The 144,179-nt window shown below is 39.9% G+C and overlaps 3 protein-coding genes and 1 pseudogene across 11 annotated transcripts; 1 reads left to right on the top strand and 3 right to left on the bottom strand.

Annotated features, from left to right (window-relative positions):
* Positions 1–19,136: 19,136 nt before the first annotated feature.
* On the bottom strand, positions 19,137–19,411 carry LOC311608868 (U6 snRNA-associated Sm-like protein LSm2; annotated as a pseudogene). Its single transcript has one exon. The product of its transcript is annotated as a U6 snRNA-associated Sm-like protein LSm2 (transcript).
* Positions 19,412–51,564: 32,153 nt separating this feature from the next.
* Positions 51,565–57,698, bottom strand: LOC311609157 (uncharacterized protein C3orf38 homolog). 2 transcript variants are annotated; one of them, XM_084801981.1, is made up of 3 exons: positions 57,213–57,698; positions 54,965–55,203; positions 51,565–52,446 (listed from the first exon to the last, which is right to left on the bottom strand). In XM_084801981.1, exons 1-3 carry the CDS (start codon positions 57,595–57,597, stop codon positions 51,775–51,777), a joined length of 1,296 nt encoding a protein of 431 aa, XP_084658107.1. In that variant the 5' UTR covers positions 57,598–57,698; the 3' UTR covers positions 51,565–51,774. The 2 variants fall into 2 exon arrangements, with proteins under 2 accessions (XP_084658107.1, XP_084658106.1); XM_084801980.1 differs by having other exon boundaries at positions 51,565–52,449; positions 57,213–57,685.
* Positions 57,699–65,030: 7,332 nt separating this feature from the next.
* ZNF654 (zinc finger protein 654) lies at positions 65,031–129,000 on the bottom strand. Of its 4 annotated transcripts, none has more exons than XM_084801973.1 (9): positions 128,390–128,722; positions 108,545–108,690; positions 94,228–94,309; positions 79,563–79,698; positions 76,621–76,823; positions 75,930–76,069; positions 71,822–71,963; positions 67,950–70,263; positions 65,031–66,910 (listed from the first exon to the last, which is right to left on the bottom strand). In XM_084801973.1, exons 1-9 carry the CDS (start codon positions 128,573–128,575, stop codon positions 66,903–66,905), a joined length of 3,357 nt encoding a protein of 1,118 aa, XP_084658099.1. In that variant the 5' UTR covers positions 128,576–128,722; the 3' UTR covers positions 65,031–66,902. The 4 variants fall into 4 exon arrangements, with proteins under 4 accessions (XP_084658099.1, XP_084658101.1, XP_084658100.1 ...); XM_084801975.1 differs by lacking the exon at positions 128,390–128,722 and adding exons at positions 111,513–111,600; positions 128,864–129,000 and having other exon boundaries at positions 66,807–70,263; XM_084801974.1 differs by adding an exon at positions 111,513–111,600 and having other exon boundaries at positions 66,807–70,263; positions 128,390–128,508.
* Positions 129,001–129,023: 23 nt separating this feature from the next.
* CGGBP1 (CGG triplet repeat binding protein 1) lies at positions 129,024–136,258 on the top strand. 4 transcript variants are annotated; one of them, XM_084801983.1, is made up of 5 exons: positions 129,024–129,205; positions 129,384–129,674; positions 129,764–129,965; positions 130,385–130,490; positions 132,506–136,258. In XM_084801983.1, exons 4-5 carry the CDS (start codon positions 130,414–130,416, stop codon positions 133,029–133,031), a joined length of 603 nt encoding a protein of 200 aa, XP_084658109.1. In that variant the 5' UTR covers positions 129,024–129,205; positions 129,384–129,674; positions 129,764–129,965; positions 130,385–130,413; the 3' UTR covers positions 133,032–136,258. The 4 variants fall into 4 exon arrangements, with proteins under 4 accessions (XP_084658109.1, XP_084658108.1, XP_084658110.1 ...); XM_084801982.1 differs by lacking the exon at positions 129,384–129,674; XM_084801984.1 differs by lacking the exons at positions 129,384–129,674; positions 130,385–130,490 and having other exon boundaries at positions 129,027–129,205.
* The last annotated feature ends 7,921 nt before the right edge of the window (positions 136,259–144,179 follow it).

Here is a 144,179-nt window from a genome sequence, read left to right as displayed (position 1 = left end):
ATAAGGAGAGGGAAGAGTACGCAACATTGTCAATTGTTACAAATGTAACTCAAAGCTACAATGAAATAGCTCCCATATAAAAATGGTTCTTGTTTCTTAAAATACTGATATGCATATAGAGAATTGAGAACATCGTACACTGTTAGCCAGGGTGTAAATTAGAGTAAACATCATGGAAAAGGTTTAGAGCTTCTTAAAATACTTCAAGGTAGAAAGAGAACTACTAGAATGGTGCAGCTAATGTTCCACAAAACACTGATAGTACCCAAGTCTGTCTCATGTGACAGCAATCTTGTAACTTACTCTCCTATCCAAGATCAAATTCTGGATCAAAGTCTGGATCTGGGAATCTTCATGGTTGGAGAGAGGATAAATATATATATATATATATATATATATATATATATATATATATATATATATATATATATTAATTTTGGATTCCTTGTGCCAAAGTGAACTACATAAAATTCACACACAAATACTTGGGACCTCAGTTCCACCATGGAAATGGTGACTCAGACATAAAGGCCCCCTTAAGCACGCCCAGGATGCACAGAGCATGTGTTCTACATTAGGACACCTGGCTGAGGGTGTGTGGAGGTAAAAGGCACAGTGGAGTCTGGACAGCAAAAGTAAAGCAGGTGACTAGGAGGGACCCACTGTAAAAACTGTGCCTGCCAGAATAGCTAATCTCTTGTTGTAAACTAAACAAGTGATGAGAATTAAAAGAAGTGTGACACTTATTTATGAGAGAGGAGAAGAGAGAGTTCGGGCATTGAAACAACCTCTTGACCACTGCAAAATACCTCTCTCTTACAATGGAAAATGTTAAGGCATCCGTACATTTTTTTCCTTTTCTTTTGAAGAAAAGAAATATTTTCTCACCCCTCACCTAACCGAGAGAAATATGATTATCACTGTATCAATCTTGTTCCTCTGAGATATTCACGAAGCCAAGCTGAGTTACATCAGCAGCTCCTTAGAGGGTCTGTTAGAGTGCAGAAGTGATCTGTGCTAATTCAGGGAACTGCTTTGTTTCCTAATACATGGTCCCTTGAAGGCAGAGAATAATGAGACAGAATGAAAGTGGAGTGCCTCAAAATGTGCCAGGTGAAGAAAGGTCAACTCTGGAGTGCTCAGACTTCCTGAGTTTAGAGATGAGCGATGGGCTCTGGGCCAAGGCTCAAAGCTAGCCAACAGCCTCTAAAGACAGCAAGATTCCTCTCCTTGCCATCTTGCCATCACAGCCATAGCAGTGAGAGGGGAACAAGTGGCCCTGAAAGGGGTGTACTGTGGCCAAGGAAGACATAGAAACCAAATGGCCAGCCTTTCCAAGCCAACCAATGCAAATGCAGAATCTAACAGAACTCCCTCAGTATGAAGTTTTTATGCCAGAAGCCAGAACTTGCTTCTAGCTGAGAGTTACACCTTATGGATCTGTCCCAGCCCTTGAATCCAGCCTTACTGAGAGGACTGAAGTTTGATTCCTTCTCTTTGGTAGCATCTTCTGCCTATGGGTCCTCAAAACACATACCTTCCAGCTGCTTAAGAAAATGATTCAGGTGTGGTAGCACATGTCAATAATCTCAGCACTAGGGAGGCAGAGGCAAGGGATTCTCTGTGAGTTCAAGGCCAGCCTGGTCTACAAAGTAAGTCCAGGACATCCAGGGCTCTGTTACACAGAGAAACTCTTCCTTGAAAAACAAAACAAAAAATGAAAAGAAAAGAAAAATGGTTCGTTCTGTAAATTCAGCCACACAGAAGAAACAAACAGCGGCACAATTACACTGTGCCTCACGTGCATATGGAGAATCCCCTCATCAGGGTAGCTAACTCCTATCTGGGTACACAGAATCCCCTCAGCATTGGGTAGCTGTCTCACGTAGATACACAGGTCCCCCTCAGCAGCATAACTGTGCCCCATGTGGGTACACAGGACCCCCTCAGCAGGATAACTTTGCCCCATAATGGTACACAGGACCCCCTTCATGGATACACAGTCCCCCTAAGCAGGTAAGTTTATGTGGGTACAGACTAAATCCACATTCTGTATGAGGCTCCCTTTTATCTTGGGCCAAGAGAAAGCAACCTTGCCTATCTGAAAGAAGGAACCTGTGGTCTTCCTCTGGAATTATTTTAATTCTGACTACAAAAGCAATACTCTGCAAGTAAATCATACAGCTGTCCACAAGGGAAAACAGTTGTATGCCTCCTGGCGTTAATGAATCCTTCTCTTCCACCTTTCTGTAGCCACCGAGTCTTGCTTGGCTGTTTTTCTTCTACTGAAGTTGAACAAACAAACAAGCAAAAACAGTTGTATAGTTTGAACGTCAAAGCTACTAGGGTCTCCTCATAGGTACTGCAGGGGGCAAAAAGGGAGATCCTGGTCCTGTTGTAAGGAATGAGTAGCCTGGCACTGATCAGGAAGGTTATCAGCCTCTATCTGGCCCTGCGGTGGGTGGGGGTGGGGTGAGGGTAAAGCAGGGCTAGTTCCCATCAGGGCAGATAGAATGCTGGCTGGGATGTAAGGAATAAGTAAGTTGCTGATGGGGGCTCTCCTGGCTGCATAGCCTCATTTTATTTGAGTAGAATCTTTGAGGGTTGGGGGTGGGGGTTCGCAAATGAATACAGTTTTCTTAAGCGATCTCCTATGGCAGTCTTTACTATCCTGGTACCCAAACATGTGTTTGGGATTATTGTTTGATTCCTCGGGGATAGGACAAATTGTTCCTTGCAGATTAGATACTTAAAACACATTTGTTTTACCTGAGTCACATCTTCATGGAAACTTTCCCAGGACTGAATTTGTAAGCGCCCATGACTGGCATTGATCATAGTTATTAAGCACAAGGAAACCCAAGCCGACCCGAGTTCATCTGCTCTTTTAGCCTCTAGGGTTCCAGCTTCTATGCTGAGGGTTGTGGATGCTGGTTTTTTTGTTTTGTTTTGTTTTGTTTTAAATAGAGACTGTTACCATCTTAGGAGTTTCCAGTTAGGGGAAGTAGATTTCAAAGCCATTTTCAGTTCAATTGGTCAGTTTATGCTCCATTTAAAATAAAAATCTCTTCAAAACCACTTAACGTTTAAAGTAAGTCTTTAAAGATTTGACTTTCAAAGAAGGAAAATGGCCAGTGGTCGATTTAATAAAATTATTGTCATTGTAAAACAGATTGTTAAAGAATTAGGGCTTCGTTATTGAGGTGTAATCCTATAAAGGAATGAAACTCAGCTCTGAGCCAGACCAATATTATACCGTGGACCAACATTTTGCTCCTGCAGCAGCAAGGCTGCTAACATCCGGGCTGGAAGATTGCTGTGAAAGGCGGCCCTGCTCAGGCTGACTACCGTGAGAAGGGGGCCTGCAAGGATGCAAGTTAAAAGGCAAACGTCCGGACTTTTGGTTTTTTACATTACTCTAGCAATAGTGTGGAAGATGGAGAGGATAAAAAAAATCTTTTTGTTTTGAACACTGTCCATGTTTCTCTTCTTATGGGGATTCCTGGAGATTTCTGCACTGGGCTCAGATACTGATGATTAGAATTGCAACAGCCTCAACATTGATTTAATTCCTCATTTGCATGTAACGGAGATCATTGGACAAAAATTGCTCTATACTGAAAGGGCTAGATTTGAGAATAGTGCTAAGTAAAAGTATGCTAGTAGACAAGCCGTTCCCTGTCATCCTACCACTTGGGAGTCTGAGATAGACCAGCCTGGGCTATAGAGACTTCAGGGATGGGGTTGAGAGGAAATAGGCCAGGAGATGGCTCAATTGGCAAAGCTTTTGCTATATACAAGCATGAGGACCTGAAATCAGACCCCCACCGCTCACATAAGCAAACATACAAAAGCGCTGCACACTGCGGCTCATGCTTGCAATCCCAATCCTGAGGAGTCAGAGACAGGAATCCCTGTGGGTTGTTGGCAATCTAATCCAGCAGATTTGGTGAACCCCCAGGGTCAGTGAAAGACTGTGTCTCTAAAAATAGTGTGGGGAGCAACTGAGGAGCACACCGATATTAAACATACACATATGCCTATGCACACATGCATTTAAACACAAGCCAGGGCCCAAGGGGACACAATAAGATGGTGGTAACAGATAATACTTGGCCATCTTCCTGGATGCCAGGATCTAAGTCAAACACTGTACTCTCAGAAAAGCACTGTACTCTGATGTAGCAAATTGCAAAGGCTTTAAATTCCCCCCTAGACTTAAATGCATGCTTCTTACAAGGTGGAACCCTGTTCGCTAGAGGGTAGAGGCCATTTCTCCACCTTTAATCTGGTCTTTACTATGAGATTTGCTTTACTCAGGGATACCACAAATGAGACTCAAATTGAACATGAATTTGCTCACATTAGCTGCCTGGAGATCATCGTGTGAGGAACACTGTGCTGGCATGTTGGATAGGGAAAATGCCATTGTAGAGATGACATCTGGGCATGTTGGTCAAGTAAGGGTGACAGATCCTTATACTTATAAGCTAGTAGGCAGCATTATAAGAAATATTAAATACCTTACTTATTTACCTTAAGCATCACCTTCATGCCTTACTTAAGAGTAAGTATCACCCTAAGAGACTGAGTTTGGGGAGGAATTAGTTACACAGCAGTAGTCATGAACAAACTACACTGCAACCTCAGGATTTGGTGAGGCTTCTTAGCCTCAGGATTTGGTGTTAGGCTTTGCCACCAGAGAATACCAAAAGTCTGAAATAATTCACTTTAACAAGGAAAGGCTTACCTTCACTCACAGTTTTGGAGGTTCTGCTATGTGACTGTTCTGCCCGGTTGCTTTTGACAATGTAACACACCACCACAGGAATGAGCGGTGGAGAAAATTCTCATCTCAAGCAAGGGAACAAAAGAAAACTAAGAGGTCGGAGTTCCTCCATCCCTTCCAGGCACACTTGCAATAACCTGAAAGCTTCTACCTCTTTCTAGGCCCAACCTCCTAACTCTTCCACCAATGGTACCACGGTGTGGAGCACAACTTCGTGTGGTGTACACATATGTGCATATACAGCAATGCACTCCCCCATGCTCACACATGGAAGCCATATAGTACATCACAGATCTTCACTGATCACTTTCCACATTATTTCCCTGAGATGGGGGCATCACGGTGAGCCTAGAACCCACCATTACTTCTGAGAGGCCAACAAGCCCAGTGATTCCTTTTCCATCTCTCATGCCCAATGCTGGGGTTGTGTACACATGTGGCCATCCCACTTTCTTATTTGTACACTGAAGATCTAAGCTAAAAAATCTTTGCATTAGTGCAAAAGCACTCTTAACCAGTGAGCAGTCCCTCCCTACCCAAGAGCAGGCCTTTATTTGACACAGGGGCCTTTGGGAAACATTTGCAATCTGAATTATAGCAAACCCTGCATTGCACTTTTAGGGCAATTGTGAGACATGTAAACATCAAGTAACTTGCCTGTGGTCTTAAAGCTAACAGTTGAGAGAGACAATGTTTAGAATCCCTGCTCGAGATTGGCGAGATTCTTTTGTCATTTAGTCTGTTTAGATAAAGAAGTTGGAAGTGTCTTTCCAGCTCAGGGAACTAAGACTTTGCTTTCATTTGAAAGAAAAAATAGAGGTGGAGAAAATATACAAGAAAAAGAAATCCTGGGGGGGAAAAATGTGTGTAGGGCTTTTTACCAATGAATACCCAAGTTAAAAAGAATGACAACTATATCACAGTAATCATCAAAGCTCACAGTCCATAAGTCAACGGGCCCCAGTGGTCTGCTAGGTGGTCCACCACTGGTTCACAGAAGTACTATCATGTGTGATATCACCATTTGCCATAGACGTATTTACTATATACCTCCATGAAGTATTATCAAAATATCTCCCAATTCTTCATAGTTATTCCCTCTGTCTTCCTTATTCTGCGGCGGCAGGCGAAGGGGATTTATTACCATACCCTGGTCCCTAAGCCTGAAATGTTCAAGACCCACAGTAACCAAGAATCTAGTAAAAGTTCTCCCTAAACACCCCAACCTGCTGGAACAGGAAGCAAGAAGTTCCACGATCGTTAAAAAGATAGCACTGGGAATGGCGTGGAGCCTAGGCACCACACGGAGCCCAGAGCCAGGTTGTAAAGGTAAAAGGAACAAACCTTGATTTATTGAGCTGTAATTCCACTGAGGGTTTCTAGTGACTCCAGCTTCACACTTGTGGTTATAGTATTCCCAGAACCCCTCGGTGGAGTGATTTCCTGAAGTGCACAGCTGCCTCTTATTTATTTTATTAACTTTACATAAGAACCATGGGAGTGCAGCTTTTACACTATTTGATGATGATCAGTCTTGTCTTTTTTAAATTCGAGATAGAAGGCAGAGGGGAAAAATATATACAGTACAGTGTACAGTGTATAAAACTTTTTGCTTGGTGTTACAATTTTGCAATTAAAATTATTTGGACTCAATGTAGCATAATTAATTATATTTTAGAAACACATCAAAATTAAAATTGAAGGTCTCAGAGGACAGCTATTTAAAGTACAAACACTGAATGTAAAAGATGAATCTTGCTAGACTTCTTAGCTGTAACATTCTTATTATTAAGAAGACAAAGGTGAGTTAATCCATTATGGTGGTTTCTGTGGTTCTTTATAACTTTTTCTTTCACGTGTCCAGAAGACATCAGAAAACATGACCTTAAGTGGCCATCATTGTTTGAAAACATCAATGGAGAGACGTTAACGTCTTAGTTATGAGAGTCCCATTGTGTAGCGCTAACGCACAACAGTAGTATGAATGGAGAGGCAATTTGTTGCAAACAGAATTTTACATTAGAAATATATAGTTATTCCCTAAATTAACAATGTTTTGTGGTCTGGGGATAAATCTGCATGCTTTACCAATTCCTAAAGAGAGTCTCTTGAATAATTGTTTTGACTGTTCAGTACTATTATAAAATACTTAGTGCAAATAAGCCAAGATTTAGTGTTAATGTCGCCGCAATTTCTTACTCGGCTGAGCAAGGGAATGGCTAGAAATTCCTCAGAAAGCCCAACATACGGAGCTTATAGCTCTTCAATTATGTCAACATTTATTAGTTAAATAGAAATCACAAATCTTCCTTAAGGAAGTGATCCCAGATGCCTGCAATTAATATTTCTCAACCCCCTCAGAAGATACTCTAACTTAATTTCTAATGTCTCTACTTTCAAGGGCTAAAAACTCACAAATTATGTCATTAGAAACAGCAATGGCTAACCAGCGTTTTTGTTGTAATGTATTTTTGTTAGCTGAGACTAATTGGAGCCAAATGAGGAGGACGATATGGTAAGAGTACACAGAGAGATCCTGGGTCTTTAGGAACTGAAATAAATGAGGGCAATCAGTGGTGTATACAGAACACACTGCGTTCAATTAATATAAATAGCATAGCAGTCAGCTGCAAGGTCCCAAGGAGAATGATGGCTTCTGAGGGACAGCAGATGTCTACGGAGCTGGGGAAACACAGACAACATGCCAGAGCAAAGCAGCTCAAATGACAAAAGCGGGAAATCAGAAGCTCAGGTTGCGGGGGGTGGGGAGTTGGTAACTTTGTCCGGTACAGTTTTATTAGACCATAGGCTGTTCTAGGTTGTCAACTCATGTGGGTTGGTTGGTAGGAGAAGGGCAGCCAGATGAGATAAGCTGCTGCTGTGTCTCAGCCAGAACAACCCACACGGTCCAGCAGACGGCATGAGAGTTATTTTAACCGTGTATTGGTTTCTTTATAATAAATGCTGATGTGAACTGTGACAGTGCTGAGGCAGATCCCATGGTGTGTTGACACTGATTTCTTAAGGGGTAAAGTTTGCATCCTAACTTTTGTTTGTGTGGCACTTTATGAAGATGCTCTTTTAAAGGTAGATAGTTTAGATAAAACATCCCTCTTTTCAAAGTGACATTAAACTCCCAATTTGGAGTTGTTCCAAGCACAGCAAGTCTACACTGAACACTCTTCTATGGGACTTATAATTCTTTCTCCCACTTTCTTCTGATATAGTCGTGTCAACCTTGTCATCATTGGGCATACATGTGTTGAGTCTGTTCTTTCATAATAGCCGCTGAAACAAAATGATCAAATTTCAAAATGCTTCGTGTGCTGCTCATGAAAGAATCACTGTACAGGGAGGATCTTCTGTTTCTGTTCAATGCTGTGACTGCTCACTCTGCTATGATTAAATATCAGCCTCTCTAGGTTTCGGTTTACTCCCCCTAAGATGAGGGACCAGCTTGGATAACCTTAAGGTTTTCCCCATATCTTTGAGTCTATGTAAACTGAGCACCAGTCAAACTGCATGAAGCCACTAATAATTCAAGCAGAGTGGCCTTTTATTGTAACCCAGATAGCTAAGAATATTCCTGAGTCTTCTGAAGTTCAAATCATGAGTCATTACAGGAAGTCAAGTAGGAGTCATTAAGCAAGCCAAATGGTACACAATTATTATAGGGGAAAAAAAAGACAACATGCAGGCAAGAGGAAAATATAAACCATCCATAATCTTGCCCCCAAATAGTCTCATTCTTAAGGTTTTAATGAGCAGGAGAGGAGTCAAAGGAATATAAGGGTAATGGGAGAAATGGTGGACAGACAGATGGACGTTGTGGGTGATAAACCTGGCACAGGTGAGGATGTAGCTATGGTACATGCAGGCAAAAAGATGCAAAGAGATACACATTTGTCATATCATTCTCATTTTTAAACCATGTTTTAGTTGATTGTATTTTAAAAGCATCACAGTTATGTGGACATACTCCATCTATGTGTATGGATATATATTGGTTTCCAAATGTCATAAAATCCAATAGCTGCTTTTTAAACTACTATTGTATGTATGTATGTGTGTATGAGGTGAGTTGAGGCGAGGCATGCAAATGGGCAGTGTACATTTAGAGGTTAGGGGACAGCTTTCAGGAGTTGTCGGCTTCCATCTTCCATAGGCGGGGTCTCTCGTCGTTTCTGCCGCTAGGCTGCATACTCAGGGTAGATGGCCTGTGCCTTTCTGAGAAATTCTCACATCGCAGCATAGAAGTGCTAGGATTATGGATGTATACCACAATGTCAGCATTTTTATACAGGTTCTGAGGATTGAACTCAGATCATAAGGCTTGCCCAGAAAGTGTTTTTTTCCTAATGAGCCAGCTTGGTGGCCCCCAGAGTTATATTTTATGTATCTATAATTAAGTAAAATTACCAGAAATAAAAGGTAACATGAATTCTATACAAAATTTTAAAACTTTTTTTTTAGAGGAATGGTCTCCTTGTGTAGTCCTGGCTGACCTAGATTCACTATGGCCTCAAGACCAGAGATCTGTGTGGCTTTGTCTTTCAGTCCTGAAATTAAAGGAATGAACCATCATATTTGACCTAAATGTAAGACTTTTAACAACTGAGCATACCTTAACAAATGTTTTCCTATGGACCTAATACACAATGAGAGGAGAGTTATGTGAACCCTAGCAAGAGAAAAAGAGGCTTGTGGGAAGGGAACTTGTTCTGCACTAGCCTCTGTAGGTGTGAAATTAAATATGGATACAGAGATGCAGATTGGTCCGACTTAGAAGTGAAGACTCAAGACACTTGTGAAACCACTGAATGCAAGTCAACAGCAGCCATCCTCATGAAATCCCTGATGTACATTCCACATAGGTGCCACTGTAGACAAACCCAACGCACCAGTGGAGACCAATCCCCACTTGCTCCCCAGCATTCTCCATTTTCCTCCAAAGTCCTAAGCACCGGCAACATCAGGAGCAAGCCCTGTGCAAAGATGAAGACAGGTTTCAGACGCATTCACTGAGGAAGCCACACTCTTGGCTCTCCGGCTTCAAATTTTACTGATAATGTGCAGCCTCTCAAACTCCACTCTGAGTTTAGTGTTTCACCATCGCGTTTTCTATAGCATTCAGAATGTGTTCGTTGGCCATTATGTTTCTAATTGTTGGAAGTCAAACAGGGAGACATGTTCAGGACAGCAGGTTATTGATAAGGACATCGTGGCAAGAGGGGATGCAGGGGGAGGGGGGTGAGAGTTAAAAGTGCAGGGCCTGATCCCTGCAGGTGAAGTGTCAGCAGGTCTCTCATCTTGCTAGGCAGAAAGGATCTCGCCTTCATTGTCTGATACTCGCAGGTGTTCATTATAGAACACGGCATTGAAGGTACAAAAGGAATCCCCCATTGTGTTCTCTCTCTCTCTCTCTCTCTCTCTCTCTCTCTCTCTCTCTCTCTCTCTCTCTCGTGTGTGTGTGTGTGTGTGTGTGTGTGTGTATGTGTTTTCTTCTGCCCTTCTCAAAGGTTACCCAAGTCCTACATCCTATTTCTTTTGAGGCAAACCCCAAACAACTAATTCTCTCTATTAAAGCATCTGAGTAAATCCGTGTCCTGTGAGTAGAGCAGTGCTAACTTTACAATTGCCAGACTGCCCGGGCAGCTGCAGGGAAACAAGCCCATCACTACTCACAGGAGGATGTAATTTAGAAATATATTCACGCAGGCCACCAGATCTGTCTGGGAAAAGATTCAAGGATGCCTTTTCCCTGAAAGCCCAGAATAGAAGCAACATTTTCTAGGAGCAAGTCACTCTGAAAAAGAGAAAAAAAAAAAAAAAGAACATGGCTGGAAGGCCAGCTCACATACAGTGGACTGACAATGGCAGACATCAGACCAGTCGCTGCGTATGCTATCCACGGCAGGTTGGGGTTATGGAGGTGGACTAGCTGTGAGGGAATGGCGTGGATTATTTTAAGAATCTTGCTTTTCCAGCACATCAATCACTGGCTCCAGGAAGGAGATACTGGTGATCCTGAGAGGGTTGAGAGCCTTGGGAGAGTCACAGTGAGCCAAGAAAACGACAGTGACCGCACATCTGAAAACAGAAGCAAGATGCCTTTGACATCACAGACTACACCTGCAAAGGCCAGGTAGCAGATTCCGGCCCAATAGCCTAACCAACTGTAGAAAGATTTCTCATTATTTGGGAGGTGAAAATTGCAGGTCCTCCTTATAGGATGCAGGCAGTGCACTGCAGTAGATGTCAAATTTATGCTTCTTTTTTTTTTTTTTAATCTTCCTCCAGGTGTATCCCATTAACTCCAAACACAGACTTACACTGAAGTGTGGTACCCAATTGCATGAAAGTAAAGAAAATGAAAATTGGCTGCTAGGAATGCTTTACGATAAAGAGGCCATTCTGGGTTTCTGAGGAATGATTTAGATGTGTTCCAACCTAGAATGGCCCCAAAGGTCTTTAATGTCACGTGGCATTTTTCATTATAAAAGCTAACAGAAACTCAGCCTGCCTCAGAGAAGCCTGCAGGTAGGGTCATACCTGGGTGCGTAGATTCAATAGCAAAACACCAAGTTGGTCAAGTTGGTGAAGTGCTTGCTTTCCAAGCATGAGGTCCTGAGTTTGACTCCAGCATCCATGTAAACAGCCAGCTGTGGGAACTTGGGATTCTAGTGCTGAGGAGATGGAGACAGACAGATCGACAAGCTTGCTGACCAGCTGGCCTAGCCTTCTCAGTTAACTCCAGGACAGCAAAAGACTGATTCCAAAGAACGTGGATGATACTTGAAGAACACCACCCAAGGTGGCCTCTAACCTTATGTGCACATGCACATGTGCGCACATACACACACACACACAGACCAGTGTACAGATGCATGCATGTGAATGCATGAATACCTACACACAGGCCAGTGTACAGACAAATGCATGTGAAGACATGAATACACACACACACACACAAACACATACACACATTCATACACACACACATATATACACACCCCAGTTATAGGGATGTGCATGTGAGTGCATGAACACATACACACACAAACACATACACACACATACACACACACATGCACTCCAGTGTATAGGGACATGTATGTGAATGCATGAATACATACACATAAACACAAACACACACACACACACACACACACACACACACACACACACACACAAAACCCAAAGATCTTTCCACACCTCTTCAATTGGCCAAAAATACTACTAAAACTCCAGGGAGTGGCATATCCTGGCATTCAAAGACATAAAAGACCAGGAGCCATTCTCCCTTGCTCTTTATTACTAATGTGACATCTCCAGAAACTGCCTGGACCAGTTTAAAACAACAGAAATCAAGCAGTAGGTTCACTATAGAACATTTAACATGGGATACACTAACTATAACAAAAACAATCATATGATATGGATAAGCAAAGGAATCCAGATGTTGCTGGAAAGTTTTCCAGGGATGGGATAGCAAAAATTTGTGTTTAGGTTTACATTGACCCATACTGATTTGTAGTTTATGGGAAACACTAGCCCAATCCCCGCTGATTCAGTGCCAGGTAAAGGCCTCCAGGTGTATGTGTGGTCAACAGAAGCTGCTGCAGGAGCCACTCTGTGCAAGCGCACCATCGTGTTCTCCCCTACCACACAGGCAGCTGTGTTCAGGTCAGCCAGCCCAGTCAGATCACCACCAGGCCAGAGTAGCACAGTCTAAGCAGATCATGTTCTGGGCTTGTGGCTCAGACAGGTTCCACCTCTGTCTCCACAGTCACAGAGCGGAGAGATCTTTCGTTCTGGGCTGCCGTGGCAAGAAGCCTCCTCCTCCAACAATGACTCTCTAGTGCCCTCTACTGAGGAACTTGAACATCGACCTCATTGTCAAGAACTGTTTAAAGGTATCACTAGTTAGATCATAGAGCCAATTCGGACCCAGATGAGTTTCTTTCATTTATCATTGGCTCACAAAGTATGATATACACCTGCTTAAGAAAATTAGCAAATGTACCCCAGGTACACGCCAAAGGTCTATGTCAACGTACTGCAGCGATGCCGGGACACCCATGTTTACAGCCACACTATTTACAAGGCAAGGCATGCAACCCAGCCTAGATTCCTTTAAGTAAGCAGATCATGAAACGGTGTATATCCACAGTGGAGTTTTATGCAGCCAGAAAAGAGAATACAGTGTCATCGGCAGAAAAAAAATGGGGGAAGGGTGTAAAAGGAGATCTTCATGTTAATTGACATAAGCTCCACTTAGAAACACAAATATGTTTCCTCAGCCCTCAAAACATGTACCTACATGTCTGCCTTGGATGGCCTCATCTTCATCTCCATATCTCTGCTTTCTTCACAAGATAAATTCACATTCCCTCCCACCGCCCCCCTCCCTCTCTCTCTCTCTCAAAATAATACCTTATTCCCTATTCAAAGTGTGTTCCATCAGCAGTGTATTTGATAATAAAGGACACCCAGGGTCACCAATGTTATTCTGGAAACCATACCTGTTCATTATATGAGCCATCTGAAGACGTAATATGGTGAGCAGAGCTATTTGTGCCTATATAATAAGTAAACGTTACTAGACATTGTGCTCTTTGTATAATTTCATTTAAAGATATTTTCACTTCATGTATGATATCTTTCACATGGACAAAGTCAACCTTATATTTTTTAAAACCCAAGTTGCTTTTCCTGCTAATGCCTTACCTCCTACCAACTTACTTCACAGTCCCCTCTAACATATAACGCTCTCCTGCTGGGAGCCTTCCATTCAGAGGATGCCACAAGAGTGCACCGCTGAGAGTGGTATTTCGAGGTAACATGTAACAAGGCTTTGGTAGCAGTCCAGTGCTCTGCCTTGAAGGTTGATGTGGGATCATATTGCTGAGGACTATTTGAACGATGCCAAGGCCTTTCTGAACCAAACAACACCTATAGAGTACAGGGCTTCTCGGGTACCCAGCCTACCTTGAAGAGAGAGGGCTGTGCTTGTGATAGATTTGGCTGTGAATATTGAGCTGGCCACACTTAAGACTGCAAACCTCATGTTTATGTAGTATTTGAATGTAATCCTCAGACCTCATGTAGCATAGGGAAAATGTATAGGGAGCTCAAATTGAGGTGGAACTCAGAGATGTTTTATTGGAGCACACGTGAAATGTTGAGCTTGTCCTAAAACTGCCTCCGCTCGGTATATCAAATATCCTGCCATGGGTGAGAGTTAGACTTAGGCTGGGTATGAAAGGAGACGCTTGGTGTTCAGCCCTCTCCACACCACATCCTTCGACTCAGGTGTGCACACCTTCTCAATTGTCCCTAACCTGGAAAGTACCTCAAGGTCCCATCTTTCTGCTTCCTCCAACTCAAGCAAAGACTCACTCAATATATCAATGCCCAACCAGATGCTGAAGAAAACCCCAAAGACATGTGTAAGAGAGATAGAAGAAAGTGGCTAAAAACACAAGGTATACTTGAGACCAAGAGCGTTAACTAGGCATTCACTGTGTTAGCTGTACAACCTTGACAATATTATTTAATTTCATCTCATTATGCTTCAATTTTCTGTCCTTGAAAATGCAGATAAAAATAATCAGCCTCTTCTGGTTAAATTACACAAAACACATGAAGCCTTTATATAGTATAATGCCTGGAAAAGAGTAAGTGTATATGATATTAAAATATAACAGTTTTCAATATTGAAATAAAGAACAATGTTTTAGTGATGTTTAAAAACAACTTTTAAGCTGGGCGTAGTGGTACACGCCTTTAATCCCAGCAGCACCCAGGAGGCAGAAGCAGGTGGATCGTTGTTGAGTTTGAGGCCAGCCTGATCTACAGAGTGAGTCTAGGACAGCTAAGGCTACACAGAGAAACCCTGTCTCAAGAAAAAAGAAAAAAAAAAGCTATGAATTTGAAGGAGAGCAGGAAGAGATATATGGATATGTGGGAGTGTTTGGAGGAAGGAAAGGGAAGGGAGAAATATGGCAATTATACCCTCAAAAATAAAATTTTAAAACATTTAATAATTTGAGTGTACATAATTGATAATATGAAAATCTTTACTAATTTTGGACAGGTAAGTCAAATGGACAACTAAGTAATTGAAATGCTGACCTGTATATTAAACAAATTTTATTTCGTATAATCATGTACCATATGATAGCAACATTTTCTTGACTGAAATATGTAAACGGTCCTATAGGATTATACTGGATCTGCGGACATGTTGCCTGCATCATAACACACTGCATTTCTCGCATGCTGGTGGTGATGTTGGTGTACACAAGCTCAGTCTGCTGTAGGTTGTATAAGAGTATTGCATTACAGCTGTTTGCAGTACATAAAGCTTGCTATAACTACGTTACTGTTTCGTGTGTTTACCGTTCCATGCTTCTATCAATATTTAAGGAAATATCCCTTTAACTTATGAACAACTTCTCTGTAAAAACACAACGTCATGTTACACCGCAACTTCAAACATTTCGTATTTACTTTCCCTTAGTGGCATCGTTCTCTCTCGTGCTGAGTTTAATCTTGTGCTGTTCTGTTTGTGACAGCTGTAGGAGCAATAGGAGACATTGTACACGTACAGCCGATGGCCTCGGTGTGTTGGACGTTTTGGCATCTGAGTCTGTGCAATGGCTGTACTGTTATGGCTGGAATATAAAATCTCCCTTCCCCATGGGCTCACGTGCTGAAAATGGGCCTCAGCTGGAAAATCTTGGGAACATGAACAGGTGAGAAAGTAGGTCACTGAGAGACTCGCTTTAAAGAGTACGCTAGATCCTAAGTTTACTCATCATACTTTCCTTATTTCCCACAATAAAATGAAAAGCCTTTGCCATACCAAAGGTTCCTTTCGCCATGACCCTATACTCAACAGAATCACAGACTACTATGGCATGAAACTTCTGAACTGTGATCAGAAGCAATTAACCTCTCCCTAAACGTTGTCTCCTAGGCCAACACACAACATTTTTAAGGTAAATCAAATTGTGGGATTTTGTGAGTCTTAAACGAACAACTACCATGCATCAGGTGCTACTGTGAAAAGTCCTTGACAACATCTATGTAGAGAGACTATCTTGTGTATTACATGGGTACATTGCCTCTCAATTAAAAGGCCTATGGCCTATAGAAAAAAAAAGTTAGAATAGAAAGTGGAACATCCAGTAGACAGAAAGGATTCTGGGACAGAACCAGGCAATGGAGATTCAGCTGACAAGGAGAAAGAATGCTTCATACCTGAGCACAGGTAACCAGCCATGTGGCAAAATATAGATTAGTAAAATGGGTTAAGTTATGAGCTAGTCAGAGAAGAGCCAAGCCATATGGCCTAGGCATTTACAAATAATATTTTGAGACTCCTGAGTCATTATTCCAGGAGCTAAGGACAGAAGTAAAAAACACCAGTGCCTTACTGCAACATACGTACATGAAACAGCTATCTGCCAGGCACAGTGGTATGTGCCTTTAATCCCAGCACTTAGGAGGCAGAAGCATTCAGATTTCTGAATTTGAGGCCAGCTTGGTCTACAGACAGGCCCCAGGACAGCCAGAGTGTTGGAGGTTGGTCTGATGTATTTTGATGCTAGTTACTGCTTGCTGTCTCTTTGCCCCACCCTGTACCTTGCCTAAGAGCCTAACCTGTTTGACCAATAAAAGACCATCACACCTGGGCAGGGCAAATGGGATAGGCATAGCTAAGGTTCCAGGGGCTTTGAGGAGAGAGAATCTTGGGAGGAGGAAAGACCTAAGGAGAAGAGAGGAGGAGATGGCTGAGCCATGAGTTAGGTGGAGGAGAAGCACATGAGCAGAGAGGATGGACATTTGGCCCACATGATGATAATTAGCAAGTATTTGGGATTAAGGACGGGAGGTAGCTCAATAGAAATCATTAGAAGCAGATGGCACGGGATTGGGGTAGGTATCCTGTACCTTTCTTTCCTCTTGGCATAATTAATGCTGTTAACTGATTATGTAATTTGATTTTGGGTTTTAAGACTACTGAAAAGAAAAATAAAAAAGACTTCCAAAAAGGGATTATAATTAATGTCTATGTTGACTCTGTAGGAACCAATATAACCGTTAAAATTGAAAAGTAAAAGGTGTTTGGAATGTTAGTAGGGTAGAAACATTCCCTATCACACATATAGCAAAAAACAAAAAGAAAGAAGAAATGATGCTTATATAATATTCCTTAACAATGATAGATTTAATATTATTAAAAATGTATTTTATAATAGTTACATGTAATGAGCATTATTATTATCAAACATGATGCCAATCTAATAATCCACAGCTCTCCAATTCTCTTTTTTAGTTACTTTTGCCCTCTCTCTTATTTCAATAACAAATTTCTTATGAGAAAATAGAAATGCAAATTTATTCAGCCTAATATCTTCAGATCAAATTATTCGAGCATGGTTAAGCAGAGGAAAAGAGCACCATGGTTATAGCTAAATCCAGAAACAGATTTGCTCGTTTTCTTTTAATAATTCAATTCTGTATTTTCTCTCAGAATGGAGCAGCCATTAAATTTCCAAAAGACATACTCATGGAATCAAAGCATTCTGTGTTCATTTGAATGTTTCTTATTTGGAATTGCATTAAGTTATATAGGCTTTTTTTATAAAACTAACCATAGTATTTTCCAATTTTTTTGCAACAAAAATGAAGTATGAGAGATTTTTAATAACATTCATCAGAACAGGGTATACATTGGGGAAGTGGTATATAAATAAAATTTTGCTAATAAAGTCTTAGAAAAGGCCCAGTAATTTTATTAAGAGATATCTTATTTTTAAAAATCAATGTGTTCTGTTTCATTGTTTTTTTCTTAAACTATATAACACCATAGCAATCCAACATTTTATCATTATATTTCTCCCTGAAAATATCTCAGAATAATATTTTACCTCACAGTAATCTGAGCCAAAATCTATGTAATTAATTAACATCATGACAATAGTTAGATAAAATGTTAGTAAATTCACTGTCCTCAAATTTGTCAAAAGTTCATTTTTCCAATTATGATCTTGCATTCTGAAGGTTCAGACACAAAAGTCTCTTGAGTTCAAGACTAGCATGAACTTCACAGGGTGAGGCTATAGGAAAACAATCAAGACAAAACTATCATAGTGAAATGTATTCTAGTTCCAGAGACTAAAGTGGCAATCAGGCAGCCAGAGTCTAACCCAGGACCTCTGCATGTGTGTATCGTTGTGTAGCGTGGTCCTCGCGTGGGACTCAGGCTGTCTCGGACTCTTCTGCCTGCCTGAGGAACCCTTTTCCTCCTACTGAATTGACTCATCCAGCCTTGACATGAGGTATGTGCCTAGTCTGCATTTAACTTGTTATGCCATGTTTGCTTGATATCCCTGGGAGGCGTGCTCTTTTCTGAAGGGAACAGTGGATCTGAGGAAAATGGGTGGTGGGGGAAGGGAACTGGAAGGAGAGGAGAAATGGAAAACTGCAGTTGGGATGTAATATATGCGAGAAGAATAAATTAAATTTTTTTAAAATTTATTCTAGTTCATTAAAGAATACTAGCTGCTACTGCTAACCATTATTTAATCTGGGCGTTATGGCTTCACGCATAGAGCTTGCACAATTTGAGGACCGAGGAAACACCTCACTGGATAGAATTCTGAGTTCACATTCTCAGAACCCACAGAAAACTGGGTACGGCAGCAAGATGAGTAAGATATGAAGGAGGCAGGGAGGAAAGCCCCCAGAGCTCGGAGGATGCAGTCACTGATGATTAAGAAAGTGATTCTGATATCAAACATGGTCAAAGGCAGGCACCTGTACCTGAAGCTGTCCTCTGACCTCCACTCCTGTGGCACACAAGCCCGCACCCGTACATAGACATAGGAAACTCTCTCTCTCTCTCTCTCTCTCTCTCTCTCTCTCTCTCTCTCTCTCTCTCTCTCTCTCTCTCTCTCTCCCCTTTTTTCTGTTTGCATCATAAGTTTTATTCCCGATGCGGGACAGATTCCTTCCATCCCCCAAATATATCAAATGTGGCCCTGGAAAGGCCCAGGGTGCTCCCACCATCTCCAGGGAAGGTGAGAGAAAGGTCTGGACTGGGAGCCCTCCACAGACGTTCGTCCTGCGCTTCCCGGGTTTCTTACGCCCCTTCAAGCTAAGGAATCATCTCTCTCATCCATTCAGTTAAAAAGAAAAAAGTTATCATTAACAAAACACACCTTAAGTATCGGGAAGGGGTGTCCTTGTCCTCAGTTGGACATCAAGTTACAGGTCACCAATGGGAAAGACGGGGGTGGGGGTGGGAGCTAGCCTGGCAGGGCCATCACTGTTTCTACTGAAAAGCTTCCTTCCTTGCGACATCCTGTAAAGGCTGTGTGTCCACCTCATCTGTTGGCAGCTGCACATAGTGGACGACAGAGCCCCCGATGAATCAGTTCCTGACGTGTGAGGGTATTTCTCTGCGACTGTGACACTGATGTCCGTTAGTTTGATATCGAGGTACTGGTCCACAGAACGGAGGCTTTCACAGATGCTCAGGTCATTGTTGAGTTCCACGACCACATCGTTGCCTACTAGGGACTTGAAAAAGGAGTAGAAGAGCATGGTGCTGGCCAGGGGGCTGCAGACCTGAGGCAGAGTGGGAGCCTGAGCATGAGGTTGCCCATGCATTGGGCTGGAAGTGATCACGCAGGCACATGGGAAGCCGCCAAAGTCGCCGGATCTAGAGCGTGCAGCTGAGCCGAGTAAGGCATGGCTGAGAGGACCACCAAACCCGCACCATTTGTGTTTTTTGTTTGTTTGTTTGTTTTTGTTTTTAGGATTTATTTATTTATTATTATGTATACAGTGCTCTGCCTGCACGTACACCTGAAGGCCAGAAGAGGGCATCAGATCCCATTATAGATGGTTGTGAGCCACCCTGTGGTTACTGGGAATTGAACTCAGGACCTCTGGACGAACACCCAGTGAGTGCTCTTAACCTCTGAGCCATTTATGTTTTTAAATTAATCTCAATGAGATAACAATATACACACAGTCCCAGAACAAAGAACAATTTCTTTCTGGCTTTAGCCATATTACATTATACTCAACAGCCACATTGTCCTGTCACTGATGCTACACACAGGAGACACAAATTCTAAGCCTTTAGCCCTGGCACTCTCTGTTTCACCCTCAGAAACAGTGAATACAATGTCATTGCTGCATCGATGTTGTGCCACATGGACTAGTTTACCTGATGATGGAAACATTATCTAGGTAAACTTGATTACCCTGTAACTCCTGAGAGCGGATGGCAGAAGATGTCAGAGCAATCCCATGCCTGAGAAGGACTCAGTGACATTGTGACCACTCTAAGGATGGAGCACTAATGCAAATACAGATGAGCTTCTAAACATAAGAAGGATGAAAACTACCAATGACCAGAGAAGAAATGCTTGCCTCTCTCTGTCAAGAGCAAGGAACCGTGTTTGCCAAAAATGGGACTCACTGAGTGTGGCCCATCTGCCGATGGGAGCTGTCAGCCAAGGTCTTGTAACACAGCCTTGGGAGATCCTGAGCAGAGAGGCCTGCTATGCCATGCAGACCTCTGGCTTTCAGAAATATAAGACTTTTTCAAAATGGATTTTTAAGTGCTAATTTGTGATGACTTGTGATCCAGAAAAAGAAAACTATGACAGCAGAGAACAGTCCTGGCACCCGCGCAGCCAGTGAACTAAGAGGTCTCACACAAGTTACTGATGACCAGGCATTGTGACCCAAAGCCCTGGCCAACATGACTGCTAACGAAACTATAGACACTTTTTAAAATATTTGAAAACCTTTTTGTTTTGAATTTTTAAGATCTGGGTTTTTGTTGCTGTTGCTATTGGTTTTTTGCTAGGGTGTGTGTGTGTGTGTGTGTGTGTGTGTGTGTGTGTGTGTGTGTGTGTCACACATGTGCACGGACACCTGAGGAGACCGGTTTTTGAGACAGGGTCTCAAACATCCCAGACTGACTTCCATTTTACTGTGTACCCGATTATGACCTTGAACTTATGATCCTCTCAAGTGAGTGTGGGTATGAGATACCACACATGGCTTACGTAGTGCCAAGGGCAAAACCCAGGCTCAGTGCTTCCTAGGCAGGCAATCAACCACCTGAAATTGAGCTGAAAGAGCAAAAGACAGACTTATAAAAAAAAAACCATTATTTTCTAACAAGTAAATAATTTACTAATATTATATCTGAAGGTTGAAGCAATGTTGATTGAAGTTCCAGGTTTTGAAAGAAAGTCACACCCACATCCGACTCAGAATCCTTGTTGAAATCTGATAACAATGTTTGTCAGCAAGGCATGGTGGGGCACACCTTTAATCTCAGAACTTGGGAGGTAGACACAGGCAGATCTCTGTGAATTCAAGACTATCCTGGTCTACAGAGCTAAGTCTAGGACAGCCAAGGCTATACAGAGAAACCCTGTCTTGAAAAACAAAAACAGAGAACAACAAAAAAACATTTATCAGTAGCATCATACACTTTTCTTCTAAAATGTACTGTTTCATCCAAAATATTCTTCACAATTGCCTTCTGTGCTCACCAGTCGCCTGCTTTGGGTTTCCTCACACTCCTCTTGGATTCCATAGTCACACATCAAGGCACTGATTTCTCAAAATTCCACCAACCAGAAATTAAGCAGCCATTTCTCTCTTTCCTTGGGATCATACACACCTGAAGGCTTCTCCAACTTTCCTAGCATTTCTTTTAAGCCTTTTGCCAACAACTTGCATATTAAAGTGGGTTAATAAATAAATCTCAGTATTGGTGATATTAGCAGAATTGAAAGAAGTTTAAAATGGGCTTAAAACTAGGTGTGATAGCACATGGCTGTCATCCCAGCACTTGGAGGGCAGAACAAGAAGATTGTAATTTTGGGACAGTCGTGGATATTAAGAGAGTTCCAGGCTAGCCTGAGCTACATGCAGACACCCTGTCTCAAAGACAAACAGACAAGCAAGCAAATGCCTTTGAACAGGGATGATGGATAGAAGAACGTCACTTAAATTTTGTTTTTTCATACAATATACTTTGACCCTTCCCCTGCCTCCTCCCAGATCCCCTCCACCTCCCCACTCACACAACTTTAAGTTCTGTCAGAGACATTTTTAAAGAAGTTTCAAGTTAGGTGACTTGATGGAAGAAAAGACCAAGAAGCAGTAATGAGCAAAAATACACAAAAAGATAAATATGGAAAGAAATGAGTTTATTTTGACCATGCTGAGATGTTTGTTTAAACACAAAAAGCTTTGAAAGGTAACCTTATATTATAAATTCACATAAAATCCTCATCTCCCCTGTATCATGGATTCCGCAGCCCTTTATTGTGAAATAAATGTGTTTTTCTTTGCTCGTTAAAACTTGTTTTTATTTGTATATAGTATGACTCCTCCTAATGGGAGCATAAGCCTATATTCCTCTTTATGAAACCCTCTATTATGTTTCTTGTAGTAATTCAGGGAGTAAAAACTACGTTAGGGAATATTCTTCCCAGCTTTATAGCTGGTTTACTATTATGACCAAGCAAGGAAATTTCACTTCCAAGAGTAACCACAAACCCAGCTACTTTCCTCTGTGAACTATTGTTCCAACATATTTCAGCCTGAAATTTTCCAGCTGTGCTGAGGGCTTCTCCCAGACACATGGAAACTATTTCTTGGGGCTTATTTTTAATTATAGCCTTTTACTCTCCTTTGGTTCTTCAGATATTTCTTCTCCCAAGGTTACACGATGCTCTAGAGACATAACATTTGTGACACTACCACTGCACGATCGTCTACAGCGATGCACATCACAGGACACATGGAAACCTTACCGCAGAATGTGGGTTTGTTTTTTGTAGTTTCTTCGGAAGGATGTCCACGCTACCATCAGTGTGTGTGCTTTGAACTCGTTGCATGGTATTCATCCTGTTAGACGTCTAGGAATACCACACAACTAGGATCCCACAAAATGTCATGCTAAGCAAGATCCATGCCCTTAATAACGGGAGCGGAGAGAGGCACCGCACATACCTTGCAGCAAGAAGCCCAGCTGAAGAATAATGTGTAACTTGTCCGTCTTGAGAAATGACCTCGCACTGACCAAAGCATCTCACTGGCAAATGCTTTTGAGCAAACAGTCCAACAAAAGTCATGTTCATTTTTCAGAAATGGACAAAAAATAAAGCGGAATGCCCGGCAAGGGTAGGTCTAAGTGCTCTAAGCAGAGTCGGAGAGAGTCATGCTGGATATATTTATTCATAATTCTGCTTCAAATCATTAGGGTCTCAAAAAACCTGAGCTAGTGAAATCCAGGCTGTGTATATCCAAAAGAGGTTTAAAAGACCCAAGACATAACCTATGCCAGCAGCACACCACGCTTCTTAGAGACAGTTTTCAAGCTGACCCAGAAGAGAAGGACGGCTGTTATGCTCCGGATACCAGAGGGAATTCAGGTCCTCGTGTGACTTTTGCCTCATCTGCTCAGAGGAGTTTTAGTCAAAAAGAATTCATATTCTACTGTAAGCTCAATTTTTCCTTCGAGCTATAAAGAAAAGGATGGAGGCCATGGAAGATGGCTCAGTGGGAAAAGCACTTCCAGGTAAATGTGAGGACCGGAGTTCAAGTCCCCAGACCCTCTATAAAGCCAGGTGATATAGTATATGGCTGAAATCCCAGTGCTCCTGTGATGAGATACAAGGCAGAGACTGAAAAACATCGGGAACCACAAAGGCCAGCCAGCTCAGCACATGAATCTGCAAACAGCAATGGGGAGACCTTGTCTCAAAAAAAGTGAAAGGACTCTCTGATCGCCATTGAACGGAAGCAACCATGCTCACACACATGTTCACACATGTAAAAGGGGAAAGGTACAGTGAAGATGGTCCATAGTATAGAAAGTTAATTAACTGTAAGTTATGATATATATGTATGTATGTATGTACGTATGTATGTATGTGTATATATATATATATATATCTATATATATATATATATTATAACTTCCTTTCTACAGACATGAATTCGAGCTCAGTGATAAAAAATTATTTTTAGGTGAGGGTTGGGTGTGGTATGAATGGAGATATTTTGTTTTATTCAGCTTGTGTTTTAATTCTGGTGCCCACAGTTCTTCAACTAAGCCACAGACTGATTATAAATGTATCACAATATTACCTTTTGCTTTATTCTTTTTACAGCTGGGCATGGTGACTCATGCCTGTAATCCCAGCACTTGGGAAGGCAGAGGCAGGCAGATCTCTGCAAGCTTGAAGCTAACCTGCTCTAGAGTCCAGGACACACAAGTCTACACAGAGAAATTCTGTCCAAAAAAAAAAAAAAAAAACCTTCTTGCCAGAGAAACAAATCATAAACAGACTCTTAATGAGTCCTGACAGAAGCAATGGCAGCCAGATCACCATGGAAGCCTGAGAAATAATACAAGGTCTTAAACCCCAACCACTCTGATGACTCACAGGCCTAGGGGTGGGCCTCAGCAACCTCTTTTAACAAAGCCCCAGGCAGTTCTCACACACACTGGAGTGTGAAGTCCAACAGAGTCCTTCTCAGCATATATGTTGTGTGTGTGTGTTTGTGTGTGTGTGTGTGTGCTTATCACTCACAAAAAAGCCACAAGTGACATTATTATGGAATTAGTCCACTGGTTAGTCCTTGTCAACTTGATACAAACTAGAACCACTGAGGAAAAAGGAGTGTCCTGGCCTGTGGGGTCTTCAGTGGGTACCTGTGAAGGGGGTGGACAAGTGGGGGGACAGGAGACACCAAGAAATGAAGGCAAGTCTGGATTCTGATCAAGCCCCATTTATTGAAAAAATTCACAGAGTTTTTATAGACACAGAGGCATGGGTATTTGCATAGGCACGGAGGCATGGGTATTTGTGTAAGCAAGGGTTGCTATGGATACCTAACTCTGGAATGCTCCAGCAGGTGTCTACCTTTACAGCTGCTATAATCACAGAAGAGGGAGAAATTCCAGAGAGAAAAGGAAATTGTAAAAGATCTGGTTAGTCAGAAAAAAGTTCCCGGAACTGCCACTCGCAGACAGCTGGCCTTTAATCTGATTTTACCAGTAGTCTTACTGGAAACGCTAGTTTATAGCCAGAAAAGAGTAGCTCTTACTATGAGCTCGGGGGTCTTAGAATGACCGTCCCCCACAATAAACCACAACAGGTGTCTAACTGCCGAACCATGACAAGGTCAGCTGGTTTCTAGTAAATGAGAGACTGCTAGGGAAATAGGAACCTAGGCTCTGACAAGATGGCTGAACATTGGCCATATGGCCTACCATCCCCAACAAAGGAGCTTCAGTTGAGAAGTTGTCCCTATCTGACTGGCCTGGGAGCATCTCTGTGAGGCATCTTCCTAATTGCTTATTCATGGAGGCGGTCCTAGTCCACTGTGGATGGTACCGGGCCTAGGCAGATGGGCCTGGACTGTGTAAGAAAGACAGCTTAGCAAGTTAATAATCAGTGTCCTTCCTCAGCCTCTGCTGCCTCTCCTGCCTCAGGTTTCTCCCTTGAGTTTCTGCCTTTGCTTCCCTCAGTGATGAATTTGTGTCCTGGGACTTGTACGATGACGTAAAGCCTTTCCTCCTCAGATTGCTTTTGGTCTTTGTTTTTCAGCATCATCAGAACAAACTTACTCCAACAACTGGTGGATTCAGTTGTGAGCAAAGCACTTCATTCTTTCTTTTCACATTAGGTAACGCTAATGTGGTACTTCTTTAAGTACCAATCTTGTGATGGTACTTCTTACCTGGCCATAATTTTGTCCCCCAGAGGACATTTGAAGTTTTCTAGAACATTCTTGATTATCATAAGTGGAAAGCAGGCACTACTGGCTTCCAGCAAGCCAAAAGCTAAGATACCTGATAAACATTATACAGTGTCTAGAACCCAATCTCCTCAACACCCACGTAACAAAGAATCATTCAGTCATTAATATCAGCAGAGCCGAGGGTGAGAAACTAAGAATTATAAAATGAAGAATTCAAAAATTCAATAAATACTTTCTTTTTTTTTTTATTTTTTATTTTTGGTTTTTTGAGACAGGGTTTCTCTGTGTGGCCTTGGCTGTCCTGAACTCACTTTGTAGACCAGGCTGGCCTCAAACTCACAGCAATCCGCCTGCCTCTGCCTCCCAAGTGCTGGGATTAAAGGCGTGCACCACCACTCCCGGCTCAATAAATACTTTCTTAAAATGATTCCTGAATGGTCTATACTCTCCAGTTTAAAAAAAAAAAAAGTGCAGTCTGAGTCAATTAAGTAAATTATTCTGTAAGAAATAATTTAAAGAGCATTTAAGACTTTGCAAACTGTATAGTCTCTGTATACCAAGTATGGTAACTAAAGCCTGCAATCCCAATGCTGAGGAGGCCGAGGCCGGAGGAGGCCGAGGCTGGAGGCCCACCAGAAATGTAAGCTCAACCTGGGCTGCCTAGTGAGTCCCATGAACACCTGGGCTATGGGGGTGAAACTATGTCTCAAGTGACAAGGAAACAAACCATATGGCCTAGGTGCCACATTCAGCTCTGGGCTGTTGAATCACAATAGCAACAGTCTACAAATGAGCATCCATGCATCCCAATAAAATGTCATTTACAAAGCATAACAGCCAGTGGAGTTTAGCCTGTGCATGACAGTTTGAGAATCTCTGGAAGGGAAGTTTAGATACTGACTGGGTAAGAGGGCTGGCAAGATGGCTCCTTGGTAGAGGCACTTGCAGCCACTCATGGGGACCTGAGTTTGATCCCTTGGAGACACACACACACACACACACACACACACACACACACACACACACGATGAATGGATGGACGGATAAAGGAATGAATTTTTGCAATACTGTATAAGGATATATCATTAGGAAGCTATGATGGACAGAGATGTCGCAGTGGCTGAGGCTTGCGTTGTACAAAACGAGAGCATGGACATTAGTGGCGACCTTTCCCTTCCTTCCTACCTGACTCTCACAGCAGCCCTGCGACACTGAAAGGGCAATAGCAGAACCCATTTGTAAGGTGACACAGGACAAAAATACAAGTGCCCCAAAGATTCTAGAAAACATGCTTTAGAATGTGAAGTTTAAGATCATAATCAATCTGAAACCTTCAAAAGATTTTAAGTAAGGAAATGTCCTATTGGTTGTTATGACTCACAATCCAACAGGAAGAGTTTATGCCTATGCTAAGGAAAGGCCCATGAGACGGCTCAGCAGCTAAAGCCATTTTCTGCTAAGCCTGGTAGCCATGTTCCATCCTAGGTCCTACGGTAGAAGGAGAGAACCAGTTCCCACCAATTGTTCTCTGACCCTCACATGCTTTAGCCTAGGCATGTGTGTGCACAGAAATTGCTTCTTTTGTTTGTTTCTTTGATTTTTTTAGTTGCTTTTCTTTTTAAAATTTTTTTCTTTACATCCCGACCACACGTTGCTCTCTCTCCTCTCCTCCCAGTCCCTGCCCTCCCACCTACCCTCTTGCCCCTTCCCCATTCACCCCTCCTCCATTTACCTTCAGAAAAGGGCAGTCTCCCATGGACATCAACCAAACCCGGCATATCAAGTTGACCAAAATACTTTTTTAAAAAGATGAGCAAGAAGCATCATGAAGAAATCAGCCCCTCCCTCTACAGAGAGATATAAACATATCCACCCCCTTCCCTCTTCTCTCCCCTTCCTTTGAGCATGCACAGACAAAGGGTCAAGTGAGGACAACAGGAGATGCTCATCTGAGAGCCAGGGACTTAAGTTTCCTCAGAGCCAGCCCTGTCAGCTTGGTGAGCTCGGGATTCCAGGCTCCAGAGATGCAGAGACGTAATCTCGTTGTTTAATGCATTCCATCTGTGGGGTCTTATTGTGGTATACCAAATACACGAGTGCCTTGAGCGTTCTATAGAGTACGTGGATGAGGCTGTCCTTTCTACTGGGGGTACAGGAGTCCTAAAAAATGTCCGCATCTACCCATAAGCAATAGCTTTAAAGCAATTTGAAAAAAGGATCACAATTATTTCCTAGTGTCAACTGCCTGCCGAAAAAAGTACAGAATTTGTTAAAAGAATATAAAATAATCTATCACCCAACAATAAGAAAGTTCCAATAGTTAACATGTAATAAAAAAATTGATGAATATGTCAAAACAGTAAAGGATAAATCTAAACCCCAAAATCAATCAATCAATATAAAGAGAGCATTGAATGGCAAAGATAGGTTAATAGACAAAAGAGCTATAAAAAATAAGTAAATTTAGAATGTAAAATAAAATATAAATGCAATGAGGAGATGAAATATAGAAAAACATGAAAAAGATTTTGAAAATGTAAAGTACATTATCTGTAAACTAAAATTCACAGGGTGAAGTAGACTAAAGTCTTGATAGGGAAAAAAACAAGAGTAAACTGGAAAATACAGTAATAAAAACTGATTGATGAAAATAGAATGAACTAATGGAGAGACGAAGCTGTATCATATAAGTGTTGGTTTATTGGAGCAACGTGGAAATGGGAGGGAGGGAAAGAGAGAGGTGTGTGCTGGGGAAAGGGTGAGAGAAAGGGAAGAAAGGAAGGAAAGACAATGGGAATGGGGAAAGAGGGCCAAGGAGGGAGGAAGGCAGGTGGAACCAAAATGTCTGGATTATATAGTGAAGGATCTCTGGGGGAGGGGAAGTCTCACCTCTAGGTAGAGGACAGGGTATGCCAGCCATGCCTACAGCAGTCCCTACCAGGTATGTCAAACTGCCTTCTAAATTTGTCTCTCTACCCATTGATTAGTGTAGCTCTCAGATCCCATCAGAGAAATTTCTTTGGGCAGTGCTGTTGGTTAGTGTTGAAACGCACAGCTGCTTAAATTGCAGAGAACAAGTGTCTGTGTGACATCCAGCCACAGATGGCATATCTATATGACACCTCTCACCAAGGCTCAAGGACCATTGAGGAAGAGTGTGTGGATTGTAAAGTACATTTATCTATAAACTAAAATCTTGATAAGGAAAAATAAAAAGTAAACTGGAAAATGCCACAATAAATGCTACCCAAATAAAACCACAGAGAAAGTAATGCTGAAAAAAGGAAAACAAAAGAAAAAAGTATAGTCTCGGTGTCCTGTGGGACAATATCCACCAGCCTAAAGTATGTGTTATAGGTTATGTTGTAGATAAAACAAAAGGTGAAGAGGCAGTGTGGAATGAAAATAATTGTAGTAATAACAGCAACCATCTCCCAAATTTTATAAGAATGATAAATTCAAGCTGATTAACAAAGGAAATAAAGGAGGAAACAATTCAGGAAGGAGGGAGGGCAGTAAGGAGGAAAAGAGAGAGTAAGGGAGTAAGGAATCATCTTCAGTCATCACATCACCATGAAACAGTCAGTCTGTTAAACAAACACGAGTTCACTTGTTTTTTTTCCAAGATGTATATTATTTTATTAATTTGTTCTTGTTACATCTCAATGGTTATCCCATCCCTTGTCTCCTCCCATTCCTCCCTCCCTCCCATTTTCCCCTTATTCCCCTCCCCTATGACTGTTCCTGAGGGGGATTTCCTCCCCCTGTATATGCTCATAGGGTATCATGTCTCTTCTTGGTAACCTGCTGTCCTTCCTCTGAGTGCCACCAGGCCTCCCCCTCCAGGGGACATGGTCAAAGGTGAGGCACCAGAGTACGTGAGAAAGTCATACCCCACTCTCCACTCTACTGTGGAGAATGTTCTGACCATTGGCTAGATCTGGGTAGGGGTTTAAAGTTTACAGCCTGTATTTTCCTTGGCTGGTGCCTTAGTTTGAGCGGGACCCCTGTGCCCAAATCTGCCTATCATAATGTTCTACTTGTAGGTTTCTAGGACCCTCTGGATCCTTCTACGTTGCTATTCTCCCATGCTTCTCTCATCTAGAGTCCCAATAGGATGTCCTCCCCACTGTCCCAGTTTCCTGGTACTTGAAGGCTTTCATGGGACATGCCCCTTGGGCTAATATGCAGATATAAGTGAGTATATACCATTTGAGTCTTTCTGCTTCTGGGTTAACTCACTCATTATGATCATTTCTAGCTCAATCCATTTATCCACAAATTTCGGGAATTCCTTGTTTTTAATAGCTGAATAGTATTCCGTAGTGTATATGTACCACAGTTTCTTTGTTGTTAATCTAAAGTCTTTATTTTATGTTTTTCAATGTGTGTTTATGTGAGTATTGCGGAATATGCCACTGCCCCTGAGGCTGGAAGACAGCATTAGTGTTAGTTCACAAGTGACCCACTGGCCTGCCTCTAGGTTGCCTAGCAATCTCTGACATCATCACTTGAGGCGCCCAGGTGTATGCCAGATTATAAAAAGACCAACCTGACACCTTAGTCTCTCTCTTGCACTGTCACTTCCTAGGCTTGTCTATCTCCCTCGGGGGTACCCCACCCCCACCCCACCTCAGTCTTTCTCTACTCCTATGGCCCATTCAGACCCTAATTCCTCTCTTCTTTCCTTCCCCCAAATAAATCTCTCCATATCTATTGCATGGCATCTCATTCTTATAAATTATAACAATCAGCTCTCCCTGGAGTTGAAGCTACAGGTTGTTAGGACATCTGACAGGTGCTGGAAACTGAACTCAGATCCTCTGCAAGAACAAGATGCTGACTGAGGTTTAATTAAAACACAGAGCTATCTACAGAGTTCAAGGCCTTTTGCTGGGGCTGTCTGTCTGCCACCTACTAACTTAACCCGACTTCTCCTGTGTTTGTCTCTGTCTCTCCGCGAGGTTCTCACTACCTATCACCCTGCTCCATTCTGTCTCCCTTCAAACTTTTTGGCTTCTTCTGTGACCTTCTAAGTATCTCCGAGACATTTCTGTCTGCCTGGTAGTCCAGCCTTACCTCCTGCCCCAGCTCTGGCTGCCAGCTCTTTATTATGCAAAAAGCCACATTCCTTATTGAACTAGTAGTCTGGGGAAGGTCACCCTCCCCACATCAGCTTGCTATTTACTTACTTACTTACTTACTTACTTACTTACTTACTTACTTACTTACTTACTTATATAATGCTCTGCCTGCATCTATGCCTGTAGGCCCATGTGGTTGCTGGGAATTGAACTCAGGACCTCTAGAGGAAGAATGAGTGTTCTTAACCTCTGAGCCATCTCTCCAGCCCCCCAGCTTGCCTTCTTTTAAAGGCATTTATATATCCCGCTGTGAAGACCAGATACTGCTAAAAGGACAGGCCTAGAGTCACACTAGCCTCCAAAAGGACTGGCCTGCCTCCACTGGCACAGCCCAATCCCAGTTAGAGCCCTGAAGCCACAGAAAGAATTCCTTTAGAAGCCTTTAAAAGAGCCTTTGAGCTCCCCTTTGGAGTTGCTGCCATTTTGTATAGATGGCTGACCTCTGCATGCAGGCCGTTTTGCCAGAATAAATACTCCTTGTTTTATTTGAATCTGGAATCTTCCTTCAGTGATTTTCGGATCCATACGCTGTTAGCTCAGTTTTGCCAACTTCAAATAATAATAAATATACTTTTTCATAGCCAGAAAATATAATATTTGTGGGTCGCCCCAACAAACAATACATGTTCTTAACCACTGAGCTATTTCTTCAGCCTCCAGTGCACTTTCTTTCTACAATCGCTTCTGAGAGAGGATTGCAAATAGAGTCAATTTGAGGAAACATCCCTGGCCCCTTGATTCCGTATCTATCAGAATCTACTCTGCACCAGACTATCTTTTCTCCTTAGGATTCAGGTCTGTTACAATGAATATTAATATACTTAATTGATTTTTAGAGTATAGACTGTTTTGATCATCTCCAGTCCCATTACCATGAATTAGTTATTTTCCTGGCCATGATGTGGAGTAAGGAAGGTGCTGGCCCTGCCAAGGCTTGTACAGTGTGGCAAACAGTCTACAGAGTGATAGAACAAACTCACTGGGTTGAGAAAGTCCTACAATACCCAACTGTGAGAGTTTGTCTTATAGAGTCTACATTGCTTCCAATTGGATATTAAATATAATATTTGGAACTTTCCTCCTTGGTTTAGTATTAGAAAAATACAGTTCAGGGCAGGAGAGATGGCTCAGAGGGTAAGAACACTGGCTGTTCTTCCAAAGGTCCTGAGTTTAATTCCCAGAAACCACATGGTGGCTCACAACAATCTATAATGAGATCTGGTGCCCTCTTCTGGCATGCAGGTGTATATGCAGACAAAATATTGTGTATACTTAATAAATAAATAAATCTTTTAAAAATGAAAATAAATTTTTAAAAAAAGAAAGAAAAACACAGTTCAACAGTTTAATTGTCCAATTTCCTTACAAATAAAAGATTACTTTTCAATTATTACTTACATAAAGTCATTGTCAATGAGTTATGCTGGGATACACAGATTTGCTTTTATTTATGTTGGGGGAAGCTTTAGAGGCCTTAAGAGAGTGTTCAGGGCTGGAGAGATGGCTCAGCTGTTAAAGGTTAGGCTCACAACCAAAAATATAAGAGAGTGTCCAGTCATCTATAGTTAAAGTTATGGATGGTTGCAAGCTTCCTGCCTTACATGTCCGAACCTTCTAAAAGATCATGCTGATCTTAACCAAAAACCACCTCTTTGGCCATAGCTTGCTTTTAGTAAATATATAAGTATATAATCTTATAAGTATATAAAAATATAATATTTTTACTAATTCTCTGATAATTTCATATATGCAATCGATATATTCTGAGCATATTCACCCACCACTGCTTCCCTAAACTACCCCCAGTTCCAATCTTCACCCCCCCCAACTCTTCCTAACTTCCTGTTTTCTTTCTTTCTTTCTTTCTTTCGGTTTTTCAGGACAGAGTTTCTCTGTGTAGCCCTGGCTGTCTTGGACTCACTTTGATCCACCTGTCTCTGCATTCCAGTGCTGGGATTAATGGTGTGCACCACCACACTCTGTTTTCTTTTTCTTAGGCACAGAGTAAAATTTTAGTCTCCATATACTCACGGATAAGAGGTGCTGTGTAGGCTGTTAGGACAAAAACATCACCAGCAGTCTTACCCGACCGTGAACCCTGTGAGACGGTAACGTGGGAGATGCCATTGGCTGGAACAGAGGCACAAATGTTGTGGAGTAACCAATTGCTTTCTGGATCCACTGAAGCATAGTCAATCCACCACAAGGTGCCACAGATCTGAAGAAATCTGACTCTTCTGCTGAAGCCATCAAGTATCAATTGCTCCTCAGCTAAGGGTCAAGACTCGTGAGCCCTTCTCCACTCTGTGCTGGAATTAACTGTGGTGATCTTCTGCAGGTATTATAGAAGCAACCATAGCTGGTATAAGTTCACGAGTGCAGCAATCCCGTCATGTCCAGAAGACACTGCTTCATTCCATTTGCCCCCTATATCTGACTCTTAAAATCCACACCCTGTTCCTCAATGGTCCATGAGCCTTGGTGAGAGGCGCCATCTGTGGCTGAATGTTACACAAACACTTGTTGTCTGCAACTTAAGCAGCTGTGTGTTTCAACACTAACCACCAGGCACTGCACAAAGAAACTTCTCTGATGGGTTCTGAGAGCTACAGTAATCAATGGGCAGATAGATACTAATTTAGAAGGTAGTTGGACACTGCATTCACTTAACCAAAATCAAAGTAGTAGCTTTTCCCAGCATCTGTGAGCTTCCCAACCATGGGTTCTTGGCTAGATTTATAACACCAAACACATGTTTCCTTTTCATATAGACAACCAAGGGCAATAGCAATATTCCCTATTGTGTGGAGGGTCTCTGGGATAGTCCAGTGACAAACAACTCTATAAGAGTTATCCTACACCTGGCAATGAGCTTAGGGCTTATCCAGCAACCTGTGACTTTGGGGACAAGCATTGTCCCCTTTATAGGATAACTCCATTAAACTTTTATATGAGTATACTATACTTGTATATATATACTTAGAAATCTTATAAAAACAGATGCTTATGTATACACACACACACACACACAGAGTGTTCTGCCTCCATATACACCTGCACACCAGAAGAGGACACCAGATCCCAGTATAGATGGTTGTGAGCCACCATGTGGTTGCTGGGAGTTGAACTTAGGACCTTTGGAAGAGCAGCCAGTGCTCTGAACCTCTGAGCCATCTCTCCAGCTCTGCCCCTATAGGTTTTGTCTTTTGGAACCATCATTAATGTTGTTTATCCCTGACAGCCATCTCCTTCACTCTACCCTACGCTCCCTATTTATATCCCCCCCCCATCATTTTTCCTTCTCCCCTTCATAACACCTATATTCTACTCTCTCCTTCCCTTAAGATCTTTCTTTAACCAACGGCTTGTTTCAAGCTTCCTGACTTCTGCATGTTTTCCAGGTTAAACACATCAATCGAAAGAGTCGACGTTAAGATCTACACATGTATAAGAGCAAACGTTCATCTTTCTGGATCTAGGTTACCTCACTCAATATAAAGTTGTCCAGTTCCATCCACTTGCCTGAAAATTCCAGAATTTCATTTTTCATTACTGATGAATGAATGCGTGGGTTCCATGAGTTAATTATCCGTTCATCATTTGCTGGGCATCAAGGTTGTTGCCACGTCTCAGTAGCTAGCACTGCTCTCAATTCTGGCCTTTCCCACCTTCTCTTCCCAGTCAGCAGTGTCTAACGTGCTCTCTCCTCTGTGTGGGATGCTCTCCACCTGCCTCACTTTCTGTCTTCCACCTTCCTCACGCCTCCCGTTTTGAGTCAGCTTATTCTATCTCATAGATTCATGTAACTATGTATTTTTAAGGTTTTGTGTGTACAGGTAGTGCCTGTGTGTATGTATATGCGCTACATGTGTGCAGTGCCTACAGTCCCAGAAGAAGCAATCAGATCCCTTGACCTGGAGTTACAGATGCTGTGAGCCATCATGTGGGTTCTGGGAATCCAACCCATGTCTTTTGCAAGAAGAACTAGTGCTACCAGGGGTGGTGGCGCACGCTTTTAATCCCAGCACTCTGGAGGCAGAGGCAGGTGGATCTCTTTGAGTTTGAGGCCAGCAGGGTCTGCAAAGAGAGTTCCAGGACAGCTAGGGCAATTACACAGAGAGAACCTGTCTTGGGGAGAGGGGAGAGTAAGAACAGCTAGTGCGCCTAACCACTGAGCAATCTGCTCAGCCTCTAATAATGTATTTTTAATACCACCCTGTTCAAATAGGCAAGCACCAAGCATCTTTGTTTCTGTATATCCAAGTGCAGTACCAGGTGCTGTATGTGAGGCCCTCCTGTATGTGGGCCTGGCCGTGGGTTTTGCACAAAAACTCATGAGTACAATTTACCAGGAGTATCATTTTATTCTTCAGAAAAGCTCAGGCTGCTATTTGTCCTTATTTTAAATGCTGGATGGCTCTTCCAAGAGCGCTATATATTGAAATTTGCTTATTTAGCATTACTTGGGTTCCTACGTTGCTATGTAGAGAATCATTTAAAAAGCACTGTTATGTTTAACATTTTGAGGTAATATATGCATAAAAATCTAATGAACCTTTCCAAAAGAAAGTGTGCTGAACCCATACCAGGAAATGGACACACTGGTTTATGATAAGATATCATAAAATGGAAAAGAAAATGAGTACAGGTCCAGAAAATCCAAGTTCAACATGTGAACTCAGGAGCCCTTCCTCAAGGCAAGATGAATCCGTGTCACAACACTGCCACCCAGTGGTCACATGCAGAATCGCTCTGGCTCTCGTGTTACCGCATGCTTTCAGGTGTAAGGGCAAGGTTCACTGAACCTGAGGCTTGTAGCTCAGCTAGACTGGTGCTATACGGCTGTTTCCTCTGAGACTGAAACATCCCACTCCGCTTGCTCACTAAGGTGATGTCTTCGTCTTTCCGGTCTAGTGTTTCTAGATGAGATTAGATGAGATCAGTGGACTTCAGGTGATGGGCAGCCCTCCTGAGAGGGGCTGGGCACCTTTGGAACTGTTGGCGGGGGTGGGGTGGCAGGGCTGTGTGTGACTCTCCCCTTTGCCCAAGCCTCACTGTTAAGGCCGAAAGAGCTCACCTTATTCTGCTCTCACGCTGAGGCAGGGCACTTGCTCCCTTAGATCTCCTGCATGCAGCTGCCAGGCCAGGGAGTTCTCTGCACAAGGATATGATTCGACATCTCATGAGAAATCGCCCAGCACTTCTGTTTCTCTGGAGAACTTTGACTCAAATCACGAATCCTGTCGTCAAGCAGCAATTTCTGCTTGCTTTTTTTTTTTTTTTTGAGTGGCTTAGTAATCAAATCAATAAGATCTCTCCAAATTCTATACTATATAATTACATGATGAACTGCATTGTTTATATTAAATATTTTAATTAAAAACATTTAAATTGCCAAGAAAAATATTTCGCTGAAGTCACAGTAGAACACAAATAACTATTTATTACGTAACGTAAAATATAAGTAGTGTCATTGACCTGCAAAGTCTATTTTTATATTATAATTTATTACAATACAGCTTTAAGCTCTGAAGCGAGTCAGAATGCAATCACTATAATCACTGGAGGATTCTTATATGACTCATCATTTTCCATTTTAAAACATATGCATTAAACATACCTACATTACAAAGGTCTATCCTACATCCATGCAGCATAATAAAGTCCGTAACTGGAATAATTGGCCATATTAACAAATTATAACCTTGCCACTCAAATACATGATCCCTTTGTAGCTGATGATGGCCGTGAACTCCGAATCCTCATCACTGGCAACCCCTTTGAAGAACAGAACAACAGGACTTTCCATGATGCACAGAAGGCTTCTTGAGGGCCTGGAGAGATGGCTCAGTGGTTAAGAGCACTGGCTGCTCTTCTAGAGGTCCTGAGTTCAATTCCCGGCACCCACGTGGCAGCCCACAACTGTCTGTAACTCCATCCAGTTCCAGGAAATCTGACACCCTCTCACAGACATACATGCAGGCAAAATACCATCATGAATAAAATAAATAAATCATTAAAAAAAAACTTCTTGGGGCCAGGAGGTGGTGGCACACACCTTTAATTCCAGCACTAGGGAGAAAGTGGCAGGTGGATCGCTGTGAGTTTGAGGCCAGCCTGGTGTACAAAGAGAGTCCAGGTCAGCCAAGGCTACACAGAGAAAACCTGTAAGTAAGTAAGTAAGTAAGTAAGTAAGTAAGTAAGTAAGTATAAATGGAAGCTTTTTAAAAAGACTTCTTGACCTGGATCAATGAATGGATGTTCTGTCTCTTTCTAAAACCAATTAATTAGGAATATCATCCAGAAAACAATGTATTTAGGAATATGTGTTCTCTCTGTCTCTGTCTCCCTCTCTCTTTCTGTGTCTCTGCCTCTCTGTCTCCATCTGTCCCTATGTGTTTCTGTCTCTCTCTCTCTCTCTCTCTCTCTCTCTCTCTCTCTCTCTCTCTCTCTCTCTCTCTCTCTCTCTCTCTCTCTCTCTCTCTCCTCCATAGGTAATAATGTGAAGACTCTTTGGGAGTTCACTAGGGAAAACAGTCAGAAGAGGATTTAAAAAAAAAACAAACAAACAACTGTTTGCCAACCCTAAACATTTCCATTTCCTAAAAATTTCCTGCTTCTCCCCAAAATTCCCTGTCCCACCACTTTCTTGTCTAGCTATAAAGTTATTTGTATTTAAATTGCTAACAGTTCCTCAGGAATACTAAGCATTTCAGCAAAGTTATTTTTGATGTGCGAAGCCCTAGAGGCTGTTTTTTTTTTTTTTCAGATTTGCATAACATAAAGTGGCATTCCATTCCTTTTAGCACTGTCTCCAACATCCTTCAACTGTATGATAGTGATGGGGAGGAATGGGGCAATCACAGAAACAGCAATCATTCGGAAAGGGGATCTGATACTACAGAAGAGTGCTTGCTTCCCTAATTGCATGAGCATTTTAGTTTCAAAACATGGGAAAGGGTTCCCAGGAGGCAGGAAGGGGTTGGGAAGACCCAACAACTGGATAGAAAATGCATAGGGACTCAGCGTCCCTTCCCTTCCCAGGTTTGGCCCTTTGATCCTTTGATGATTAAAGTTCCCTTTCTCAGTCTATAGCTCAGCATCAACTTCCACTGTGAGCATCACAATGGACCTCCTCCCCAGTCCTCCCTATGTAGTTGTCCCACTGCCCCTCCCTCTGCTATTTCAGAATGGAAAACTTATCATTGATATAGTCTCTCTTTGTCATGGACCTATCATTCAAAACAGACTGGCGGGTAGCGGGGCAGGGAGGAAGGGAGGGGTAGGTAGCAAGAGGCCTTAGCTGCCAAGTTTGATCTCAGATTCCACGTTGAAAAAAGAGAACCAGGCTGGAGAGATGGCTCAGAGGTTAAGAGCACTGGCTGTTCTTCCAAAAGTCCTGAGCTCAATTCCCATCAACCACGTAATGGTTGCTCATATCCATTTATAGAGACATCTGTGCCTTCTTCTGGCATGCAGGCAGAACACTATGTAAGTTATAAATAAATCTTTTTTTTCTTAAGAGATAAACCACTCCTGAAAATTGTCCTCTGACCTTTATACACACACACACACACACAAAATTATTTAATAAAACAACGTGGCGTGTCTTGTTTTGTGTTGCTATGCTAGAGTTGAATCACGGGCCTTGCATATACCAACAGGTGCTCTGCCACTGTGGAATCTGAGCCATGGCGACTCCATCCTATGCCTGTCCTCAAGTTCACCCCAGTTACTGGCAAAACCACAAACTGTTCAAAGAAAAAAACCATCCTAGGCCTGATCAGGAGACAGCACAGCGGGAAAGCACCTAACATCCCAGATGTTATAGATAGATTGCTTAAGCTTTTACAACCAGACTCAACCGATCCCACTGTGCCACCCCGTTCTTGCAAAAATTCCTGTCCCTTGCTGTAACGACAATAAAAACCCCTAACAAGAGTTCAAAGCTCTCACTACTGATCGGCTGCATTGGTAAGTTCTGGGGCCCTCAAGCTTAGGCAATAAAGGCTCTTTGCTTTTGCATGTGACATCGGACTCCTGGTGGTCTTTGGGGATTTGGAGATCTGGGCATAACACAACTGCTAAGTTGCAACCCTTTGAAACAGGACACCAGAAACCACTACAATCTTCAGGAACCTTCAGAACAATGATTTTCCTGATGAATGACCACTAGGAAAGGAATCCCATGCCACGGACACAAAACACTCAGAAAACTGTCTTGGCCACAAGATGTCAGTAAGTTTCCACATTCTACTTTGAAACATGGTGCGGGGAGGGTAATCAGTCCTTCCAGATGATCCTGAGAGGCATTTGGTTCTGAGTAAGAAAAGGACAAAAGGCTTCGGTTCTTTTTAAGTGGAAAACTGTGACCAACCAAGGAGGGATGCAAATGCAATGAAAAAAAAAAGTCATTTGTAATATACTCTTGTGCTATCTGGACCTTAGAAATTTAGTTCTAGTAAAATGGAACCTAGTCTACATGTTTAAATGATAATTAAAATTTAATAATTTAAGTTAATAATTAAAAGCCAGGTGGTGGTGGTGCACTCCTTAATTCCAACACTTAGGAGGCAGAGGCAGGGGGATCTCTGAGTTCAAGCTTGGTCAAGCCAAAGAACTCTGTCTCAAAGAACAAAATTTAATTTATTTTCATTTAAAACTATACAATAATGGTGATGATGATGATGATGATAATAATAATGCTCAAAAGTGGAAAACTACAATTTTTATCAAAATTCTCAATAACTTGTATCAGTTCAGACAAATTCATTTTGTGTTACTATTAGTTGGAGCAAATTTACTTTAGAAAATAAAATGTATCTGCTCATTCAAAATTGACTGTGGAAGTCCTAATGTTTTCATGTTATCAAGCTTTACTTAGTCCTTAAGAGTTACTTTTGTGGGGAAAGGGATTAGTTTACAGTTCCAGAGGTTTATGTCAGCACTTGAATGGCCCTAGTGCACTGCCCAGGGGTGAGGCTGAACATTTATGGTGGAAAGTAAATAACCAAAACTATTACATTGTGGCCAGGAAACAAAGAGCTCACTTTAATAACAAAGTCTTTCTCCTGAATCCCACTGACTTATGAATCCATGCATGGAGTAGCCTACTCATGAGATTACAGCCTTCCAAGGGTCCCAAACACTGATCAGTTTTTAATAGTAGACATTCGGAAATATTGAAAGTCTAAGCCATAATGTTCTGCCCAAAGTTAAAAAGGCTCACATCTTTCTCACATTGCAATATCCTTCAGTCCATCTCCAAGAGTTTTCACTGACTAAATAGTTCCAGCATTGCTCAAAAGTGCAAACTCTTCTGAAAGACTAAGCAAATTGTCTCTCCTTTATCGCTTACTTTTTTCTTTTCTTTCTTTCTTTTTTTATTTTATTTATTTATTTATTTATTTATCTATTTATTTATTTATTTATTTTGGTTTTCTGAGACAGGGTTTCTCTGTGTAGCCTGGGCTGTCCTGGACTCGCTTTGTAGACCAGGCTGGCCTTGAATTCACAACGATCCGCCTGCCTCTGCCTCTAAAGTGCTGGGATTAAAGGCGTGCGCCACCACACCTGGTCTCGTGCTATTTTACTATGTTCTGATTTGTCCCTTTTCTCCAATGCCCCCTATTCTCACACCCACTAAGCACTTCTGCTCTTCTGTCATTTGCATTCCATCTCTCTCCCTTATCTTCCTTCAACTTTCCCTTATCTTTGAGATCTCTCCCTCATCTCATGGTCTCCTTTCTACTTTCATGACCTACACACATACATGCACACATGCAGGGAAAAAATTAAATTGTGTACATGAGAGAAAATTTTGTTATTTGTCTTTCTGAACCTTACTCATTTTTTTTAATGTAATGATCTCCCATTGCATCCATTTTTCTGTAAATGTTGTGCATGATTTCATTTTTTATGGCTGCATAAAATTCAATTGTGTATATGTATACATATGTTTAATCCATTCATTTGTTGGCCTGTTCCATTTCTGTGCTACTATGAATAATCATAAATAAACATGGATAGGCAATACCTCTGTGGTATGTTGACCTAGAATCTTTTAGGTATTTATACCTATGAGTGGAATAGCTTAGTCATGTATTGGTTATATTTTCAATATTCTGAGGCACCTACACAGTGGCTTCCCTAGGGATAACCCCACTTTCCATTCCTATAGTAATGTATAAGGGTTCCTCTTTCCTAACAGTTGTCAGTGCAAGCTCTTAGCTATGGATATGTATAAAATAAAATAAATGTTGCTAAGATATAATAAAATGGCATAAACTTCCCCATTCTCAAAGGGATGATACAGGAATAGAAAGTCAAAATTAAACCAAACCCAGCAGAGCAAATACTGGATCTTGTTGGTCCTGGTTCTGCATTCAGGTCCCACTGCAGTATGGTTTTTTTGTTTTGTTTTGTTTTGTTTTTTTGAGACAGGGTTTCTCTGTGTAGCCTTGGCTGTCCTGAACTCGCTTTGTAGACCAGACTGGCCTTGAACTCACAGCGATCCGCCTGCCTCTGCCTCCCGAGTGCTGGGATTAAAGGCGTGCGCCACCACACCAGGCTGCAGTATGGTTTTTTTAAGTTAAAAGACTCAAGTAGCACTTTTGGGGTACAGCATACTTGTTCTTGAGCCTTACTTTGTACCTTACCTAGATGGATATGCTCGGATATAGATCTGGAAGCAAGTCAAAGTGGTAGACATCATCCTTGAGAGAATCAGTTTCTATGTCTTGAGGAAAGACAGAGAGAGAGAGAGAGAGAGAGAGAGAGAGAGAGAGAGAGAGAGAGAGAGAGAGAGAGAGAGAGAGAAGGGATGAATGAGAGACAAAGTGCATGGCGGGAAACAGGAAGATAACACATAGGGAACTAAGAAGTAGCCACTGGTAGGTTGGTCATGTCTCAGTGGACGGTCTCACAACCATGGACATTGCTAACTGGACCTGAGGTTATTAACAACAAAGACAAAAAAGAGAGGACACGAAGCCGGGAGAAAAGATGGCGTGGGAGGGACTAGGAAAGGAAGGAGTGGTGGGTGGGTATGAGCCCATACATTTGTAAACATGTGGAACTTTCAAAGAACAAAACACATATTTAAAATGTTTCTCACTCCAATTCTCACTCTCTGTTGGGTAGGGAACCTTGAAGCCCCAAACATAAAACAAGCCAGGACAGTAATATTGGCTTTGATGACAACAGACTGAAGGACCTAGTAACAGGAAAACAAACAAACAAGTAATCACCGACACATCTCTTCCGGCAACCTTAAATTGGGCGGAGGAATTCTGTCTGCCTGGCCCTCATCCTGGAGGGTGGCTCAGCACTGGAGACATCCACTGCTGAACCATCTTACCCACCGGCCCCTGCTGCGAACATGTAAGTAGCAAGACTCAGTCTGTGATTGATGAACGCCACACACAGCGGCCTTACTGTCCGCGGCAGGGAATATAGAATGGAGAGTAAACAATTGCTCAGCCTTCCGATGCCACCTCACTTCCGTGTGTGGTTTGCCGAGAACCTGGAGGTGTGGGCCACTCGTTATCTACAGCCTCCTCCCTGTGTGGAGCAGCCTACACACATAAAGGGCAGGATCTGAGAACACCAGCACTGGCCGGAAGTGTTCTGGTTCACCCCGCTTGCAGGCTCTGCTGTGGAGTTCAATTCTGTGTCTGCTTTCCCAACTCTGATGTATGTGGTCAAGAGACACCCACCCCTCAGCTAGAAATGCCACACACCTGAGTGCACGCGGCCTTTGGAGCAAATGGAAACATGCCTAGCCCCATAGGCCTTAGAAGCCTTCAGAGTTGGCAGTTGCTCCTGGAATGCAAAGAAGAAAAACTTCTAAAGGGAATGCAGACCTGTCTCTGACAACATACGCTTAAAAACATTATTTATTATTATTATTTTTATTTTTTTGGTTTTTCGAGACAGGGTCTCTCTGTGTAACCTTGGCTGTCCTGGATTCACTTTGTAGACCAGGCTGGCCTCGAACTCACAGCGATCCGCCTACCTCTGCCTCCCAAGTGCTGGGATTAAAGGCGTGCGCCACCACCGCCCGGTTTATTATTTTTATATTGTGTGTATGTGTGCTTGGAGACCGGAAGATGACATCAGATCCCTGGAGCTAGCGTTTTAAGCAGTTGTGACCTACCCGGCGTGGATGCTAGGACCTGAACTCTGGTCCTTGTCAGGAGCCTCAGCTGCTCTCTGGCTCCTCCTTCCTCATTTGTATCCAGTCTAAACGCTGAGCTGTGGCAGGTAATCCGATTGTTAGCTAACTAGGCAACCATCAAATTTATTAAAAGGACAAGAAAAAAAGGGGGCACTAAAAGCTGCTAAAACCCAAGTGAGGTGCCAATTGCTCATGCGAAAAGGTCATTACTGATTTGTTACAGCACTCAGTCACTGCGACCCGGCCAATGACAAACTGTTGGACTTTCAGAAGAGTTCTTCAGTTAGGTTTCTCAGGCAGCTCTATAAAGCTTGTTTCTCTTAGCAATCAATCTATGTAAATATTGTTTTATTTTTTAGAATGACAACTCTTTTTTTTTAAAGATTTATTTATTTATTATTATTATGTATACAGTGCTCTGCTGGCTTGTACACCTGCAGGTCAAAAGGGGGTGTCAGATCACATTATAGATGGTTATGAGGTGGTTTCTGGGAATCAAACTCAGGACCTCTGGAATAGCAGTCAGTGCTCTTAACCTCTGAGCCATCTCTCCAGGCCCCTATATAAATATTGTTGACCGTAAACTTTCTCTTTCAGTAATATTGTCACCTATATGCAGGAAAAGAAACAAGTCTGTTCACTGAGGAGCTTACATGGGCTCTCTGTGTGCCCCTGAGTTAGCTCCAGAAAGAAAAGTACTCTCTCATAGAAGTCACAGCATTTGGATGTGGTTTTAAATAAAACCCAACAGTTTCTGCAGTAGGCAAACCACCAACATGACCTCGAAGAGATAAGTGGCTCTGCAGAACTGAGCTGTTTGTACAAGAGTCACATGACCTTGTAATCTTAAAATAACCAGCTCTTCAAGGTGGCTTTGCGCATACACCACTTACACAAGGCGCCTAATAGTACAGAGAAACCAAGTCTGCTGAAGAAATGCTCTTTGTCTCTACCCTGCTCCCCAAACCTCATGTGAACCCTTCCCTCTATAAACAGGTAGTGGGGGTGGGAAGGGGGTGGGAGTGGGGGAGTGTGACTTCCTGCCCAGTTTTCCCTCCAGCAGTTATAACTCAGGAAATGAAAGTTTACCTCTCCTCCCTTCAACAAACGAACTGCCATGCTGCTCTTCCATATCCAGTTACTTGTTTAAGAAAGGGAAGTGTTGGTTGTAATGTTTTTTTTCTTTTTTTCTTTCTCTTTCTTTTTTTTCTTCTTTTTTTCTAGTAATGCCATTTTGAAAATCTTTTTTTGTAATGCCTTTATTTATCGTTAACTTTCGGGGTTGCTAAAGCCTGCATTGCATCACTATGGAAAGGTCATGGGTCCTAAAGATCACATACCATTTTACTCCACACTAAAGCTTATTTCCTAATGTCTTGCTTTCTATATTTCTGGGTTTTCAGAGAAAAGTAGAACAGGAAATTAGTCTTTATTCTTATGTGTAATACACTCCTGTGAGGAAGTTTGTTTGAAAGACTGAGTAACTTCAAGAACACAAGCCAGGACTGCTCTTCCACACTGCCCCTTAATTACGCTATTTTTTAAAGGTTTATTTTTATGCGTATGAATTGTCCCTCTGTACATATTTGTACCATGTGTGTGCCTTGTGCACCCCTGAAATTGGTGATAGAGGGTTTCAACTATCCTGAGTGCTGGGAACTAAACCTGGATGATCTCCCAGTGGAGAAGCAGGACCTCTCAGCCTCAGCTGTTTTCTTTCTTTCCTTTTTAAAAAAGTTTTAACCTTTTAATTCTTTTCAGGTAAAACATACAAATCTATATTACCATCAACCCCCCCCCCAAACAATAGAAAAGTGTTGCAGTTTTTATCCTTGCAGTTCTCCTTTGTGTCTGGCTGAAAGCATCTGGATTCTCTGGAGCCAATCTGTTGCAATGTCTTGTGGTGGAAGCATATTAAGAAATTCAGACTTACGGAGATCTATAATTTGGCAAAGAAAAATCTCATATACTTCCTTGAAATAGTCCAAGGATAACCCCCACACACCAAGTACAGGCTGAACATCTCTAATCTGAAAATGTAAAGTGCTCAAAAGCACTGAGCAATGAAAAACAAAAACAAAAAATAAATAACCATGACCCCAGCCCCCAAGATTTTGAGGCCCCAAGCATTTCAGATGAAAGGATACACAGCTTCAGAAACTAAAAACTATCATGCTTAGCTGCCTATCTTAGAAGATTCAAAGAAAGGTGCCCCCTAAGTAGTTCTAAGGATATGTGTTCCCTTAAACAAATTAACTCTCTAATTAGATGTTGAGCATCATGTCTTAGAGGAGGCACATTATCAGGCACATGACACTATAATCACCCTTTATGTTGCCCAACCTACTTTACTGGCTTTCTAGGATACACATCAACTAGGTCATATGAAGAAGCACTTTGAAATCCATTAAAACTCTGCTCAGTCATTTTCTTGCTGATAAAGCTTTTTCAATAGTTTCTGCTTTCCCTCACATTTGAATTGCATAAGCTGCTAACAAGTACCTTATGGTTTATTAAATTCTATAAGGCTCTTCTCACTTTTGTTTCCTCTACCTGGTAAATTAATTTATCAGAGAAGTCAAAGTGCTTTAAAAAATCACAAGGCTGAAGGATGAGGAAGAATGATATGAATGTTGTCATCTGGACATGACATGGCCGGTGTGCGCGCCTGAAGTCACTGCAGCCATGGCTGCCTGCACAGGGGCAAGCCAACAAGATCAGTCAACAGTCCAGCGGACACCCTTAACTAGGCTGAGTTACAAAAGGGGGCAGGGCATGGTGAGAAGGGGCATATACTGGGGTGCCTGTGGGAAGTCAGGGAGGAGATTTGGGGTGGAGATGGTCAAGACTCACTGGTTACATATATGAAATTGTCAAAGAGTAAATTTAAAAATTCTATTAAAGAAAACAAAATAAGCATATAAAATTTTGGTGGCCTCATAAAGCTATTTGACATGCAGTACAATTTTGATCAATAATAAATGGATTTCAGGCCAAAACTCACTTCAGATAATCATCAATGTCCTTCTTTGTCTGTTTTGGATGTTTGAAAACACTACCTATGGGATCTCCCATTGTTTTCTTGAATTCACACACCTCTTTCCCCTACGTACATACACTGTGCAGTCTTCCCTGTGAGTATCTCAATCTACAGCAGGGAAACTGAAACATACTTCTGTGTGTTGCTTCCACACATCAGTCAAAAGATCTCAGGTCAAACCATCAGAAGCCAAGAATTTCCTGCAACAGCTTTTCATTTAGTTTCTGTCAAACCACTTTGCCCTTTTCTTGGTTAAAAACACGGAAATAATATAAGCATATGTAAAAGCGCACGCACACACACACAAACATTTTTGCAGTTTATAGTGACTAAACAAAAATGTTAAAGACAATAGTTTTTCCCTTTTGGGAAAAGTATAACATAAACTTTTTTTTTCCACATCATTTTCTGGATGTTACCCACTGCAAATAAAAATTCAAATACTAGTCACACAAATACTTAAAAGTATATGTGTTTTTGGGGGGGAGGAGAGTGACCTCTTTAATATGGACACTCGATCCTGGGTGGAGGGAAAGAGACTAGGAGCTCAGAAGGCAGATAAGTGGGTGAGTTGTAGGACTGCACCTGGTTCCAGGAGGAATGGGCAGCAGGGACTGGTCCAGGCTGGGAGCCCCACTAGGAGACCTGAGGGCCAGTGCCTGAGATAGTATCTAAGCCAAGTAGTATTTACTCAGGCCAGAGGATGGACTAGAGGCAAGGGTGGGGCCTGGTTGGGGACTTGCAGCACCCAGGAGCTGGCACCACTGGGAGCCTCCCCAAGCTGTTGCTGGAATTCCAGGTATGTCTGACAGTTGGACTCCAGCAGCTCCTGGAGGCGGTCATTGTCCTCCAGGTGGCCCAGACATCCCTGCTCATCTTCCACTTCCACCGGCATGCCTGCTGGAGGCAGACATTACTGGCTCAGGCACTGCACAGAAAACTGGTGCTGGGAAGAAGGTTATACATGATTCTTTTTTTAAAAATAAAGATCTATTTTAACCACTATGAGTTTTGCCTACATATATGTGTACCATGTACACAGGCCAGATGGTGATATCAGAGCCCTGGAACTGTAATTACAGATGATCCTGAGCTAGACGTGGGTGATGGAAATTGAATGCAGGGCCTCTGAAGTGTTAACTGCTGAGCCATCTCTCCAGCCCCGGCAAACATGTGTTTGAAGACTGGGTGTGTGTTTCAGTAAGTGTAATTTGTGAAAAAAAATCAAAGGTGTTGTGTTGTATATGTATACACTAAAAGACACACACACACACACACACACACATTTGGTTTTATTGAAAGGCAAGGTCTCACTATGTAGTTCTGGCTGTCCTGGAACTCACTATGTAGACCAGGCTAACATCGAACTCTGGCTCTGCTTCCAGAGTTGCTAGGATTAAAGGTATGTACCACTACACCCAGTTCAGATAGTCATCAAAATCCTTCATTGGTGAAAAACCAAAAAGTTTTACAGTGATCATTTATTAAAAAATATTAATTAATAGGCAAAACTTATAAGACATGAGTAAATGAGGCAGGAAACAGTCTATGCATTTTTCCTATAGAGTTTCCAGACTAACAGACCAGCGGATCCTCATTCCTTCAGCATCAGTGATACAGTCCGAGGTAGGACTCAGCATAAAATATAAAAACAGTTTAGAGCCAGGTGCAGTGGCGAACTGCTTTTAATCCCAGCATTTAAGGGAGGCAGAGGCTGGTGGATCAAAGCCAGCCTGGTCTACAAAGCAAGTTCATGATACCCGAGGCTACACAGAGAAACCCTGTCTCGGAGGAAAAACTAGTTTAGGTAGTAAAAACATCAATGAGACATGACAAGCAGCACTTGGTAATAAAATAAATTATTAAAATAGTAAAACTTACTTTATATAAGCTAAGAAACAAGAGAATACCATAAGAAATTAGGAGAAACCTCACACCAACAATAAATGCCTACCAAATCAAAACGTTTAAGAGCAAACGCTGGTGTACTCCCTAAGATCAGTGTTTTTCTTTTTTCCTTTCTTTGTACATATTCCTGAGACACAGTCTCCCTGAGCAGCACTGGCTGGCCTGAAAGTCCCTACAGCAAGGAAGCCTGACTGAAACTCAGACCCACCTGCTTGGGCTTCCCAGGTGCTGGGATTAAAGGTGTGCGTGCACCATCACACCTGGCTGTCAGTGTTTGTCTTTTTCCTAAACTCTTGTGCTGTCACAAACTTTTCTTTAAATTAGGAGTATGGCATATGCTGCAAAAACTCCCAATTCCTAGTACCAAATATTTTCAGGCTTTTCTCACCTATGAATAGAAATATAATTACTACCTACACATATACTTAAAACTGTACACGTGGGTTTTTGTTGAAGAATGAACTGTGTTTTCAATGAGCACTACTTTCGAGAAGGTGAGCTAATAGAGAATTTCCACCCAGTAAACTACACATTCCTTTAAAAGTAAATCAATTTCTAAGAAACTATCCAATCCTACTGCCATGCAACTTTAAAAGTATGGGAGACAGAAACGATTTGGCCTAGCTTACTTTAAAACAAGGGTCCAGTGAGATGGCTCAGCAGGTGCGGGAGCTTGCTGCACAGCCCTGACAACCTGACTTCAGTCCCCTGGAACCCAAGGACTCTCAACTTTCACGACTTCTTCTCTCATCCTCATGTATACATAATTGTGTCATTTGTGCATTATATGTACGCACGCACGCGCGCGCGCACACACACACAAGTTCCCATATACATCACACACTAATAAAAAACATAAGATTTCAAACTAAGTAGCAAACTGAAAACAAAACAAATCCAAGAATAAACATTGGCTTTATAATGTAAAAACCACAACTTAAAAAGACCAACTACATAACAATAAAATAAAATGAAATTTTGAATGTTACTTGAATACTGAAGCCTCAATGTCATCTTTTACAAAAGTACAAGTATGACCTTAAGTATTGTACCAGAGTGTTGTTAATTGGCAACACTGGCATGCAAGGAAGAGGCTGGAAAGCAGGGGGTTGAGGCCAGCCTAGAGTATGTGAAGAGACTTCTCAAAATAAATTAAATAATAAATAAATTAAATAAATAGCTAACAATTGATAAGTCTAGCTTTTTCAATTTAGCAAATACTGGGCACTTTAGGGTTTCTATTGCTGTAAGGTTGATATAAAACTAGCTAGCACACCAATAATTCATACTCTATGTAAAGTGTTGTACTAGCCAGATCTTTCAAGGATTAGCTAGGAAGAATACAGCAAAACAAAGTTTGCTTCAGCTGTTCCCTAACATACACAACTGTGGGTCAAAAAAAATTTCTTCGTATTTTCTTCTGATTCCAAGCTTTTTTTTTTTTAAATCATTTATTTTTATGTGCACTGGTGTTTTGCCCGCACATGTCTGTGTGAGGGAGTCAGTTCCCACGGAGCTTGAGCTACAGACAGTTGTGAGCTGCCATGTGGGTGCTGGGAATCAAACCCAGGTCCTGTGGAAATGCAGCCAGTGCTCTTAACCAGAGCCACCTCTCCAGCCCCGATTCTAAGCTTCTTCAACAGCTTTCAAATCTTCTCGATTTCTTTCTCTTCATTATTTCCCTATACTTGTTAGTTGCCTCAGTTGTAAGAATATCCCACCAACCCCAAAGACAATTATCACCTTAAGTTTGAGTGTTAAGGAGGCCTAAGTTTTTGTATAGCTACATATTAAACCAAATGTGACCAAAGGGGGGGGGCGTGAGGAAACCAAACACAAAGCCTCCCTGCCTAGTAGTTTGCTCACTTCTCACCTCACTGCAAAGAGGATCGACTATTGAGTCCAGATGCAGAGTAACCTGGGAAAAGTAGCCAATCCTCTCAATCTATTAATATTTCAAAATCTTCATGTTGACCTAACGCTCTGCAGAAATATGTGCCTTCCGTAGGCTTTTACAAATACAGAAGTTCAATACTGAAGATAACTAACCAAAATCCTCCTGTAGTACTGACACCAAATAGCACAAGGATAGTTTTTAATCTTATTCGTTTCTCAAGATATTTTTATCGGTACTTAAAACCTAAGAAACTATGGGCCAGGCGTGGCAACACATGCCTTTAACACCATCACTCAGAAGGCAGAGGCAGGTGGATCTCTGCTAGTTCCAGGCTAGCCTGTTCCACAGAGCAAGTTCCCAGCCAGCCAGAGCTACACAGAGAAACCCTGTCTCAAACAACAACAACAACAACAACAAAAAAGCATAAAGTCAAGCCATAGAAGTAGAGCATGGGTAAAGGTGTGGTCTGGCTATCTTGACTTATAAACATGAAAATCGTTTTGCACACTGTTGTTCCTTTCTACCTAATTTTGTTAACAATATAAATAACAGGAAAATCTGTTTAGGAACTGTGGGCTGAATCTAAACAGCCTGGTATTCTTACAGACAAAAAGAAATGCTGATCTGTCCTCTTCACAGAGGCATGCCACTAAAACAAAAGGGGCTGTGGTGGTGCATGGGTGTCTCTTATTTCCAACAACCACAATCAATTTCCCTAGACTATCGGAGTTAAATGCAAAAATTTAACATTTAACACCATCACATTTTCCAGAACTTTTTTCCAAATAGTAATTTAAAATTTGAAATTCAGACCAGATCAGCAAATAGTTACCAGGTGATGAGATGTTAAGGCAGCTGTATAATCTGTCAAATCAATTTGGTTCTCAAATCTAGTAACATAGAGGTGAAAAGACTTTATGTTAGGCTATATATATGTGTATTTGCATACTCATGGTTTAAGTTCTAAATGGGCTTTGTTTTCATTTTGAGGAGTGCCAACCTCTGTCAAGATCAACACTCATTTGTTGGTAATTGTGCACACGTTTAAAATCTCAAAGCATACTTTTCATCTGTAGGGTGTTACAGTAAACATTCTGTGAACTGTTGGCTGAACCTAAGCATTCTAGGTTGAGAACAGCATTTACTGCTCAAAACAGTTCCGAAAAGCAGCAGATTTCGAGATATGTGCTTGGACAGATAACTTGAAAATGAAGCTTTTAAAAGGCAGTATTTTTTTTTTCCAGGCTAAATTACTAGACTTTTGGAAAAGTCTGTGACTTGTATTTTATATAGGACTTTTGAGTTTACACGAAACATCTATAAAATGTTGGTGGGTTTTGTTGTTGTTGTTTTTTTGGTTTTTCTGAGGGGGGGTGGGGGTTGAGACAGGGTTTCTCTGTGTAGCCTTCCTTGGCTGTCCTGGAACTCAGAGATCCGCCTGCCTCTGCCTCCCAAGTGCTGGGATTAAAGGTGTACACCACCACCACGCCCGGCTGGTTTGGTTTTGTTTTAAATGGTAACACTTTAGCAAGGTGCACTTGTAAACTACTAATAAGAGCCAGGCGTGGTGGCACACACCTTTATCCCCAGCACTTAGGAGGCAGAGACAGGTGGATCACTGAGTTCTAGTCTGAGAGAGAGAGGGCACTAGAGGGGGAAGAGAGAGAGAACACAATAATAAGCCATGAATACCATTAGTCTCTGCCACTTAGAAATGCAGAGATTAGCAGGCTATTCAATAAATAAAACGAAAATATTACCTAAGGTTTCTAAGGCACACAGTTATTTACAACATCTCAAGTGGGATTTATTTGGTGGACCACAATAAGTTCTCAGAACATTTGCTGTAACTCAGGTAGAATTAGGCAAGTATTCACATTAGTCTGTAGTCCAAAAGGTATTTCAGCTAAAATGTGTCAGTCCTCACATCTGCAATTGCTTAGAGATGATCAGTGTTGCTTCTGTAGCTACTTTAAGCTGACTGGATAGAGCTCAGTGCTTTAGAGGGTTAGGCAAATTCAGTTCCTTTTTGTTCAAGAATACCTCATCTGCACTACCTACAACCTGGTCTCCACTCTCCAATGTCTGCCTTACATTAGGTCGTACCTCAGGGCTACTACACATAGTGATTACATTATAAAAGGCCTCCAGATCGCTCTGTTCAAACGTAATTGCTGGTTTCAACGATGGGCCAGGAGAAAGGGAACTTCCGCCAACAATTCTGAGGTTGATAAACTTGATTTTCCAAGTATTTTCCACAAAAGGGCTACGGATAAGTCCAAAAGTTTGTTCAAATATGCCCAAACAAGTATTTCCTCGGTGGACAGTCCCTGCAACTCCAACCATAACCAATCCATGAGGAGAGGACGCACATTTTAGTCCTTGAGAATCGAGGTTGGGACTGAGAAAAAGAAATTCCTCTTTCACTAATGACAGTAAGCGAAGGCTCACAATGTCTGCTCCATGGTAGTCTGTCACGTTTTGCTCTGAGGTGCTGTAATAAAACCTAAGCTTGACATCATGCCAGAAGTGCTGTGGGCCCCACTCATCTTGAGGTGGTCCCAGAAATGGGTTCTGAGAATTAAGAAGTTCAAAGAACCAGTGACAGAATTCTTCTCCTAAGCGACGAAAATCAACCTTTTCAGCTTCTTTTTCTTCTTTTGCCTGCTGGTTAAAGCAAACAGAAAGTAAAATAAAGGTTCACCACTCACATCCAAGTTTCTATATAACCTGTTTCCTAAAGAAGTGGTAATGTCCTGTTTGGAGGAAAGGGATCTGAAACACAGCATGCCAAGAAAAACCTCTTTCAAAAAGAAAAAAACCTTTTACATTTAAATTTTAGATAAGTAAAATTTAACAAGGCCACTGCTGGGCTCAGGGGCACACCGCTAAGGATGAGTGGGCACAGAGGTCCAAGGCCAGCCCTAGCACTCTGTCAGTCATCCTTCCCTGCCCCTCCCCCTCTCCTTCCTTCTTCTGTACTGTGTTTGGGGTCAAGCTGATATGTCCCCTAGACCTTCTGGGCTTTCTAAGAGAGAATCTTACTCTGCATTCATCAAGCCTCTTGTCTCCTGTGTGCTGAGGTTACAGGCCACGTATTGATAGTCTGTCTCTTCAAAACCAATGATAAAACAGCAATACAGGAATGTTATATGCAATACCAAAGAATGTGATCTTAGATAAAGGAAGTTCAAAAAAATACAAAATGAACAAAGTCCCTTAAGATATAAGTATCAGCATAAAAAGTCAATGATACTGGCTTGTGCACAATTTTCCCGTAATTATACATGTCTCTCAAAGCTTTACCACAATTGCTTCAAATGGAGCCTTTATTGACTGTAAACTAAATCTCAATAAAGATGTTGATGAAAATAGGAAATTGCAATAATTAATAAAACGCATGAGGAATTTGTACATTTTTCTAACATTATCATAAATTCTATTGAAAAGTATTTAAGCTCCTGTCACTCATGGAATCTACTCAAGCAGATGACCATTTTTTTTATTTTAGCCAGGAGAGGTTTGTCAGATTTTTTTTAAAAAATTCCTTACTAACTTCTTTAAATAGATACTTCAAAAAGGGACTAAAATGGGTATTTTCTATTACTGGGATTATTAATTCTTTAAACGAAAGGGAATATTAGTATAAAAGCACACCCTATAAACTAGACCTCATATATCTATGTATTCCAGAACAAAATACTCCATCAAGAATAAGATGTTATAAGACGGGCATGGTGGCACACGCCTTTAATCCCAGCACTAGGGAGGCCGAGGCAGGCGGATCGCTGTGAGTTCGAGTCCAGCCTGGTCTACAAAGCGAGTCCAGGACAGCCAAGGCCACACAGAGAAACCCCATCTTGGGGTGTGGGGGTGTGGGGGGGGAACCAAACAAACAAAAAAAAAGAATAAGATGTTATGCCAGGCATGGTGACACACGCCTTTAATCCCAACACTTGAGAGGCAGAGGCAGATGGATCTCTGTGGAGATCAAGGCTAGCCTGGTCTACAAAGAGAATTCCAGGACAACTAGGGCTCTTACACAGAGAAACCCTATCTCAAAAAACAAAAAAATTAAAATTAAAAAAAAAATTAAATTAAAAAAGTAATAAGATGCTATATCTTATTCTATATTATATATAAATATGTATCAATATATTTAGCACAATATGTGATATATAAGTATATTTTCTCAGTCGGGCGTGGTGGTGCACGCCTTTAATCCCAGCACTCGGGAGGCAGAGGCAGAGGCAGGTGGATTGCTGTGAGTTCGAGGCCAGCCTGGAGTCCAGGACAGTCAAGGCTACACAGAGAAACCCTGTCTCGAAAAACCAAAAAAAAAAAAAAAAAAAAAAAAAAAAGTATATTTTCTCCATCTTCACAAGATTGAAAAGCATTTTTTCTTTTCAGTATATTAAGCACACAAGACCTTAAAACATCCTGTCCTAAAATAAAAGCACAGTAACTATCCAAAGTTATGTCAATGAACATTAAAGCACTCAATATCTAAAAGTAAGACACACACACATACACACAAATGTGTGCATGAGCACACTCACATGATGCAAGGATTAACTGAAGAAAAATGAAAATCTTTTTCCTTTCTTTTTAAAAAATATTTATTTATTTATTATATATGCAGTGCGCTGCCTGCATGTACATCTGTATACCAGGAGAGGGCACCAGATCTCATTACAGATGGTTGTGAGCCACCATGCGGTTGCTGACAATTGAACTCAGGACCTCTGGAAGAGGAGACAGTGCTCTTAACCTCTAAGCCATCTCTCCAGCCCTGAAATCTTTTTCTTTTAATTTCTTAAATGAAATTTTTAAAAATTTCTTAAATGAAAAATTTACATGGCTTATAAAGGCAGTTTTACAAAATGAGAAAAGAAATGTACAGTAGCTTTCTTTTAAAATAAAATGAAATTACTGTTATAGTCTACTTTCTAAACATACGGTAATTCTCATTTGTGGAAAGAGGGCACTCCCTGACCCCACACCCAACCCCACAGATTGCATACACCCCACCAAGTCTGAAGTATTCGTTCATGGTCTTGGAGCATGTAAAGGAGATAAAAAGTGAAAACACAAGTGCTATGAACCACGCACCCTCAGGTCCAGGATGTTTGCAGTTTCAGACACAGCGAGGATTCAGAATGTCAGCACAAATCTAAGGTACCTGTTGGAAGAGCTGGATCTCCTCTGGCTTTGTAGCTGGCTCCGCTGGCTCCTTCAGTTTCTGCGTCTGTTTTTCCCAGTAACCTTTTGCATACTGAATAAGATTGTGTTTCTCAGTAGTTGGAGGTACAACCACCCCTTGTATTGCCAAATACTTAAATATGACTTCTCGGTGGACTTTTTTGCGCCTCAGAAGTTCTTCTACATTTTGGCTATACACTAATATTGCATGGATAGCATCTATAAAAAAAATAACAAAAATTAATAGACAATCATGAGGCATTTGTAAATTTGCTCTATGTCAGCAAAATTCTACTGAAAAGTATTGAAGCTCTTGTTTGCATACTTGCTTTTGCATTAAGATGGCTATGGCTTTGAAAATCAAGTGGCTTATCCATTTGTTTCCCCACCCCACCTACCCACCCTTTGTTTTGTTTTGTTTGTTTGTTTTTCTGAGACAAGGTTTCTCTGTGTATCTCTGGCTGTCCAGGACTCACTCTGTAAATCAGGCTGGCCTCCAACTTACAGAGATCCTGCCTGCCTCTCCAGTGCTGCAGTTAAAGGTGCGCACCACCACCGCAGCAGGGCCATTTGTCTCCTTTTATAATCCTTTAAACTTTCTTTACCTAGCAGGCAGTGGCAGCATGTCTTCAGTCTCAGCACTGGGGAGGCAGAGGCAGGCATATGTTGGGGGATGGTCTGGTGTATTTTGATGCTAATTACAGCTTGCTGTCTGACCTACCTTTTGCTTAATAAAAAGCCATCCCACCTGGGCAGGGCAAAGGAGACAGGTGGGGCTAGGCGTGAGAGAAATTCTGGAAAGAAAAAGGACTGCCAAAGGGAGAGAGCTGAAATAAAGAGAGTAAGTCGCCATGGGTTAGCTGGCGGTGTGGATGGAGAATCCAGGCCAGATAAAGAACATTTACAAGTATTTGAGATTATGGATGGGAGGTAGCTTGATAAAAATTATTTAAAACAGATGGCATAGTATTGAGAAAGGGATCCCAGGCCTGAGGCCCTACTATGGAAAGTAGTTTAGAGGATTGAGATCTGCCCTGCTCCAGGTTAATTAAGGCTATCTTAAAATATAACAAGTGTCTGTGTCTTGATTGATTGCTAGCCGGGCCTACAAACAATACTTGTAATTTTAAAAACAATAGGCATATCTCTGAGTTTGAGGCCAGGCTGATCTACAAAGCGAGTCCAGGACAGCCAGGGCAACACAGCCCAAAAAAACAAAACAAACAAACAAACAAAAAAACCTTACCCGGAAAAAAAAGTTATTTCTATGCCCCAAATATCTAAAATCCATAAACCTTGAGATGTCAAGGAACGTTGTCAAACTCCTGACTCTACAGATAATCAAAGTTGTAAGTGGCAGAATCAAGGAGTTGCATTTAAATCTGAAAATTGTGCTGACAACACGGACCAGATATCTTTGTGATATATGACACATGCAAAATGGCAATTTTTAAAAACTGCCCTCATCACACATACCTTCCTCAGATCTTATCCCATGGACACGCAGTATCTTTAAAGCCCCTATTTCAAAGCCCCTTAACGGCCGCTATCCTCTTTTCCCATTAATTTCAGAGTAGTTACCACATTCGACTGGTTTGTTTGTTTGTTGGGGGGGGGTGTTTTTGTTTTGTCATTTCCCTTTTTTTACAGCAACATACGTACGTTTCCCTAATGTATTTAGTAAGGACATTTTTAAATGATTTATAATTCAACGTACTTATATCCTTTGTGTCTTATATAAAATTTTTAGAACTTAAAAGAAAGTGTGGTCCTGCCACGACAACTTTTATATGTAGGACGAAGAGACTGAGCATTCCTTGATATACGTGGAATACACGGACTAACGCCATCAGCCTTTTGCTAGTTTCTTTCTGGCAAACGATGTTTACCTATGAGACCCACAAAAGGTGTTTCTGTGCTCCCTTCAGGCTGAAAGGAAACAGTCAGAGCAGCAGCTAGCTGACTCCTCAGATGGCTGAAACTTAAAACTGAAATACAAGGGGGGGGGGGATGGGGGGTCGGGGGTCGGGGGCTCTTGGAAATCATGAAAAATGCCTGATCTCGTAATCGCGCCAAAGCTTTACCCGGCCTGTACCCCTGTCCGCCCCACCAGCCCCGCCCCCCAACTCCCAAGACCCAAGCAGCCGCCTCGCGGGTTCACGCCTGAGCGGAGCCTCCTCTCCCCGCCGGTCCCCTCGGCGAGAGACAGCCGCCCTGTGGGTGCCTACCTTGGCGGTCCACAGGATGCACCAGGCGGTTGGTGACAGTGTCGCACAGGGCCATGATCTCATCGTTATCCAGCAGCTCGAGCAGGTTACGGCAGCCCTCCGTCTCTAAGTGGCTGAGCCCCGACATCTCGCCCCCGGGGAAGGGGGTAGGGGACGACGCCACTAAAGTCGCCCTCACGGCCCGCGGGCCGGATGGCGCCTTGGCAACAGAAACCGGAAGTGCCTTTCCAGTAGCTAGTGCCGGAAGTCTCAGATATTCCCGCCCCCTGGGCGGAAGTGCTCGCTCAGAAAGGAAGGGAAGAAACGCTGTGGTCCCGACTTCTGGTTCCGGCCTGTCTTGGAGTTGAGTTCCACAGATCGCGCTTAAAAGAAGTGTCGTGAACATTCACCTTCCATTCGAGGACTGGCTAGAAATGAACCTTTAAGCTCACCAACACGGCCTCCTCCGATAGTGCCACTTAAAGTTCAGCGCATGCGCGGGCGGGTGCGAGCCGGTGGAGACGGAAGTGGAGCGCGCAAGCGAGCTCCTGTGGTACCGCGGGTCTGGCAGGGCGAGATGTTCCGCCTCTCCTGGGGCCCGGGAACATTTGAATGTCTGTGGTCCTCTAGCCACTTCTGAGTTAGGTGAGCCGGTACCTTAATATTCTTCAGCAACACAAACTGAAAAACACTATACTGAGGAAATGTTTAAAAAGAACTAACAACTTGCTGATCCGTGATCCCACGCTTGACAGCCCTCTAGATAACTTTATATTGAGCCCAAGAATGTGGTAATGGAACCCCATTTGCAGATGGTTGGTCATTAGAACAAGTGAAACAACCTGGGGTTTCAGATTTGCATCTAATATGCAGATGAAGGGGCGCGATGCCACGCAAGGACCTGATTTATATTTGAATACAGTAATAGTTCGGTTGATGTGGGAAAAATACACCCCCCCCATCGCCCCCCCCCCCCAACCCCATGGGTAGAAGTAATTTGTGTTGAGAGAGTATGTAAGAGAAATTGGGTTTTGGTTAGAGTTTTTTTCCTAAATAGGAAATTACTAAGATTTGGGGCAGGATACTTTATTGATGTGGACACTGACTTCTACACTGCAGGATGCTTAACACAATCCCTGCATTTCTACAGAGTAGCACACCTCTTCTCACTGATGCAGGAGGGAACACCTCCAGGCTAGCCAATGCTCCCTGAGAAGGAATCATCCCCAGGCGAGCCACTGACTGGAACCCTGTCCAAGGGGGTTTCTGAGACGATGAAAATGTTTTTCTATTACCCTACACTAAACACTCTTCACACCACCTTTGAGATCTTGCACTATTGGTAGTAAAACTGAAGAACTTAATTACAAATTTTACTTGAACCTGAATAAAATTTTAATATATTCTGTTAATTTATTTATATTACATCTCAATTGTTATCCCATCCCTTGTATCCTCCCATTCCTCCCTCCCTCCCATTTTTCCTTTACTCCCCTCCGCTATGACTGTGACTGAGGGGGACCTCCTCCCCCTTTATATGCTCATAGGGTATCAAGTCTCTTCTTGGTATTAAATAAAGTTTTAATATCTACTTGTGGCTCATGACTGCTGAATTGGATCAAAGGCTACGGAATCAGATCGTGCAGAGAGATCGAGAGATTTGTAGGCCATTCTATGAATGTGTGTCGTTTATGTTTGACCCCTGGCTTCAATTCTTTTTAATTTCTAAACCCATTTTGAAGTCACAAGGGTTTCTTTATGACTGCTAGCTTGGACTTGTATTGTAGATCTCTGCTCCAAAGCCTTTGTTCTTGCTGTTGTACTTGAGATAGTCTTCCCTTCAGACATCTCAGCTGCTGATGCTCATTTTTTTTCTACTGCTTATTCAGTAGGAAAATATTCTACTAGGGAGGCCTTTCCTGCAAGGTCACCTCAACATTCTGCCTATGCTCCCTGCCCACTTCATTTGTCTCCAAAGTGTTTATATAATTTAGTATGTATATTAGGCCGTTTATTGTTCTCAATTCACTTCTATCCCGTTGCAGGGTGAGCCTCATGAGGCAAGCACTCTTTGTTTTATTACCTTTACAATGCCTAGCACATAGTAGATAGATATATATTTTAAGTAACTTGTGAGGCCACTGGAGTGTTAAACAGAGGGATGAAATGATCAAACTTGTTTCAAAAGAAATCACTTTTCAATAGTGATATGAAGGGTACACTAAAGGAATGAAGATGAAAGAGAGCCCAATGGAGAGGCTACTGTAATAGACTGTGTGACAGAAAATGAAGACTGGAGATAGAGGGGAAGATCTTGGATGAGTTCAGGCTTTGGTTTGGACCACCAGAGTTGCCATTTCCTGAGAAAAAGAAACACTAGGTAAAGTAGATTTTAATGAGCAGTAAGAGACTAGCTTAGACTTTTCTGGTGCAAGTGATGATACATACAAAAGAATAAATCAGAGAGAAGATTGAAGCAGAGAGAAGGTGCTGAATTAATTGTGACAAGGTATCAATATGAAGGGAGGTAGAATTTTCAATGTGACTATAAGACTGGAGACTAGACATGATAACAAATCTGGCAAAAGCATAACAAGCAAGTTTCAGCCTCAGTACTGAGTTCGAGGCCAGCCTTGTGTACAAAGTGAGCTTTGGACAGCCAAGGCTACAGAGAGAAACTCTGGAAAAAACAAAATAAAGAAATGATTTATAACCTAAATAAATTATAAGTTCTTTGAGCATTTCTTATGTTTTGGTCACATTTACTCCCTTCCCCATACTTTTCCAAGATCTGCCCCCACTTCCCCACCCACTCAACCTTGTATCCTTTTATTTTTAAAACCAGTCAAGACTAATTTGTGCTGCCAAATATTCTTGGAGTTAAGCCTTCAACTGGAGCGTGGTCAACTTACCAGAGGCTGACTAAACCCTTAACGAGAACTTAACTTTCCCTCTCCAAGGGCTAACAATTGCTGCTCCTAAGCAAGAACAGCAGGACTGGGCGCCCAACTTCCCTGTCCATGTTAAGATTTGGTGGCTTGGGCTTACACAAGTCTTGTGCTGCTGCCCTGCTGTGTCCACAAAAACAGTTCTCTTGTCATCTTCTATTGCTTCTAGCCCTTATACTCTTTCCATATCCTCTTCTGAAGTGATCCCTGAGCCCCAAGGCAGAGCGCTCTCGCTCTCTCCTCTCTCCCCCACCTCCCTTCCCTCCCTTGTGTATGTGCTTTTCTCTGTGTAGCCTTGGCTATGCTGGACTTGCTTTGTAGACCAGGCTAGCCTCAGAGATGCACCTGCCTCTGCCTCCTTGAGTGCTGGGATTACAGGCCTGCACCATTGTGCCAGCTGTGCATGTGTCTTTTAGGGCTGAGTATTCTGCAGTTTCTTACTCTACACCTTGGCTAGTTTGGGGTTTCTGCGTTAATAACTTGCCTATGTACCCTTTGGACTGTTGCTAATAAACTCTGAATACTTTCTCTAAGAGGTGAAAGATATTTACATTGTGAGGAGACACCAAAGTATACTTTTTTTCTTTTGAAAAGTAAATAAATTCTCAGGGATTAAACTCTTTCAGGCGTCAGTTCTTACTATCTTAATGACTCACTTAAGTCATTAAGTGCCAACCAATGGAAGTGTTTCTGAGAAAGCTCTGAATTTAAGGGTAGGAGGTTACCATATAGGGGAGTACTTTGTTGTTTATTATCTAGTTTCAAACCTTAGCTTGTATAAGAATCACCCAAGATTTGTGATAGATGTAGAGGGTTCAAGCTCACAGATAAGCACTAGGGAAACCAGTAATGTTAATCACCCAGGCTTATCTCTTCAAAGTACCTGTTTTCTACACACAGGCTGAAAGTGGATGTTAATAACCCGGTGACATTTGCTAACTATAAGGCTAGGTCTCACTCAAATCTCCCAGAATGTTTTTTTTTACCCCACTTTCCACCCCTAGATCTTTATCTTCTGCTTTGTTTTTTTTAGCTAATAGAACCCACCCTTAGAGGAGATGTCACATGTACTGAAATTAATAGTCCAGGGAGCTCCACACTGTTTCTGTCAGAGACCATTCCTTAGGCAATTAAGCTATAGAACCCATCTTTAAGGTAGATGCCATATGTACTTTTGCAAAAAAAAGTTTCAATGAATTCACATCTTAAGCTTTACTATGCACATGAGGTTGAGATAATTGTTACCAGGAAACTTTCCCCCCAAATTATACTGTACTTAAATATGTCTAAAATAAACCACCGCCTGGTGTCAGGCTCCAGAAGTTTGAACCAGCCCGGTTAAGTTCTGAGGAACCAAGTTTCCTTCTTGTCTGTTATGGTTCTTTCTCTGCCAGCAGTAGAGCTTACAGGAACCCCTACAATATGAATAAAATTCTTTAACCTAATATTTACCAAATTTCCATGTGATGCTGATTGTACTGCTGCTGAGATCATACCTTTAAGTATCATTACTAGGAGCCAGGTGTGGTGGCACATGCGTTTAATCCCAGCACTCAGGAGGCAGAGGCAGGCGGGTTTGGACAAGGTGAAGCCAGAAGCCAGCCTGGTCTACAAAGTGGGTCTAAGGCAGCCAGGTCTGTTACAAAGAGAAACCTTGTCTCAAAAAACAAACAAACAGAGCCGGGCGGTGGTGGCGCAGGCCTTTAACCCCAGCACTTGGGAGACAGAGGCAGGCGGATCGCTGTGAGTTCGAGGCCAGCCTGGTCTACAAAGTGAGTCTTGGACAGCCAAGGCTACACAGAGAGACCCTGTCTCGAAAAACCAAAAAACAAACAAACAAAAAGCATTACTAGAAGGTAATGAAGTGTCAACTAAGTGTGTCAGACAGACTTTATCCTGTCCCTGAGATCACGGATTCTCAGGTAAGGTTGTCTGTTTGGACATGTCTGTAGGGGAAACTGCATGGCAGAATGGAAAATCTTGATTATTCAAAACTGGGCAACCCTTCTGACTCTTACGGCTCACATTAACCCTGGAGGTGTTATAACAATTAGAAGTGACACATAGTGGGCACAAATATAGTAAACCAGAAGCCATTTCTCTTGGGTGTATAGCACTCTTCAATGAGATGAAGATCTTGATATATAATCTGAACTTGTGTCCTTGTAAACCACTGGTTCTTCATTAATCCAGATTTATACTACTTGGATATAGCATATTTGATTTGAGCACATGCATACGTTCATGTGCTGGGAGCTTGATCCATAATGAGGTATGAAGAACATGAAGAAATTATCAGATGATCAGTCATCCTTGACTGCATGTTGGCTCCTGTGAGCTTGTCATAGAATACCATGGCTCCTCCTCATTCCTGCTGCTTCTTGGCACATACCTCTTCTGCAGACTGACTGTTTTTCGAACCATTCCATGACTGGAAGTATGCTTTTTTGGCTTTCTAACCCCCAACTATGAGCTGAATAAACCATGTTTATATACTTAACTAGTGTCAGATATAGTAGCTATACCAAACAGACATAGGAACTATGAGAGCAACTTAATTCGATTGTCTTGTAAGAGATCTTAGTATTATTTCCCCCAAAAAAATGTTCCAATTGCAGAAGAGAAAAAAAAAATGGAAAGTTACCAAAGCAACAACTTGCCTAAATATCTTCATAGATGTATTGTTTTGAAAATGGATCATTTAGTCCAAGATCATGTCCCTCAGTCAGAAAGTTTAACTCACTGCTAAAATATTTCAGTAACATGTCCAACTGTTGTTTGTAATATATGCAAATTACCTTAACTCATCTACTCATTCTCTTTCAGTGCTACTTCATTGCATTAAATTTTTTCATTCTTCTTATACATCACATTTTGAAATGTTTAAGTTATAGCTAATAGTGCAGGGTTTTGTTTTGTTTTTTCCTCTGCTACTGAACCAAAGAGGAGCCCACATGCCCAAGATCACTTTTGGATACAAATAATAACTTTAGTGATTTTTTTTTTATAATATTGGCAATAAAACCAGAGCAAGTGTGGCAAGCATTCCACTGCAGAAACACACCATGTTAAAAATGAATAATAGGATAAAACTCTTGAGCATGGCAGGGAATAAGATGTGTCCCAGCCAGAACTTACCATGATACTGTAGTGACTCATTTAAGTTCCAGGATGCACTTCATCTTTGAAGGCACAAATGTTGACATATGCACTGCCTGGCATCCCATGAGCTCTGATACTTCCTTTTGCCCCAAGTCTGCAGAGCCTTCAGCCCTTTACCTAAAATGACTTCAGTAACCATCATTTTAAGTGTGTGGGTGTTTGCCTGTACATATGTATGGGTGTGTGTGTGTGTGTGTGTGTGTGTGTGTGTGTGTGTGTGTGTCTGCATACCATGTGTGCCTAATGTCCAGGCTAGAAAAGAGTATTAAATCCCCTAAGACCTAGAGTTAGACAGTTGTGAACTGCCATGTGGGTGCTAGGAACTGAATCCAAGTCCTTTAGAAGAGTAGGAAGTACTTTATAAACCTCTGAGGCACCTTCTTAGTTCCCTCTATCAACTCTTATCCCTGTATCAGGACTTAACAACAACAACAACAAAAAAAAAAAAAACCCTAACTAACTAACTAAATAAAAATAAAAGCTTAAGTACATCATTTTCTATCATGTTTCAAAAATTTTCAATAACCCAGAATGTGATAATAACACTAACTAAAAATATTCCCCTCTTTTATTAAGCTTAAAATTTTCATTTAATTAAGCTGAATTCTTGAAGTCAGTGTACTACATAAAACTGAACACTTGCATTATCAACAAGGACAATGTTTTATTGAACAAATCTATGTACAATACAAAAAAGTTCTTGAAATGAGACACTATTGTTGATTTATTGCAGTTCAATGGCTCAGTTTTAATTTGTACTTTTATAAAATGCAAAGTAAAATAATTTAATGTTCAACGGGGAAGCACAAATTTCCCATCTTGCTGAATTTGTAGTATCTTTCACATAGTAACAATTCCAAAATGCATATGCAGCATTTTCTCATTCTGAAAAGGTGTTTGACAGTACCAAATAAATTAAAAAATAAACACTATCATCCCTTTTAGGCTTCATTCATACAACATTAAACCAAACATGAAAATACAGCTAGACGTTCAGTGTGATTTGAAAAGAACCACAGATCAATGATATAAATTATGTTTTTGTTATATATTGGTGGTATTTAAAAAATGGATATGGCTAGAGCCCAAAGTACCAGTGTCCTTGTCCATGGAAGGTCCCTCCCGTGCATCTTCTGCATCTGAGCAGCAAGGATTCAGATCTGCACTTTTCTTGACCTCACTGACACATGTATAATCTTTTATTTTAAAACATAAATTTGAAACTTGGTCCATGTATCCTCAAAATAAAAGTAGGAAAGAAGAAATGAGAAGGAAAAGAGTATAAGTAAATGACAGCTTGCTTTCCTTCTAAATCCCAAATCAGAACTGCTGGAAGTTTACACAAAAGTAGACTGTTGTGGAGGAAAATGCAACAGGAAAACCAAGAAAGAGGTTAGACAAATGTGCTCAAACAGAATTTTACCTGACATTTTGGTTTGCTTATATATGAGCCAATTTTATCTATAAGAAAATTTTCTCCTAGCAACACAAATCAAGAAAAAAACCTTCAAATTAAGCTGAAAGACAAAATAACAAGTGGAATTTGTTTAATACATCTTTGCACAAACTTCAAAATCCATGAAAATGTAATACTTTGTGGATTTATATTTTGGTATCAGTGGTTACAACTTGTAAAAAATGATGTTAAAAAATGGTAAAGTGTTAGTATTAACTGAAACATGTACAAAGCAGAAATTATGTTTCCAAAAAAATTCATGGTGCAAATGAACCAGTTTCCAAACAGAATTTTTATTACCAGATGTACTTTTATATGAACTAAAATAAAAATCAATTATTACATTTTTAGTATCAGGAAATATGGAAAACATTTTGAGTTGAACTTATAGGATTTGAAACTTATGTTATCTGCATATAAATTCCAAAGCCTAATGTAGGCTACATAACAAAACTAAAACAAACTTAAATTTGATTGGAATTGACTAGTGACCATCATTGCATAGTTGCAAATGCCCATGGTAAATAATTCACAAGTTTTTAAAAAATCCTCTGATACAACATTCTTGGAAAGCAATTTTAAAAGTCTGGATGCCACCCTGAAAGTAACGCCCCATTTTTCTAACCTCATTCAGGAAGCCGTACTGTTCATAACATTTGTAATATGTGTGATGAGACTGTCTGGTTTACACAAAACCATGCTGGAATAACGGAACACTCAACTGACAGTAATGTACCAATATGTCTAAAGAGTACACCTGTGCATCTGTATTCTCCTTATCTTGCTTTAGACTAATATATTATTAGGTAAAGGAGTTCTTTAAGTATCTTCCTGTTAATAATAAGCAGGTGGGAAATATCTAGAGGATTTTTTTTAAATCTGTAAAGCATTTGTTTCAATAATTTAATAAGTTAAAGTCTTCCTTAAGAAAATTAATGGTCACCAAGGACAATAATGAATTAATATCTCTTATTGTATTCCTGTTGTGCAAAGTTTGGTGTAAATACTTCCTTAAATATAAAAATTACTATGCAGGCCAAATTCATTACTAGTGAAGAAAGTACATTAGTATGGCTTACTTTGGAATTACTTCTCCTAACTGAATAAAATGAACTCTTGATCTGATTCTTAACTGACATACTTTTAAGCCAATTATTTTCATAGGACTGTACTTAGATAACTCACACTAATGTCTAAAGGACTTTACTATGAATCATCAAGCAATGTCCTAATATTATGTACAGATAGAAATATCCCAGTGTGCTTTTACCATTATTCACATTTAAGATTGCAATTCAGTGTTTTCCTTCAACTATCGAGCATGCGATGGTCTTAGATTTTTCTCACATTCCCATAAAGTAACTGATGGTACTTTGTTACACTTCTACTTAACCCTGCTGCCTTTTAAATAAGTAACTGATGTTACAAAAGTGGGATATCGAAGGTTCTTATCAAGAGCTTATTAGCCAAGCACTGTGTTTGTTTTGTTTTTAATTTCTCAATGGTGGCATGTCATTCACTGAACTTTGACCTGTCTACTTATTCATCTGGAAACAAGTTACAATCTTTAGTAGATAGCATGAAGATAAATGAAGCTTTATTTCTATGTATCAGCTTCTAAATTAAGTCACAAACTAAAGAGCAATGAACAATTCTTTAAAATATGTTTGACCAGAAGGGAAGACGTAATGAATATGCATGACAAGAAAACAAATTCCATTTTCAGAATGCTTTACAATGTATATTGTAAACCAGCCCCCCTCCACCTTATCTTATAATGAATCAACTTCTTCCTTTCTTCAGTAAGGCCATAGCTGGTTTTTCCTTCTGACTAGTTAACCAAATGTGTTTTCACATAAAGCAAAACTGAACATGCTGCTATTAATCACCATAAATGTTGAAAAAGTGTGGTTTCCTGGATAACTGGTACTTTGGGAGTTTTATAACCCTTTTGGAGTCTAAGCCGGCACATCTCCTCTGCAAGTTCATTCCAGAAAATGTGCTTTGTCTTTTCTTTAGTAATCCGAGACCACTCTAAAATTAAGGCCATCAGGGAAATAGCAAACTGATGATGCATTTTCTTGTAGTGCTTTTTTTTTTTTTTAAAACACTACTGCATGATCAACAGATCTTTCTGAGACATTATCAGGCACCTGTAAAATAAAATATGTTTTAATTCAAATTTCATAGATTATGTAAGAAAGCAAGTCTTATATTTCTGGTGTGTGTGCACGTGCACACGTGCTTTGTGGTGTGCATGCATGTGTATGCATGCTTGTGTGTGCACACGTATGTCCAAATGCATGTAGAAATCAGAAGTTGATATTGGTTATCTTTCATTTTTGTTATTGTTGGTTCTTTGTTGTTACTCTTTGAGACAGGGTTTCTCGGTATAACAGAGCCCTGGCTATCCTGGATTCACTATGTAGACCAGCCTGGCCTCAAACTCAGAGATCTGCTTGCCTCTGGCTCCCAAGTGCTGGGATTAAAGGCATGCACCATCATGCCTGGCCCAGTTATCTTTCTTGATATCCTTATTTAGGCAGGCTCTCACTGCAACCCAAAGCTCAGAGATTCTGCTAGTCTAGCTAGCTAGACTGCTTGAGCATCTTATCTGAGCTTCCTGCATGCTCAGATTACAGGTGAGGCACTATGCTGGCCCAGCATTTAATGGGTGCAGAGGATCTGAAGTCCAGTCCCTACCACTGCACAGGAAGTAGTTTATCTGCTGAGCCATTTCCCCAGGATCTTTACTTCGATTTTTGACAACCACTTAGTTTCACTTGCTTCATATGCTACCATGCTGATAAAAATTATGGTTTCTACAACTTCTATTATATGAAACTTAGAATGAAGAAAAGCCACTACTCGTAGAAAAAGTAGGAGCAATAATGAAAACTCTTGAGTCCCAGGTAGAAAAAGTAGGAGCAATAATGAAAACTCTTGAGTCCCAGCTTCCACAAGTTCATAAGCCTATGTAAACTGCTTGTGAATGTGTTGCTCAATCTAAAACAAGGCTATTAATTTTGCCCCATAATGGTTGTGGATTTAAAGGAAATGTGTGGAATAGTGCTTTATCGTCTGGGCTATACAGATATAATGGTCTTAGTTGCACAAATATACATTATGGCTATATTGATGGTTATCTTTCTATTTCTACAGATAGAGCTACTGAAAACACAGAAGACTTACTTTCATCATCTGAATCAAATCCAAAGAGTGTCTGACATTTCTTTTGTGCAAGGTGAGCCTCAAGTGCTTCTGCATTACAGTAGGTGGTCAGGCATTTGCCACATCGTAATCTTTTCACTGGTTTTTTATACATGTTATCTTGATCCGAACAGGCATCTACTCGATCCGTGAGAAATTTTCTGCGTTTTGGCATACTAAGGTATCGTTCATCAAGGTAACTGGGAGGCAAAGGTCTGACATATGGCTTTGTTAAAATTAAGCCATATGAAGTATGGTCACTTGTAAGATTTGGTTTGGATGGTGCCTGAGATACTGACAGGGCACTATGTTCTTGTGATACAACACTGGGTAAAATAGAGCCGTTTTCTGTCCTTTTTCTGTTTAAATCTATTTTCAGAGTAGAATCTGATGCAACTAATGGTGTTTGCTCTATATCACTGTGTCCATTGACTAAGTCACTGGTACTATGACTATTTTCAGGATTTGGCTCTATGGCAGGCATCTTTTGGTCTATCAAGCTTATATGTGAAACAATATCATCAGAATGTTCATTCCCATTCTGAACTAAACTGTCCATTTTCTTTTCCATAGTGTCTATACATGTCTTTGGTTCTGTGGAATCTTTCCTTGCTTTACTAGTAGAAGCTGGCTGGTGAATCGTTTGGTTCTCATTACTGGATGGGTCTGTTTCCTGATGATTAGGAACTGCTCCACTCAGTTGTGCAGATGATTCTGGTGTTTTGCTTAAGTAATGCTGGGCTTCATGTTCATATAACAGAGGAAGATCTTCAAAAAGCTCATGGCATTCTGGAAAACTACACTGAGCTTGAAATGTCCTGTGACTTTTTGTATGCTGGGCAAGCTGGAATGGCAGCTTAAATGACTCGTTGCAATTAAAATGCAAACAAAAGTACACATTTGGATAGCTGTGTCTATTAAGGTGATCTATAAAATGTTGAGAATCCTCAAACTGCCTTTGGCAAAATTTGCATTTTCCTTTGCTCCACTTCATTACAGTTTGCCGCACATTTAAATCCGTTGGATGCATAGTCCTTGCGTGCATATTTAGAAACCCAATTCTTTTAAATATCCTTACACAGCCAAGAGCAGGGCACTTGAAGTTGCCTTCTTGGTCTGTAGCATACACATCTTTTGGATGGCACACAGTCCCGTTGACTTTATGAAATACTGATGTTTCTTGATTCAGGTCATAATCATCTTCATACTCCTCTTCATTCTCTTCCTCCTCATAGTCATCGTCACACTGAGGTGAAGACTCTGAGATATTATTGGAAGAAGTGTCTGGTCTGCCATTCTCAATAACGTTTTCAATAGCATTTTCTGGTATACCAATGGGAATTTTAATAAACTCAGCCATGTGTTCACGGATGACCTCTTTGTTTCTATCACTGGAAAGAGTCAATGTTTCAATCTCCAAGCCCTTAGTATTTGAATTCCCGTTTTCAAAGGAAATGGAAGATTTGGAACCATTTATTTCTTCCAAAGTGATGACTTCTGGCTCATCCTGTTGTGCTGTAGCAATCTGCTGTCTCTGGATCTTCTTAACATGATTTTTTAAATGCTTCTGCATAAGTCCTCTGTTCCTAAATTTCCTGCCACATATCACACATGAAAAACTGCCTTTTTTCTGATGAGCCTGGGCATGTCTTACAATGTGGCCACCAAGAAATTCCTTGTTACATAACATGCACCGATGCCGTGGGACATTGTGATCCACTTTGGAAGTGTTAAGAGCAGGAAGGCTTCTCTTTGCATTACCGGCACCTTTAGGCTGCACTCCAGACACATCATCAGGGTCAGTCTCTCCAGTGCTCTGATCTGTGAGTGTGTCAAGTCCTTCATCCACACTTGGATGTTCCACTGTCTTTTTTCGACTACCTGCAGAATTTTCCAGTGTATTTTCATTTAGAAGCCTCACTGCTGATTTATCACGCAGTAATGCTACACAGTTTTTCTTAATCATTACAAAGTTCCAAAACTCAGGATCAAAAAACAATCCCTTTTTCAAAATTGGAAGTAATTCAAAGCGTACGCGATTTTGAACAGTACTTGTGCCTTCACTGTACTCTTCATCCGGACGTCTGTAAAGCTCTTCAACGGTGTGGTAGGCCTCCAAGGAACGCTCAAGAAAAAATACCGACAGAGCACAAACCCTGACAATCTCTAGATCATTTGGCAAAAAGTGTGCAATTGTTTTATAAATTAGACATTTAGTTTCAGGGTCATCATGAAGATCAAGCTGAAGAGCACAACCACATATCTCAACACAAATTTGTAAGCCTTCTTCTTCAACCTGGAAAACAAAAATATTCCCACTAAATTTACCTTTAAAATCTGTTGCCTGCTTTTTGATCATTTCCCCTGTTGGGACTGCCTTGCCAAGGGCACAGGGGAAGAGGACAAACTCAGTCCTGGTGCAACTTGATGAGCTGGGGTGGGTGTGTAGGAGGCTCCCCTTTTCCAAGGAATAATAGTTGGGGGAGATGAGGGAGGGACGGTGGGAGTGGGAGAAAAGGGAAGGGGTCTACAGCCAGGGTGTAAATTGAATAAATAAATAAACTAATTAATTAAAAAAAAAAAGAAATCATTGTATAGCTAGGCACTGGTGGCACACGCCTATAAATCCCAGCACTCAGGGAGGCAGAGGCAAGCAGATCTCTGTGAGTTGGTGGCCAGCCTGGTATACAAAGCGAGTCAAGGACAGCCAAGAGAAACTGTCTCTAAAAAAGAAAGGGGGGGGAGAGAGAGAGAGAGAGAGAGAGAGAGAGAGAGAGAGAGAGAGAGAGAGAGAGAGAGAGAGAGAGAGAGAAAGAGAGAGAGAAAGAAGCATTATACTGTCTGCTGTAGCATTTTGAATACAACTCCAAAAGGAAAACTTTCTGAAGGAGTTTTCTGAAATGTTGGAAGAATTTCCAAAGCAAGTCTCTTCAATAATTTGTTTGCTTTATTCTTTTATAACATATATCTTTTGTTAAATGAGAATAACCTAATATAGGTGAAATTTCATTTTCAAGTTTGACAAAACCCATTAACAACAGTATAAAATGTTTGCAAACTTTGTTTAGAATTTCAACTCTAGGCTCCCTTGAGAGATCCTTCTTATTCTTTGACAGAAGACATAACGCATATCATTTCAAACAGATGCCAAGAAGTAATTATGTTTTAAAATCTGTGAAAATTTTGCCATACTTACAGTAATGGTCATATTATTATGGCTGTTATTGTAATACATGCTAGGCAAGTGCTTTACATTTATTCAATATGAAAGGGGTCATCATCAAATCTAATAAAATATAATAATAAGCTTGCTGGAAACTGTATGAAAAATAAGTCCACATTTACTTCTAATTATATTAGATTTTACTGCAGAATTTTTCATTGATTCACTGAAATTGATTTTGTTTCTAATGTTTGGAATAATCAATACTTATTTGAACAGGGCAAGAAATGAAAATGGCATCTGCGCAGGTTGCATGTCATGCTGCCTACATATGGTTATAGATTACAGGAAAGAGTAACCGTTTGCAAGCCTCATGTCTGTCCTCTTAGTCTCTTATGCTCTGGAAATCACACTTAACCACGTACAGCTTTACTATCAGCTAAGGTTTTCTAAGACAGTGAATGCATATGATCAGATCATTTGTTGTCATTGTTCAAAAACCAGAATTTACATTAATAAAAATGATAAGTTTACTCAGTTATAAGAAATGTTTGATATGGAAGGAATTGTTCCCAAATTAAGTGACAATAGACTGGCTTTCCCCCCCTACATTTCATGGTGAATGTTTGAAGCTGGAGAAAAAAACTTGTGATATACAGAGACAAAATCTAAAAACTGAAAATATATTTACCTCATCTTTAATGATTTTCATGAAAGGAAATATGACTCTCACATTAGTTGCTGTTCTTAAAAGTTGGTAACATTGATCTACAAACACTTGTTTTGAAGGATTAGTTTTAAGCTGTAGTTTACTCCATATGAAAATCAACTCCCTGTAAATGAGAAAAAGACATATATAAAAAACTACTTCATTCAAGTACGGACATTTGTTTCTTTTCCCTGGCCCTATACTGTCCTAGCTAAGATATATATAATGTAGTTATAAATACGTATGCTATCTGTGCTACCTTCAGATTAATAGAAGTTAAAAGAGAAAAATTAAAACTACACAATTTTGCATTGACAGTAATGACTTCCAGTGATATACTGGCATCCCTAAGAAAGCTACAGTGTTGAATCAAAGCAGTCCTAAAATGTTAAAACACACACTTTGACCTTTGGTGTACTACAGTCAGAACACCATACAAGAATGGAGTCATGCGAGAACCCTGAGTGCTTGTGAGAAAACACCAAGAAAACAAGTCTTGTGTCCTCAGTTTCTTCAAAAACACGGAATTATTCTTGGAATGTATTTTTGCGCTCCTCCTAGGTATAGTAAATAGGAGTCAGTTTACTTCCAGTTCTTCATTACAACTGGTTATTGTTATTTGCTTATATGCCTTTATGGAAAAACATATTTTTGACACATGCTCCACATGTTGCTTGCCCTTGTGATTCTACGATTTACTCATGTGACTCCTCTTAATCCTCAGAGTATAAGCTGTCTAATGCTCTGAATAAATATAGCTGTTTATTGAAAAAGGCTTTAGTCCACTTCATTTTCGGCTTCATTTTCCCAGGTCCCATTGCCACCTAGAGCAGTAAACAGTCTACTTGCAAATTTAGAGACCAATATTTAGAGTATTTTCATTCTGTTAAGATACTAAAAGTAATTTTAAAATTTACGTATATTATAGTACTGATTATAAAAGTAACTTTTATTCTCCTGGCTCAGCTGTTGTCTGGGAGGCTTACTGCCTCCTTCTGCTGGCCTAGGCCTCGACCTGGAAACTTCTAGCCTCCACACAATCTAAACTAGGCCTAGAATGTTTTCAGCCTCTGAGACTTACTGCTTAGTAAACTTACCCTTTCTTGTTCTGAGCTCTGGGCTGGCTGGTTCAACTCAGTTATTCTGGCTCAAACTCAAACTCTTTTCCCAGCTGACTTATTTAATCTGGCTTCTCTCTTGGCCCAGAATTGCTCTGCTTGTCCTCAAACTAACTCAGCAATCTGCTCAAATCTTCTAGATTCTCATTTTCTGGCTCGTTCCATCTTCACCTGAGCTCTCTGCAACCCATCTCTCTATTACTGACTGGTAAGAACTGCCTCCTCTCTCTCTGTAAAACTGCCTCTAAAGTAGCTTTGCTTTCCTTCCTCTCTACTCAGGAGAGTTAATCGTATCCTATTCTGTCAAATCTCTGATTTGTCACCTTCTCAACCACTCAACAAGACATCACTTTCAAACATGGATGCTTCCTTCTACAAACTAACTTTACCTTCCTTTGGGATTAAAGGCATGTACAACAATGCCTGGAACTAAGCTTTTCTTAACCTAAAACTTGCTCTATAGCAGGCTGGCCTTGAGCTCAGATCTGTTTGCCTCAGTCTCCTGGATTTAAGGTATGTTTGTATTCGAGTCAGATCACATAGACCTTGAAGGTCTTTGGATGTGATCTCTTGCCAGAACAGCCATGTTCTGAATTAACATTCCTCTACAACTGATTTTAAAACTGTATCATTTACATTATCTTTAGATCATCTGCTTTTCTGTTAACATGCAATATTTTTAAACCAACAAACCATTGAATACTTAAAGTATTTCACAGAGAGATTTTTTTGTTTTGTTTTGCTTTTGTTTTTGTTTTTCAAGACAGGGTTTCTCAGTGTAGCCTTGACTATCCTAGACTTGCTTTGTAGACCAGTTTGGCCTGGAATTCATATCCACCTGCCTTTGCCTCCCAAGTGCTGGGATTAGAGGCGTGTGCCACTACCGCCCAGGGATTCTTTTCTAATACATGGCAAGGATGAACAAGGACAAATAAAGGCAGTGAGTTCTGAGGCAAAATGAAAGCATAAGGATATAACTCATATATATGGTGAGCAAGTTAGCATCCTTTACAATCTGTCCTAGAAGTTATACAAAGCATTATAACTTGAAACTACTAAAATAGTTGTTGGAAAGTTTTTCTTTTTTCAAAATAGAGTTACTGTGTGTCTTGTGAGCCCAGCAGAGGCAAGCGGACTTAGGCTCTTCATAAGAAGGTGTTACCCTGTAACAACACATAAATATATCTCTACCAGGGAGACAGATAGCAAGTCTGGCATCAAAAAGTACTTTGGGCCAAGATAGAACAACAACATTATTTAGTTAAAAAATTCATGACTCAATATTATGTATTATGAGTTTTTTGGTTTTTGTTTTTTTAAAGATTTACTTATTTAGGTATACAGTGTTTTGCCTACATGCATATTTGCATGCCAGAAGAGGGCACCAGATCCCTTTATAAATGGTTATGAGTCACCATGTGGTTGCTGGGAATTAAACTCAGGACCTTTGGAAGAGCAGCCAATACTCTTAACCCCTGAGCCATCTCTTCAGCCTATGAGATTTTTAAATTTTCATTTATTTATTTTTGTTTATTTATCTATTTATTTATTTGATTAAAAAAAATGACTATCAGGCTGCAGTTGGGGAACAGCATTGTGTTTGCTACTCACACTGATTTGGTTTAAATCTCCTGAAGCACCTACTTTCCAAGATGCTAGTTAGGCTTGTCTATATATTTTATGAATCACACTTCCCAGATACTAATGCATGAAAATATCCTCAGTAACACAATGTTTGATGGAGACAGTGACTGACATTAAAAAAGAAAAGAAGAAAAAGCCAATATTTGCTTGCCTTTATTCACTATTTTTAAAGACATCCCCAGTGAATTTCCTGGTATATACTGAAGTTTAATAAATCACTAGCTTCCTACATAGATTCTATGTAACCTTCAAGATATTAAGAAATTGAACAATTAATAAATTTTTGGTAGCTAATAATCTGGAGTATTCTATTTTATTTTTGGTCTGTTACTGTTGTTTCACAGATTGCAGGCAACTGTTCTATAACTAAGCTATTGCCCCATCCAGATAATTTACTAGCTATTATTATATTCCTAAATGCTGAAGCCTCTTGAGGAAATTACAAAAATAAAATGAACGCATGAAGTGAGATAAAAGATGATGGTGCACATTTTAAATAAGGAGTGTTTTTGATTTTTTGTTTTGTTTTGGTGTCTTGGTTTTTTTTCGAGATTGTTCTTCTTTGTGTAGACTTGGCTGTATTAGACTTGACTTTGTAGACCAGGCTTGGCCTCCAACTCACAGAGATCTGCCTGCCTCTGCCTCCCTGCATGCTGGGATTACAGGTGCACCACCTGTACCCATGCCCAACTATGAGTGATTCTATAAAAGGGAAACAGATAAAGCAAAAAGGCCAATTACATTGAAGAGTATATGGCCTAACTTTGCAATAGATTTTTAAAACAAAATGATACCTGAAAAACATTAGATAATGCATTTAACACTTTATAAATGAACATACCACAAATCTATACATATTTATTTACGGGATTTTTAAATGGCCATTCTTTGCACTCAAAAGCTTTGTTTTTTAATTCATAGCTGATAAAAGTTTTTGTCTTTGTTAAATTGGGGGTGGGATGGGACTTGGTAAACAAAAGATATACCTGTCCCAAGATTTTTTTCAGCATAACTTATAAAAAAAGTAATTGAAGGGACTGGAGAGATGTTTTGGTGCTTAACATCTTGTACTGCTCTTGTAGACTAGCATCCACATTGGACGGCTCACAAACACCATCACCTCCAGCTCCAGAGGATCTGATGCCCTCTTCTGGCCTCCAAGGGCATTTGCATTCTCATGCATACAGATACACACTCACACATAATTTAAAAATAATAAAAACTAAACCTTTTTTAAAAAGTAAGGAAAATATAAAGTCCAAACTCTACCAAGCAGCCCACCTCTGTTCACCACTGTTCCATTCCCACTTACGCATCAGAAGACTTACCATATGCAGTACATGCCCCCACTCTGGAGCTGTGGGATAAGAAAGGATTCACACAGTTGTAAGGCCAGCAAAGTCTTGCCTTCTTTCTCAGTGTTACAGATGATATCAATTCCACTCTTACAGTCAGTTTTCAGCAAATGCTATAAGAAGAAAGGAAGAATCAGTTCCAATCATTTAAAATGTATAAAAATCTAGTTGCGATCGCTGTTTAAAATACTTGCTCTCTAGTTCTTTTACAAATACACACTGTGCTGAAACACTCCTGTAGTTTAGAGTACATATAGCACATGTGTTTCACAACAAGTACTTGCAAGGTCATTAACGCCGATGGGTAAGTAAGAGTGGGGTTGGGAAAGAATTCCTCCACTTACTGTGAAAAGCAAAATAAACATAAGTAACTTCTTAGTATTTTAAGAGACAAAATCATGTTTCTCAGTTTCGTTTAATTTCTGTATCATACCAAAAATTTTGTAAGCATATTATATTAATTCAATGTTGTTAATATCAGATCCTGACTAATTCAAATGACCTGAAAGAACGGCCACAAGAGAACATATGTAGATAAAATGATCTTGAAATCTTTGTTACCTCTGCAAAAGAAATCTACTAACAGTGGGATTTGGTTTTATTTTGTTTTGTTTTTAGTGAGGTTAAAATGGTAATAGGAAAAAAAAATAGTCTCAAATGATACCTCCCGGAATAGCTGGTCTTCCACAGGTGACATAAACAGACAGGTGAAGAGGGCTTGATGGAAGTACAAGTCTTTACTGATTTCAGGGTGATTTATACAAGATTTAATAAGAGCCATTGCTTCAGGTATGCGTTCACAGGCAATTAGGTATCTGGCACGTAGTTCAAAGAACAGTGGATTTTCAGAACTTAAGTATTCATTCACTATATTAAAAAAAGAAAACATATTATTACTCTCAAATAGTATCCAAACTTTCTTGTTTGAAACTTTACAACTAAAACATCATGTCTAATTAGATTATTTAAATAACATGTTCCATAGTAAAACTCTTTTTTTTTTTTTTTTAAAGAATAGTCATGTAAGATGGCTGGTAAATGGAAAATAAAACTTCAAAACAGTGCTCATAAAATTCTAGTTGATTTCTTCTCAGTCTAAAAAAAGGGTAAAAATTAGAATTAAAACTTTATATAAGGGAAATCAAATGTTCTTCTTTTAGTTCATCAATACATTATTATGTTTCAAGTAGCAAGTCTGAAATGCTCCTCTAGTCTAAGATTTTGCTTCTGGTAGTCCAATATTTTCATTATTATAAAAGACAGTATGCTAAATTACTACATTAAAATCACATTAAATCCGATTAACTATAGAAAAATGTAAGCTAAGTTAATGAAAAAGCTGAATCATGAATAAATAAATATTAAAATTAATGCAAAATTGTACCAAAGAAGTCTATTAATGTGTTCATGTATCATCTAGGATAATTACTAATTTATGCTTACCTTCATTTTCATAATATACAAACACACTTAATTGTGTAAGTTTATTTGAACCTAACACAACCTTATGACAGGTACTATGCTATTCGTTTCAGAGATTAAATGATTTGCCCAATGACAAAGAAATTATAAGAGGCAGAGACTGAATTGGAACCTGTATTTTATGAATTTTAAATGCAAACATTTTTCAAGTATTTACATTTCCTCAGTAGCTACTGAAGTGCTGATGGACTATATTTTATTTTGACTTAAACATTTTTCTTATACTTCTGTTTAAAATGTATGGTAAGCACTGGAGTGGCATTCATGCACTGTGAACTTTGCCTTAATGACTACTACCCAGAGAAGAGTCATCTATATTAATGAGGCTCTAGAAAACCTTGTCCAAAGTGAGCAATGCTAGTGTAGCTATAAAAGGAATCTTCATTATTTTAATGTGGTTACAGCCTGAAGAGGCCATCAGCCTTCACGCCAGCTAACGATAGGTCTGTTCTTCCTCATGCTCAAAGAAGCCTAAAAGCCTAATAAACTTTCTTCTCTCCTGACCTCTTAAAAAATTATAAAAAAAAATTATTGGTGTGTGTGTATATGTTACTCAGACTAACAAGCATGTGTAGCAAGTACGTTTACCTTCTGAGCTAGCTCCTGCCTTCTTCCATTTGTGGCTTTCTTAATGTTACACCCTATCTTCTGTGGCCACGTTTTCTCCTTTCCTCTCACTATGACCTTCATCTTTACTATAATTTGCTCTTTATAATTTTCCTCAATAAGAACGTCTTTTTCCTCAGTCCAGTTGTCTCTGTCTTTGATTTTCTCTAAGCGCTTTTCAAGACCCACACATCAAGCTGCAGCTTCCCTTGTTTTCCAGGTTCTCCACCCCGGGTGCAGTGCTGGTTTGCTCTTATGGCCAGCATTGAAGTTCCTTCTCCACACTCCACCTCCTTTTTTTTTTTTTTTTTTTTTTTTTTTTTGGTTTTTCGAGACAGGGTCTCTCTGTGTAGCCTTGGCTGTCCTGGACTCGCTTTGTAGACCAGGCTGGCCTCGAACTCACAGCGATCTGCCTGCCTCTGCCTCCCGAGTGCTGGGATTAAAGGCGTGCGCCACCACGCCCGGCCACACTCCACCTTTAACCTAGTGCAAACGGGAATATCCTAACGTTTTCAACACATGCTAGTTAAGCTGTCCCCAAGTTGGAAGAGCTTGTCTGTTCGCCTTGTCTTTCTTATAACTGCACTTCATAAACTCTCTCCACAATTTCGAAATATTTTCTACATTTTGGTGTTTATACACTATGGTTAAACTTACATCCTGAGTTTTGGTGATCCACATATCCTAGAATTTAGGACATTTTAGTAATATGGGAAACTAAAGGATTAACAGGTGGGAACAGGGAACAGAGCCTCCTGCCTCAGTAGGAAATTTTGGCTCATAAGAGTCCACTGTGGGGAACTGGAGACATGGCTTAGCCGCTAAGAGCACTGGCTGCTCTTCCAGAGGTCCTGAGTTCAATTCCCAGCACCACATGGTGGCTCACAACTATCTGTAATGGAATCCGAATCCCTCTTCTAGTGTGCATGAAGACAGAGCACTCATATACATAAAACACATTAATTAATTGATAAATTAATTAAATAATTAAAAAAAGAGTCCATTGCAGATCTGTGTGACAGGAGCTGATGTCAAAGAAGAATGTAAGTGATAAGAGGATGACACAAAATCTTATTAATTTGAGAGATGCTGTTCTGTTATATTTGAAATTTACTTATTCATTTAATTCACTCATGTGATCATTCAAACAGTGCTAAGCAGTAACTGTGCACTGGACATTGGACTAACTATAGAATATGGACATAATAGTGTACTACCATAGTAACAGGGACAATAAATTCAGAGTGCCAGTCTTTTCAGGAGAACTCCTATGGAATGGATATTTCATGTGTTATTTTCATGAAAAGTTTTTTTTTTTAAAAATGAAAAAGTGTTCCTACTTAAACCAATTTTAAAAAATATACTGAAGGGACAAAAACAAACTCCCTGTAATACCCAGTAAATATGTCAACAACCACAGTACCATTACTAGAAAGACATGTAACAAATCTGGTATCAAGAAGCACTTTGGGCCAAGTTAGAAAAGACAGGGTTTTGGTGTTGACTCTCCTGCAGTACCTATCTCCTGAGATGTCGGTTGGGCTTTAAGAACAGCTTGCAACACTGGATCTTCCCATGGGCCACCATCTCTAATGATTCGAGTCACCAGTTCCAGATTCACATTTCCATATCTGCGGAGGTGATTCTGGCATTCCTAGGAGAGAAAAATCATTTTGGCTTTGTGAATTTAAAGGGGTTAAAAACTATTTGATCATTGTTGTTTAGAAAGTGACTGATGGCCAGGTGATAGCTATTCAAGTATAAAAGGGGAAAGGGTACCATTGCAACCTAAGTAGGGCAACAAAACCCCAACAGTAGCAAATAGGCTTAATGCCAAAGGTTACAGATATGCATGAAGCGACTGAGAAAATCCCATTAAAGCAGGGATAAAATGTAACCAAAGGGGAAAACTTACAGGTGAGTCACTTGTAGGAAAAGAGCCAGGTTGCAAAAAGGTGAAAATTAAATGATGTTAAATTTACATAAGGATTCAAAAAGTTCCTGTAACAATGGCAGGCAAGAGCTGAAGGGGAGGTGCTGCTCAGAATGTACACTCTATGTACAGGAGACCCTGGCCCTTTGCTCTTCCCTGAACTTATGCCATATCTAAGCTGCAGGAACAGGTTTCAAGACAGAAAACTCCACTTCCTTTTGTTTGGGAATTAGATTTGTGATTAGCAGATGAAGAAACAACAGGCTGAGGAAAGAAATCAAACCTATAATAGGAACAGTTTGCATCAGACTTTAGATAAAGATGTATTAATAAAATAAGCAGTAAGTAATATTCTCCATCGTCTATATTTTTTAGATATATACAGTGCTTTTAAATCATTTCTCATTATACTGTGAAGTTTTTAAGGGAAATTACGCTGCTTTACTTAATCTTATTTACTGAGTTGGACGCACTAGCTTTAGATAAATGTCACTTGCTTACTTGTTGGACTGTTCTTTCTGCGTCTTCATACACTAAGACTTTTAAAAGTTGTTCAGGAAACTTAGTCTTAGAATTCTGAAAGACGAACCGAGACTAGTAAATTTATTTTTTAAAAGTAAGCTGAGCTCAAGCCTTTAAGAAAAAAAGATAATAAGGAAGTTGGCATTATCTGAATGTATTTGTATACTGTCTGCATTGCAATAAAGGCACAATTGCCAGAAGTTTTTTCTTCTGTACTTACAAAATACCCGAGGCAGACAGGCACTTTAACATCTTATAAATACTTCTTCAGAATTTTTAAAAGGTGTCAAGTTTTTTGACTTATTAGATGAATCATCAATTAACAAATTTACAGTGGCTGTTATAAAACTTCATGTTTTTATATCATTTGAACATTGCATTTTTGACTAAAATGTTATTTATAAATATTCTTTTCACTTACTGGTTAAGGATAAAGAGGATTTACTTTATCAACAAACAAGATGTGAAGAACTGAAAAACAAACACTTCAAATGGGGTGTCCCTGTTCCCCAGGTAGGTCTCCAGCTGCTGGGCTCAGTCAGTGCTCCCATCCCAGGCTCCCGGGTAGCAGGAACTAGAAGTGCATCCCACCAAAGAAGTCACAGATGTTTTTATAACTATTTCATCAAGTACATCAGAGGATCATTAAGTTCAAACACTAGGAAATAAGTTACCTCCTAAATTAGGGGTGTCCCCAAATTAAAACAAAACAAAACAAAATCCCAGAGTGGACAAGTTACTTAACCTTTCTGTGCTCTATCAGGTAACTTGTTGACAACATGGCCGCTAGAAAAAGCCCAGTCCGTAAGACTGCTGTGAGGTGTAAATAATAACATACAGCAGTAAAAGGTTCTTGGGAGTACCTTGTGCTTAGTAAGCACTCACTGAAGCTTTCACTTTTTACAATATCTTAACATCTGAAAAAGGTGTATGTTGGGCTGAAGAGATGGCTCAGTGGTTAAGAGCGCTGCCTGCTCTTCCAAAGGTCCTGAGTTCAATTCCCAGCAACCACATGGTGGCTCATAACCATCTGTAATGTGATATGGTGCCCTCTTCTGGCTTGCAGGAATACATGCAAGCAGAGAACTGTATACATAATAATAAATAAATCTTTAAAAAAAAAGAAAAGAAAAAGGTGTATGAGTGTGTAAAATAATATATTTTAGGACACGTAGTTGCCTGAGCATTAAAAAACATGCTTTTTCTCATTAACATGCTACAACATTTACTATTAAAAAATATGTGGAGGGGAAAGTCGTATTGCCAATTATGCTCAGGTATTTAGAATTGCACTCAGGAGTATTTTGGTGTATACTGTCAGTTTCCTAAGAAACAAGTAGAAATTTTGTTTAAACCCTACTTGAAAGAACAAGGAGGAAAAGAAGGAAAAAAGGTTCCAATGGCCCCTAGATGACTGAAAAGTTTTTCAGAGAAAGCTCTGACACACTTTATATCTTTAACAACTTACCATTGCCAAGAAAATTTAGGAAGTAGGTAGATGTATGCAAGCATGAGTGTGTGTGTGTGTGTGTGTGTGTGTGTGTGAGAGAGAGAGAGAGAGAGAGAGAGAGAGAGAGAGAGAGAGAGGCATTACTATGTTTCCCAGACTGCTCCCAAATGCCTATGCCAAAGAAACCTATCTCTGTTTGATTGATATATATATATATGAGCAGCAGTAATAAGCAAGCAGGTAAGGCAGTGGAATGTGTTAATGTACATCCATATATATATATATATATAGACTATATTATAGGCTAGGATTATAATACATGCTCTGCATGTGGTAGGACACATTTTTAACTATACCTGCCTCATCTAATTTGTAACCCATCATTTGATTTTTCTGGTGTGTGTGTTTCTTTTGTCAGTACACTAAACTTTGGAGGATACTCCTTTGGAAACAGAAATGAAACATTTCAGTGTGGTCTTTTTAAAGACAGGATGAAAGAGAATAAATAAGTATGAAAATAGTTCCCTTCTTTAAATAGTATTAATGGCTTCTTGCATGATATTCAATCTAATACCTCATCCAAGTTTGTAAGAAAGAACCTACTAAAGCACTCTCTTAAAGCATGAGGCATACTCTTAGGATGTTTTGGAAACAATACATGGATGTACATTAACACATTCCACTGCCTTACCTGCTTGCTTACTACTGCTGCTCACTGTTGTGGGCTTATTAGAATTCCTTTGCTATTTCCTTTCAACCTTGTGCCTTTGCCAGGGATATGAAGGAAACACAACTCTTTACTAGTTTTTCTTTCAGAATCCATTGTAAAGTGGAATTAATGTTTTGTTCTAAAGTAAGATTTTCTTCCTTCCTAAACTGGTTGCCATTTTAAATCCCACATGTGTCTATAAAGCTGTATTTTGGTGTTTTGATCTTTTTACATACAACTCTGACCCCTTCATCGGCTTCTCACAATTAGAAATGTAAGGCTCCACTTATCTACACCATAACTGTTACACCTGACACACACTGTTCTTTGTCTTTGTCTGCAACACTCTAAATTCACCTTGCATTTTACCTGTGTCTTTTGCTCATGTCACTCTTTCTTCCAAAATTCCAGTGTTATCTAAAACTATCCTATTAAGTTAAATATTTGATCGACTGACTGGTAGGTGTTTTATCCTTGTACATTCCCACTTCTCAAAAAGTCTTTATTATCTACTTCAATCCATAACAGATATAATTCCTGTCTTTTCACTATTAAAAATCTATACCAACCACTCTTAATTATTACATTAAGAAGAGGATCTTGACGTTAGTATTTTACTTTATTTAGGTTAATAGGAGTTTATTCAGGTCTAGGGAAATGACTCTGGGTAACAACACTTGCTATATAAACAGGAGGACTTGGCTTTATGCACTAACAAAAAATCAGGCATGCCTGTGATGACATTGTTGAGGGCAGAAACAGGCAACTTCAGGAAACTCACTGGCCTAGAACCCTAGCTGACATGGTCAATCAACTTCAGGTTCAGTGAGAGACCCTGTGTCAAAATATAAGATGGAGATTGATAAAGGATACTCAACATCCTCTCTGTCCTTTGCATCCGAGCATGACTAAGAGCACCCGCTCAGTCATCATGCATACACCTTAAAACATGCTTGCAGCCAGGCGTGGTGGCACACGCCTTTAAACCCAGCACTCGGGAGGCAGAGGCAGTCAGATCCCTGTGAGTTCGTGGACAGCTTTGTCTACAAAGTGAATCTAGGACAGCCAAGGCTACACAGAGAAACCCTGTTACAAAAACCAAAACACAAAAACAGAAACAAACAAAAAACAGAAGAGAAAAGAAAGAAAAATGCTTGCATAAACACACACAAGCTTGCTTCTTTTTGTTTTTGTTTTTGTTTTTCAAGAGTAACCGCCCTGGCTGACCTGGACTCTACCTGTGTGTACACCTATACGCCACCAAATTGTTGCTGGGAATTGACCTCAGGACCTCAGGAAGAGCAGCCAATGAGCTTAGCCGCTGAGTCATCTCTCTAGCCCCCACACAAGCTTTTTTTCCTTTAAAAAGTTATTTTATTTGGGATGTTTTGCCTGCATGCAGGTTTGTGCATCACATGTGTGCAGTGCCTATGGAAGCCAGTAGACAGTACCAGATTCCTTGGGCCTGGAGTTATAGATGGTTGTGAGCTGTCATAAGGGTACTGGGAATCAAACCTGGTTCCTCTGGAAGAGCAGCAAGTCTTAACTGCTAAATCATCTCGCAAGACCCAGCCAGTACATTCTTAATATTAACTTTTTGATCAAAATAGATTCCATACATAGATTCCATCTGTGTAGATGAAGCATCATGAACATCTCTCTATTTATAAAACATGTGTCAAATTCTTCTTAAGTAAGTTACCATATCAAATGGAAGCAAAAATGTAAGTGCTTTTCAGTATGGTTATTTACAAAAACACGCATCAGTAAAATCAAGATTTGGTAGGTTTGCCTTGGATTTAATCCTTTGCATCACATTGAACTAGTGCCTGTAATACCAGCACTGGGAATTCAACAGGAAGATCAGAATCTCAGGGACATCTCAGGCTACTTAGAGAGTTGGAGGCTAGGCTGGCATGCTAAAATCATCTTTAAAAAGCTAAAAATTAAACAACAAAAAATTTTAAAGTACCTTGAAATAAAAAAAAAAATTAAAAGATCATTTACTTAGCACCAATTTTATTCTTACAATTTTATAGGTTGTCACTTGGCAAAAATTGCAAGTTTAAAAGGTCGTTACATATTTTTAAAGAAAATATTCTCTTTGTTCACATATAAGGAACATTACTGTTTTAGAAAAAATACGTTTAATGGAGGAGCTGATTTTTAGTGAATTTGTGCAAGTATTTTCATTATTACATGTTTGTTGTTATTATTGGCAGGTTATCTTTAAATTTTTAAGGCAGAATTTACTGTGGAAAAGCCTGTTACTTAGAGCATATTAATGAGTTTTTAGCCCATTTTTTTTAAGGGCCTGAGCCCCATCTCGTACAGAAAAGGAAGGTAGTGGAATGGTTCAGATATAAAAAAAAAACTAGGGCTGGGAAGTGGATCAGCCCATTAAAATGCCTTCCATGCATGAGGAAGTGAGTTTGCATCCCTGTGAAAGCCAGATGTGAGGTTACACTCCCTGATCTATTTCCTGTCCTCCAGCCTTACATATTACAGTCCCCTGCGGAGGAGAGCAGAGGTCTGGGCCCAGAGGCAGACATGCTCTGAGGCAAAGAAGTCAAAAGAGACAGGGAGAAAACCTGAGGAGTTCAGCATTATGAAACAAGAGAATCCATGAAGCTTATTGGCCAGCCAACCAGTCAAATTGATAAGCTTCAGGTTCATTGAGAAATAATGCTTCAAACATTAAGATAAAGAGTGACTGAGTACAACACCTAAAGTTGACCTGTGGTCTCCACATGCACCTTCACACACATACATGCTCACACTCACTCTAACAAGAACATAGACCACACACTACATATTACAAAACATACACAATACAGCACCAAATACAAGGAGGAGGGGGTAAAAGAAATTTAGAAGTCAATAGATTTCAACAAAACACTTTGTATGACTGGTATAAGGAATTTTAAGTTGAGCATCATGACTTATACAACATGTTTTAAATAAGCTATGATTTAATACAGCTACCAGACAATGTGCTATTCTTAATTGTTCTAACCCTTAATATAATACAAGCCCTGAAGACTTAAGATATGTGTGTAAGATTTATTTGAACACATGATCCCACATAAAGAAATACATACAAAATCCAATTTAGTAGAACAAGTATTTTTAGTCAGGAGAAAAAGAAGTCCTCTTGACCCTTATGCTGCCTGCCACCAACAGGACAAGTTACTTAATCTCAAATTTTGTTTGAATGGATAAATGAATGAATGAATCTTTTTGGTCCTTCGTTTCACTATTTATTTTTAAATGAGACTGGCTTTAACGGTCTCTATTATTCCTCACGGCTAATTTTCTATGATATATTTTATCTGAGAAAATCTAGACAGCCTCAAGAATTAATGTGCTGAGATTTTTATTTTCTGTTAGTACACTGTACAGTCACCTTTCAGTGAACAATGAATGTCTCAACTTTAATGTGTTCTTTTTATTTATTTATTTTTAAATTCACTTTACATCCCTGTAGAGCCGCCTCCCTCCTCTCCTCCCAGTCCTGCTCTCTCACCCTGTTCCCCTTTCCCCAGTCCCCTTCTCCTCAGAAAAGGGTCCTTAATGTATTGTTAGATACAATGGAAAAAAGATAGCGTCTTCAACAAAATGTGCTCATCTAACTGGATGTCTACAGTAGAAAAATGAAAATACATCAATATTTATCACTATGCACAAAGCTAAAGTCCAAGTGGATTAAAGACCTCAACATAAAACTAGAGACACTAAATCTGTTGGAATAAAAACTGGGGAAGAGCCTTGAACTCATTGGCATAGGAGACAACTTCCTGAACAGAACAACAGCTTAAGCTCTAAGGTCAACAGTTAATAAATGGGACCTCATGAAACTGAAAAGCTTCTGTAAGGCAAAGGACACTGTCAATAGAACCAAGGGACAGCCTACAGACTGGGAGAAGATCTTCACCAACCCTACATCTGACAAAGGGCTAATATCCAAAATACATAAAGAATTCAAGAAATTAAACACCAATAAACCAAATAAACCAATTTTAAAAATGGGATACAGAACTAAACAGAGAATTCTCAACAAAGGAATATCAAATGGCTGAGAAACACTTAAAGAAATGCTCAATGTCCTTAGCCATGAGGGAAATGCAAACTAAAATGAGTCTGAGAATTCACCTTATACCCATCAGAACGGCTGAGATAAAAAAAACTCAAGTGGCAGCACATACTGGCGAGGATGTGGAGAAAGGGGAACACTCCTCTATTGTTGGTGGGAGTGTAAACATGTACAACCACTTTGGAAATCAATCTGGCACCTTCTCAGAAAATTGGGAATAGTTCTACCTTATGACCCAGCTATACCACTCCTGGGCATATACCCAAAAGATGTTCTATCATACAAGGACTTTTGCTCAACTATGTTCATAGCAGCATTATTGGTAATAGCCAGAATCTGGAAACAACCTGGATGTTCATAAACCCAAAAATAGACAAAGAAACTGCAGTACATTTACACAATGGAATACTACTCAGCTACTAAAAACAACGAAATCTAGAAATTTGCAGGCAAATGGATGGAACTAGAAATGATCATCCTGATTGAGCTAACCCAGACCCAGAAAGACAGGCATGATATATACTCACTTATAAGCAGATATTAGCCATATAACACAGTATAACCACACTACAGTACACAGACCTAAAGAAGTTAAATAACAAGGAGGATCCTAAGGAGGATGCTTAATTCTCATTCAGAAGGGCAAATAGAATAGATACCTGAAGTAGTTGAAGAGAAGGAACAGGACACGTGGCTACCTTAGAGATCCTCTGAAAGACTCCACCCTGATCCTAGAGATGCTGACACTCACAGCCAAACTTCGGGTAGAGTCTTATGGAAGAGTTGGGGAATAGGAGGACCTGGAATGCACAGGTGCATTCCACAAGGAGACCAATGGAGCCAATACATCCAGGCAGGCTGGGGGATGGGGATGGGGTGCTGAAGAGACTGATATATCTCCAAGGACCATGGATGGTGAGGACCTAGGACCTAAACCCTTTGCTCAGATGTAGTAGATAAGCAACACAGTCTCCTTGCCCATCCCATAATATGGAGATTAGGGGCTATTTCTGACATGGACTCTGGCCCTCATATGTGGATCACTACCCATGACAAGGCGGCCTTGCCAGGCCAGAGGAAGAGGATACAGGCAGTCTAGATGAGATTTGATAGGCTGAGGTCAGATGTTAGGGGAGGAGGGCTCCCTCTTTCTGAGGACTAGGGGATGGGGAAGCAGGGATGAGGGAGGAAAGATGGGATCAGGAGGTGATGAGGGAGAGGGCTACAATCGGGATGTAAAGTGAACAAATTTTTTAAAAAAATACTTTCAAAATGCTAATTCTATTCATTTATTTTGGTCATTTACATGCCTGTTCTTGAAAACAGCAGACAGAACAAGGTGGTCAGAATATAATATTATTGTTTATTACCAAATTTGATACTGTATGGAATAACTATTAATGCACAATATTTAGTATCCTTTCACAAGATACCTGCTATTCCACGGTCAGGATACTGGTCTTACAGAAGACATACAAAATATATTGGTGCTAATATTTCAACATTTTAGAGGTCTGAAGCTGGGTTCTTGGGCTTACAGTCTGGTATTTAGCCAGGCATGGTGGCGCATGGCTTTGTTTCAGCACTCAGGAGGCAAAGACAGGCAGATCTTTGTGAGTTTGGGGACAGTCTAGTTTTACCAAGTTCCAGAGCAGCCATACAATTTACAGAAGATACTTTACACTCATATGAGCAAACCTATACAGATCTTTTAATTTTTTTAAACTGTATTATCTCTCCATGCAACTGATGACAATTAGTATTCTTTTTTTTTTTTTTGCTTCTTTACCTATAATATCCTAGTGAAAAACTGTTAAAAGATGTTTTACTAGTCAATGAATTGATACCTAATCTTTCATGACCAACAAAAAATAAAAATAAAAAATAAAAAAGGAAAGTGTGTGTAGACTAGTTTGTTCTGCTGTATGTTATTTATATCGTTATGTTATTCCACCATGGCCTTTATTATAGAATAAAAACAAAGTATTAGTGTAATCAAAGCCCTGAGGGCAGGCTGCATTTCAATAGAGCAACACATTATTTTCTCAATGGAAATAATCTATATATGCTATTCTTGGTGTTATATTGGGATTCCTGGCTTAAGGGCTTTACCACATGTCTGGTGCACTTTTGGGAAATACCAAGAATAAAAATGGCTACCAAATCCCCACCACCTAATATTTTCTCTGTTATATGTCGATAAATACTAATGGAAGGACAGAGCATACTATGTCCATCCGTCTCTCCCCTCGCCTCAGGTAGTTTTCTATTTTATTATATTCACTCAATGAAGTTATGTTTGGCAACTCCCCACATCTGGTATCTTGTCTGAGCAGTTAGTATAAGGCCCTCATCCAGTTTTTTTCCTTCATTTTATATTTCTTCATTTTATATTTCATTAGGTATGTAGATATGTGGATGATGAAGAGGTAAGCACATCCTGTGAGAAGTATCTTATATCATGATAAAAAACAAAGCAAAGCAAAACAAAACAAAACAAAACAAAAAGTAAAGAAACTCAAAGATAGGACTGAAATTCTTTTGCGTTATATATATTTGGCTATAAAAAATGAAGGTTCCTACAACACCACCAGGCCTAGCAGATAGGTTCAGAGAACACGTCAGAAAGAAGAGATAGAAAGACTCTAAGAATCCATGGACCAGGATACCTGCTATGAGATACTGTCATTTAGGCCTGACAGGAAAGCTGCCACCCATAGTATCTCAATATTAATGATTTAAACAAGACATGCTTAATCACAACACTAAGCAGTAAGTTGGCCCCAAATATGTACATTGGGCAACCCTAAATAGATTTTGTAGGTCTGTTTGATTCTAGTACATATAACAACAACAATAATAAAAAGAACACAAATTTGAAAGGGAGTTGAGGGAAAACATGATGACTTGGAGGAGATATGGAAATGATATAAATACAGTATTCATATGAAATTCTCAAAAGAAAAAAAAAGATTCCCCTTAAGATTATGCAGGAAATTATAAGCAGAGTTTACAATTTATAGTTGAGAAACTCCAAGTGTAGGTGGTCAGAAATCATGAAAAAACAGAAGTATAAGAGCTAAGTTTGAAAGCTGGGTGCAGTGGTAATCCCAGCACTTGGGCAGGCAGAGTTTAAGGCCAGTCTGATCAACAGCCAGGACAGCTAAGGCTACACAGAAAAGCCCTGTCCCCCCAAACCACAAAAACAACAACAATAACAAAAAGAAAACCTACGTTTGAGTCTTATTATATATAAAAACAGAAATTTACACAGTATTACTTTAGAATTTACACCTTACTAGAAAGGTTGTCACTACCTACCTTAAAAACAGCATCAAGGGCATTTTGCCAGAAGTGATGCCAAGCATGCTACTAATTCAGCCCATATAGTGATTGCTTTCAGTCAGTACAGTGATTATTCCCCTTTTATAAGTGAGAAAACTAATAAATAAAATATATAGCCTACTTAGCATAAGGTAGAGGGGACTATAAAATTGAGGTATTTGTGTTTACCATATGGGAAATTATGTATGGATGACATGTGGATTTAGCTCCCTGCCCGCCAAAAGGAAGGAGGCTGTATTAGCAGTAAAGAATTGTTGGGAAGAGGAAAATTGTGTAGCACTGCCTGTACACTATCCAGTGAACTCTAGTGAAGAAGCTCTGCTGGGTTATCACTCATGCTCCTGGTATTAAACACCCAAACTCACCCAGGCAGAAATGAAATAATTTCTTTGTTCTGTAGTCTATAGCCTCGTAGGGTGAACTGCTATGTGTCACGTAATAGGGGAACATAAAGTTTATTCAAATCCAGTTCCAGGGATTAGCACCATTAGTATAACCTAGGAGCTTGTTAGAAAGCAGACCATCCGGTCCCACGTTACACTCCTAAGTCATAATCTGAATTTTAACACACTCCTCAGATAAGTATTAGCAACACTGAGTTTGTCCCATTTAAAGTGAAAAGGAAAAAACACAACCTTAAACCTATTTATAGTATGATTTGACAAAATATAGACAGAGGTGAGATCCTCAGGAGAATAGGATTTTTACTAGGACACTATATTAAAAATAATTCAAAAGGCGATATTAGATTATAACTTTATTATCTGAAAACTGGAAGCTTTCCGAGCTTTATAAATACAAGCCTTTTAAGGAGGTATACAGAATAAAAATGCATGTTGACCTTTGCTAGATCTCAAAAAAAAGCCACCAGAGGTTTTAAAGCTTCTATTAACTAGAAGACTCAAGTAAGTAAGTTGTGTTCCTAATATCTGCCCCAAAGTCAAGGGCAGCCTGGGCTACACAGTAAATTCTAGGCTAGCCAGTACTACACAATGCAAACAAAACAAAAGAAGGTTCAAATAAGTTCAAACTAAAAAGAAGCCATAATCACAGAAGTAGATTTTTTTCTTTGTTTGTTTGTTTGATTTTTCAAGACAGGGTTTCTCTGTGTAACAGTCCTGGCTGTCCTGGGTCTAGCTCTGTAGACCAGGATGGGTACATATTCGCAGAGATCCATCTGCCTCTGCCTCTCAAGTGCTTGGATTAAAGATGTGTACCACCATGCCAGGCTGGAAGAAGAGATTTTATTAAAGAGGGGTGGAGAGGGGCCGGGGGTGAGGATGGGCTTTCTAATTCAGCCAGAATTAAGTTACTGAAAACCTCCCTCTCCCTCCCCACTCCCTGCACCCCCTCCCTCCCTCCCTAAGAGGGAATGAGGTATATTGTGGGGGATTTTCAATAACTGATTAAATTATGTGAAAAAATACAGGGTATATCTGTTTACAAATGTTTACCACATTTTAAATAGAAAATAACCTTAGCTGAAGTTGGAAAAATATGCATGCAGATACAAAAACTACCCACATACATAAACAAAACTTGACTCCTCTATGACACACTTGACCAGCACTTCTCTTAACACTAAAATGTCCTTCTCCAATCCCACTGTGCCGCCATTCTCTATCGGTTTAGACAGCTGCTGCTTCCAAAATGCTCACTTTAAAAGTCTTGAATTATTGTCTTTCTGCCACAATTACAGGAGTTCACTCTGCTGCTTACTGTTGTTTTCCATGGAGCTTAGTGCTGAGAACAGTGTGGGGACTCAATAAACAACTGATGAGCAAAGAAGTTCAAGAGGACTGTGGTGGTTTGAAAGAAAATGGCCTCACAGGCTCATAGGGAGTGGCACTACTAGGAGACGTGGCCTTGTTGGAGGAAGTATGTCTTAGTTCTCTTCCTGCTGCCTGAGGATCAAGATGTAGAAATCTCAGCTCCTTCTCCAGCACCAAGTGTGCCTGCAGGCTTCTATGTTCCTGGCCATAACAAAAATGGACTCAACCTCTGAAACCATAAGCCAGCCCCAATTAAATGTTTTCCTTTGTAAGAGTGGCTGTGGTCACGGTTCTCTTTAGAGCTTAATTAAAACCCTAACTAAGACAAGATCCATTGCCAAGAACAAGCATCAAAGACAAAGTGAAATAAACAATAGGTAATGAAAACTTGAATATATAATCTAAGTAAACTATAAATTTGATGCAAACAGTTTTGCTTTGATGTTTGTTATTTTCTATTAGTGTATTTGTGAGACAGACAGCCTTTCACTGTGTAGCTCTGGCTGATCTGGATATCACTATGAAGACAAAATTGGTCTCAAACTCACATAGAGCTGCCTACTTTTGCCCACCAAGTGCTGATATTAAGGAAACAGGTATTTTGATCAATTTTGTTGAATTATAAGTGGACACAATAGAATGTTGAATACAATTTTCATAAATAGCCAAACTCATAAGCCTTTAACACTATAGTAATATTATATATGACAGGTTGCAAAGCAGCCCCTGGAGGTACTCTAGCCACATAAGTGCTGATGATATAGTGAGAGCACTTGGGTGGCCAGAGTACTAGTGTGTGCTGTTTCCTAAATAAATGACTTTAAAGAACCAAAATATTTTAGATATATAGAAGAGGTCTTAAAATTTTGTCAGTCTATGTTTTTATACTGTATGTATCTATTCATATATGCAAGTATATACAGGTGAACAAGAAATTGTGTTTATAAGTATGGAAGCCAGAAGTTGATGGTGGATATCTTTCTCAATTGCTGTCCATCTTATTTTTGAGACAGTCTTTTCTTTGTTCAGTTTGTGTTTTTGTTGTTGTTGTTTTGTTTGTTTTTTTATTTAAATGATTTATTCAGATTACATCTCAATTGTTATCCCCTTACTTGTATCCTCCCGTTCCTCCCTCCCTCCTTCCCTCCCTCCCTCTCTTACCATATTCCCTTTCCATGGGTCTGTGACAGAAGGGGACCTCCTTCCCCACCATATGGTCACAGTCTATCAAGTCTCATCTTGGTAGCCTGCTTATTCTTTCTCTGAGCGCCACCAAGCCTCCCCACCAAGGGGAAGTCGTCAACAATGGGTCACCAGAGTTCATGTCAGAGTCAGTCCCCGCTCTCCACACAGCTGTGGAGAATGGCCTTGAGACAGTCTTTTAACTGAACCTGGAGTTTTTCAATTCAGCCAGACTGGAGAGACACTAAGATACTAGCATCTGCCCATCACCTCCTCCTCAGCACTGCAATTACAGAAGTGTACAGCTGTGTCTGGCACTTTTTCTACAATAATTTATTTTGTGTGCATGTATGAACACCTGAATATCGCATCATATATGTGGCATTTAGAGAACAACCCCTTGAGTCAGTTTTCTCCCTCCACCATCGGGATGCAGGGATTTAACTCAAGTCATTCAGTTTGGCAGCAAGCACCTTTACCCACCAAGTAATCTATCCAGTCACTAATGTTTGTTAATGGGTGCTGGAAGCCAAATTCTCCAGGGCAGGCATTTATCAACTGAGCCATCTCACTTATTGTCTAGATTTGTCTCTATCTATCTGTCTGTCTCTCCCCTTTTTTCTTTCTTTCTTTGCTTACTTTTTCTTTGTTTTTTGTTTTGTTTTATTGTTTTCGATTTTTTGTTGTTGTTGTTTTGGTTTTGTTTTACAAGAAAGGGTTCCTGTGTATAGCCTTAGCCATACTGGACTCACTTTGTAGACCAGGCTGGCGTCCAACTTACAGAGATCCACCTGCCTCTGCCGCCTGAGTGCTGGGATTAAAGGCGCGCGCCAAAACGCCTGGCTTCTCTCTGTCCTCTTACAGATCCCAAAACAAGAACAACCATCTGCATAGATTATATGAGACAGGAAAATTGGTGAGACAGTTTCTTTGCCAGGGGAAAGTTCTAGATTCTCACATGTGCTTAGGTTCTTTAGACATGGTAGCTGCATTAGAATCCTGGATAGAAGCTGCTTGGAATACAGTTAAAATTGATTTCATGATCTTTCTACACCTACCAGTATAAGGAACTTTTTAATACCATCACTGTAGTGACCATAACATTTAAGCAAAAATTTAATATAACAATTTTACTGATTTGTATGTGTATAAAATGTAAAATAGTTAACTATTGTACCTGAAATGAGCCAAGAATATCCTTTAAGGGTTCTTCATAAAACTCATCTCTTCCAAAGAACAGGAGCAACTCAAAGAAACTCCTGAAAAGAAAAGGAAAAAAAATATATAATTTTCATTGCACTGTGGTTTTGTTCTACTTTTAAAAACTACCAAGTTGTAACATCTACCTAATAGCAAATATTTTACTTATAAGTACTTGGTTTTTTATTTTAATATATTTTATTGATTTATTCATATTACATCTCAATCGCTATCCCATCCCTTGTATCCTCCCATTTTCCCCTTACTCCTTTCCCCTATGACTGTGACTGAGGGGGACCTCTTCCCCCTGTATATGCTCATAGCGTATCAAGTCTCTTCTTGGTTGCCTGATATCCTTCTTCTGAATGCCACCAGGCCTCCCCATCCAGGGGATGTGGTCAAATATGGGGAACATATGCTCAACCATGCTCATAGCAGCCTTATTCATAATAGCCAGAACAAGGAAAGAGCCTAAGCATCCCTCAGTAGAAGAATGGATAAAGAAACTGTGGTACATTTCCACTATGGAATACTACTCAGCTATTAAAAACAAAGAATTCCCGAAATTTGTGGACAAATGGATTGATCTAGAAATGATCATAATGAGTGAGTTAACCCAGAAGCAGAAAGAGTCAAATGGTAGTACTTGGTTTTTTAAAACTTCATTAAGGGCTAGAGATTTAACTCAGTTATCATACACAAAGCGCCAAGTTCAATCTCCATGGCCGGCCAGAAAATGATGTATATGTCTCTAATCCCAGCACTTTGCAAGTGAAAACAGGACCAAAAGTTAAACATCATCCTCAGTTACATACCAAGTTCGAAGCCAGCCTGGAATACATGAAATTTCATCTCAAAATACAAAAAACAAAAAAACAAAAACAAAAAAACCTTACAAAGTGCAAAAGAAATTATGCAAAGTAGACAACAAGAGATTAAATAAAGTTTGGCACTATGTGACACTATGTACAAGAAACACTGTATGTGGAATTTCTTAATACCTGAGATTTTAGACATCTACTGGAAATCCTAGGATGTACACTTCATGCACAAGTAAGAACTTTGTGCACTCATCAATGTACAATATTCATATTTTCATAGATTACCTAGGCAGACTAGAAACTAATAAAAGCAATCATCTCTCTTTAGAGTAAAAAAGAAGGCCTAGAAGTCAAAGATGAACTGGAAAAAGGAAAGAGACTAGTGCGAGCAAGGAAGACGAACAAGTGAGTAAGTATACAGGGGGGATGAATATGACCAAAGTTTATTATGCTTGTGTATAAAAGTCTCATAATAAAAATCCATGATTTTGTACAATGGACATATTTTAATAATGGAAAAGAAAAAGGCCACAGTGAAGTTGCCACATCAGTTGGGGTCTCCCTTTCATAGACTTGTTTCAAATGTGATCCAGACAGCATGAACTGCTAACACGAAGTAGAACTTTTATGAAATTGGAAGGAGCTAGGGAAGTAACTCAGGGGTACAGCCCTTGCCTAGCGTGAATACCACCCTTGGTTCAATCCCTAGCATCAGAGAAGAGACAGTCTATGGTCTTAATAAAAGGTGGAATGAAACTTTCAAAGCTCTTTATCAACTAAGTTTTCATTCACCTTTTAGCAATATTTAATAGCATCTTCACCAGGAATAGATTCTATCTTAAAAACCACTGGTTTTTTGTTTTGTTTTGTTTTGTTTTTCAATTAGAGACTCAGTCCCCCTATGTTGCCCAGAGGCTGGCCTCAAACTTTTTGATTCAAGAAATCTACCTGTGTCAACTTCCCAAAAAGCTTTGATAGGTTCCTACCCAGGATCATCTTAAAAGCACCATATTTATTCATAAGAAGTAACTCTTCCTATTTTAAAATTAATTACAGCAATTCAATCATATCTCCAAGCTCCATGTATAGTTCTAGTTTGATCCCTACTATATCTTCATGCAGTTATTCATCTACTGAAGTCTTGAACCTTTGAACATTATCCATGCAGGGTGGAATCTACTTCAAATTCCCATATATATTCTTTTTTTTTTTTAATCCTCCTATGAACTACAGGTGTTTGTTTTCATTACCATCTAGATAGATGAAACATTTCCACAAGGTTTATAATTTTCCCAAATCCATCAGGGGATTACTACCTAAGATAAGCACTGCTTAAAAAGTAAAATTCTCAAATAATAAGACATGAAATTTTAAGTTGCTGCTTGTTGCAAAATAGATATATATATACATGAAGATAACATTAATCTCACTGTAAACCTTCACCAGAGCCCTTGAGTAAAGAGGTCCATTGACTGCAAACAGTATACTTAGAAAGGACTCTATCTTTTTAAGCAATAGGTCTCAAGACTGGACTCAGCAAACCATGCTGTAAACAGATGGACCATCATTCAGCCATTTTCCCACTAGTAAAGCTTAGAAGACGTTTGGTAGAACTCTCAAAGACCCTAGATTTTTCATAAATGATAGATAAGGTTCAGCAAAAAGTCACCAGCCACATAAGATATTAATAAGAGTCAGTGTGGCCTGGTATGAACTTCTTTGGCTGAGAGTTACAACGGGGCTTCTTTAAAATTTTTACTTGAGAATTTTTTTTAATTTTACTTATTTATTATGTATACAGTATACATTAGATCACATTATTACTTGAGAATTTTTTACATGATCCTTAATATATAGGTATGAAAAATACCTGCTGGTAATTTATTTTAAAATATATTTAATTTAATTTTACCACTTACTAAAGATGAAAACAAATTTCTATACATGTTCTTTACTGTTACATACAACACTATAAATTGTATGAATATTGTATAAGGTAGACATAGAATATGTTCTGCACTTTTCAGAGTTGAATGATAATTTGGGTTTTATAATCATCAATGCTGAGAATGCTCTTTTGTATAATACAAATACATTTTGTATAGTACAAAATGACAAAAGTATGTTCGGGGCCTTTCAGAAATTGCTGACAATCCTGTCCTGATCCCAAGCCCAAATTCATTTCTTGTTTCTTTATAAGATTCAAGTAAGCTCTCAAACAGCAACTTTCACAGCCAAACATTCTAACACAATACAACACAAAGATGCACTAATTTGGTACTTACATAGGGAGGAATGGTAGGAAGCTATTAAAAGTCTTTGTTTTCCAGAATTAGACCATTAGGTTCTCTAAGTAGAAAATTTTGTATGTACAGTTAAAAAATGCAATTTATAACAAATATTTTTGAATCCGAGCTAAGGTGTTTATGATAGCATTTGTTGGTGCTGCTAGGCATAACAACATAGTCAATACAAAGTATGCAAATTGTGTGTTCAGAACCAAGGCTGAAGTGAAGCAATCCAACACAGGTGAACAGTACCAGAAATACCTTAAATTCATCATATATTAGAACTTGAATTAAGTTCTGGTCATTGCATGTTTACAAACTTTAATGTTTGCTAATTTTTCACAACTTTCCCATTCAGTTACTAATCACATATGCCCACAACATACAGTTTGAGCAGCTATCCCCTAGATGGAATCACCTATTCCATCAAAACAAAAAATCTGTTTGGCTTATCTACTCAACAGCATGGCTGCATCTTAAAAACCTTCCAATGGCCATTGATAAAAGTTTGGTCACCAGCTTGTGGCACTGTTAAGAGAGTCCTAAAATAGTTATATCATTGTTTGTGTACCCATGAAGGGGATCATGGGTCTCTAGTATCTTCATCTCTTCTGTTTCCTTGCAGGTAACCATGAGGTAACCAGCTTTCTCCTCCGTGAACTTTTCTGCCATAGTGTTGCTAAAGGCCCAATAGACTGAACCTCCAAAACGCTGAAATAAAAATAAACCTACCATGGGTAATGTGCTACTTTTACAAGTAAGAAAAAGAACCCAAGTTATGAACCTCAGCATTCATATAAAAGTCAAAGGCAGTGACAGGCACCCAGAACTCTAGCACTAGGGTGGCAGGGGGTAGAGACATTCAAAGCCTTGGGACTCACTGGCTAGCCAGTTTAGGTAAACAGCAAGCTCTAGGTTCAGGGAAAGACCCTGTCTTAAAAACAAAGGTGGAGAGCAATCAACTTCTTTCCCACACACACAAGGGCAATCTTGCTTACACACATGCAGATACTTCACAAAATAAAGAAACCTATCCTCATTTTAAGTTGGTCATTTTCAAGTATTCTATTACAGTAAAGAAAATAGTCTAACTGCCACTTTCACAATTTTTTTAGCTAGATCTTCTGGATAACTTCTTCAGCTTCTATATCAGCTTCCTATTCCACTTGGTACTTTTGAGTTATAGACAAAGCTTCTTGCCTAAAGAGAAATAAATGAACCTTTACTAACATTAATCTTTTCTTTTATAGAGAGCCTTTAGAGAATTGAAAGCAGAACCTTGTGCTCTTACATACAACTTTTGAGAGAAGTTGTTTACAAAGCTAAATATCTAAACCAAAAACAAACAAAAAAAACCAGCTATGAATCTGGGCATGGTGGCACACACCTTTTATTAATCCCAGCATTCCAGAGGAACAGATAGATGGATACCCTCTGAGTTCCAACGCAACCTGGTCTACATAGTAAGTTCCAGGCTAAACAAGGCTATGTAGTGAGAAAGGAAGAGAGAGGAGAGGAGAGGAAGGTAGGGCAGGGGAAGGAGGGCAGAGGGAATGGCACAAACAAACTTGACAAACCTGACAAGCAAACTAGAGTTATCTGAAAGGAGGGAACCTCAATTAAGAAAAGTATTTCATAAAATCTGGCTATAAGGAATTTTCTTAATTAGTGATTGGTGGGAAGGGCCCAGCCCATTGTGGGTGGTGCCATCCCGGGGCTGGAGGAACTAGGTTCCATAAGAAAGCAGGCTGAGCAAGCCATGTGAAGAAAGCCAGTAAGTAGCACCTCTCTATGCCCTCTACATCAGCTTCTGCCTCCAGATTCCTACCCTGTTTGAGTTCCTGCCCTGACTTCCTTTGGTGATGAACAGCAATATGGAAGTATAAGCTAAATAAACCCTTTCCTCTCCACTTGCTTTTTGGTCATGGTGTTTCACTACAGCAATAAAAACCACAAGACAGGAGAAGAGGGGAGGAGAACAGAGGGAAGTGGAGAGAAGAGAAGAGGAGAGGGGAGGGGAGGGGAGGGGAGGGGAGAGGAGGGGAGGGGAGAGGAGAGGAGAGAAGAGAAGAGAAGAGAAGAGAAGAGAGGGGGGAGGAAAGAGAAAGGGGTTAGAAAGAAAAGGAAAGGAATCTATGGAACAAAGAATAATATTAAAGAACTAATTTTACATTCTACAAAGCCTCTGCAATTAAATCAATATCATATTGGCATATGAACAAATAGATTATTGAAGCCAAATGTAAAATAAAAAAAGGTTCTTAAATAAAGAGCATCACTTAAATATTAAGAGCATCTCAACTCAATAGCCAAGTTTTAGGTAGTAGCATATCAAGTCTATATAGCCAAATTTTTAAAATGCAGATATGATTTGCCCCAACCTCTAAACACGGGAAATGTTCAAACTAAAATTCAAATACAAAAAATTAATCAATGAAAATATTTTTAAAAAAGATTCCAATAACATAGCTTTAAAACATCTTTATGACTCAAACTCAGAAGCAAGGAGGAAATATTGATAAATTCAAATTACATTTACATTTAAAAATACATGTGGATTTCAAAAATAGTAAAACCATCACTATCATGTCCAACATTTGCTCAGTATTGGTGCTACTTCAAGAGCTTTTCTTCCTCTTCCCCTTGCTTCTCCTAGTTCCCCTCGCTGTAGTTCAGAGCTGTTAGGAATGCACTACTGACACTTGAGTTGGGGCTTAACTGAAGACATTTATTTCTCTTCCAATTAGAAATATATTTCAGTTGAAAGATTTCTTTTTATCTCCTTGTTTTATGAGGTAATTTCATTGTGTTCTGCCTTGCATAGTTCCAGAAGAAGTGTTTGTATTGTATGTCTGGAATTTTTATTCTTGAAGCAAAAACTATGCCCTGGTTTTCAATTTGAGTACCGTGCTGTTGAGGCACGAACTCTGTAAGCATGTGTACATGAGAAATCATGCTTGGACTTAATTTCTGGGTCAGGGTATTAATTTCTCTTGTTTTTAGAAAAATTTGGCCAGTATTTTGTAGAAATTGCTTCTGGTTTATTTTTGATCTTCCTTTTAGAAGAAAGGTTCTCAGCCTATGGATTGTGACCCCTTGCAGGGGGAGGGAGGATCATTTACCAGATATCCTACATATCAGATATTTATATTATGATTCATAACAGTAGTGAAATTACAGTAATGAAGTAGCAAGGAAATAATTTTATGGTTGGAGGGTCACTGTAACATGAAGAACTATATTAACCTATATTAAAGAGTCATAGCTTTAGGAAGTTAAGAACCACTGTTCTAGGATTCTTTTTTTGTTTTGAGACAGGGTTTCTCTGTGTGTCTTTGGCTGTCCTGGACTCACTATGTAAAAAGACATGCCTCAAACTCACAAAGATCCGCCTGCCTCCGCCTCCCCGAGTGCTGGGATTATAGGTGTGCACAATGGTGCCTGGGTCGCTGTAGGATTTTAATAGTTTTATATTTTCCCAAAGCTCCTAAAGGTTGTTTTGGTTTTTTCTTGCCTTTCAAAGTTGATAATTTCCATTAATAGATATTCAACATTCATTCAATTTTTGTTCCAGGCCAAAACCCAGGACTTTGACTAAACTACATCTCCAACTCCTTTTCCTTTTCATAAATGTACTAATGACCTCATCAAAAGTACTAGCCATTCTAAGCAATACTATGCTTTTTAGTTTCTAGCACCTACATTTGAATATTTACATTTCCCATTTCTGTGCAGAAATCTGCAGCTTGTTCAAGCATGCTGCCCATCTTTCCCACTGGAATCTTTATACACTTGCAGCTGATTTTACTGACCATTTTGACGCTTGATGGTGTTACTTTATAAATCAGATTTTTAAAATGTGTGTACATTTATAAAGCTTTGTTTCATGTTATAGCACAGTAGAGACTGTAGTGTCATTTATGCCTGGAAACATTCTTGTCTTTTCTTGCACTGTGCCTTTATTGTAGAGCATTTGACTTAAACCAGTCAGAACGTAAGCTGAGGTAGGCAGGCGGGATGGACGGATGTGATAGGAATTAAGGAGAGAGACAGGGAGGAATATGATCACAATATATTGTATGAAATCCTGAAATAATTTATTTTTAAATTTTAAGTTAAGCTTGCATAAGTTTTGTTTTTCTTTCATGGTCATCAGTGGGTGGAAATAGGGTATTTATTTCATTACTTATCACTTTCCATACCTACCAATACAAATTTAACAATAAAATACAGACTTTTAATCTTTACTTTGGCTACAAGATGACTATTAGTCTCAACAGGTTGACAAAATACACAAAACATGCAAAAATGTCAAAATTATAGGTATAAAAATTCCAGTCATAACTAGCACCAAATGAAACATTAAATTTCTAACCATGAACAAGATAAAATATACAGGTTTGTTTAATATTGTCTATAGGTACAACAAATACTGAAAAAAAAAATATTCTAATGTAATACTAAAGAACAATATAGAGGGCTGGCGATGTAGCTCAGTGGTTGAGTGCTTGTCTGGAAAGTACAAGGCCCTGTGTTTAATCCCCAGAACTAGTGGCAATGGGGGCAAGGAAACAGAATTAAAGCAAGAATATTTCTTTGTTCTCAGAGGGAGCAAAAATAGGAAAATAGAAATCTGTATAGTTCTCTCTATAATATGACTGTGGAAGAAAATAAAGACAGAATTTGAGGTATACTTTAATTCAAACACACACACACACACACACACAATTTCAATTTTTTAATAAAATACAGTTTACAAAGGAAGTAAACCCAGATAAAGCCAGTTTTGTTGTGGTAACAAATTTAAAATAATTTTTACATGACTTCATTTCCAAAAATTTGAAAATTACTCAGGTGAATAAAAACAGAATTCATTTTCATTCTCTTTATAGATCCCCTTAAAAGCCGTAGTTCAACTGCCCAGACTAGAGATGGCCTGTCTTCCTATAATACAGGAAGTACTAAATTTTATAAAATTGGACATATAGAAATTACTACCAGAGAATACAGTAGCTTACATATTTATATACAGTATATATATATATATATATAATTACATGCATATAAAACAGAATCTTAAACACATAGCTCATATATATTTTTCAACTGAATAAATTTTATACATATATAATATATACTATGAAAAAGAAGTCTTCAAACAGAGACTAAACGTAACGAATTCTGTGACAATTCTGACTTCTTGTCTAGGTGCCTTTATGTGGTGCTAAGAGAGGGTCTTCTGCTGCTTCACTTAGTTATTCCTAGCATTCGTTCAAAACTCAGTGAGCGCTAACTCACCCAGAAGGCTTCCCCTCACATCCCAGACCAGGGGAAGCCTTCATTATGCCCTCTCACACACTACAATTACCTCAAAATCGCAATTACATAATAATATAACTGGTGATTTAGTATCTCTAAACTCTGCAAGATTTTTTGAGACTAAGAGTTTTTTGTTTCCAGTGTATGCCTAAGAACAAAACACAGAGTTTTATAGGAAATAAATTAAAAAATAGTTATGGACTTCTAGAACAATTTTCTGTTTGTTTTAGAAAAATGAAATACTATCATCACAAAATTTTTACTATTTTAATGGAACAATCACTTTGCTATTTCTCTATTTTTCTTCTAGTGTGAAAACATAGTTCTTTTTTCTATTACAGTAGGTTCCAGTAATACAGAAACTTTCCCTTTTAAAATACAGCACTACTTAACAATCAGTTCACATCACTGACTCATTCTTTTACCTAGTGTTCTCCATCTTATATAACATTTGATTCTTGGAGGTTTTTTTGTTTTGTTTTGTTTTTGAGTGAGGGTTTCATGTAACCTATGGTGGCCCCAACCTTCCTATAGAACCTTGAACTTTTGAGTCTCCTGCCTCAACAAGATACATGCTGGGATCACAGACTAATGTGATTATACACAGGCCACATAGTTTAAGATTTGATTCTTAAACTATTGTATTTTATATGAGCAGCAGTAAATAGGCTATCAAACAAAACAATAAAATAAAACCACCTTATGACACTTTAAATAATGAGAAGGGGGCTCTAAGTAGGGAGTGAGATAAATACAGGAGAAGGAAGGATATAACAGGAAATATGTCTGAAAGTCATTTTAAAAACATACTATTAACACCTCAAAAGACACAATAATATGGGTATGTTTGTGTATAGATGTACGCACATAGTTTAAATGAAACGTTCTCATCAAGGCTGACAATGATCCCTCCAAGAGCCAAAGACCACCTAATAAACCCCAACACCAGGAAATAAGAAGCCTTCTTTTGAGCTGTTGGTCAAGTTTGCCCAAGACACTCACAAAATATTACAGACTACTGCCACTGCGCTTGGATATCCCTAGAAGGAAGAAGGTAAGTTTCTGTTTGAAGGCACCATGCACTTCAGATACATGGACCCCAGGACCCCTGAGCTCAAACTGATTTGAGCAGCTCTTCCCAGAGGACTAGCTTTCTTAGTACCAGGCATGTCATGTAAGCTTTCAAAGGAGGAAAGCAGCCAACAGTCCTAAAGCAAGTATGATGCCAATGAACCACATCAATGACCCCATGGCACTATAACCCTAAGGACACAGTAGCAACACACATATCTTGGTGATAATTAACAGCTCTCTAATTAGACTTACAAACAACTCAACAAGAGGGAACCATGAACATCTACGCACCTACTCAGGGTAGATAAAGTCCTGGATCTTGAAGAAGAACCCACAACCACCACTCTACTAAGCCAGCATAATTCCTAACTACATTTAAAATATGTTTTTATATACATATAAATGTAGTCCTCAGCTCAAGGAAACATTTTTCCAGAGACTCCTAAAACATTCCAGATAATCAAAATGCAGTGTTGTTGAGGCCATTCCCAATTATATTTACAATATACTCCCACACATAGGGCTCAGAAACATTGAAAAAGAGTTGAAATAATTGTAGCAGTAAAAGGATCAAAGTTTGCTGTAAAAGAGTTGAAATAATTGTAGCAGTAAAAGGATCAAAGTTTGCTGTAAGGATATGTCTCCTAAAAATTTCAGACCCATAAATTCTCACCAACATGACTACCTAAACATGACCCTCACAAAGACAACAACAATAAACATGCCTAAGTGAACAGAAGAAAAACCACAAGGCCTCAACACAAAGAACTTCAGGCTACTAAGGAATGCTGAGCATGGAAAGAAAACAGCCTTATGCAGGCAAGAGCACACCAACTGGTTATCCAATACTAAATGGTCAGCCCTGAACACATACACACAAGTGACAATACACAAATGGAGTATGTTGTATTTAGTAATACACACACACACACGCACACACACACATATATATATATAACAGTAATTAATGAAAAGAAAGGCCATGAACTTGAAGACGAAGAAGGGATATATGGGAGGATCTGGAGGGAAGGGAAGAGGGAAGTGATATAACTATATTATAATCTCAAAAATAAAATTTTAGAACTTGGGTGACAGAGGCCAGCCTGATATATATATATAGTGAGTTCTAAGACAGCCAAGGCTACATAGAAAGACTCTGTCTCAAAAAAGCTAAACTAATGATGATGAAGAGGAGGATGATGATGTACTTCCAAAAGCTTTCAAAACTTTCATATTACAGCACTGTAGTTGACAATGATATTATAGCAAAGAAGTGGGGGTGAGATAATAGCACTTTACAAAAAAAGAATAATACCTATACTTAAAAATAAAGTAATTTAACTTCCCCTTGGTGGGGAGGCCTGGTGGCACTCAGAGAAAGGATAAGCAGGCTACCAAGATGAGAACTGATAGGCTCTGACCATATGGTAGGGGAGGAGGTCCCCTTCTGTCACAGACCTTGGGGAAGGAAATAGGGTGAAAGAGGGAGGGAGGGAGGGAGGGAGGGAGGAACGGGAGGATACAAGTGAAGGGATAATAACTGACATGTAACCTGAATAAATAAATAATAAAATAATAAAATAATAAAGTAATTTACTACTTTTATTTTCCTCAAAATCAGTAGAAAATACTGAAAGTGTTTTTAAAGTCCTCAAAATATAGAAATGTTCTTTATAGTGGACTCAGTTTTTGCCAACCTAGCTAGACTCGTTTGCAACTACCTGACACGTTTCTTAAGAGAACTATTTATCTCTTTGGGATTTCTATGGTTCAGTGGAGATGCCTATGTAGTACCTTTCCTGTAACATGGGTGGCATGGACTTTCATTAGAATAAGCCAAAAGTTTTACCACCTTTTCCTCACCAGTGATTAACCCCAAGTAGTGGACACAAACCAAACTGAGCTTGAGATCTTCCAAATATACTTTTTTGGTGGGTAGAGAGACTGGCTAGTTAATGAGCTGAGGTTAATCTAGTATTGTCAGAGGCTCTAGAGGAATTAATTAAAGCAAAAGATTAAGCCTAGAAAGGAAAAAGAAAACCTTTTTTCAGTATGATTATGTAGAAGATCCTGAAATTCGTTCCTGTTCCAGTGTTTGCTTTCTTATGGTTAACTAACCATACACACACACACACACACACACACACACACACACACACACACACACGCTTTTCTCTCATGTTATTTTCACTTACCTAGTTTGAGTAAGTATTTTTGTACTTACGAACAGCATTATAGTTTTCAGTCCATTAAGTATCACAAAACATTTTTAAATAATCAACTTTTTTGTTTGTTTGGTTGGTTGGTTTGGTTTTTCAACACAGGGTTTCTCTATGTAGCCTTGGCTGTCCTGAACACACTTTGTAGACAAGACTGACCTCAAACTCACAGAGGATCTGCCTGCCTTTGCCTCCCTGAGTGTTAAGATTACAAGCATACACAACCATGGCCAGCTAATAACCAAGTTTTTAAGGTAAAAACATGATATCTTATATTTTTTTCTCCCAAGTTTAAGCATATATGACCAATTTTTAAAGAACACAATGTTTTTTTCTCTTTTTATCTCATTTGATAATTATTTCTTTTATATATTGAAATGATATATAATTACGTCATTTGCCCTCTTCGCTTTCCTCCCTCTAAACACTTCCACATACCCCTCCTTGCTCTTTCTAAATCATGGCCTCTTCTTTTCATTAACTGTTGATATGTGTGTGTGTGTGTGTGTGTGTGTGTGTATGTGTGTGTGTATGTACACATATGTATACATACATGTATCTATATAGTAGTGTCTGTATATGTTTCTAAATACATTAAGTACAACCTTCTCAGTCTGTATGTTACATGTATGTCTGCATTTTATTATCTTCAGGACAGGTTCTGCAATGTAGCCCAGGCTGGCTTCAAACTTGTGATTTTTCTGTGTCAGCCTTCTAAGTAATTAGATTGTAGGTACATGTCACTATCTATAGCTTTATAGGTACCCAACTTTCTTTTGTATTGTTTTACATCCTGTCTACTTTTTAAAATTTTTTTAAGTTCTAGCTTTCTAGCCTTTACATTTTAACTATACTTCTTTTAAATTTTATTTAATTTTATTTTTTTATGCTCATTGGTGTAAGGGTGTCAGATTTCCAGAAACCAGAGTTACAGACAGTAGTGGGCTGCCATGTGGGTGCTGGGAATTGAACCTGGGTCCTCTGGAAGAGCAGCCAGTGCTCTTAATCACTGAGCCATCTCTCCAACTCCTTGACTATACTTCTTAATTTCAACCTTACCTTTGGTATCTAATGTTATTTCAGTCTTCTCAACTTCCTCTTTAAAATGCAGTACATTTTAGATCTTAATATTTTCATGTCAGAAACTCCCACTTCCTTTTTTGTTTCTCACATTAATACTATTCTTCCATAACTCTTTTTAAAATTTTGTTTCCATTGTATTTTTTCACAATGAAGGAAATCTTGAAATGTCTGATGATTCTTTAACAACCATTAGTACTTTAAATAGCTAGCCATTCCAGGAGGAATCTTTCAGTAAGAGAATGCAAAGGTCACTCTACCAACATCATTTAACTCCTTTAGAAAACAACAACTGGGTGTGGTGCTCCACACCTATAATCCCAGCACTCAGGGAAGCAGAAGCAGTCAGATCTCTGTGAGTTCAAGGCCAATCTGGTCTACAAAGTGAGTCCAGGACAGCCAAGGCTACATTGAAACCCTGTCTCAAAAAAACAAAAGAAAACAAAACAAACAAAAAACCACCATGACCCTTAAGCCTGGTGAATGGCCTGACTAAAAAAAATCTACAAGTAACTCTTTCACCCATTTGCATTCAAATGGTCAGGTCCTATGGACAATTCACACCTTGCATGTTCAGATTCCATGCCTACTGGTAGGGATGCAAGGAATACAGACTTCTTTCTACTTGATTTCATCACTACACAGTTTTTAAAACCCACCTTATAACTAAGTATATAGATACCTAAAGCAGTAAGAAGTTCAGATACTTAACCATAGAGACATACTCTGGTACTTCCTTTTCATTTGCCAGTGGATAACTTCACAGCCCAGTGTAGTGCACAAGTGTGAGCTGAGGCCAAACAGAAACAATAGGTGGGTTTGAACTTGTTCCTGAGCTCTATATCCTTTCTGAACTCCAAAAAAGGTGTAGCTGTCTCCTCCCCCACCCCGGCTCCCACCCCCACTCCCCACCCAGACACAGAGTTTCTCTGTGTGTCTCTGGCAATTCTGGACTTGTTTTGTAGACCAGGTTGGTCTCTAACTCACAGTGATGCTCCTGCCTCTGCCTCCCTAAGTGTGTGCAACCACATCCGGCTGTGGCTGTCTTTTTATCACTACTGATTCTTACCTATTTTATTTTCTCTGTATTTCTTTTACTTCTTTATTATTATAATTTTAGTGGGCTCCTAGGAGGGCAAAAAGAAAAAAACACAAGTGCCCAGTTTATAATTTTAATTCAATGTTATCTGAAAGGTTTTTAAGTCTCTCTCTCCTAATTATCATAACCTCAATTACCATATTCTGAGACTTAACATTCAAACTTGCCAAGACCACCTGGAGAAATAAGGCACAATGTAATGACCAGAGGAATGTGTGTACCACAAATCCATTTCACCCCAATAAAAATAAAATTGTTCTTAATTGTTGAAAATGAAAATGAAATGACTTGAGTGAAGAAATGGCAATTTCTTTTTGAGGGACATTAGGAAAGGTTTCTTCCTCAGCCCATATATCAAAGAAAACAATGTGTTGATAAGAAACAAAGTACTTACACAGCAAGACTACTCAGCACGTACTGAACATGCTCACACTCATCTGGGAAGGATGCGCTGGCTGACGTGAAACAGCAAAGGGCAGTCTGAAGAACCTGAAGCTGGGGCAAAGGGACCTGCCATCGTCCAGCATAGTCTTCAACCACCTTAAGAGAAGTGATTTTGAAAGTACATTATTATGGGAAAATGTTGCCAACTTTAAATTTAAAATGCAAACAAAACTTAAAGAACATACAAAAACATTATTTCTGCATGAATGCACATGACTGAGAGGTAAGGAAAAGTATCAATATTGTTTTTCTTACAGTATAAATCTGAATATAAAATCAACTGAAGACCTGGTCTAAGAGTCAACTACTTGGAACAATCAACTATCTTTGAAAATGTGGAAAAGAAATACAATAAATGAATATATTCAACTGCAAATCATTACCAATTTTTGTTAACAAATTTTCACAGTCCATATACAACTTTTGTTTATACATCAAAAGTATGAAAATTAAAATGGTTAAACAGAGAATACTCGAAACTGACATGCATATTACCACTATTACTAGCACTAAACATTCTAATAAGTGCTTCTTAAGATACAGTAGCATAATACTCTGATTATGAATATCTGTGTACTATATTATGGAGGGAGAAGGGGAGTTATGATTCCTGGAGCTTGCTAGCCACCACCTGAGTTCCAGACTCAGTGAAAGGCCCTGTTTCAAGATAATAAGGCGAAAGATGGAGCTGGATATGACTGCCTCATCTGGCCTCCATGTATACGCAAAGCTATGTGCACCCTATGCAACACACCCTACCCTACAAACACACAAACACACACGTGCGTGTGCGCACACACACACACACAACACAAACCACTCATTTATAGAAAAGGAGTCAGTCATCATTTTGAACTTTCCTAACTAGAATAATTTTGTAAGAAAAATCTTTTTCCAAGTTAGATATATATATATCACACACACAAACACACACACACACACACACACAGAGAGGGGGAGGAGGGAGATTTGGTTTTTCGAGACATGGCTTTTCTGGATAGCCTAGGCTTTCCTGGACTTGCTTTGTATACCAGGCTGGCCTCAAACTCACAGTGATCTGCCTGCCTCTGCCTCCTGAGTGCTGGAATTATAGGCGTGCACCACCAAACCCAGCTAAGAAAGTTAAATTCTTTAAAACACCAAAATGATTTAAAGCAGACTCTAGAAAGTTAAAAGCCATTTGGAATCTGCAAACAACTTAAAGCTCAGTATTTTTGGATGCCTAATAAAGCATATTCCTTGCTCAACTCATTATTCCTTAAGTTGATATTTACATAACATGGAGGACTTTTTAAGAGCTCTCAGTATGTTTAAGAGCAAACTTTCCCCAGATGCAAACTGGCATGAGTATTTTTGCATCTTCAAATTCTATGGCACTGAAGGTTGTCTATTCTATACATACCTACCACCCAGAAGCTTATGCAAATTCAAATGCAGCTATTGATAGATAATTCACATCAAAGGATAACTTTTTGTTGGGGTCCATAGCTCAATGATAGAGTGCAGACTAGGATGTATGAAGTTCCAAATGCAACTTCTGGTAGTAGCAAAATAAATAAGCAAAATTAAATAGAGATGACTTACTTTACACACTCATTTGCTAGAATAGTCTTCATTATGAAACAAAAAACAGAATCTACCTACAAGTTTTAGTTTGGTGATCCAAAACTATATAAACAGAATGCCACAGCCTGTCAAATGTCCATGGCAGGCATCATCAATTTCTCTATAGTTTCTTGTCTGAATTTGATACCTAACATTTTTCATTTTAACTATTTTCACAATGGTCTCCAAAATTTCTACATCTCTCAAGATCATACCCTGTTCACAGCCCAAACTACCATTCATGTTCCTCTTAAACATGAACCAAAATGAACCACAGACTAATAGCTGACTCAAATCACATCACTGCCACATCTGTGTAATTTATTGGTAGTATGGATTTTGATGTTTCAGTCAGGAAAAAATACTTTCTCTTTTTCACACAGAGATTGCTCTTAAGCAGTCCTCCTAATTTCATAGGTTTCACTCTTCCTATTCTCCATACTAGCCCAAACCATCAAGCATGCACAGCTAGTATATTAGCACTTACTTCCAGTTCATGTCACCTGAAAATATGCAAGGGTTTTTTTCATGTCGTCATCAAAGTTGAATACAAAAAGTAACACAGATGTGGCAGAGCTGGCCCTGCCCTGAAGACATGGGAGCAGGAGAGCCAGCCCTGCCCTGAGGACACAAGAACAGGAGAACTGGCCCGCCATGATACAGCTGGACCTGCCATGACCACACACGGGAGCGGGAGAGCAGGTCCTGATCCAGGACTCTGAGTCGACCTCACCCCAACATCTACCCCATGTATGACCTGCTGGAACACATGAAGGGGCCATTCCTACAGATTCAAAGATTAAGAATCTCCTCGACACATGGCAACAACAGGATATCCAACATCAGCCCCAGTGAGGACCTGGTAAGGATAGTGTAGGCCTCAAACCAGACCCATGACTCATAGCAACGAACATTCGAAAGTAAACATATGTGGACAAAAAGCCATACTGCGTGATACACTACAGCTTCTGTGACAAGATTTTGTTTGTTTGTTTGTTTTATTTTACTGGGGGGAGGAGAGGGATTTTGGTGCATGACGTGTAAATCATAGACAGTCACTAAAAGTAAAAAAAAAAGCCACAGACATATAACAGGAACATATTCAGATCCTAGCCACATATTAAAGATCACTAGTCAACATCTTTTGGCAAGGTTATTAAATCAGCTACTGATATTAAGTCTCTCCTATCTGACTATCTGAGAAAATTAATTTAGAAAAGGAAAAATATACTGAAATTTGCATATGCTGAGTCTGCTAAATATCCCATAGCTATTATCAACAGTCCATTTTTTAAGTAGAAATAATTTGTTACCTGGTGGCAAAAGGACACAGACACTCTTCTCTTTCTCCTGTCAACCATTTCTTCAGTAAACAATTCAGCAAATATACTCAATGGTTCCCTATTTGAAAAATAGAGTACTTGAGGATATCTGTCTAGGTTTACAGCAATTCTTCAGTTCTGGTTTTTATAAGTTTCATTGTTTGCAAAGTGTCCCCCAATGCCCACCAGAATGCACTTTGAGAAATTTAAAATTATTACAGTCCCCTACCAATTTTGGTTTGTAAGCTTTGGTTCTTTTAGCCACAAACACTTCTTAAGTTGGGGGTGGAGGGAAATCATTTGTTAAATAAGAGACTCTATAATGAAGTAATTGTATTTTTTCTATCCAAACCACTGACATCCCCTATATTTATATTCACTGAATTAACAAAAGATATTAAATTTGCACAAGAAAGAAGGAAATTAAGTAAAATCATATTACAGGAATGTATTCCATTCAAAAGGAAAGACATCAAAACTAGCTTCACACAAAAATCAATAGACTACGAAAAAGTTTGAAACAAACTCCAGAGTATCGATATCAAATACAAATATACTTCAAAGCATTAACTCCATACTAACAAGCAACCTTGGTTTGCGGCAACTGCCATTAAAACACTGTAAACAACTCTTTGAACTAAGATCTTTGTAATATTTAAAATTAGTTGAGATTTTATATTTTAAATATTCGGTTAAATAGCATTCTGCTAGTTTACATTTGAATGGTAGGCAGCATTTTCTATATAGCATTTGTATTTTTAAACAGTAACATCATCCAGATGCAATCAATTTTTTAAAAACATTCTTTCAATAAGAAAGGTAATGTTTCTCTATCTATACTTTGTATAAAATAAGAGACAACATTCTTTTTTTCCTCTTCTGTAACCCCAACACTTTTCTATAAACTAGAGGAAACAGCTAGAAAGTCTATACTGGTTAATGAAAAAGAAGGGTAGACACCAAAACATCAGCCAGAATACTCTCACTCTTCATCCTCTTTCTAAACTCTGGACAGTATGACTTTCTTTTTCTCTACATTCTTGTTTATAAATTATGAACTTAGTCCTTCTTAAAACATACCATAGTGGCCAGGCATGGTGGCACACACCTGTAATCCCAGCACTTGGGAGGGCACTTGCACATGCACATGTCCACAAACAGACACAATTAAAAGTAAACCTTTTGTTTGCTTGTTTTTTAAAAAAGTATTCACTGGTTTCCAAAGACTCTGTGTGTGTGTGTGTGTGTGTGTGTGTGTGTGTGTGCGTGTGTGTGTGTGTGTGTGTACATATATTCAAAAACATCTAAAAGAACTTCATTTCTTGGTGATTATCTAAGTGGTGCCAACATGGAGTAGAAGAGTGCTTTTATGATTTAATTTAGTAAGGTTAAATGTCAGGGGAGCTGCAACAGCCCAGGTACCAAGGTACTCAAAGTGTCTTAGCACAAGGATGGAAACAGGAAACAAGAACAGAACCCTGGACTGTGAAGACTGTAGGACAACAGCTGCACCTGGGGTTCCTCACACAGTGTGTGCACGCTGTGCTACTACACAGACTCCAGGCCTACTCTAGCAAAAAGTACCAGGACCACACAGAAGAAATATGATTCAAAGTCTGGAGTATGCTCTACTTCTAATATAGGAAACACCAGTTAAGATCTGGCACCCACAGTTGCAAACCACCAAGCTCATAAAATTTTTAAAAGGAAAAATTCAAACTACTTTCTGGGTGTAAAAATATTTGGGGATAAGAACTCTCTGCCAAACAAACAAAAACAGTGGTACAAACCACTTGGTGGAGCGCTCTAGTAAAATCTAAATGCAAGTTATAGAGGACAGAGAGAAAGCTCAGTCAGTAAAAGGCCTGCTGTACAAGCAGGAAGACTCAAGTTCAGATGCCTAGCCCTCACATAAAAGCTGGGCATGGCATCATGCATTTGTTCTCTGGTAGGGGACACTACATTTTCAGAGCTCTCCACCCAGCCAGCCCAAGATCTAGGCCCAGTAATATCCTGTTCTAAGAAATAAGGTGGAGCTGGGCATAATAGTGCACGCCTTCATGAGGCAGAGGCAGACAGATCTCTGTGAGTTCCAAAGCCAGTCTGGTCTTCAGAGAGAGAGAGAGAGTTCTAACACAGCCAGGGTTACAGAGAGGGACTCTGTCTGTTTAAAAAAAAAATTAAGGTGGAGATAGATTGAGAAAGACACCTAAAGTTGGCCTACGTAATAAGAAACCAGGTCTCAAACCAAAACAAAGAATACATGCTTAACCTCTCTGAACCTCAGCTGATTGTTAATAAAATGAAGATAAAAATAGTGCTTAGCCTGGGCGGTAGTGGCTCACATCTTTGATCCTGGCACTAGAGAGGCAGAAGCAGGCCTGGTCTGCAGAGCCGAGTTCCAGGACAACCAGTACTACACAAAGAAACCCTGTCTTAAAAACAAAACAAAATAAAACAAAACAAAAAAACCCAAATAAAAGTGTTTAATATTGTTGCAAATCATAAATAAGAATCTAGGACAGAGAGTGACTCTTTCTTTTTCCTAGAAGACCAGCAAGTAGCTTAAAGGCTGTACACATTCTCCATCCTACGTCATTAAGACAACGACTGAAAAGAGATAATGCATGAGCAAACTGCACCAGTGCAGACTTGCAAACAGGCAGTGTGGCTGTTCCACATGATTTGCAACAGAGGCTCAGACTGTGGGTGTTTAGATTACTGCTGGGGTATATTTGTTTGTAAGGCAAGCTATGAAGTCCTTAAAAGAATCTCCTTTGGGGGCTGGAGAGAGGGCTCAGCGGTTAAGATCTCTGACTGCTTTTCCAGTGGACCTGGGTTAATTCCTAGCACCCACATGGCAGCTTACAGCTGTTTGTTAACTCCAAGATCTGACACTCTCACACTGATATACATGCAGGCAAAACACCAATATGCATAACTAATACAGAGAGAGAGGAGAGAGGAGGGGGGGTAGAGATCTGATTTTAGAACCTCAGATTAGCACATAAGGAAAATGGAATTATAACATTTAAATTTCAGAAGGGTAAAGACTTCAAAAAATCTCTTTTTAGTGAAATATGTTATCTGACTATTCTTTACAGCACTTCCTTTGCTCCTAAATTCCAGATGTAAGCACATAGGAATGAGCTGACTTGTAGTCAAACTGTTTAATCTTACTACAAATTAACTGTTTCATTTTTTTTTTTAGTTATATTTTTCTAGGTTGCTACATATTTATTATAACCTTAGTTTCCTGGATAAAAAAATATTTTAGGTCATGAGAGTTGAAAGTAAAATTATTTTGCAAGTATCTTAATTAATTGTGGCCCAAAGATTGTTGTGAGTTTTACTCCTTCTGGAGACAATGGGAAACCATTTCACCACCATTATTATATGCATGAATATATGCAAATTTTAGAAGTTTACAAATAATGTCTATAATCTAGATAGTCATGGGCAATAGTTTTTAAAGGGTTCTAAGTTGAAAGAAAGTAAAGTAAGAACAATGCATATCTATTTTATTTAGAGTTGGTAGGGACTTCTAAAGTATTCTAAATAACATGTAGAGATGAAAATGTTAATCATTTTATTAACATTTAAAATATTTCCCATGTTTTTCTCTTTTAAAAAGACAAGATAATAAACTTAACTTCTACTGATTTTAAATTATCACATGTTTACATTTGAAGGCTAACTGCTATCATAGGCCACTCCTGTTGAGATTAATGGATCTTCACATAGGTTCATAGGGGACATAGAATAAAAGTTAATTATCATTGTATGAGAAACTTCAGTAAGCTAAATTTAAGTTTTGGGTTTTTCTTTTTTCCTTCCCTTCCCCCTTTTCTCTTCTACACTGTGGTAGTTAGAATGAGAGTGTCCCCATAGGTCATATATGTGACCACTTGCGTCTCCAGGTAGTGGTGCTGTCTAGGGCAGTTTAACCAGTATGGCCTTGCTGGAGGAAGAATGCCACTGGAGAAGAAAGGGCTTTGAGAGGTAAAGCCTTGTGCCACTTCCAGGCAGCTTGCTTTCTGCCCCTGTTTGCATCCGAAGATGTGATCTCTCAGCTTCCTGCCCCTGCCCCAATGCCTGCTGCTTGTTACATGTCTCCTTATCACGTTATACCTCTGTAACTGTAAGCCAAAATAAACTCTTTTTCCACAAGTTGCTTTGTGTCATAGTGTTTTATCACAGCAATAGGTAAATAATACACACAATCAGGAACATTTGTAGCATTGTTGTTTTGTGTTTTTTTTAAATTGGTGTCCATGACATTACTTCTACTCAATCAATAATGGATTTTAAATACTATAATATGTATCAAATATATATCCCAGATATACTACACTTTATATGTCTATCATAGTAGCTAAAATGTATAGGCTGGTTTTTATCAACAATAGCCAGGCTACAGTCAGATCATCATATACTAGCAATATAACTTGACCAAGTCATTTGCTCTCTCAATCTTAGTTCCTCCCTTATCTATAAAATGGAAATAATAGTACATAGCATGAAGGGTAGCAAATTAATGCATTGCAATAAGCAAAGCAATTATCAAAATCTCTGATACATGCATAACATTGAAAATAAGCGTAAGAAGCAATATATATATTACAATTTAATAAAATATTCTGGATATTTAAAACTGCTATAGTTTGAATGTCTAAAATTCATGTTGTAAAAACTTAATTTACATTCTGATAGTGTTTGGAATTGGAGCCTTTTTAAGATGACATCACAAGGATGGGGCAATCATAATAGCATTAGTAATTTTTACGAAGACAGAGACAGAAACAAAGACAGAGAGAACCTAGTATATATGCTCCCTTGCTCTTGACACATGGTATTCTCCTCTAAGTTTTGATTCAGTAAGAAGGCCCTAGCCAGACACTTCAACTTCTAGCCTTGTAATTACTACCTACTAGAATTATAAGAAATCTTTTGACTTTATAAATTACTTAAGTCTGTGGTATTCCATTTTAGCAACAGAAAATATACTAAGACAATGTTAAGCTTTTGTTACTGTATTTTTTAAAAAATCATTGCCCCATGCAAGTAAACTCAGTAACATTAAATAGAGAGTATTTAGAACATTATATTTTGGAGTAGTAAAAATATCCTAGTGATATCAACTTTAGTAGTAGAAATATATATTAATATACATAGTATACATGTTTGGGGATAGTGTTGATAAGCAATTTCCTCATAATTGAAAGATTCCTTAGTGCTCTCAGGAAGTAAACAAACCTAAATTCAGCAAAGCTGAAGCTTATAAGATTCACAAGTTGATAGGGACAGTTAACAACCTCTGCAAGAGAAGACTCCTAAAGGCTGCACTGTCTACCAGCTGCACGGGGATCTCCAAGGATGCAGCTTTCCTGACTCATCGCCATTGGGGGTTAAGAGCTCAGGAATGAGTCATTCATGCTCCTACAAGTCACACCCTTATCCCTACTCTGCTAAGTAGCCTCAATAAACTCACTGGATCAGCAAGCTTGACTTTGGTAGAATTGTTACTTTGGTTCCTATCTGAAGTGAACACACACTTTTTCATGTCTTCCAGGAAAAGTTGACACAATAATGTATATAGACTACCACAGAAGCCAGAAACCAAGCCTGTCCCCCTTTTCCTTAATGTTAGTTAAGTGATAAGCCATAGACTCTGTCACCCACTCCTGAATGGGGGAGTTATGTCCGCCATGCCATAACTCGGGCTGGTGAACATTGATAAAGAAAGGTATAATCTAGTGCCTACTCTATACCCAATATCAGTAATCTCAAATGATCCTCTGTATATCAAGTCAACTCATCACTCACTGAGCAGCTGCCAATGGAGACCTCCATTCTTCTTTATCTCCCGCCACACCCACACACTCTCAACAAATCAAGTGTTCTGCTGTTGGTGACCACCCTGTCTTCCTGAAACACATCTAGTATGCCATCTGCTACCTGGTTTTCTCCAATATTGAATTTCTCCAATTATTCTTAGGGAGCCATTTGAGTTCTATTTCAGTTCCTCCAACTTCAGTTCTGGTTCTTCTTCTTAAGCTAGTCTGTATTTTCTCACTATGTGAATTCATATCTTACATCAAAAACCATCTGCACAGCTACAAAAACCAGAGTTCCCTTGCCACGGTGTGATTTCTAGAAGTCTAGCTATCTTTGTTTTCTTTTAATATTTATTTATTTATTTACTACATATTACATATACAGTGTTCAGCCTGCATGTATGTCTGCAGGCCAGAAGAGGACACCGGATCACATTAGAGAAGGCTGTGAGCCCACCATGTGGTTGCTGGGAATTGAACTCAGGACCTCTGGAAGAGCAGCCAGTGCTCTTAACCTCTGAGCCATGTCTCCAGCCCTCAGCTATCTTTGAACTCAACTTAAATGGGGTATAATACCTTAAATTTCATGTTTAGATTAAACCAAAGAACTTCAGCAAAGAAGCTGTGTAAGAATCTAATAACAGTCATGTCTATTTGCCCCATTTATAGAATTATACACCTTCTCTTCATGGAGCCTTTATAAACAAGTACCAACATTAGCATCACCCATCTACTGCATAGTTTTCTATTCTTTATGATTCACTGCTAGTTTGCTACTACTTACTGCTTCACCATCTCCTAAATCCCTGACGATTACATATTAATGTGCACCTGAATGGCATCCAGTACACTAGATTATATTGGTTACTAACTTACTACAGACTAATTTCACTGGATTTTTTCTTTTGCAGTACTGGGAATTGGTCAGCTCACTATAGCAAAGCTGCACCTCCAGCCTTTTTTTCTCTTGGTTTTTTTATTTTCCTTTTTTTGATTTATTATTTACTTCATATCCTAGTAGAAATTTCTCCTCCATCCTATCCTTCCAGATGACTTTTATTTTCAAGAAAAGTCTCAATAAGTTGCCTGGGGCTGAGTTTCAACTTCTGCAATGCACATAGGCCTTGAACTTGCAACCTATCTACTTTCTTTTGTGCCTATATCACCAGACCCACCCAGCTACAGAGATTTCTTAAATTTGATTTAGACTGTGTGTGTGTATATATTTCTTAAATTTGATTTAAAGTGTGTGCATACATACATATTCATATGTATAATTTATCCATACACATAAATACATATATTCTTTTTCTAATACATATATTCTTATATATATTCCTTTTTAATTATTTTTATTTTATGTGCATTGGTGTTTTGGCTGCTGTCTGTGTGAGAGGGTCAGATCTTGGACTTATAGACAGTTGTGAGCTGCCATGTGGGTGCTGGGAATTGAACCCAGGTCCTCTGGAAGAGCAATCAGTGCTCTGAACTATTGTGCCACCTCTCTAGCCCCATACATATATTCTTAATAATTATGGCATGAGCTACAAGTATCCTAGATAAAAGTTGTATCACAGAGCTACAATCCCAGCCTGAGATAGCTTTTGTTGTTGTTGTTGTTGTTTGTTTGTTTTGTCTCTCTATGTTAGCCTTGGCTGTCCTGGACTTGCTTTGTAGACCAGGCTGGCCTCGAACTCACAGCAATCTGCCTGCCTTTGCCTCCCGAGTGCTGGGATGAAAGGCATGCACCACCACGCCCGGCCCTGAGATAGCTTTTCAAAACAAGATAACTTACTGATTATTTAGAAAACAATGGTAAACATATGAAAGACTTTGTGTCAATAAATTATGCTTAGGATTTCTCTGGTAAATGTAAAATAACACCTTTACTAAATTCACTTTATCAAATTATCATTTCTGTACACCCACACCAAGGTGGGAGCATTTCACTCATCTTTGGGGATAAGAGAAATTTTCATTATGCAAAATGACTGTACTTGAAAATAATTAAGAAAAAAATAAAAAAAATAATCTAAGCAAGAAAATAAGACATTTTATCCTGTACTTTTCCTTAATTAAAAAAAAAATAGTTTTTAATAGCTGGGTATGTTGATGTACGCCTTTAATCCCAGCATTCAGGAGGTAGGGGTGGGCAGTTCTCTGAGTTTGGGGCCAGCATGGTCTACAGAGCAAGTTTAAAGATAGTCAAGGCTACATAGATAATCCTGTCTTGAAAAACCCAAAAAGAAAGTTTAAAAATAAATTTTAATAAAGAAAACCCAAGAAAATAAGCAGGTAAAATGAATAATAAAACTCAGCCATAAGCATACCATCAAGAGATTCCACACTTGTCTGTCTATGAGGGTTCAAAATCAAACTTCTATATGCACTGAGAAAAGTATACAAGTGCCTTCAAGTTACGAATAATGGGTATGGGAAGCACATGGATTCGGGGTTTGGATCCAGATCTCATGTGTTTATGTATTTATGAGACCTTATGTACATGCTCTAAAATTGAGGGAATGGGGGCCACTATTTGACTGAGGGTGGTAGTGTGAGTCTTTAGTTCTAGCACCCAGAAGGTAAGAGGCAGGCCGAGCTCTGAGTTCAACTAAGACTACGTGGTAAGACCACAGATCTCAAACAAAAATAAGTAAATAAAAATAAAATCCTAAATGAAAAACACTTCTATCTGGTCTTAAGCATCTTAAACAGTTTCCATGTCAATAAACATTCTTTACAAACATGACTTGGATGAGGGGACATAGATTCCGTTACATGTCAAAATTCCTATGCCGTTTGTCACTAAAGGTGCTCTCAGTAATTTATTGCCCTTAGCAACAATTAGACTTCAACTCTGAAAGTCAACCTGAAACAGTATTAAAGAACAACATGTAGACTGATTAGTTTTGCTTTGTTTCCCCTAGTTATTAATAAATAAGTAAATAATCTTCCATGAAATTCACCTTTTGCGCCAGCGTTGGTGGCATACGCCTTTAACCCCAGCACTTGGGAGGCAGATGCAGGCAGATCGCTGTGAGTTAAAGGCCAGCCTGGTCTACAAAGTGAGGCCAGGACAACCAAGGCTATATAGAGAAATGCTGTCTGTGAAGAAGAATTAGAAGAAGAAGAATTAGAAGAAGGAGAAGGAGAAGAAGGAGAAGAAATTCACCTTTCATGAATATTGAAAGTGTCTCTAATACTCAAGTTTTCAAAAGCAATTTTTAAACCCCACATTTTTAAAAACACTAAAAGAAATGTATGAACTAAAGCATTATAATAAATTGATTTGTAGCTCTGAACACTCCCAATATAACAGACTAAGGAAGCTACTTAGCAAAAGTAAGTAAATAAGTACAAATTATTTTGTTAATATTTGCCCTTTTTTTTGTTTTGTTTTTCAAGACAGGTTTTCTTTATTTAGATTGGCTGTCCTGGACTTACTGTGTAGACCAGGCTGGCCTCGAACTCAGAGCAATATGCCTGCCTCTGCCTCCAGAGAGTTGAGATTAAAGGTGTGCGCACCACCACACCCTCATCTTTTATATTTATTCTTTTGGTTTTGTTGTTTGTTTTTATTGAGAAAGGATTTCTCTATGTAGCCCTGGCTGTTCTGGACTTATTTTGTAGACTAGGTAGGTCTAAATCAGGGCTATGACTGCCTCTGCTTCCCAAGTGCTGGGATTAAGGATGTGCACCACCATGCTCAGCCTTATATTTATTCTTAACTGAGCTAGTTTTCAATATTTATTTAAATATGACAGAATAAACACATATTTACTTGTTCTAACTTGCAACTAAGAGTTAAAATGTTTTTGTTTTAAAAGACTTAAACACACACACACACACACACACACACACACACAGAGAGAGAGAGAGAGAGAGAGACAGAGAGAGAGACAGAGAGAGAGAGAGAGAGAGAGAGAGAGAGACAGAGAGAGAGAGAGAGAGAGAGAGAGAGAGAGAGAGAGAGACAGAGAGAGAGAGACAGAGAGAGACAGAGAGACAGAGGTGTCAAAATGGAAATTTTTGACTACATTTAGGTAACTAGGAAAAAGCTGGAGGAAATTGTTCCTAGCTTGAGACTTAAGAAGCTAAAATACAAAACATCAGTGGAGGAGGTTCAGGAACAAGCTAAACTGTGCTTTAAGGACCTCAGAGTCCCAGAAAGGTGGGGCGGGGGTGGGGTGGGGGTAAGGCCAGAAAGTGAGGTACTACATACTTGTAAAAGTGGAAGTGAAAGGAGAGTCAAAAATCACACACACACACACGCACGCACGCACGCACGCACGCACGCACGCACGCATGCACGCACACACAACCACAGGATTAAAAAAATCTCCCCCAGATCTCCTTCTAAGGGAAGGCAAAAATAGAACCTAACCCTTAATTGTTTCTCTGGAGAGAAATATAAAAAAGAGACTCAAAAACAATGGAAGAAAGGACGTATGAAGAAAATGAGTATATGCAAGAATTCGCACACTTTTAATCCCAGCACTTAGGAGGCTGAGGCAGATGGATTGCTGTGAGTTTGAGGCCAGCTTGGTCTACAAAAGTGAGTCAAGGACAACCAAGAAAAAAAAAGAATTCATACTGGATGCTCATAATAAAAGCATAAGGTGGTCTCTTCTTCCTCAACTGGGGCAATTGATCACATCGAAAATTGTGTGTGTGTGTGTGTGTGTGTGTGTGTGTGAGAGAGAGAGAGAGAGAGAGAGAGAGAGAGAGAGAGAGAGAGAGAGAGAGAGAATAAGTTGCAAATGACTAGCTCTGAAAAAAAGGGAAAAATGTTTTTTTTTTAAGTCATGTCCCAAGCCGTGGTGGCGCACACCTTTAATCCCAGCACTCCGGGAGGCAGAGGCAGGCGGATTGCTGTGAGTTCAAGCCAGCCTGGTCTACAAAGTAAGTCCAAGACGGCCAAGATAACATAGAGAAACCCTGTCTCAAAAAACCAAAAACAAAGCCCAAAACAAAAAGTCATGTCCCTCCACCCAGCGCCCATATAAAAAGGTGATTGTTTCTATAACTCAATATCCAAACTTGTTTTCTTCCTCACTTAACTGCGTAGAACCATAAACATGAATGAATCTTTTTTTTTTTTTAAAGCCTAACATTGTTGTGAATGGGGATGGCTAAACAAGCTGGAAGAAGCCTGTGAACACAATTTAGGGCAAGGTAGTTTTCAATTACCCACAGAAATTCCGTGTTCTCATGACTTAGAAGTCAGATGTGACAGGTGGAATCCCAGAAAGTATATTGCTTTATCAGGTAAACTAAGAAAAGAAGAATGGCTAAGAAAGAATAGCAACTGTATAATCATAACAAGACCACAGTGTCATCCATCCTATCTAGTCATGACCTTTTACACGAGAAAACACTCAAACCACTTAAATCAAGTCTGAGCATGTAGCAAAAAAGAAATTCCTCATATTTAGGCCTTATATGTGACTTTTAAAAATATGTACACTGGGGGCTGGAGAGATGGTTCAGAGTTTAAGAGCACTGGCTGTTCTTCCAAAGGACTTGAGTTCAATTCCCAGCAACCACATGGCGGCTCACAACCATCTATAATGAGATTTGGTGCCCTCTTCTGGCCTGCAGGCATACATGCAGGCAAAACACTGTATATATAATAAATAAATCTTTAAAAAATATGTACACTGATTAAAGATAAATTAAGATACCCCAATTAATAGTAATAATTATTAATAAAGATAATACATTATATACCATCAGAAATCTTTCACAAAAGTAAATTTTGCATCAACAGATTAGGGCTGTTTTCTAAGACTATTTGAATTTCTTTGAAGAGACATTACATACGTATTTTGTAAAAAAAAAAATGAGGCAAATCTTTTTTCTGTTATAACCATGTCTTATATGTCTTACGTAGACCACAGTTGCTGTTAATGCTTACTGAAGAATTATTGGGTAACTTTTATTAAGAACACCATTACCCAAAGCAAAAACGTAGGTAGCTACAAAGTCAAGATTAAAAGTATAGCAGGCTTTCTCGTCCAGATACCACTAACACGTTAGACCAGGTTTACTGTTGGGCTATCCTACACTATGCCCCAGTGGAGGATAGGCAGCATTTATAGCCAGCCCCACCCACTGGCTGCCTGTCAGAAAAGAACAATCTATTCTGAGGCATCTGAACGCCCCTTAAGGAAACAAAATTCCTGAAAACCCAGAGAGAAAATGTAACTGCTTTACAAATCACTGCTTCATTAATCAGGAGCATCTAGCTATAACAATATTTACAAACTGACTAAAGTGCAAAGATCGTAACATTTTAAAATATTCTCTCAAGTTCATTATGGAATGTAAGCTATCAACTTCCCCAAGATTAGATTATCTGTAATGCCCCTCTTAAACCTGCAGAGGATTTTGCATCACAGCAATATTAATAGCTTCTGTTTAAGCCTACCTATGTGTTAGGAGTGAACCTGAGGGCTGTATGTTCATTATGTCCACTCATTTTATAGCTTGTCATCTTCCTATGGTGGCCGTCAAGTCCACGTACAAAATAATTATACAGCTACCAAGAAGAGACTTGATACCTTATGAGCATATACAGGGGGTGGAGGTCCCCCTCAGTCACAGTCATAGGGGAGGGGAGTAAAGGGAAAATGGGAGGGAGGGAGGAATGGGAGGATACAAGGGATGGGATAACTATTGAGATGTAACAAGAATAAATTAATAAAATATATTAAAAAATGAAAAAAATAATTTTACAGATTATAATCTATCAAATTATTTCCAGATATGTGTCTCATGATAATTGTTGTGTTCCTAAAACTAAGAATGAAATATTTTAACTTGTTTATAGTATATGACCACAGTCAAATTATTACAGGTTTTAGGAATTGAGTGAATGCTTCTCACATCTAACAAGTCAAATGAGACAACAATGGTGGGATTAAAGGCTGCATCACCATGCCTGACTCCTTTTTAAATTTTGTATCTGTGCTTCTTTGAGTACTTTCAGGATTTTTGCCTCCCGCCTGTCATTAACTTTTCACCACTCTACCCCACCCCCACACACAATTCAACATATGTGTTTGATCATTTCAATTTGCTTTTCAGTAGATATCAAAGTCTGAATTCAAATCCCAGCTTGTTCTTCCTTTGGAATCTAAAAAAAGTTAACTTGTTTAGACTTTAAGTTTTGCTATGTAACTTACTATATGAAAGTTTACTTAATAGGCTTTAATAAGAGTTGCCCTCCCCTCCATTTCATATCAAACAAATGAAGTATGGGTTAAGGGCCCATTCTATTAAAGCATTTCTTTTTTTTTTTTAATTTTTAATTAATTTATTCTTGTTACATCTCAATGGTTATCCCATCCCTTGTATCCTCCCATTCCTCCCTCCCTCCCATTTTCCCCTTATTCCCCCTCCCCTATGACTGTTCCTGAGGGGGATTTCCTCCCCCTGTATATGTTCATAGGGTATCAAGTCTCTTCTTGGTAACCTGCTATCCTTGAAGCATTTCTTGAGCAGATAACTAACATAAGGCAAAGGAAGAGGTAATTAGAGGCAATTAGTTCCCGGACTCTTTGTTTTACTTTTCCTTTAAAGGACTGTTCATTTCTTTCTCCTGTAGCAACTGGCAAAAAAATTTGATTCATATTTCCCTCCAAAAGGAAGGAGATAAGCTGTAGTTTTTCTTCTCAATATCACTCAGCTGTATAAATGGTTCATATTTTAGCTTACTGTCATTTAGATGATCTATTTTACACTACTATTTTATTAATTAAATATTAAATTATCTTTTTAAAAATTACTTGTGATTAAGTAATTTGCTAATTGATTAGATTTCTTTAATATTACTATCAGTAAATAATAGAATTCTAATTATTTAAAAGAATTGATGTTTGGAAATCCAATTATAAAAGCCAGTTTTCCTTACTGGCACATCAAGCAATTAACATACTCCTATTTTATTAAGTAGTACATGAAATGTAACTTATTATATGTGACTCTTTCATTCCATCTATATTCCACATAATATATATGGCATATATATATATCCATCCAGAACGGGAATGAAGAATGAGATCAATAGCTCTAAAACAGATGATGGTAAAGTTTCAGGGAGAAAAATATCAAAGTACGTCAATATAATACTCATAATTTAGCTATATAAAATAAAAGCTCATTGCATTTCTCCTCTTCAGTTTCCGTCTTGGCTGTTCAGAACCAATGAACCAACTTAGAATTTTATAAAATAGTTAACTTCGGTTGTTCTTAAAATATTTTAAAGTCAGCTATCAGAATCTGATTTAGTTTTGTTTATTGACTCATGGTCTCACTATGTAACCCAGGCAGTCCTTGAATCTGTACTCCTGGTATCCCACCCCCAGGAGCATAGTTTTTCATAAGCTAAATTGGCTCATTTGTTCTTTAAAAATTAACTTCAAAAAGAAATGTAAGAGTAGGTAAAGGTTCTCCAGGGCTGGAGAGATGGCTCAGAGGTTAAGAGCACTTGGCTGCTCCTCAAGAGGTCCTGAGTTCAATTCCCAGCAACCACATGGTGGCTCACAGCCATCTACTATGTGATTGATGCCCTCTTCTGGCCTGCAGGTATAGCTGCAGGGAGAGCACTGTGTACATAATAATAAATAAATAAGTCTTTTTTTTTTTTCTTTTTTTAAAGAGTAGGTAAACGTTCTTCAAAATGCTCTGGCACTCAAAAACTTCAGAAATGAGGAGTCATTTGAGCAAGCAAATTACCACCACCAGGTTGGAAGTAGAGCTCAATGGGAGATCCAGCCTTGGTTTCAATGTCCAGTATGTACACACACACACACTCTCTCTCTCTCTCTCTCTCTCTCTCTCTCTCTCTCTCTTTCACTCACACACACACACACACACACACACACACACACACACACACACAATGAGGGGCTTGGGGTGAGGCAGAAACAATTTTAAAAAGTGTGTGTGTATGTGTGTGTGTCTTGAAACATTAACATTTTGTTTCAGAATATATTTAAAATATCAAATGCATGCTCTTTTTCCTAACCTTGAAGTTCCTAAATACATAGTCTACAAACATAATGGTGATAATGGTGGCTAAACATTAAACATGTACTTAGGGGCTGGAGAGACAGCTTAGAGGTGAAGAGCTGTGGAAGACTGTTCTTCCACAGGCCCTGAGTTCAATTCTCAGCAACCACATAGTGGTTCACAACCATCTATAGTGAGATCTAATGCCCTCTTCTGGCCTGCAGGTGTACATGCAGACAAAGCACTGTACACATAATAATAAATAAATCTAAAAGAAAGAAACATGTACTTAGAAGACTGATGCTCTAAAAATCAAGACACTGAACTTCAGAGAATGTCAATTGTCAAGATGAAAAACCATTTTCAAGAAAATAACTTAATAAACTGGGCCAGGTGGCACAGCCTGTAATCCCAACACAGGGGGAGGTAGAGACAGGAGGATCTCTATGAGTTCAAAGCCAGCCTCATCTACAAATCGAGTCCAGGACAGCCAAGGCTACACAGAGAAACTCTGTCTGAAAAACCAAATTGGGGGCGGGGGGGGGGGGGGGAGGAGAAGAAGAAAGAAAGAGAAATAAAGTCACTTACTAAATAAAAATGTTAAAGATATACACTGTCTATACCAGACTGTTTTGACCTTCAAGCCAATTTATTGATGACGCTAGCAGAAACTTGACAAAAGAAAATTTATTCAACTAGTAACTTATCAAAAAATATCAACTTTATCCTTTTTTTTCCTTAAATGCTTGACAGGGAATAAAATGAAATGTCAACGAATTTCATGCTCACGCACTTGTTGTTCGATTTATCATGCACCTGTGACCAAAATGAAATTAACGAACAATTGATCCAAACCTTTCATGTATAGGAAACTGAGGCATAGAGTTTAAGTAATATACTTGTACAGCTAAACAGGTAAGAAATGGTAGGTCCAGGATTTGAACCCCTTATGCACAATAAGAAGCATTTTTTAAGGTGGTGTGAACAAAATTATATTTTTTAAAGAAGCAAGCGTTGAGAATGTAAAACAAAACAAAAAACTTGTATTACAAACATATGCGGATGAGAATACAGAGTATACAAACTTTATCCCTAAACACATAGGTTGTTTCTATATTTGCTTAGAGTTAAATACAAAACTACATTCAATCCTAAGAGCAGTCCGCAGAATAAAGGAAATAAATAATTTATTGTCACTTTTCCGATACTGAATTTAACAGACTAACCAAAAAACGTGTAATTTAAAGAATGGGGGAGGGGTGGTGAAACGAGGGCAATAGTTTCAGGAAAACGACTTTCTCTGAGTGCAGTTAATTAGGAAACAGTGTGTTTGTCAGAAAGGAGGATCAAAAGAGAAAGATGACAATCACTCCAACAACGTCCCACACCCCAAACACGCCCCCCCCCCACACACACACCTGGGGGGCGGGGCGGAGTAGCTAACGGTGGGTCAGCGCCAAAGCCAACTGTAGAACTGGTCCTGAGGGACGTGGTGAGGGAATGACAGGAGACCCTAGCACAGGAGGAGGGGTGGCGATGACAGGAGGGTAGGTAGGTGGCGGGGCGAAAGCATGCTTGGCGTCCCCGAAAAAGAGAATGAGGAGGACTTGGGTCTTAGAGAAAGGCAGGAGAGCTCAGCAGAAGTGAGGGGACCCAGGTAGGGAAACGTGTGAAAGGCGGGACCCTGGGGATCCAAGGAGGGGACCGGCGTGAGGCAGAGACGTGCCAGGACCCGGTTCTTTCCAGCTGACCGTCCTGTCCCCAGCGCCCCCACCACGACAAACTCACTTTCTCCTCACCCCGAAGTCCGCAAGTCACCCCCCCCAGCCCGCTCCCCGTTCCCCCTAGCCAAGCCGGAGAGGTGCAGAGAGGGAACCGGGGCTTTCCACACTCCCTCTCTGTCGGGCTGGAGGATCAAGACCCGGACGCAGCCCAGATACGTGGGCCAGCAGGCCAGGAGCCGCGCAGAGGCCCAGGAGCCGGGTGACAAGTCGGAGCGGCCGACGGGCGCCTCACCTGACAGAAGCGTCGGCAGTAATCCCGGCTGCTGATCCCGACGCCACCGCCACAGCCGCTACCTCCGGCGGCCCCTCTGCCGTCGCCCGCAGCTCTGAGCCCCACAGGGCCCGGGGGGGACTCCACAATGGCCACGAGCTCTTCTCCGAGGCGTTCGGCCTCTTGATCGCTCTCTTCCTCCGCCATGAGGCTCTCGCCGCCCAGCGCGTACCCAGCCCCTGCGCCGCCGCCGCCGCCGCCGCCGCCGCCGCCGCCGCCGCCGCCGCTGCCTCGGCTAACCTCCCTCCTCCTCCTCCTTCTCCTCCTCCTCCTCCTCCCCTAGTTCCCTCCTCCTTTCCCTCCGCCCTAGCCGGACAGGGCCACTCGGCCGGGCTCTACTTCCGGCTCCGCCCACCCACGCCCCCAGTTTTCACTGGAGGAAAGAAACCGCCAATCATAGGCATGCCCGCCCTACACTCCTATTGGTTAGCATACCCGTCTGTTTGACAGCCCAGCCATCTGTTGGTCAGCGCTGCTCGGCGGTTGCTGAGGTCCGCCTACGAGCTCTGCCATAGGGCGCGCCGGAGGACGGGGCGCGGCGGGGGACACGGCGGCCGCGGCGGGGTTCGCTCGGGCGGCGGCGGCGGCGGCGGCGGCGGCGGCGGTAACGGCGGCAGGAGCAGCAGCGGCAAGAGCAGCGGCGGCGGCCGCAGCAGCACCCCCTTCATTCCCGTTGCTGTGCCTTTCCTTCGTCCTCTTCGTTCCCGGCGGAGGACTCGTGCACTTCCCCTAACGGCGGCCCGATCCTACGGTCCCGAGGAGCTGGGAAGGCGGAAGGTGGGCTTGGCCGTTGGTGCGGGCTGCGGGCCGGGGCCTTCGGGCGTTGAGAGGGAGCTGGGGGCGGGGCCGGCGGCAGGAGGAGGGTGGGAGGGAGGGAGGGAGAGAGGGAGGGAGGGAGGAGACGGGCAGCCTGACAGCAACGGCCTCCGCCGGCGCCCTGCCGCCCCCTCCCCAGGGACAGCCACCGAGTCCGCTGCCTACTTCTTGTCCCTTGGAGGGCAACTGGGACGCGGCCCCGGCCCGCGGGCGAGATCACGGCGCCCCGGCGCCACCTCGGCCGGCGCGGCGGGAGGAGGCTGTCTAGACGTCGGGCGGCCCGCGCCCGCCTTCCCCGCCCCCACCGGAGCCTCGGGCCTGTGGAGCGCGCGGGGCGGCGGGGCACCCGCCCGGGCCGGCCGTGTGGGCAGAGCTGACTTGAGCCTTGAGCTTCGGAATGGGGGGCACCGAGGGCCGAGACACCTGTATGGTGAGTGGCTCTAGACGCTCGGCCTCGGCCCTGCACTCCACCTTTCCCGCCCCTCCACCATCTTTCCTTTCTGTTTTTGTGTTTTACAGTAAAGGCATGACTACCCGGCGCCGCAGGGAAAATAGGGTGCAAGCCCAGAAACTGTTTCCCCACCACCACCTGTTGAAAAACTGATTCGAAGGCGCCCGAACAAACGGAAAGTTGCTAGCGTTTGGATGTGTCTGTAGTTTTGCACTGGAAAACCTACATTATTTAATATCGAGGGGAAAAAAAAAACAACTGGAAATTAAGGTGGTAAACGTTTTGACTTGGAAACTTCTGAATTTAGTTTTTCGTCTAGTAAACTGCTGCCTCACTTTTGTTGCTTGCTCTTGGCGATTAACTTTTTAACTTCCTCATTTGTTTCAAGTACTTCTGACTTCTTAAAATACTTCTGAAAAAATATGCGCAACCAAGATAGTTGCCTCTCTACGAGGTCATTATTTACATCGGCAGTATCAATAACAAACCTTTCAAGTTAAAAGATCAAAAGTTTAAGCCTTACAATTGCCCAAGAATTACAGAGTCATTATTTCTAAGTTTGCAGTCTAAGTACATAAATGTACTTCCACAGAGAAAAAATTTTAAGCTGTACCCCAGAACATGATTTCACGGTTCTTCGTAACTGTCTTAGAGCTATTACTAGTTACTAAAACAGGTTTGTTTTATAGGTAGAGAATACTTAGGGAAATCAGCATTTATGTCTTTTCTGCTGTGGAAAACCTGTACCCTAACACAGTATGTGACAAGAGAGACGGTGCCAACCACAAAGATTAAGTATAATTAAATTCTAGACTTTCTGTGCCCTACAGAATTTTCATGAATTGCTAAGTCCTGTACTTTGGGTCCATAGAGTTTTCTTAACCGACAAAAGTTGACTCTTGGTGTTGCTCAGCAAGTAGATGAATGCCGTGGGATTCTCCATGGCTTGTAATTTTACTCGTAAGATCTAATTCTTCAGAACATATTTGGAAATACTTCTTTTGTTTGTTTGTTTTGTTTGTTTATTTTGTTTTGTTTTTTTCAAGACAGGTCTCTCTTTGTTAGCCTTGACTGTCCTGGACTCACTTTGTAGACCAGGCTGGCCTCGAACTCAAAGCGATCCACCCGCCTCTGCCTCCCGAGTGCTGGGATTAAAGGCGTGCGCCACCACGCCCGGCTGGAAATACTTCTTTTATTACAGAAAGTTATTCCCATTTGGAATTCAGTATTTTAAGTCTTGATTTTTGTAAAAAGTTAATTCAGAGGCATAGTCCCAGGGGAGTAAGACTTACTAAACATTGAGTGCTTGTAATTTATAAGCTGATAGTCCCATGATGCTTTTAAGAAGTTTGTGGAACTGGGGTGATGACTGAGAATAAAGGCACTGGCAGCCACGCGTGGCAACAACCATGAATTCAGTTGGTACAAAGGGAGCTCCAACTCCTTCTAGTTGACCTCTGGGCTCCACACATGTGCCATGGCTCACATGTGTGCTCACACACATTTATCCATACATACACATAATATGAGACCTAAAAAACAGCCAGATATGATGGCATATGCCTGTAATCCCAACTACTCAGGACACTGAGGCAGGAGGATTTCACATTGAAAGCCAGCCTGGGCAGCAGGGTTTTTTTTTTTTTTAAGCCTGATATTAGGCTAAATTGAATATTAAGCTGTTTCCAAATTATATATTTGGATAAATGGCTACTTGGGGTTTTGTTTGACTTTTGCTTTTTTCTGCTTGTGTTTTTTTGTTTGTTTGTTTGTTTTCCCATAGCTGGGGTCAAACCCAGAATTTAGCTCATGCTCGCAATTGTTCTGTCACTAATATACACCCAGCCAGCCAGTCATTTACTTCTTCACACACCAGTTTTTGATTGACTTCCTGTCACGTATTGGACTATGTTAAGAGAAATGAAAATTAGTCTATGAAAATAGGAAGCCAAGTGTTAGAGAACATATTATGGCTTATCCTGATCATACACTTTTAACCCCATCGTTCAGGAGGTGGCAAAGATAGGTCAATCTCTATATATATGTCTATATAGTAGGATCCTATCTTTGTTTGTTTCTCAAGACAGGATTTCTGTGTAATCCTGGCTGTCCTGGAACTAACTCTATAGACCAGGCCTGGCTCTGCCTCCCCAGTGCTGGGATGAAAAGCATGCACCACCCAGCAGTGAGACCCTGTCTTAAATAAGTAAACCCTTATTTTCAACTATATATAAGCCTCAAGCTTAAATGTCATTGCAAATAGTTGCACTTGCCGTTTTTTGTTAGTTTCTAATTGTTTTTCTCTTTTAAAAATTAAGTTTTGGCTGGGCGGTGGTGGCGCATGCCTTTAATCCCAGCACTTGGGAGGCAGAGGCAGGTGCATCTTTGTGAGTTTGAGGCCAGCCTGGGCTTCAGAGCGAGTTCCAGGACAGCCAGAGCTGTTATACAGAGAAACCCTGTCTCGAAAAACTAAACAAATAAACAAAAAAGTTTTATTACCAAGTTTGCACATAGTTGAGTTTTCAAAATTTGTTTCCCAGCAAAAAGTTCTTTAACATGTCTAACTTGAAGATTAGTGTTATTAATACTCTGAATGTTTGCTGTGATGTGATTTTCTACAATATAAACACATTAGAATAACTTTAGTTTTCTTAAAGCTAATTTAGAGGACACTGAGGATCATTAAGTTTGGGGGAGTGAATAAAGATTTAAATCTTCACTCTTAAAAAAGCATTTAAAACCCAGCTTTTATTGCTAATTACTTCTAGAATGAACTATTATATAATACTTCTGTCTTTCTCTTGTCTTAGACGAGCATTATTCAGAGTCAAAATGGAACGATTCGTTGTAACAGCACCACCGGCGCGGAATCGGTCTAAGACTGCGTTGTATGTGACCCCTCTGGATCGCGTCACTGAGTTTGGCGGTGAGCTTCATGAGGATGGAGGAAAACTCTTCTGCACTTCCTGCAATGTGGTGCTGAACCATGTCCGCAAGTCTGCCATTAGTGACCACCTCAAGTCAAAGACTCACACGAAGAGGAAGGCAGAGTTTGAAGAGCAGAACGTGAGAAAGAAGCAGAGGCCCCTGACCGCGTCCCTTCAGTGCAACAGTGCTGCGCAGACAGAGAAAGGCAGTGTCATCCAGGACTTTGTGAAAATGTGCCTGGAAGCCAACATCCCCCTGGAGAAAGCTGACCATCCAGCAGTCCGAGCGTTCCTGTCTCGACACGTGAAGAACGGAGGATCCATACCTAAGTCAGACCAGCTGAGGAGAGCGTATCTGCCTGATGGATATGAGAATGAAAATCAGCTCCTCAACTCACAAGATTGTTGACAAGGCAGTTATGACCGTTGTGATCAAGATAAATAATGTGGAGTATTAAAGTTATGTGTTGATTGTGTGGTTCATTTTTATATTTATTTCATTTAAAATCATGTGATACAGAATAGTTTTGCAATGTGTATATAGTTGCAGGCAAAAGGAAAAAAAAAACCTCACTGCAAAACTTACTGCTAATTTTAGTCACCTATGGTATAAAGCAAAACTTAGCTGTAGAGTGTATTAGGTGATCTGAAACCTGGTGGTTATCTTAAACTGATGGGTTTTCTCCTGAAACGTTCGTGCATGGAAGAACTTCCCTGCATTGTAGCCTCGTTGCCATGTATGATTTCTTGTGAGGTTACTTAATTATTTGGAACTTAAAGAAGCTCAAGTTCTTTTTGAAATAGAATAGAAGGCAGGAAATGCTCATAGAGATAGAGCTTGAGATCTCTAGGAGAAAATGACTGTTTTATTTGTATGTGAAATAATTGCCTAGCCTTTGGTTTCTCAGTCTTTCTTACTCCTTTCTAAAGACATACTAGTAGCAGCTTCAAGTGACCAAAAGACTAAAATCTCTCTTAATGTCTTTGCCAAAAGCCATGGAGGATTTTGCAGTGATGAGATTTTAGTCTCGAACTAAGAACACAAATTTTTGAACCATTGTTTTCATGTTAAATACCATCTTGGGATTTGCAAACTTTTTTTAATGTCTTGGTATTAAAAGACTACAAGCCTGATCTTTTCATTTAACACTGTAGTTCAGTTTCCTCTTTTTACAGAAACTTTAAATAGTTGCTTTTTGGCTGACAGCAAATAAGAAAATTGCTTTCTATACATTAATTTTTCCTTAACATTTTCTAAGAGTTTATTTAGGTAAATAGACTAGAAATGAGTTTTAGTTTCACTTTTACTGCTTTGCCTCTAGTGATGGAGGTTTTAAAACTTGGATGCTAAAGAGTTGTGTAGAAAACAAGGCAAGAATTTTATAATAAAAAGTAGGCTGCTGACTTGCTGTCTGAGTCAGGAAATAATCAGTTGTGTTAAAGGTCAACCATGTTTAGGTTCTCCGAGCCTCACTTCTGTAAGCTTATTAGAAGTAATTTAGCTCAGATAAGTCCTCTTCATCAGATCCAAATTATATTTTTTAAAAGTTTAGTAACTGAAGACTTAGATTAGAGCTTTAATATAAAAAATAATAATCAAATAGTTGAAAACATTGAAGTTATATTTCTATTGTAAATTAGTGGCAAGATGCCCTGTTTGACTTGGAGTTATCTTTGAGGTCATTGTGCCACAAATTTCCATTAAACAAAAAGCCAAAGTTAATTTTTAAAAAAATAATATGGTTTGTGGGGTTTTCTTCTTGGTTTTTTGAGACAGGGTCTTTCTACATAGCCCTGGAACTCAGTCGAGGCTAGCCTTGAAATCCACCTGCCTCCTTCACTCCTGAATGCTGGGGTTAAAGGTGTGTATCACCACGCCTGGCAATAATTTGTGTTTTTAAGAAGACAATTCAGGTTGTCAAAGTGACCATTTATTTTGTTTTTATTTTAAAAGCCTGTTACAGAAGGAAAAAAATTAGTTCTCAAAAATTGCATTTTCCATGTTCTCATGTTTGGTTATGTTCTTGTAGCACATAAATGCTTACACTAGTTGTTTACTAACTACAGCATACAGAGACGAGCAGCAGAGTATGAATAGTGATTTGCTTCCACTTCCTCAAAGAATTTGCAGGCAACCATGTTTAAATTGCCTAAGATGGTAGGAAATCAAAGCAACTAAAGAAATAATTGAGTTTTGTACCACTATTTTCAGAATAAAAACAATCATTCTAATTTTTCAGGACTCCATATGATTTGGACTGTTCCCTGTTGTTGGGGACTATGCACTATCAGTAAACATAGCAGAACAGCTTCCAGTGGTCTAGAAACATTTAATGTTGCACTAGGAAAATAATTCACCTTTGCCTTTCCTGCAGCTATTACGGAGTTCACAGTCACTTAGTTCCTACAGAATTATTTTCCCAGGCTCCCATCTATTCCACTTTCCCATCTCTGGGGGTGTAGTTCATTCTGTTAGGGTTGTATCATGGCCTTAGAGTGAGTTTTCCATCCCCTTGGGGGAGAGCTAGTATTAATGTTTCTTCATTGATTATGAAAGTTTGTTTCTTGGAACTGGTTAAATTCGTCTCAAATAATAACAGTGGTTGTAGTAGCCTGCTCAAACTGGTAAAGGTTTGCAAAACTGATTGGCATGTTAAATAACAAATGAGACTGTCTAAGGCATGTGCTACTTGAGAGAGGCAAAGTGAACTTGTGTACAGAAGCTTTCAATCTTCGTTATATAGTAGTAGTATGATGCTGTACTATTGGACCAATAGCAGCTCTTTTTTTATATATATAAGTTGGATGCATTATCATACGCTTTGTAATTTTCATTTATAAACTGCCTTCAACACATGCTTATCTGTTAATGTTTTCTTATCGTAGTATGTCTTCCAGAGCCTCACTATATCCTGACAGTAAATAGTTCTAGCTTGTTGAGTTTCCTGTTAGTTTCTTTTTCATTATCCGTGGCATATAGCAAGCCTGAAAGATATTATAATCATTTTTACAGAGTGAGAAATTAGATTGTGTATGAGAACCTATATAGTTATTTTATCCATTATCTTTGATTAAGGCTTTCAAATATTATTTAGTAAATGCTACTTCCACTTAATGCCTGTGGTCCTGAATTTTTAAGGGACCAGAAAACTTGTTCTAACAAGTTTTACATCTTGCTGTTTAATACAGTTAAACATCTGCTTGAGAATGTTCTGAAGTTGACCATATTGTGGATAAGATTCCCAAGCTAAAACTTTGGCCTAAAAAAATATGTACATGAATGTTAACAAGTTCATAAAAGTAAATTAAATGTAAGGTGACCTAAAACAAAGGCTAGAAACAAGCTTTCATTTGATTCATAGTCTTTGTAAGGGCTCTCTGTTTGACTTAACCTCAACTGCCATTAAATGAGGATAGATCACCTTAAAATAATTGATTTACATGGAAGGTTAGTCCTATAGTTTGCATAATGAATTACTTGGGCTTTTGGTCAGCACTGATGAAAATGTGAAGTGGCTATCCTAAACCTTGCTTGATCTCAACTCACACTCACAGATTGCTGAGGGAACTACAGTCCTTTACCTAGTGCTATTCTACTTGTATCCAGAATACTGTATTAAAATTTTACTATGTTAATTTTCGTATTCCTGTGCTTATTTTTTACTTTTGCTCATGCACGTATTTTAGTATGAATGAATATGTTGCTTTTTAAAAAGTTTGTGACATTTAGAAATAAATTTCAAAAAAGTTTCTAAAGTTTTTGAACTCATTCTGTTTTGTGAGTCACTGACAAACATTTTGTAATTTCAAGGTTTTGCCTACTGAGTTTTGATTTTCTACCAGTCATTTCTCTTATTTGTAGTGTTAACCATTTAAGTCAAAGTGACATCATCGCTTCAAACTGTCCTGTTCCAAAATTTTGCAAGCAATGGGTAAGTTGTGAACTTTTTTGTTGTTGTTTTTTTTGTTTTGTTTTGCTTTGTTTTTTCAAGACAAGGTTTCTCTATGTAGCTCTGACTGTCCTAGACTCACTTTGTAGACCGGGCTGGCCTTGAACTCACGGCAATCTGTCTGTCTCTGCCTCCTGAGTGCTGGGATTAAAGGTGTGTGCCATCATGCCCAGCTGTTCTGTCAACTTTTGGTTTTTGGTTTTTGGTTTTTCAAGACAGGGTTTCTCTGCATAGCCTTGGTTGTCCTGGACTCGCTTTGTAGACCAGGCTGGCCTTGAACTCACAGAGATCCGCCTGCCTCTGCCTCCCGGGTGCTGGGATTAAAGGCGTGCGCCACCACACCTGGCCTGTCAACATTTTAATGGGGACATTTTGCTATACTTTTATAAGTATTATGAAGGGCCAGGAATATGGCTTAGTGATAAGAACTGCTCTCATACAGACTTCCCAGCACCCACACTAATTGACTTAGAACTACCTATAACTACAGTTCCAGGGCCTCTGACACTTCGGGCCTTCTCAGGCACCTACCTGCAAGTACACACCAGCACACACATAAACATAAATCTTCAGAAATGTCAAGAGCATCAGTTGACCACAGGCAGGACTTGTCATTTCATATATACATGTGTGTGTGTGTGCGTGTGTGTAGCCTTGTTTGCATCTTGTATGTTTTTGAAATTCATCAACTAAGACAAAATTGTCTTAATAATTTTACATGGTTTGACATGTCCCTGCCTCTGTAACAGAACAAAGAACTAATTTGGTGTTTTGTTTTTCTAAACCCAAAATGATAGGAAAGATCTTTAGAAGTCAACCCATACTCTTCAGTTTTATGTTAAAGAATTGTCTTCAGGTTTCCTAGATAACCTCAGGTAATTAAGAATAAACCAGAAAAGAAGAAAAAGACCGGGGTGGGGGGGTCTAATTTCCATATATGGTATCAGAGAAATGGCTCCCCTCAGGACTCAAGTGCCGTGGCATGCTGCAAGAAGATACATCTTTGTTTCTAGGCAACTATAAGCGTTTCTCATGAGACTTGCTACCAGCCAGTTTTTTCTGGATTCTCAAAAACTTGTGTTTTTAAAAAGCCACAAAAAAAATCTGAACATCTGCAGACATGTATCTTTTAGAAACCTGGCATTCTATACTGTTGAAATTTTGTTTTAAAGTTCATTATTAATCCATAGAATATTATAGTGGTTAATTTTTTGACCTGCTACCATATCGATAAAAGACACAGACACCTGTTAGTCTCCCCTCCCCCCCCCCCCCCCAGGCTGGCCTCGAGCTCACAGCGGTCCGCCTGCCTCTGCCTCCCAAGTGCTGGGATTACAGGCATGCACCACCATGCCCGGCTGGTAGTTTGTTTTTTTTTTTTTTTCTGTTTCCTCAATGTATAATATGGATTTATATCATCTTTATATACATTATATTATAAATATTTACTGCCACAAAAGATAAAATCAAAGACAACCCAAAGTAACTTAGAAAAACAAATTTTGATTAAAATAAAAATAAAAAACACAAAGGAGCTCTCCATTAAAATGAATATATATATGTTATTTTATATTGTGGTATTCATAATCTATTAGCTTACTATAGCTTTAGTCTGCTATGGATTTCTAAGATGTCTTTGCTGTTTTCTAATTTTTTTTTTTTTTCCGAGACAGGGTTTCTCTGTCCTGGACTCACTTTGTAGACCAGGCAGGTCTCGAACTCACAGGGATCCACCTGCCTCTGCTTCCCAAGTGCAAGGATTAAAGGCATGTGCCACCACCGCCTAGCTGAACATTTACTTTTAATAACATCCTATTTTAAATTTATGGTTGCAGTGTTTTATACTCCTGTGAAGAAAGAGAGAAGTTCGTGGTCATCCTTTGTAAGTGGATTTGGAGTCAGTCTTGGTTCTATGAAGCCCTATCTCAAAAAACTTGTTAAAAAAAAAAGTAAATAAAATAAAAACTGTTCTTTGCTTCTATTTTGTTTTTGTTCCTCCATGTCTCCCCCCCCCCCTTTTTTTTTTCCCCTTGAGACAGGGTTTCTCTGTGTAGCCCTGGTTGTCCTGGACTCCCTTTGTAGACCAGGATGGCCTCAGTTAAATATTAAATACTTTTATAGAACAAATTTACACATTAAAAAGCAACAACAAAAACTCACCAAGAATTGGCACATAGCTTCCAGTAGTTCTTTCTTAGTTAAGGTTTCTTTTGCTGTGAAGAGACACCATGACCACAGCAACTCTTATAAAGGAAAACATTTAATTGAGGCTAGCTTACAGTCTCAGAGGTTTAGGCCATTACCGTCATGGTGGGAAACATGGCAGAGTGCAGGCAGGCATGGTGCTGGAGAAAGGAACTGAGAGTTCTTCATCTTCATGTGCAGGCAGCAGAAGGAGACTGTGTGCCACACTGAGCATGGCTTGAGCACAAGAGATCTCAAAGCCTTCCCCCACAGTGACACACCTCCTCCAACATGGCCACACCTCCTAATAGTGCCACTTCCTATGGCCTAGCATTCAAACACTTGAGTCTATTAGGGACCATTCCTATCAAACCACAACAATCGTTGATAGACATAAGATTTAGGGGGGAAAATTATATGGAGCAGACACATCATTAAATAAACCAAGGAAGCAACGCAAAGGACAATATATGAATAATGGGAATAAGTCCAAATACATCTGTGATGGGGGATCCTCATGGTCCAGTTGACTGGATTTGGAGTCACCTAGGAGGCCCACCTCTGCATTTTCGTGTGACGATGTTTCCAGAGAGGTTTAACTGAGGAAGAATGATGACTTTCAATGTGGGCGGTGTTATCTCATGAGCTAGGGTCTTGGACAGAATAAGAAAGACAGAATAAGAATAAGAAAGTCAAACAGGCACAAGCATCTCTGTCTCTGCTTCATGATGATGGATGTAATGGTACCAGCCACATCACTCTCTGTACTGTGAAACTGTTCAAAAACTTGTGCTGGGAGGTCGTAGGCCGTGGAGGGAGAAACTGGCACTTCTGTTCTGCTGTGTGGCTAATAGGATGCAAAGTTCCCATTCAATTGTCTTCCAAATAGCAGAGTTTATACCCATAGATTAGTGCTTCTGCTAGATGTGGTTGGAGAAGCTTCCTCCTAACCCCTGCCAGTGGTCAGTGCATGGTAACTGAACAGATTTATAATTAGTCGAAGTGGTGAGAGTAAGTAACTGTTCAATGTTCAGCCACAGATGAGATTTCTGTATCATTCCCTCAAAGGCTCAGGGAACATCATGGAAGAAGAGGCAGAAAGAATACAAAAGCTGGAGGAAAGGAGGAGGGCAGTGCCCGTAGGGAAAGTTCACTTGTAGGCATGATGTGGTCACTGTACTTTTATACTCATAAGATCTGTACAGGATTGGGCCTGTCAATACCTTGCCATGGCAAGACCAGTAGTTCATGGCGTTCCACCCCTCCCTGAGGATTTATGAGCAGCTAGTGCTTGCAAGGGGAGTGAGGGACATTTTCTTCACTAGTAGGTGCCCATGCTTCTGTAAGTAACCACTCCCCAAGTTTCCATAAGTAATTTTAATGAAACTCACTGGGTATCTATCTGTCTATCTACCTATCTATCATCTTTCTTTCTTTATTTCTATCATCTGTCTATCTACCATCTGTGTCTCTGTCGTTCTGTGTCTGTGTGTGTGAGTCTGTCTGTCTCTCTCTCTTTTTTATCTCCCTGTCCTTCTCCTTCTCCTCTCTGTGTATCTCTCTCTCTTTCTCCCTATCTCTCCCTCTCCCTCCCTTCTTCCCCTCCCCCCTCACACACATACACATACAGTTCCTAATGGCAACTCATACAACCTCTTGCAAAAGCACAGCCCAGCTGATTATGACAGAAACAGTGCTATGTGCTGCTATCCTGTCTCCAGAAGAAGGCCTAAAGATAAGGACACCTTCCAGCTCCCATTTCTTTTTTTCCCTTGCAGACAGGGTCTCTCTGTGTTAGCCTTAGCTGTCCTGGACTTGCTTTGTAGACCAGACTGGTCTCAAACTCACAGCGATCTGCCTGCCTCTGCCTCCCAAGTGCTGTTTTTTGTTTGTTTGTTTGTTTATTTGTTTTGATTTTTCGAGGCAGCATTTCTTTTGTAGTCCTGACTGTCCTGGACTTGCTTTGTAGATCAGGCTGGCCTTGAACTCAGAGATCTGCCTACATCTGCCTGCCCTAGTGCTGGGATTGAAGGAGTATGCCACTGTAAAGAGCCATGTTGCTGTTTTAGGAAATGTGATCGTCGTGCTAGAAAGACTACATGCTGCTGCCCTTGTCATAGTTTGGTGTTGACTCAGCCTTCCCAGTCTCCCCATGAAAATACAAGTCATGGGAATAGAAAATGTTAGATACCATATTTTTCAGACCATAAGACGCACCCAGTTTATAGAGCAGTAAAATGAGAAAAAAAAATATTCTGAACCAAATTAGTACTAGTATAATAAAAATACTTATTAAAAGTTAACAAAATACAGTAATATTAAACAGTGTTAACTCAACAGAAGGAAAGACTTAGAGACTCAAGCACTTTTCTAGTCATTGGAACCCCCAAAATGTTGCCCCCTGAAGTCAAGGAGCTAGCTAGAGCTTCCTTATTGTGCCCCCCCCCCCCCCGCCCTGTTCCCTGCAGCAAGCTGATGCACCTGTTTACTGGGCTGATCAGCGAGATGGGGATGGCGGATGTTAAGCTCTGTGTGAAAAGGGATTTCAGCTATACTGCTCACGCCTCTTCCTGCTCCTGTGGACACACTGTTTCCCCGACACGCTGAACCCTGCACGAGTTCCTTGCCTGGCACACTGAAGACATCGGTAAGTGATCCCTTTTGTTGATGCCCTATGGACAGCAATTGACCATAAGGCGCACGCTAGTTTTCCTCCCACCTTAGAATTGCTCATTGCTGTTAACTACGAAATTGTGGTATTAAAATGGTTGCTTGCTGTCTTTTATCCAAATGGTTCTCAACCACTTTGGCAAACCTCTACCTCCAAAAATATTTACACTTTCTAATCTGAGGGTTTTTTCTCTCCCCAGAACTTTTTTTTAACTGTTGTATCGATTAAGAATGGTGAAATTTTTACATCTTCTTGTTCTTTCTCTTTAAAAAAAATTTTTTTTTTCTGTTTGAACCCCACTCAGAAAGTTTGATTTTTTTTTTCCCTTTGAGACAGGGTTTCTCTGTGTAGCCTTGGCTGTGCTGAAACTCTCTCTCTCTCTCTCTCTCTCTCTCTCTCTCTCTCTCTCTCCCAACACTCCTCCCCCCCCAGACCAGGCTGGCCTCAAATTCACAGAGATCACCTGCCTCTGCCTCCACAGTGCTGGGATTAAAGGTATGCACCACCACTTTTGGCACATTTGAATTTCTTAGGTCAGTTGAATGACAACCCAGACCTAACTAAGTGAAATCCAGGGCTAGACGTGGTGGCACACACCTTTAACAGCTTCTTATCCTAAACAGAGAATTTCACCTATTTTCCCCTTTCCTACTTGATGCTATGTTGGGACTAAGAGGAATTCTATGCATATTTTAATGCTTGCTGAATTTAGATAAAAGAAGTAGGAGAGTTTCTGAAAGAGTAAAGTTTACATTTATACTGCCCTTGTTTCACCTGATGGAAGTTACTTAAACTGGGTACTAAATTAGCTTTAAAAGTTAATAATCTTGAGCCAGGCAATGGTAGCACAGGCCTTTAATCCCAGTACTCAGGAGACAGAGGTAGTTGGATCGCTGTGAGTTCGAGGCCAGCTTGGTCTACAAAGTGAGTTCAGGACAGCCAGGACTATAAGAGAAACAATGTCTCAAAGAACCAAAAATAAATAAATAAATAAATAAATAAGTAGAAATCTTTATTTTTGTAAAGTTGATGAATATATACATAAAATGTGTGTATATATATAAAAAGTGGTGGCGCACGCCTTTAATCCCAGCGCTTGGGAGGCAGAGGCAGGCGGATCGCTGTGAGTTCGAGGACAGCCTGGTCTACAAAGTGAGTCTAGGACAGCCAAGGCTACGTAGAGAAACCCTGTCTTGAAAAACAAAGCAAAACAAAACAAAATGTGTGTGCCATAAAATGAGTGGGCATTCACTGTGATACTTAGATGGGAACATTGTCCATTAGAATAAATGTCTTCCTGGTTCCAGTCTCAATCTGCTTTTCTTGCTGTTGGTATCACGTTACTGAGCGCCTGTCCCATCTCAGGCTCTGTGGCAGCTGCTGTCCTGTGGGGCTCAGTGGTCTCAAATCAGATAGGAAAGACCATAGGCTTCCACACCGGAAGCGCTGAGGCATCAAGCACAGACTGTGCAAGTGTCATACACAGAACATAAATCTAGGAAAGTTAATACACCTCGTTTCAACCGACAAGTCCACGCCCAGCCAGAATAAACTATGTCTGAGTGTCCCCGTGAGACACGGCAAGACTGACTTTGTTAATTACAGCATTGTTAAATATAGCTTGGTCACCAGCCCAAGCGAAGTAAACACAAGTTAGCACGAACCTTTGCTAGCTGGGTATGTTTCAAGGGGCTTGGTGGAAAATGCTAGTTTTTTGTTAAAGATTCATGAAAGGTAAAACTGCCGGCCACCAGAGATGCTGCCAAACCAGACTTTTAGACAAGAGTGACTGAAAGTGAAACTAGTTTGAGTGAACTCTGCCACTGCCTGAGGGGTTTACCCCACCCTCCGCGTGCGCATTTCCGGCTTTGCAATCTGCAATCCCACTGAGCTAAAAGGCAGTTGGTCTCTACCCTCAAGGACAGACTGCACCTCTGGAAGAATACTGGACCAGAAGTTTCTAACAGGCAAGATGTGAAACAATTCCAAGGAAAATAAAGAACACAGGAAACCAAGTTCTCAGCCCCGTGTGCTCTGTCTTCCAGGCCCCGCTTTCCAGTGTCTGGGCCAGGCTGGTACCGGTCCACGCAAAAAAAGATCAATGAAGGATTTTTTAAAATGATACACTGTGATCATGCATGCTGGCTATTCCTTCATGCAAAGGTGTGAATTAAGTAAAAGCTACATGAAATTACAGAAGTTACATTTATAACACAAATGATTTATTTAGCAAAATTTAAAAGACCACATAAATTTTAAAAGAAAGCCCAGATAATTTTTCAAATGTTATTTATCAGTATATATTAATTTAATATGTTATGCATAATAATAGGTGTTATTGTGACCATTATGGCATTTAAATATATGTATGTAATATATTATGATCATATTTACTCTCCCCTTCCCTCTTTACTTTGATCCGCCCTTGTTCTCTCTCTCTCTCTCTCTCTCTCTCTCTCTCTCTCTCTCTCTCTCTCTCTGAGACCTAATGAATTTCCTTAGAATTTACATGAGGGAGACACAGAGGACCTTGTGCTCATAGATAAGCATTAGGGAAACAGGAATGTTGAACACAGAGGGTTGTTCCTTCAAAGAATAGGATGCAGAACCTGTTATTCACCCAGGAGCCTGGGAGCAGACAAAGTTAATGGCCTAGTAACCTTATTGTGCTATCTATCTGTGTGGCAGGACCACAGCAGATCCTCTCAGGTCCTTATCATGAGCTTGTCCGTCTATAGGACCCATCTTTATT

This window comes from Acomys minous, assembly GCF_964271855.1.
Source record: "Acomys minous genome assembly, chromosome: 11".
Classification (NCBI taxonomy): domain Eukaryota; kingdom Metazoa; phylum Chordata; class Mammalia; order Rodentia; family Muridae; genus Acomys; species Acomys minous.
The sequence above is the reverse complement of the archived record's forward strand: the minus strand, read 5'-3'. Positions and strand labels throughout refer to the sequence as shown.

What these genes read in the sequence shown, in the direction of transcription:
- LOC311609157 (XM_084801980.1), bottom strand. Translation starts at nt 57,597, where the DNA reads ATGTTCACGACACTTCTTTTAAGCGCGATCTGTGGAACTCAACTCCAA. An exon ending in GCATCCTGTGGACCGCCAAG is followed by an intron (nt 55,204 to 57,212) that starts GTAGGCACCCAC and finishes TTTTTTTTATAG; the next exon opens with ATGCTATCCATGCAATATTA. An exon ending in AGATCCAGCTCTTCCAACAG is followed by an intron (nt 52,450 to 54,964) that starts GTACCTTAGATT and finishes TGCTTTAACCAG; the next exon opens with CAGGCAAAAGAAGAAAAAGA.
- ZNF654 (XM_084801972.1), bottom strand. Translation starts at nt 128,575, where the DNA reads ATGGCGGAGGAAGAGAGCGATCAAGAGGCCGAACGCCTCGGAGAAGAG. An exon ending in ATATTCTTGGCTCATTTCAG is followed by an intron (nt 79,699 to 94,227) that starts GTACAATAGTTA and finishes TTTCTCTCCTAG; the next exon opens with GAATGCCAGAATCACCTCCG. An exon ending in ACCGACATCTCAGGAGATAG is followed by an intron (nt 76,824 to 79,562) that starts GTACTGCAGGAG and finishes TTTTTAATATAG; the next exon opens with TGAATGAATACTTAAGTTCT.
- CGGBP1 (XM_084801982.1), top strand. Translation starts at nt 130,414, where the DNA reads ATGTCTTTTCTGCTGTGGAAAACCTGTACCCTAACACAGTATGTGACA. An exon ending in GTGCCAACCACAAAGATTAA is followed by an intron (nt 130,491 to 132,505) that starts GTATAATTAAAT and finishes CTCTTGTCTTAG; the next exon opens with ACGAGCATTATTCAGAGTCA.